Source organism: Henckelia pumila, unplaced genomic scaffold, assembly GCF_033568475.1.
Source record: "Henckelia pumila isolate YLH828 unplaced genomic scaffold, ASM3356847v2 CTG_461:::fragment_3, whole genome shotgun sequence".
Taxonomy (NCBI): domain Eukaryota; kingdom Viridiplantae; phylum Streptophyta; class Magnoliopsida; order Lamiales; family Gesneriaceae; genus Henckelia; species Henckelia pumila.
Genome location: NW_027331831.1, coordinates 2741524 through 2883214, shown reverse-complemented (window position 1 = coordinate 2883214; position 141691 = coordinate 2741524). Strand labels below are relative to the sequence as shown.

The window sequence follows — 141691 nt, the reverse complement described above, 5'->3', positions numbered from 1 at the left end:
ATTGTGTGATTTAAGGGATCGAGAGATCAAACACATCTCGATGCTCATTTCCTGATTTGGTCATCGTCGAATCATACCTTCCAATCTTGATAGCTAAGTAGCTCCAATCCTCAAGCTACAATACACACCAAGCTTGTATCAACTCACTAGATAGAATGGTAGAAATCTCAAAGCTAGAAACTCAAACTGTAACGCCCCACTGTATCAAGACGGGTCTTTTCAGCGTGCTTATGTCCTCACTCACACGCACCCTGGAAAACTTCCCAGGGGGTCACCCATCCTATAATTGCCCCAAATCAAGCACGCTTAACTTCGGAGTTCTTATGTGATGAGCATCCGAAAAGAAGATGCACCTTCTTGATATGAGTTGTACATATCAAATCTTTTGTACCTCTCATTCCGGTGTGGGATCGGTTCATTCATATCACCCGTCGCCCATTCTTTGGTGGGGTTTCCATCTTTCAGGTATTAACCACCCATATTGCGGACCATGTACCGCCCTAGGACTTTTTGGCTCCGGGTGTCACATGCCCACCAGCTTCCGCTTGGTTCGTCTCCGAACCACACCGTACTGGGAGAGGCCAGTCTCTGATACCATTTGTAACGCCCCACTGTATCAAGACGGGTCTTTTCAGCGTGCTTATGTCCTCACTCACACGCACCCTGAAAAACTTTCCAGGGGTCACCCATCCTATAATTGCCCCAAGTCAAGCACGCTTAACTTCGGAGTTCTTATGTGATGAGCTTCCGAAAAGAAGATGCACCTTCTTGATATGAGTTGTACATATCAAATCTTTTGTACCTCTCATTCCGGTGTGGGATCGGTTCATTCATATCATCCGTCGCCCATTCTTTGGTGGGGTTTTCATCTTTCAGGTATTAACCACCCATATTGCGGACCATGTACCGCCCTAGGACTTTTTGGCTCCGGGTGTCACACAAACCTTGACCAATCTTCAATTGATTCGAATCGGTGCGAACTCGAACTCGATATACTTTTGAAAAATATGAAATTCATATCAAGTCATTCAATATTGCATTCAACTCATTCCAAAGCTCAACAACTCAAGGCTTGCTAATTTGACCGGAATTCAAACCGACGACGTAATGGTTCGAAACAGATAATTATAACAACTCAAACATCATATAAACATTGATATATAACTTATATCAATATCATTTTATCACTCAAATATCAAAACCAACAGCATATATTTCCAGAATTTATCAAACATACACTGACGGTTACGGTACAAATTCGGTACCCAAAACTTCATTTCTATCAAAACTCTCAATCATAAACAACACATACACACCTCTTATCAGCTTAAATATCATCAAATACCAGCATAATCAGAAGCATACTTTCGAAACCCAAGCTGGAAACCATAATAAGTTTGTACGGTACTCGTTATTCGTTTCGATTTCGATATCGTAAAGCTTATATCATCAAGAACACTAACACATACTCAAATTCTGATTTTTTTTCCCAACATCATAACATCATAATTTCGAGACCTACTGAATCAAAGAGATACTTACATCACAACGAAGCTCTTGTCGCGAGAATTACAAAACTATGCTCGATTTCGGAATCGGACGACCTGATCTTGAGATATTGAATTTTGAAAATGAAATCCCAAAGAAGAAGCTGAAGCTCTCGGTTGTCTTGCTGAAGAAATTTGAATTCTAAAGGTAATACATGCATTTACACGTATACAAGCTATAAATGCCAAGTGTCCCACTAAAAAGGGCATATTTGCACTTTGGCCCCTAAGCTTTGGAATATTTGTGATCCAGTCCCTCGGCAAGCTTCCGACTTCTAATTAAATCCTTTAGTTCCGAAAACATGGAATTTAAATCTTAAATCTCATAAATATCTAATTCAAATATTTTAATCTTTTAATTTAAGAATTTCGGAATTTAAATCTCACTATCCGTAAATTATCAAATTAAATATTTTCATCTCGAAAATTAAATCTCTAATTTTCATAATTTCAATTAATATTTTACAAAATTCGGAATTTAAATCTCTAATTCCGTAATTAATAACTTAATATTTTTGGGGCCTTACAAAACATGTCGCACAAAGTCAATGTCTTATCGAATTTTCACATCAAAATTTTGAGCCTGGAAGTAGTAGCAACCATCAACCACAAACAACTTATGTTCCTCGAGGTATTATACTACATCCTTATATGTAATTAAAGTGTTGCATGATTTTCGCTCACAAGTGTACAATGCCAAGTTATAATATAGGAATTAAGTCCAAGTCGATCCCACAAAGAATGAATAAAATGATATTATATTAAATATTTGCAACTAATCAAATCCTAATCCTATGTAGATCTACGAAGATGGTTTGAGTTTAATAAAATTGAAAGTAAAGTTGTACGTGATTTGTTATGTAAAACAAGCAGTGTTGTACTTAGTGTTGTAACACCAAAGACAACACAGTGCAACGAAAATTTAAAGCGTAAATTAAAACACAAATAAATAATTTTTGCACGAGTATAAGAACTCGTGTGGGTGCCTTAGGGCTAAATATCACTAAAAAAAAGTAAGATCAGTCTTACAAAGCAATAATAGTGATTTTACGAAAAATCATCAAATCCTAAATTTCTCAACACATTGAGAAATTAAACTTGCGTCCTAAATAAATCAGAGTAAAAAACAATTAGATGCAACTCACGTGGCCTAAATTGAAGAAACACAACAAATCTTCGAACAACACAGTTCCCATAGTGTTGTCTCTGACGTATTTAACACAAACTTGCGTTGTGTTTCTCTTGTTCATTGATATAGCACCAAATTTGGTTTTTTCTCACAATGTGATGTTGTGATACTTATGTGGGATAAGGGCTGGGTTACCGAACCAAAATACCGACTTTTCGGGATATCGTACCGAAATTTTTACGATTTTTAGACATTTTTTTGGTATATCGAATTTTTTTCCAGTATCTATACGGTATCAATATGGATTTTTTCCATACCAAAATTTCGAAATTTCAATATCGATATCTATATGAATTTTTTTCATACCAATATTTTAGATACGGTATACCGAAAACCCACCCCTAGGTATGAGTAGGCATGTCACTCGACCCGGGCGAGGCGGGGTGGCCCAAATTAACGGTGGATTGGGAATATCTCAGCTCGACCCAAGCCGTCATGGGTTGCGGGTTGGGCGGGTCAACCCGCCAAAAAATAAAATATTTAAAAAATTAAAAATATGAAAAATAAAATTTAAAAAAACATACACCCGCCAAAAAATAAAATATTTAAAAAATTAAAAATATGAAAAATAAAATTTAAAAAAACATACATAAAAAATTATAAATGATATGCATGTTTAAAAACTCATAAAAATAAATAAATCATTATAAATAATATAATTTTTAAAATTAATCAATTAAACATAAATTATATAAATTATTTAGAGCTTATAATCATATATAAAACATTTTAAACAATATAAATTGTTCATAACTTATCAATCACACATAAAATATTTAAAATACTAATTGTAATATAAATTTTAAAAATAAAAAATATTGGTGGGCCGGCCCGTCCAGCCTTGGCCCGTGGCCCAAACGGGTCAGCCCGTTTAGGCCCACCTCTAAACGCGCCGTCAATTCTTCAACTCAACCCGTCATTTTTTAATGGCGGCCGGGCCAACCCGAATTAACATCTTTAGTTATAAGGGACTTCAAGCGATCATGTATGCATAGATTAACACTTCCTGTGAAATAAGGATAAAATTGCAAAAATTGAAAACACGAGACTAAGGCTGAAATTATATAACATAGATAAACCAAAATATATAAAAATAAATATATAGAACCAAAATTAAAGTTTCTCTTTATCTATGTTATTATTTTTTGAGAGGAAGAATCTTGTAATATTATTAATGAAGTTCAAGAGTTTATTACAAGACTATTCAACCAAAGAGAAAGATTTTCGGACTCCCAAACAAAAGGAGATGAAAAAGAAACAGCAAAATTTGCATGAAAATGAGCAACAACTTTTTGAAACGACGAACATGAAATATGTTATTATTATTATTATAAAAAAGATGAGATGTAAAAGGTTTTTCAAATAGTCCTAGTCCGTCTGATTACACCAATATAAATTTACAAATACAACACTGTCAATTATACATCATATGCATTATCGGGCAAAAATTGTAGAAAACCAATTACATTCCTCATCGCCACTTTAAAAAATCACTCATTATTTCATGTCAGGTTAAAGTTAACTTCCATTTCAATTAATTTTATTATATATTTTTTAATACTCAACATAATCTTTTCAAATCATTAAAATTTCATTTCACGCAAAATGTATACGATTGCTTGTATAATTGAAAATAGCGTGTTTGAATCAGCAAGTTGTTAAATACTTTGTCCATTCTCTCACAGTTTAAGGTGATTTCTTTTCCAAGAAATTAAGGCATGTTTAGTTTTGTTTCCGTATTTGTTGGGAGGTTGTTTTCTGAGAATTAGGATACTTTACATTTGGTGATGATGCAATTCCCGTGTTTATGGAGATTTGTTTAATTTAAGATTAGCGTATTTGGTGACGAAATGAATATTTCATTATTCCCGTGTTTATGGAGATTTGTTTAATTTAAGATTAGCGTATTTGGTGACGAAATGAATATTTCATGCGTTTTTTCAACAAAAAGACAGACGGACAAAATTTAATTTAGCAATCAAATTGTATAGTTTCTGTGTGATAATTGATTTTATTTTTTAAATTATGCACATAGTAAAAGTCTAGATTTTATGTAAAATAGTCTCACATATCTATATACATGAGACGTCGATATAATTCATATCTGAAATAAGAAGGCGATACATTTTACATAAAAAATCATATTTTTTCATATATCATATCGAATAAGAAATTCGTCAAGATGTCATAAGTGTTTTTGTTTAGTTAATTAATATAAAACATAATGTGCTATGATAATGATGTAATCTATAATACTGTATGATGCGATTCCAAAATTCTCTTCCCGTGTGTTTGTGAATTCTCCTTTTGTTTTTGCCTGAAAATCATGAAAGACTCGGTTAGAGGGCATCAGGATTTCTTCCTGTGTGACCTTTTCGATGCCTAAGTCAGACAAAGAAAACATGTAAGAAAAAAAAATAGAAAAAACTGATGGGAGCATCATGGGAAAGAATGTACAGAAGTCCCTCTTCTCACGTTGTCCTGTGTAATCGGGCATATGTAACTATTAACTACCAAAAATGTGTGCTCCTGATGTCAGTCCATGACTAAGCGGGAAAGGCCCATGATCTGATAAGATGCAGACCCATGAGCTAATAATTCTGACAAGTCCAGGCCAAGTTCAGATAATTAATGTCTGACAGGTCCATATCCAATAATAATTATAAGACACCAACTACCATCAATAACTTGTCTGTTATCGCAAATCCCAATCTAAGTTTATACGAAAAAATAAATACATCACAAGATATCATCGGATGATACATCGATATATATCCCATGACATCAATGTATTTTTTATAAAGACGCGAATTTGATTTACAAAAGATACTGAACGTGATAGGCCAAATGCCAAAAAAAAAATGAATGAATGAATCAAATTAAAACAAAATAATTAATATTATTTGGGAAGTATAAATTAATTTCTCTTGTTAATTACTCTATGAACGTGAAATTTGTAAAAGTGGAAAATTAAGAATAAAGAATATAATAAGATTTTTATTAAAAATATTTTGTTAAAGAAAGACAAGCAATTGTTTGTGAAAAGTAATAATTTTTTAAAGAATTTTGGGATCAAACTAATATTTAATGGTTGCGTGTAAGACTCCATATAAAACTCTATATACATCTAGCATAGTGTTTATGTTGATACATGTAATGATGTAAATGAGGTCTTGTTTGGGAGCCTCGTTCAAACTGCTTTTTTAAAATAAAATAAATCTACAGAATTAAACTGCGGACGGAAATTTATTTTTAAAATTTGATTCTTATTTGTTTCATGCATGCTCTTTTTTTTTTTTTATTATTTACACGATTTTCATATTATTCATCTACTTGTATAATTTATATATATTGGTGTAAGTTTACCAAATGATTAAAAAAGCTGTGTATTATATTACTTATTATTTTTTAATTTTTTTTTTAAAAAAAACATTAACAAAAAATTAAAATACTATTAATCGTGTCATTTTCAATCATTTCAATAATAAAAATCTATTTTTGGATATTCCTCCCAGACGAGCCTTAATTTATGTTAGTATTGGTAATCAAAACTCAAAATAGACAGAGTTCACATAGACATCATGGATCAACAGTTCCCATCTTGAAACAAACTTATATACAACATAATATTCAACTACTATTCACATAAGCTAATATAACAAAAAATTGTACAATATGCATTTGGCTATCTTGGTGACAATGTGGAATGACTACATGTTGCGCGAGATGATGGATGAGTAGTCGTGGTGGTCGTGGTAGTGGTGGCGGTGGTCGTGAAAGAACTCCCTTGATTGAGTTCTCTTCTCATGGCTTTGTGCACATGATCCAAACCTTCCTCGATAAGCTCCGAAACCGCGTGTGGAATCGGTGGCATGTTGATGTGGATGGATCCTTCTAACATCGTCACCACTTCCCCCATGGTTGGCCTCATGTGGATCTCATCTTGGATGCACCAGAAAGCAATTTTCAAAGCCCTGAAAAGCTCTTCTTCTTCCACTGATCCTTCGAGCCTTCTGTCCGCAACTTTCAGAGGTGTTCCACTCGTAATCGCCTGCAGATATAAACATTCATATGATCAGTTATATAAATAACGTGACACTTGAGCTGTTGCGCGTGTTTAAAAGCAAGCAGAAATACCTTGAAAGCCCATCCAGGATAAAAGAAGTCCTCTACATCAAAAGACATGTCTAGATTCCTTCTGCCGCCAATGATCTCTAATAGAAGCATCCCATAGCTGTAAACGTCGGCCTTTACGGTGATGGGACGATTACTGACCCATTCCGGGGCTAAGTAGCCTCTGGTCCCTCTCACCATTGTGACCACATGAGAATGTTCTCTGCCCATCAATTTCGCCAGTCCGAAATCTGATACTTTTGGACAAAAATCCTCATCTAACAGGATGTTTTCTGGCTTGATGTCGCAGTGTATTATCCTGTCACGACATTGCTCGTGGAAGTATGCGATCCCTTTCGCAGTGCCAAGAGCTACTTGATAACGAGTTGGCCAATCCAGCAATCTGTCCTGTGTCTCTCGAAAATTATGTGAATGGAATATCCACTTGTCCAATGACCCATTTTTCATGAACTCGTACACTAGAAGCCTGTGGATTCATATTTTCACAACAAAACTATTGAGAAATGTGTCACACTACATAGCAAATATACAGAGTCACAGTCACTATACACACCTCTGTTTCCCCTCCGAGCAATATCCGCGTAACCGAACCAAGTTCATGTGATGCATTGAGCCGATTGTATTTACCTCAGTGATAAACTCTTTCTCTCCATGGGGTAAGATCCTGTCGAGCTTTTTTACAGCAACCAGCGTTCCGTCGCTGAGGCTTCCCTTGTACACACTGCCAAATCCACCTGCCAAATAACAATTGATTGCATGAAAACTTAGAACCACCCCTGAACTGTAAAATTTTTCATTTTAAGTACTCTTTCCGGTATTAAAAAAAAAAATACCTGTTCCCAGCAATTCGGAAAAGTTGGCTGTCTTGCTTTGTAAATCTCTATAACTAAAACCAACTGGAGCTCCTGATAAGATTAAAGAATTCTCAAGGGCTTTCTTTAAACTCCTTTTTCGACGAACGATTGCGTACAGTAAGCAATAGAGCAGAAGTATCAAAACTGTCATGCTCAGAACAATAGGAAGCACCAGGATTTTTTTCTTCTTATCGCTCAATCCATGTGGCGAGTCGTCGGTCGAATTGCCATTGGATTCAACTTTCACAAACAGTGTTGAGCCAGGATCCTGGTATCCTCCAAACTCCAAGCTTCTTAAAAGCCAACAATATGGTTTCTCTTCATTTAGCCCGTAAACTGAGGCAACGCATTCGCAGTCTGATAAGCAGACATCGCCACACTTGGCTTCCGACACAATATCGCTGTAATTCGCTATGACTGATGAATCTGAGTAGAAATAATTGGTTTGCTGAACCGTTTCAATCTTGAACTGGGACGTTATATTCCCGCGATGAGCGCTACATTTCCCTGTCAACGATGAGTTTCCGGAGCAGTTATCATTGTTGTTCGCTTCGAAAGTCCCTGGCAAGCATCTGCAAGAAGCATTAGACTTGCTCATTCCTAGATTGCATATCCCATTGCCACAAATACCAGCAATCTCACATGGCTTTGAGACAGCTGCCCATTCTGAAACCCATTGTCTCGACCCGTTAACATCGTTGTCCCATCGATATATCCGCAGATTACCATTAGCTTCAAGAATCAATCTCCTCAGAACTGAAGGAGCAGTTGATTGGTTTCTAGCCAAGGATAATGTACCATTGTCATTCTCATTCTTGTACACATACACTGCTCCTTCGGACGACGACCCATAGATTATCCCGAAACTCCCTCCTTCATCTAAAACCGCCGTGACCTCCCCTGTTACATTTGATACATTAGGTCCTGGCCAATAGGAATAATTTGCATATGACTCCACAGAGGTCTCATGCACCTCAGGTACATTATATGTCAGAGCCAAATTCAGAGAATTAGGCTGCTGTAACATTTTCATTGTATAAAATCCGCCGTGTGCCGGTGATCTAGAAGACTTGAGCTCTAGAAAAACCGTCAAAGGTTGTCCAGGTAACAGTGTATCAGAGGGATGTGAAAAGCTTTGCCAGACAATGCTTCGATTTGTCCCGTATAGAATGAAGTTGCCATTTTCAGACATGACCGCCGTTTCAACGCCATGATCGGATGTATTCGACGCCCAGACCGTAGTTCCTCTGTCGTTAAGCACCAGATTGCCGCTGCGGTCGAAATCCAAGATTGCATCTTTGCTGACTGGAGAGTTTCTATTACAATGATGGAGAAAAAAACAGAAGAAAAAATTATATGTAATCCAATTCTCCAATCACCAAGTTTCTTTTTTTTGTGTTTCCAAAAATTCATATACTGGGTAAATTCATCAATTTCCATAGAAAATCAAATATTATACTTTGGTTAAATCTAGCTTACACGAGCAACATATCCCAAGTAATATATTTGTAGTTGTTGCTTATATATATATTCTTCTGACATTTCAAACAATCACATATTTCATTCAAACATCTCGTACAAATACATCTAGATTGTATCGGACTACAGGACTTACGCATTAGCTGACCAAACAATAGTGCGATCTCCAGGAAGCTGCTGAAACCATACTCCCAGTTCAAATTCATCGTTTACTGAATCCACTGGTGTGAGCCCGAAAGCAAAACTCCCATTATCAGATATCCATGCTTGGTTCTGGCTCGTAAATAATCTCGAACCCGGGGCAACCGGGCCAGCTGATATGGGTCTGAAAAGCACTCCAATATAGACAACACAGTACACGGAGGAAATACAAAAGGAATATTGTGCCATTGATTTCGAGGCGCAATAATTAATCTTGCATAATATTGTTTACGAGTGATTGGAGGGAAAGAAGCTAAGCAGACTTGTTTTATTAACATTTTTGTGTGGGAAATCAAAGTGTAGCAAAATGACAGGTGTGCTGCGGTGGGTGGCCTACGATGTTGAAAATCTCAACGAAATTAATATCGCGATATTACTATCAATCGAACATTTATATTCAATTCTTTTAAACTACGTGAATTATAATGTGTAATATAATTAAACAAAAATTCATATGAAAATTTTTCACATGACCTTATAATTTTGTGAGAGAGATCTCGCGTGACCCAATTTTGGTCGGCTGCAATCGAGAGATATGGGTTGTGACCACGTGTTTAAGGGTAGGGGATCCATTCCCGTGTTTAAGTTGTTGAAGGATATGTTTTCGTTTTCAAAAACTAAATAAATAGCACGCTTTTTAGTGATGATTTTCACACTTGCCGTTTTTGCATTGGGTTTGTAATTGTGAACGAAATCCATTTGGTCTCAAAGTTGTGATGTAATGATGACTTAATAATATATAATATAATCTGAACCTTGTAGTAGCATTTTTCAAGGATTGATTTTTTTTTTCTCTTCAAATATTAACGAAATTATGTGTCCCAAAAAAAAATATATGTCCATGATTTTGTGAAGAAAATGACAAAAAATGCTGTTATAAAATCAAATATTTAAGTTTTGATGTTGAACAAAATAACTGTGAACATCAACAACAGAAATAGAAACTGCGAAACAGAAGCAGAAGTAAAAGTAGAGAATAGTAGAAGCAGAAAAGCTTAAAAGTGAAAAGCAGAAGCAGAAGAAGAATTACAGCAGAAGCCCGCTCTGAACCAATTAAAGCTATTAACTAAAAGTCTCTAAGTACACTGAGTAGACTCAGATTTACACTGTCATAGTGTATCTTCTTACAGTGAACTAAAAGACAAAAAAACGGCTAGTTATCAACGGATGCATTTGAATCAAAGATGATCGTTATCTTGCACTTATAAATAGAGACCACAACCAACAGAAGAACATACCGGCTCACAAGAACTCACACCACTTACAAGTTACAACTTAGCAAAGAGCAACTGAACACTTTCAGTTGTTATATTCATACAAGAAGAGTTTGACACTTACATTGAAGATCATATACAAAAGTCGAAGAACACGAGCACACACATCTAGACATATCAGATCTCTTAGAATCACTTTGTGTTACGTGTTGAGTTGTGCAATCTCTGTAAACTAATAAGTTGAGTGAACTGATCAAAACACTCGTGTAAGATCAATCGATAACTAATTTGTTGAAGTTTAGGAGTCTTAGTTATAGTCAGTAGGGTAAGTTCTAGCTGAGGTGGGATGTTGCAAGGGTTGTAATACTCAAAGTTTTCTAGTAGTACCTTTTGGCAGAACCAAAAAAATGGGTGACGTAGAAGCAGTTGAGTCTCCGAACATCCAGAAACAAAACACTGTATTATTTACTGCTTTGTATTCTTGCTTACTAGTAGAACCAACTAATGCAGTCAAATTTCATAGTTGACCTCTTGTGCACAAATATATTTGTTGGTTAACTCTTGAAGATATAAGAAAAATGAGAGTTCAGTGACTCACACTACTGAATTCACTAACAACAAGTAGTTACTGTCCCTATCAAATTAGTTTCAAGACAGTATTAGCTCACTACTGGTCTACCAGCAGCAGTAGCATCTCGATCCTGACAAATAATAAAGCAAATATGGAACACATACCTATTTAATCTCGAGTATAACCACAAAACTTTAGAAAAAATATATGGAATGACATATTATGTCGAGCCTATGACGAACTAAATATTAAATAATCGAGGAGTTAGTTTCATGTGGTTAGAATGAATTGGACTTGGGATTGAATACATTACGTTGTCATAACCTTAAAGTCTGACAATTGAAAAATTAATGAAATTTGATTTTAAGATGGGATGTTAATTTGTCAACGAGAAATAAACCACTCTTGTGTACGTGTAATTGTTAGAGAGGATTCAAATTTTCAAAAAAAGGAAATCAATTAATGATTAAGCTTCGAAAGTCCTAAATTTAGGTCACAGAAATTACATTATTATCTCGTCCCAAATTAATAAATGATTGGGCATAGACAACTGACAATGTACAAAATACTAGTACTCGTATCTTCTCATAATTTAAATTTTAGCTGACTATTTTGATATTAATCATAATTTAATGAGCTTTAAATACTATTCAACTATGTTTTGTTTGTGCGTGCATAGATATAAGAAAAATATTGGATAATGAATTTGAAATGGAGGCGAAGTTGATGTGATTCATGTGAACCTAATTGCAAATGAGATTTACATACTACTATTTTTGCACGTAAAATAATGGGCATAATATACAATTTTTTTTTACGATCAGAAATAAATCCAAAAAAAAAAATACGTATATCTTTATATGTTAGAAATAAGTAAAATAAAATAATAAACTTTATGGATTTTTTTAGATGATTTTAAAACTATTCTTTTTATTCCTTTAAAATAGGAGATTAATTTTAAAAATAAAGAAATTTTTTTTATGTAAAACAAAAAAGGTTTTATCGTCCATACCAAGATAATTACTCTCTCAAGGTATTTTCAGATCCACACGTGCAAGCCTTGTTTGAATCTTAAGAAAAATAGTGGATCGTCATCCACATCACAAACGGAGATTAAGAAGCGCAGACGTTCTGCTCAAGTTGGTATTACCTAGAAACCAGAGCAAATGAAGGAAGCTTAAAATGTAAAAATGAGTACTTCCCTTTCAAATGAAGACGAAGTGTCTTATTCATAGGTGTACGGAAGGTCTCGTGGGCTTTCCATTGTTGGACGGAACTTATTAATGAACTTCATCAATTAAATACCGGTCTTGGTTGTAGTGATCCATACTAATTTGGGTCATTCATATATGGTAATAGTATTTTTTTTTTTTTTTTGTGGAATTTGATAATATGTATTATATGTATTAGTTAGAAGCGAAAAATCATCGGTTTTTAATGTTCCTAACTGGACGAATCGTCGTATGATAAAACCGGACCCAAAGGTGAGTGGGCTTAAGGTTTTGATGATATTTGTAAGCCCACTATCTCTTCCCCATCAACTCCTCCATCAGACAAGCCCATAATAATTGGGTGTGAATTGCAATTTTCAGTTGAAATGTTTCCTTGGTATATGAGGATATGTGTAATCTATCTATCTTAAAACAAGTTTTGTCGTGTACATTTGTTTGCATATGAATTATGATTTATAAATAAGAATGGGGAATGAAAAGGACAACTCTTGAGCATCAATCCATGGGAGGGGAGGAACTCTAATGCTCACCACATATGTGTTTTTTTGTGGATGTTGATGCATCAGCTTTTATTGCCATTTTTTTGTTGTGAAAATATAATAATCTTGAATTTTTTTTAGAATGCAGAGATCATTAGCCATATTCGGGGACAATGCGTGCATATATAGAGATATTGATGATGTATTGGTCGTTCTAGACAATAGATTAATAGTCATAACAAAAAAAAAAATAGAGTTTCTCCCTTTTACTAGCATCTTGACGATGTGTCGATGCAGTTTATTATCCTTCATCTTCTCACTGGCCGACTTTGATCCTTGTTATTTTGATGTCATTCTCTTGCGAGTTGCGGCCCCTATTTATTATCCATAAGAATAACTGTTAATTCTTGACATTGAGCCTAATATACATATGGGTCTTGCTATAAAATGGGCTACATATATAGTCTTTGGATATATTACACACTGACTTGGAGTTGGACATCTCAGGTTACGTTGTGTATATTTTCTTCAAACTTAGAAATTATTAGAGGGAAAATGCTTAATTGTCACAGTATGTAATCATTTCGTATCATGCTTTGATGTTCGCTCATCATATTTAGCCGAAATTCAGTAAAAGCTTCTCTCAAAACACTTGATTTTTATTTTTTTTTTGATACAAAATTACTTTGATAAAACTTTTAGCCGCAAATTTCACTCCAATTCTTGAAATTCCGGGGTTTTTCCCACATACATATGTGACTTCCTTTTTTTTTTTTTTTTTTTTTTTAACAAATACCGCCGAAATGTTGTAATAATCTCTAAGATATTGCTAAATTTGTTGAAATTTTATTAAGTTAATTTGATGAAAGGAAATTTGACATATTTATCATTTACAATTGTCATAATGTTAGCAGGCACACCAAACGCATATGGTCCATACAAAAAATTTGAGAAATTAATTAGAATTTCTAAGAAATTTTAAAATGAAATTTATTAATTTTTAAATTTATGAATTTTTAAAATTAAAATGATACGAAACAAGCTCTAGGATGAGGATATAGTAATAGTTGTTAAAAGGTATGTTAGGAACTATATATATGTGTATTAGCACCTTGATGTATCAAATTTAGTTCCTAGGATATGCATGTAAAATTTAATTAATATAATTGACGTAATATAAGTAATAAATTATATGCTCGAAAGGAAGATAGTGATAGGAAACTAAACCATTTTTATTTATCTATTTAAATATTCGATTTCGCTAGCAATTGCATGTGTCGAATTAAGTATTATATTCTCATATAATCTAATACAAAAAAGACTACTTTACATATTTTAACGATTATTCTATTTCTACATCATTAAAATTTTCAGTACCTTTTAATCGAGTGAATAAATAATGAATCTTTTAACACTAAGCATTCAATAAAAAGCCACTATACATGAACCATACACACCCACACATGCACGGACTATAGATTACTTTAAAATGTCCTAACTTTTATCTGAAACTCCAATCATATTTATGATTTTGATATTTTACATTGATATCATAATGTTGTCGATACTTCAAATCTTGTATAAACTCCTGAGACTCACGGTCCGAGAAGGGTATTTTTGTCATCAAAGAAGATAGATCGAGCACACTAATTACTATTATGACGATGATATTTGACATTGTTGAAATATTGTCACACAACGGTATGATAGAGTTTTTGGGAGCTCTTAATATAGACAAGGGCAACCCTCACCTCTTGAGCTAACTTTTGAGATGAGTTAGGTCCAAGTCAATTTCTAACATGATATCAAAACTCAAGTTCTCCGTGTGAGTTGGATTGCCCATAATTGGGTTGTCTATAGCTAAGCCACCCGTTAATATCTCAACGCTTCAGATGTTCATTCCTGGTGTTGAAATATTGTTCCACATCGGTAGGATAGAATTTCTGAGAGCTAGGTGAGTTAAATCCAAGTAAATTTCTAACATACATCTCGCACATCATTCGAATTCAAAAACAAAAAAAAAAAAAAAAAATTACTGACGATCTTGAGGTTCGGGAAGGGTATTTTTGTCATTAAAGAGATGCATTGAGCATATGCTATGGTGGTTGCAGTCAAGTGAATTAGAGGCACAGGATTCATTGAATGTTGAGACAACAGGAATATCCATGTGAAACTACAATATCAAACAGATACAGCCCAACTGCATCATTCATAATCCACTTGCAACATGAAAGTCCATTTCATTACCACTTTTCTTTTTTCTTTCTTTTTTTTTAGTGAATTTTCTATGGTGATAGGGACCATCCATACATACAATGATGGACCCATAGAAACCGACAAAAAATTAAATAAAAATCGATTACTTTTATAATAATATCTCTGAAATTATAAGTTCGTTCATGACAATTTTCGTATATTAATAACGTCGATCCAAACGCATCTTTTTACTCAACTTTCTTGGGTTAATGAATGTTACTAAAAAATCCCAATCTTTACTAAATATTTTTTTTTTCAAAATTGACACCAATAATCTGGTCCCTATATGCGCTCTATCAATGGTTTTTTTTTTTCAATGACAATATTAACGGAAGGTGAGAAATGCTTCTTAGAAGTTATCTCAAACCATATGTAGTGTTTTGGGAGAGCTTATAAGAAGTATTTCTCAGTTTTTTATTTACAAAATTTAAGGAAAAGCTAAGAAATGCTTCCTAAAAACTCTTCTAAACACTATCCATGGTTAAGGAAAAGTTGAGAAGTGCTATTTAAAAACTCTTCCAAACACCACGTAAATTGAAGGTTGGATTCACCAAAAAATTCTAATTAATTAATGGAATATTTTAGTATCTGAGAAGCTGGGGCAGAGGCCTACAGACCACTTAAGTTGCCCCAAAAAGTAAAAGTGTTTGTTTAGCATATGAATCTAAAAGCAAAGGACCACGTTAAAACAATGTTGCAACTAAGTAGGTATGATCATTAAGATTGTGAAAATTCACAAATTTAAAGAGACAAAGGAAGGAAAGGGAAAAAGAAGAAGTCATTATCATGGAAAATTGTGGCTTTCATGTGTGCTTTATATATAGCTTTTCGGGAGTTTGATTTGATATTTGCTTTGGACCATATTGTTTCCCCCAAAGCTAAGAATTGAGATGTAAATATGTTTTTGCCTCACTTTTGACCCACTTCCCTATTTCATTCTCGTTTTACTTAAGATCAAAGCAACATAATTAATTATCATGGATTTAAACATACAAATAACATCAAATTACTTTTGCGTATAAATACTCATATTCAACCATCTAAAAAAACAAAAAACAAAAACAAAAACAAAAAGACAGGTTGATTCATCTTACGAATAAACAGAGTTTTTTTTTTTATATAAAATTAGGATTTTGAGACATTAACTTTCAAACTCGAATCATGGTGACAAGATTTTACTCCATTCTTATGAGAAAGGAATTGAGATTAGTCGGCAAAACTTTGCAATTTTCTAATGGAAAAATATCTCACAACTTGCACATGGGGTTAGCAATTTTCCCAAGAGACTTTTGCAAAGTTCCTCTTAATTTGTGTCATCCAACTTAATTAAATTAACTCAAATTAATGCACTCTGACTGGCTGCTAAATCATACATTATTCTGGATAACGTTTGCATCTCAATTTTAATTAAATCTATATATAGAGTACTATATATAGATTAATATGTTCATCATTCTATCTAAGGTATTAATTAAAATTGAGATGCTCCCATATTAACTCATTGTTAATTGATTTTGTGAAGCTTTATTTGAAATTATAATTATTAGTCGTCTGCACACGCGTTGCATGTGCGATTGAAATATTAATATTATTTATTGTATACATATTATATGTTTATTACAAATCAATTTAAATTTGAAAATAAAATGAGTTGCGTGTGTGATTAAAATATGAATATTATTTATTGTATATATGTATTATATCTTTGTTTCAAATCAATTTAAATTTAAAAATAAATAAAATCACAAACTCAAGATTATAATGAACAGATAAAGTTTAAAATAGAGATAGAGATTTTATTTTTTTAAAAGAGATTTTTCGTCTTTGGCTTCACCAAATTAATTTTAATTTGATTACTATGTGATGCTCTTCTTTAATCTTTAATAAGATAGTAAGATATTATTTTATTTTTTAAGAAAATATTTCAGTCTTATCTTTATTTACATTTTAAAATGCAAAATATTTCCCCTTTTGTTGTTGATGAATCTAATTCATCCAATCACTATCTAATGGTCCTGATTGTATATATCCTTGAAAGACCACGCCTTTAAGATGGACGCATTCCCATCTCATCCTTCCGGTCGATTACGCGGCTGTGATTTCATTCAACTCGGCGGCACGTCTAGTCAACGGTCAGTTTCACGGCACCATTTCAACCATGGGCACAAGCTCGGGCTTGAGGCGAGTCTCGGGACGTCACATTTTTTGGGAACCAAGTATACGGTGATTTAATTTAAATAGTGTTTGGAAAAGTTTCGAGCAAACAGTAATGCCTTAAAAAAGTATACGGTGACCCATTCCAACGTAGGATTACTTTGTGAATTGAATTTTGATCCGGAGATTGCTTTTTTTTTAAATATATATATATATATATATATACAATTTTGCTATCCTGCCCACCCACCGTGCCCACCTAATGTGCCCACCATGATGTGGCACTCAACTATTGGATGTGATGAATTGTGCGTCCAATAGTTGAGTGCCACCTCATGGTGGGCACATTAGGTGGGCACGGTGGGTGGGCAGGATAGCAAAACTCTATATATATATGTTTTGAAAGGGCTAATTGTAAAAGTTTAAAAGGCATAAACATCCTGTGTAAAATTAATAGCATATTAGACCCTATGTTTTAAAAAAATTAGCATAAAAATCCCTATGATAGGGTATAAATGTGCCCGGGTTTGTATAACATAGGGGTGAAATGTGCTACATTTTAAAAAACTGATTGATGCATTTGCCTATTAATATTTTTTAGGAATTTTATGATTTTTAGACTTTTCACATAAGAGATTAATGCAATTAGTCCCTTCTGAAATTATGAAAAGTAAATTGAATACTATTTATGTCTTTTTGTCCAACACTCAGGAGTCGAGCATCATGGGGTGTAGATACTTTTGTTGAGTGAATCTGACTGGTTGCGGGAGTGTCAATTCCCAAGTAGAAACTACGCACACCACAACTAATGCCCCAACAATTTCATGTCATTATGAGATACAGGCATAGTGGACCTCATTTGTTTGGACAAAATCTACCAGTAAGATAAATCGACAAAGCATGCAGCAATATTCACTCTCTTTTTTTCATAAAAAAAATATTATAATTTATATTTTGATAACAACATTTTTGTTGAATAATATAGATATTTTAAAATATATAAATTCATATGGATAGACACTAAAAATAAGACAACTAAGGACTCCTCATTTTGTTTTGATCTAGTTCGAAATAATCATTTAATAAAGCATATTGGATGAGAAGGAATATTTTCGATCTCGTGTTTACGGATGTTTGTGCGTCTGAATATATAAGAAATCAAATCTTTCGATACAAACGTAGCCTAAGAAATATAATGCTTAGCTTTATTGGTTAAACGTTCCGCGTGTTTAATCATCGCGATGTAATATGGAATGTATTTTCAATTAAAAGAAATAAAATGTGGGAACTCAATTTGTGACATTTGTGTAAGTTCCTTGAAAGTTTTCTTGAACGAAAAGGGGCTACACCGGTCACAATAATTTATTAGTTTTTTTTTTTTTTTTGTAAAGTTTAAAAAGTAAATTTGGTATCTAGTCTTCGAAGAAATAATCATATTTGTTTAGGCATTTTCCTTACTCCGCACCTTTACAAAATTTGTACAAGTAGTAATGGGATCCCACATGTTCACAAACTTGGTGGATTTTTCATGGATATGCCATAAAAAGAAGTTAAATAAATTTGAGTTTCAATTGGTTTTTTGTGTGGTGGATCTGGTTCATGTCACATCCCTCAAGATTCACTCGATATTATTTAATGTCGCCTTGGATTTAATTGGTGTTCAGAGGGTGGCAATTTTTTGAGTGATTTATTTCCTACAAAAACTAATTAATATGATCTCTGATTAGCTATATTTTATAATCAAATTATCATATGAATAACTATTAGGTTGGGCTTGTATTAGTAGATTTCAAATCTATAAATTTCTACTATACTTATATTTTTAACAACTTATTAGTTATAATTTATATATAAAGTCATGAATGCATTTTAAATGACATTGTTATTGAAAGAAATTTAAATTCATCCTAATTAATATGAAATACTATATAAATATCGGTGCTTTGAATTTTAATTTCTTCAATTTAATTTATTACTTGCATCCTATTTATTTATACTATAACTATAATATTAGGGATATTTGAAATCTATTGTAATTAGCATAATTATAGAGTAAATGAGTAGAATTTGAATTTCTTCGATTTAACTTATTTTATAATGAAAATAAATTCGAAAAAAAATTCCAAAGGAGTAAATACAATCTTAATGTACTTGGAAAAAGGGGATTTCACGAGTGAAATAAGGGAAAGTTAGTGAAGCCAAACCGAGCCTAAGAAGAAAAAAGTAAATATTGAAACCCAACAAAAACTAAAAAGAGTTGATGTCAAAGAAAATCAGCAGATATGAACTTGGCACCTTTTAAAAAGGTTTTACTTTTCATTTTTCACTCTTTAATCTATTAGTTTGCAGACAAACTATTGGAAAATTATATGTTTAATACTTAGATTTTTAAAAATAAATAATTTTCTTCCCTCGTATTTAATTTTTGCAATTTAATTATTCTTCCGGGTTTTTTGTAAAATGATAGACCCAAAGTAAAGCTCTTCGTCTCCCTCCATTTTCAAAGTATGAATTGGTTTCAAGATTTATATAATTACAATAAATTTAATTTTCCAACTCCAAAATATATACATCCCCAAACTTGAATTCTTATATCGGATAAACTATATAAGTGATTAACCTAATACAATTTTATATAAATTTTAGCACGTACACAATATTATATTGCATACCTCGAACTAATTAATTTATTGATGAAAATTTGTGTGTAATTCCGTGGAAGCTAGGTAAGAATGTGTCTTTTGGGGAACAATTTTGATGTGACATTTTCTTTTCTTTTATTTTTTGCTATTGAAATTATGTGACATCTTTGTTTGAATAATATTACACTTGCAAGAGGCTAAAAATTAAATGGCATTACGTGTATTCCACCAATCGTAGTGTTGCTTATATATAGCACTTGAAAAAGGAACCATGTGATGCTGATGTGGAAAAGAAACTGGTGGACAAGGAAAATCAATTAATTTTGGAAGCATCTCAATACCCCTCTTTTTCTATTTATTTTAGATTTTCGGTGATACATTCGTTGTTCGTGGGTGGTTTCGACCTTTTTTATACATATTTTGCCGAAGTTTGATCTGTGTATGAGATTATACTTCGTGTACTACACAAAAAATTTTTTGAAACGATCTCATGTGTTGTTTTTATGAGACGAATATTTTAGATTCTTATCATTCATAAAATATTTATTTATTCTACCAACTTGAACACTAGTCTTTTTTTTACATAATAATATGTGTATATAGATTGTATTCGAAACCTAAAAAAATTTGCACAAATCCATGCATAAATAAAATGAGGCTCATTTATATATATGTGTGTGTATGTGCATAGAACAAACATTTATCTTTAATTCCTTTGTTCTTGTAGAACGTATTGTACATATATATACAAACATATGACATATCCATATCTAATGTCTCTTTGATTTGTTTCACACAGCATTTGAGTAGCTGCGGCTAAAAAAAAAAAATCTAAAAAACCATTGGAGAGAGAAGAGAAAATGTTGCAATTTTAAATTAGTAAGTTGGTTTGCTATGAATAAATTTTCAAATTTGGTTTTATCCTATAACCTGGACATTTTTTGTTTTTAATTTTTTGTCCAATGTCGTCACTATATGCACTGAATATTATTTATTTGACATTTTTGTTATCTTAATAACTCGTGTGACAAAAATAAAACATATACTACACGCATTATTAAAAGTTTAAAACCTACAAAAGCACAAATAAAAGGAAATGACTATTAGTTTTTCTCAATTTTGAAATATTGAAATGTTGTTTTGCTTTATTCTCTCATTTATCTTTGTTTAGATGAGTTTTAATATGTATAACATAAGTTCTATTATCTTCATATGACTTATATAAGAAAGCTAAGCATTGATGCAAAAAAATAAATAACATTCGATAAATTTAGTGGTTTTCAAAAAAAAAAACTACAAAAAATCACGGTTTGTCAAATTTCATAAATAAAATGCAAACCAGACCAACGTATAGAAACAAAAATTATAATTTATCGACGTTGTGTAATGAAAACATGCAACTTAATTGGGTGTGTGTGGCTTGATACGCCACAAGTGCTCGAGATCTATGAATGGCCACACACAACACAACATTTCGGAACTTGGAAGCTTCCCTTTCTTTTAGGTCCGACAAATTAGTGACAAATAAAGTTACACACCTCTCAAATAAAAAAATCAGATATTTCTAATTATGTATAAACTTCATATTTCGAGCGCTGATTATTTGTTTTTTTTTTAAAAAAAAAACAAAGCCTATAATCCTAGTTTGATGCTCTAATTCCAGTTTATAGCAACTTTTTTTGTAAAAAAAAAAATTATTAATAATTTTTTATGTTGTTGGGAATTGCCTTTTAGAGAATAAGAAAGCTTCTCGTATGCTAAGAAAGCTTATTGGTACGTGCAAAAAAACTCAAGTCAGTCATGGAAAAAGCAAAATGTTGGGTAATTGTGGGTAAACTTACAAAAGTTTTATTCTCCTACTAATGCAAGACTCGGAGCACAGCAAGACCTGTTATAAATCGAGTGAGTTCATGATCATCGCTTCATATTCAAGTCTAATAGAGGGTCTAAAAAAAATTTTAGCCACCGAGTAGTTCATGTTTGTCCATGCTTTGAAAATCATTTCAAAAACTTTCTTAGGATAACTTTCATGAAATAATATATATATATATATATATATATATATATGCAGACATACAGATAACGTTTTTTCAAGTGTATATTCAATAAAAAAACACCACTAAATCATCAATTTTTTAAATTAAGTCTACGTGTTATAAAATTACTTTATAAAAATTTTCTTTAATAAAAAAAACATGTTATTATCTAGAAGCCCAATTTCTTAAAATTCGACTTAGATCTTAAAAATCTCAATTACGAACGGGAGTCCCTTTTGTTGAACATGAAAAGATCAATGAATGTAAAAGCATTCATGTTGCTAGGCATGTTACAATAATTGAAAGTTGCAGTTGGAATGTAAAATGAATTTACATTATTAACCTTATAGTTTATAGATTCCACCTAACCTAACAACTTTTTCCCTTTTTACCATCGCTTTCCAAGAGTAATTTCCTACACTTTTTTTTTTTTTTGCCCCTCATTTACTTCTGACTTTTGCAAGCGTGTCATGAGCAATAAGATTGAAATTGATTTGAAAAGATTGAAAACCAACGCATTCATTCGATTTTCTGTTTTTTTACATCTCTCGACCCTTATATATTTCGAACACAAATAGCTACCGTATTAATAAATATGTCAAAATACGGTGGATGTGATTTGAGTTCTAAATAAGCAATTCAATTAAAATTTACAATTGAAATCGTCCACGTGAGTTTTTGAAAACAATAATTGAGTCCTACTCGGTCAGTTTGTTTGTATTGGATTGCAACTTTAAAGTAAAAAGAGTGACATTATTTGCCTCAACAACCGAAAGGTCAAAAAGGTCTTTTTCTCCCCAGTGGCTCCTCTTCTTTTCGAGTGTGTCAATGTCAGGAACAGACTTTGCATGTGTAGATTGGCAATTTGTAGGTTGTTTTTAATGGGGACGCAAGCTTCCCATAAACATATAAACATGTCATTTTCTTATATTAGGTTTTATTCCAAACTCAAAACGAAAGAGAAATTAATTTATATTATACTCCATAAAAAGTATGGCTTCGTATAATCTAAAATAATTATAATATTGACCACATTTTTATTCTCCTTCAATCCACAATTGTTTTCATTATCCAAAAACCTTTTTCTTCCTAATCAAAATGTACAAATACGATTTTTTGATGTTATTTTTTCCGCTGAAATGTAATATTCTCCTCCGAAAACGTATTATTTTCAGTTGATATGGTTGTATACTTGTATAAATGAAAATGATAATTTACTCTCAAATTTATCCCATTTGTGAAGTAACACGGTCATCACCTAACTTTTACGAGACCAATTTTTTTCAAAAAAACTGATAATAATAATTGAAAATTTGAAAAAATATAATCGGCAATCGTAAATACGGAAGATTCTTTTCGAGGAATAAATATTTTAAATTAAGTTTAAATGAATTAACTAGTTTTGTCGTTTTGGAAAAAAGGCCATCATAAATAAATATTGGAACTGTATCTGCCAGTGATGAAATAAGTGTAGGAGGTGCATGTTAACAAAATATAATTAATATAATAGAATAAAAAGGATAAATTTATATTATTTATTTATTTTGAAAACATAATTGTTTATTATTAATTATTATTTAATCGAAATAGAATGCAGCCGCCTCTCGATTTTCGTGTATAACTAAAGGAACAGCGTGCAGAGTGGGATCCATTTGGACATGCAACTGTGTGCACTCTGCTACAGAAGTTCACTCGTGCCAACTGCAGAATATATTCTTTTATTATCTAATTTAATTATATATATAATTTTCTTTTCCTTTTCAATTTTATTTATCTGCACGTAAATTAATAATAATAATAAAAGTAAAAATTAATTTGATATCTGAATATTGGTTAAATATTAAATTGATACACGAACTTTTATTAATGGTTTAATTGATACATGTCCATCGGATTTTGATCAAATAATTTTGAAGAAAAAGATATAATTGTCTTTTGATAATACAAATTAATTAATGCAATAATATTATTTTGTTTCAAAACCAGCCTCATCGTGTTTGTCCGCCAGAAAAACCGATAGCGACTTTTATTTTATTCTTAGTCATGTTCTTTTATAAAATTATTGTGTTTAAATAAACTTTTAATTTCTTATTTGTTGATTAAAAAACATATGACACGTTATGACGGAGTTTAATTGATGTTTTGATAAATTTTTATTATAAATATAATTTAAAATTTAAAATTAGTTTTTAGAATAACTTACATAATATTTTTATTAAAATCATATATCAAATAAATTTTTACGTAGTTAAAATATGAAAAAATATTTTATCACAATCACTATTTATTTATTTATTTCAAAATATTAATGAAAAAATTATGTATACAAAAATCAGTATTTTAGCTAAAAAATATTTATTTATTTTATTTGGTATCAATTTATTTATTTACAATTATTTAGATATTATATGTCTTAATATAATTTATCTAATCCTTTTCGTTGAAATATATAATCTATTAAATATATCTAATATAATAAATATTATGTACAAATAAAATTTTTAATCAAATCAATTTTTACGTCTAAAATATAATATACAAATATATCTCATTGTAATTAAAAATAAAATGTGTATATTTTTGTAAAAAAGGGAAAATTTTACAAAAATGCCACTTGAAATTGACCGGAATCCCGTAGACATGTACAAATGAAGTCATTAACAAAATTTTGTGTACCAATTTAACATTTAACCAATAGTTCGTATACCAAATTAATTTTACTCGTAATAATAATTATAACAACAACAAATAATAAATGGCAACATTTACACCAATGGAATATCGCAAACTTAGATATTACATGTGGTTAATTTTTGTCAAGTTCGTTTTTTAATAATTTATTAGAACCCATGCTGCTTCATCTTCTTTTTTCTAAATTGGTCCTTTCTTTATGATGATATTATGAAATTAATAGTTTAATCATGATTAAGCAATATGATATAAAAAAACTAAATAAATAAATTAAACTCTATTTTAGAGGGATAATATATAATTGATATTCTAAATTATCTGATGTCTTTACTATCCACACAAGTAAGATTTGAACTCACGAGTTTTGAAATCTCACTTTTATCGGTTGTCACTGAATCGAGAGATCTTTGAATATGTCATGATATTTCTGAGTAAATCTGTACCAAGATAATTTTTTAAAAAAAATTTAACTTTCACATTACATGCATGTTAAAGACGTAGCAAATAATAGTAAATGTAACATGATTTCTTTGAATCATTCTCGTTCAATAAACAATTTTATTTATAACATAAGATGGGCTGAAAAATGATAGCGAAACAATCTGCCTATAAGATCACTGTATTTTATAAAAAAATAATTTAATAAATGAAAATTTTTAATTTTAAAATTTATAAAATTATCGGGTAAATTTTTTCTTCTTTATTTCTTTCTCCTTTTTAATAAGAAGAACAGAGGTTTTAAACAAATTTTTGGGCATCCAAATTCCAAACACACAATTAATCATTGTTGTCAACACTGCTGCAATTATTGGTAGTTGCTTAAAATCATTTCTGACATACTGCTAAAAACCATTTACTCAAGAAAAGGACGTCTGAGAAAATAAGTGATTGTAATTTGTATAAATCGAACATAAAAGATTTTGTTCATAACGTAAAATAAATAAAAATATTAATTAATCTCACGCAATGAAGTCTTGTCAAATAATGTTTTAAACTTTTAATAAATGTGCGGAGCGTGACCATGAATATTGCTCTAATTTGACAAATTCATCAAATATATTATTATTATAATAATTAAACAAAGTCATCAAATATATTAGTATAATAATAATTATTATTATTATTATCGATTATTAAAAAAATAATACACTCTTGATCCTCGATATTTTTCCAAATTTTTATGCGTCAATATATGACACTGATTTTGACATCAAATCGGCCAGTTGACAGTCCTTCATTTCATGTTACAAGTTGAGGACAAGGAGAGTTGGCCTCTATTTATTGAAAAATATTAAAATTTTTATTAGTCATTAAACAATCAATTTTCCTCTTTCATTTTGATTTATATTAATTATTGAAAATTAATTTCATTTGTGACATTATTGAATTATGTTTTTTACTTAGTTGATATTGATTTATTGAGATTTAATTTTTTTATCATTTTTTTCGAAAGTATTTAATTTTTTTTTCTTTATTAATGTTATATGTTGTTTTTTTTGAGAGAGATTGTAGAAATTAAATCAATCCCGATGAAAATTTAAATATTTTGAAAATTATTGATAAAAGAAAAGTAAAGTTATGAAGACAAAGATGAAAATTTAAATGATATTCCTTATGCACGCGTGATACATGGTTATACAATTGAAAATTTATTGAAATATTAGAATTTTTATTATTTTCAAACTAATGATTTTTTTTCTTCATATTTTTATGCAAGTAATACAGTTGAAATATTTATTTAACAATGATAATTATTCGTTATTTTCAAGTTATTTATTTTTTTTCATATTTTTATTAGGAGTGACAGACTAAATGATATATTATCCATATATAAGCCAATTTTTTTGGGTAAAAAGGAGAAAATGAACTTTTTAAAAATCGTTTTGGGCTGGCCAGATTATTTAAGAATTACTCCTTTTTTATGATTGTTGACCTTGAATAATACTTTAGATTTATGCATAACTTTATTCAGTTTTGAATTCAAAGTTTTAATTAACTATGGTAATGATATTGAAATGATTGTTGAATCATACGATTAAATTTAATAGATGATATATGATTTATTAAATATGTATATGATTGTTATACCTAAAAAAAATATGTATATGATAGTTTGTTTGTTTGTTTTTTTTTTTTTGGAGCAATACGCATATGATAGTTGTTATCGTATGTTTGCATATTTTGTAGTTTTTTTTTTGAAAAAAATTAAAATAACAATTGGAGAGTTTTTCCGCGTAACTCTTAACCCTAGACGGGTTTGGTTAAGAATTTTTCAATTCGTCATATTTTGTGATGTCTAAAGTGGTATGAGACAATCCATAAAAAAAAAAAACAATATATCTATCTGAATTTTCGGCCATATATTTCTCACATTTGCACAATCTCCTAATCATATAGAGGGAAAGCCGAAAAGGATTTAGAATTTATTAATCGAAGAAACGTTGAAAAGAAAAACATATCCAAAATATTTGCTGATCTTCAAGAAGAGAAGGAAATTCCTGCGAGTTCACTAGTTTTAAATTTGTTGACTTTGGTAAATAAATAGTCAAAAAGTCAAAGCAGTAAATAGATAATTACATTTGAGCCCCTCCCACCATTTTCTCCTGCCATCTTAGCCGCCCCCCCACTCGGCTATATATACCGCAGCACCAACTCTTCTCTGTCAACAAAAAGAATCGACCAACGTCTCATTCGCAGATTTCTTCTCCAGAAAACCTCAAATCAACATTTCTTCTCCCAATTTTTCTCATATATTTCTCGATTCGTTCAATTTTAATTTGATTTTTCTGGTGAGAAGCCGTTGAAAAATTGGTTTTACATGCACGTATACGTATAATCTATTGTATGTATATGTGCGTGTAAGATTTGTGATGAGTATGTGGTGAGAATGATGGAGCAGAAGCACGTGTTATTGTCGGCATTGAGCGTAGGTGTGGGTGTCGGGGTGGGGCTCGGTTTGGTTTCCGGTCAGGCGGTCGGAAGATGGACCGGTGGATCGAGTTTTTCGGTGGTTGAGGGGATCACGGCCGAGCAGATAGAGGTGGAGCTTCTCAGGTTGATTGATGATGGAAAGGAAAGCAAGGTCACGTTCGATGACTTCCCCTATTATCTCAGGTGAGTACAGAGAACATGCAAGTCCTTTTTTGAGAAAATAACTTCTTTGGTCGTTTCATTTGGTTCTTTCGTGTGTACATGGGATTTTTGCGTTTTGACTTGGGGAAAGACAAACGATGTGCAATCAGTGAATGATTTGGTTGTATGGTTGCTTTGAATTGCCAGTGTCAGAGGATTCAGAATATTCCCGATGCTTATTACTATTACGATTTTGATTGCTCGCCTTTTTCTTCTATTTTTCACATGGCGACTTCGGTCACAAAGAATTCTTTGAGGGCTTTTGGACCTTATGTTTTCGTGTATTTGAAACAGCATTTAAGAGTAACAGATTCCGTGGTCGAAGAAGAGAAAACTGGTTAAATTTTACAAGTTTTAGTTGAAAAAGTTTTTTGTTGTTGTTGTTGTGTATGTCATATATTTATTTATAGTTTAGTCGAGGCTGTTGATTTGAATCTCGTATAAGAAAAGAAATCAATAATCACAGCAAATAAGCTTGTATTTGTAAACTTTGTAGATTGACTCTGCATATAAAGTTATATCATTTTTTTTTCCAGTTAAAGTTGTTACCTGCTATGATTCCCGTTTCTTGAAAATGAATTATCTTTTCCAGCGCCTTGAGTTCTTAATTGCTGTCATGAATGGTACTTGTCCTCGAATAGACAGGCAAATAATAAAGCTTTGTCCAACTGGGGGTGTAGTTTCAATCCTTGACGCATTGTAATTTGTAAAACAGAAAGCTAGTGTATTTATCTTTTCTCCCTTGTTTTTGACAGTGAGCGAACACGTGTATTATTAACAAGTGCGGCGTATGTACATTTAAACCACTTAGATGTCTCTAAGCACACTCGAAATCTCTCACCTGCTGCCAGTCGGGCGATCTTGCTCTCTGGGCCTGCTGGTATGTTAAATCACACCTATCTCCAATTTTATCTTATCTTAGCAAATAAAATTTCCTCAACTTCCTTCAGTCTTTTATATTTTTACCTCTCTGTAGAACTTTATCAGCAAACGCTAGCTAAAGCTCTAGCGCATCATTTTAAAGCAAAGTTGCTATTGCTGGATATAACTCACTTCTCAATTAAGGTTATTGAGCAGAATTATATTTTCCTGGTGCTTATTCTTTCCACATCTCTGTACTTACCTTCATCATTATTTTTTTATTGCTCAACCATCTATAGATTCAGAGCAAGTATGGCAGCACCAAGAAAGAGTCCGTGAGTATATTTCTCAGATATACGTTGGTTCCTTCAATTTTTTTTTTAAAGAGGGTTATTTAGGTCCATTATACATAGTACGAAAATTGAGCAAGAATGCAAATGCAGTGTCCTACTAGATCTACATCATTAAATGTAGTGAAAGTGAACCTGCTAGATGAAAGTGAAAAGAATACTGATTCCAATTGTTTGTGTCGTAGTCACTCGAAGGCACTATCTCAGAAGTAGCATTACAACGAGTGTCCACTTTCCTCGGCTCGTTTCTTCCAGCTAAAGGAGATAACAAAGGTAGATTGTAAGGCATGATTTTGTTTTGCATGTTTATTCATGAAATACCGTGTTTGTTTAAGGCATTTTGATTTTTGAACTGCCTTACATATTGCTATATTAATCTCATATGGAGCTATAATGGACGAAAACCTATTTATATGCGTGAGAAAGTACACGGTAGTGCCCGTTTCTCACTTTATGGGGATTCCTTTACATTTCATCTTCACCCAAGAAGCTCAAGAAAAGCACTATAGGAAGTCTCACCTTAATTGATGACTAGATTTTAACCTTATAAGCAATTTAGGATGCAGGAACATTCCATTGGAAGTTTTGAATGCAACCTTAATACGAACTTGAGTGCAGCATGCTCTGGCAAAAGCTATTACAAGCAATTACTTGCTTGTTCCTGCATGCACACACACATTATTGATATGCATAATTTGACCTGAACATTTTTTAAAAATTCATCTTACGAAGGCACGTTGACGAGGCAAAGCAGTGGATTGGATTCTAAGGGAAGGTATGCTTAGCAAATTTCATTTAGAACTTAACATTCTAATCCAGACTGAATTACTGAATTACCCTTAATTCCTATTCTTAAAGGAACAACGAAGGAATCAGCAATCCTCTAAAACCTCGCAGGACTTCCTCTGTCTCTTCGGACATGAGTAACATTAGTGTGCAATCATCCGCTTCAAATCCAGGTCTGAACATAACTTTTTAAACTGGCATTGATATCTATTCTGTTGTATGTGTCGGTCAAATGTTGTTTTGATGAAAAACGTTGTTTTCCAATTTGTTAATTCAGTTTTTTTCCCCTTAGAACTGCATTGTTTTGATGAAAAATTTGTCTACACAAACATTTCTATGTTCATTCCTAATTGTGCATACAAATTTAACTTCTGTTTGTTTTTATCTTGATTTTATCAGCTCATATGAAGCGCATTGGCAGTTTGTCTTTTGATGAGAAGGTTTTCTTACAGTCACTTTATAAGGTAACATTCTCAAGAATTGTTTGATCTTGTCAATGGAATGCCACTTATCCTTTTATCGACATCGTTTGATTATTCCTTATCCTGATTCTATTAGCATATGATGTGTGTCTTATGTAATCTTGATGTTTCTTTCACCTATTTTGGCATAATAAAAAATGTTGTCCTTTTGTTTTTGATTTTTTAAATATAATAACTTAGTTGTCTCTGGCAGGTGTTAGTTTCAGTCTCCCAAACCAGCTGCATCATTCTCTACATCAGGGACGTTGAGAAACTTTTTCTCCAATCTTCAAGATTCTACAAATTGTTTGACAGATTGCTAAAGAAATTATCAGGATCAGTTTTGGTTCTCGGTTCTCGGATGTTGGACTTTGAAGAGGATTGCGGGGAGGTAGATGACAGACTGAGTCTTTCGTTTCCTTATGATATTGTAATCAGGCCACCGGAAGATGAAACTCATCTTGTGAGCTGGAAAGCTCAGCTGGAAGAAGATATGAAGAAGATTCAGTTTCAGGATAACAAGAATCATATTGCTGAGGTACTTGCTGCAAATGACCTTGAATGTGATGATCTAGGATCAATCTGCCATGCTGATACTGTGATTATCAGTAATTACATAGAGGAAATTGTGGTTTCTGCTATATCTTATCACTTGATGAATATCAAAGATCCAGAGTATCGTAATGGGAAGCTTATCATATCATCCAACAGGTTGGTTGAGATAAATATTTATTTTTCGATTCTGTTTTGCTGCTGTCTTTGCTCGCTAAATGGCTTTTTTTTGCTTCAATCGATTCGCAGTTTGTCCCATGGTTTAAGCATTTTTCAGGAGGGAAAAAGTGGTGGCAAAGATACCCTTAAAATGGAGACTAGTATTGAATCGCTGAAGGTTTGTGCTTGGACTGTCCTTTTTTCAAAATTTTGTCAAGTGTTATCAGATTGTAATTGTTCGTGCTTTTCTCGTTGTGATAAATAATAGGAGACCGAAGCAAAAGACGGTTCTGGAGGAAAGCCTGAATTTAAGTCCGAGAGCAAGAACGAGACAGAGAAATCTTCTTTGATAAAGGTAGGTAGATAGAATACCTCAGGCTCGAAGCTCCTAATTACTATTTTTGTTGATGTAGAACTGTGGTCAATATTCAGGCTGTGTGATTTTGCACAGACGGGATCCAAACTTTGTTGAAGCCATTTTCCCCCCTCTTATCTTGTTCATTTGAGTTCAAATTGAGTTTGCAGCTTCCTCCTAAATTACCCTTCCTCGCTTTTCTAACCTTTTGACTAAAGGGTTACTATAAGTTGGAAAGACGTGTTTTGCTACGCTCAATCATATATGATAACTTCATCTTGATCCATTTTGTCTTATTGACACTGTCATGATGCTTGGTGATTCCAGGAAATCCCCCCTGACAATGAATTTGAAAAGCGCATAAGGCCTGAAGTTATTCCTGCAAATGAGATTGGAGTCACATTTGCCGATATTGGTTCCCTGGATGAGACTAAAGAACTACTTCAGGAGCTGGTCATGCTCCCTCTTAGAAGACCAGACCTTTTCAATGGCGGGCTTCTTAAGCCTTGTAGAGGCATACTTCTTTTTGGCCCTCCAGGTACTGGAAAAACAATGCTTGCTAAGGCCATTGCCAACGAGGCTGGAGCAAGCTTCATAAATGTCAACATGTCAACAATCACTTCAAAATGGTTTGGTGAAGATGAAAAGAATGTTCGAGCTCTTTTCACCCTAGCAGCGAAGGTTTCTCCAACCATCATTTTCGTAGATGAGGTTGATAGCATGCTTGGACAACGGACAAGAGTAGGAGAGCATGAGGCGATGCGTAAAATTAAGAATGAGTTCATGACACATTGGGATGGACTTCTGACAAAACCCGGAGAGCGAATTCTTGTTCTTGCTGCAACAAACAGACCTTTTGATCTTGATGAAGCAATAATTAGGAGGTTTGAGCGCAGGTATCATAACTAGTTGTCAGTTGCACTTATTTTTGGATTCCATTTAGTAAATTTGGTTGATGGCTTGCAAATGCCAGCTTGAGTTTCACGTAAATGGACATTATTTTTATAGTGTATTCAATCTTGAGTTACTATTAAACAGAATTATGGTCGAACTTCCGTCGGTGGAGAATAGAGAAATGATCTTAAAAACCCTGTTGTCCAAAGAAAAAGTTGAAGACCTAGATTTTAAAGAGCTTGCAGCCATTACTGAAGGATATAGTGGGAGTGATCTTAAGGTATGTGTTTTCTCCTGAAGATTTTGTCACGCTTTTCTTTGATGGGTTGTCAATGACTCTTGGTGGTAATAATTGGAAACAGAACCTATGCATAACTGCGGCTTATAGACCAGTAAGAGAACTGCTACAACAAGAGAGACAGAAGAATAGGGTATGCTAACATTTCAGCACAGAAGATGGACGTTTGGTCACTCTCCTTTTTTATTCACACAAGCCTTAGTCCCAAACTTGTTGGAATTTGTTTGCCTTTCATTTTTTAATGCAATTTTTATTCTAACCTTTTCTTTTTATTATGCTCCGATAGGAAAAAAGGGAGAAGCATGATGAAGGCCAGAGCTCGGAAGATGCTTCTACTCCAAAAGAAGAAACCAAGGAGGAAAAAGTGATTTCTTTAAGGCCATTAAACATGGAAGACATGAGGCAGGCAAAGAACCAGGTAATATGAATTTTATTGCTATTAATTGGTGACACTGGAAGTTCGAATATCAGCCTTATCTCTAATCTATCAAAACGTGGCCAGTTCTATCCTCACACCATAATTTTTCCCAATCATCTTGGGCCATTTTTCACTTCTTTAGATAGCCTAATATAGAAGTCATCTTGGGCCATTTTTCACTTCTTTAGGTAGCCTATATAGAAGAATTCAACTCTAGGGACAAATGAAATCTTATACATGAGATGCCTTCAAATGATGGTTGGGACCATATACATGAATCAAACTTGTGCATTTTGCTGTATTTGAAATTGAACACTTGCTGCTCCTCAATTCACCAGATTTTGTGGTCTTTTATAACTTTACGTGAAGTTATATTTGTCATTTCTCTATTTCAAGTAAACCATTGGTATTTCCTGTATTTTACATGTTCCTTGTGATTTAGTAATTGGGACCTCAAAAGTGCGTAAAGAAAAAAGATTCTAGTAACTTCTATTTAACACCTACCACACAATGATCACAAGAGTTCTTTACAAATTGAAAAGGGCATCGCTGCATATTTACAGGTTGCTGCTAGTTTTGCTTCTGAGGGATCCGTAATGGCCGAGCTAAAGCAATGGAATGATCTATATGGAGAAGGAGGTTCGAGAAAGAGAGAGCAATTATCCTACTTTCTTTAAAAGGTCGAACTTTTCCAATTTTGACATTGGAAGACAACATTTGTTTCCTGATGTGCAACAGTTGCAAGAGAAAAAAGAATTCCTGGAACAAAACCAATGCGAAAACCTTCGTCCAATTGTTGATCATTAAACTTGAATTCAAATGCAAAACGTTTGATTGCCTAGGCTTTTGTATATTTGATTGAATTCTTGATGGAAAATCATGAGTTAGGGGGTTTATAGGGAGCTGCTGCTAGAAATGATATACCATTGCCATTTAGAACTTAGAAGCTAAGTACAATCCAAGTGTGTTTTTTTATGATGTGTCTGCGTATGGTAGTGGCTCTCATTTATTGTAAATTTGTTATATTTGTAAAATTAATACAAATTGTAAACCATTCATTATTTCACTTGCCACATATAGATTTGGATAGAAATTTTAGATTGGGGTGACTGTTGAATCAAATTACACGTAGGTTGCTATATGAATCATTCATCAAATACATGCTAGGAGAAATTTTCTATATATTTTTGAATTTGAAGCCGAAACCTATTGCGAAAAATTAATGAACTAAGACTGGGATATGAGATACTATCCTAAAGTCATTGTTACAGAGGAATTTATTAATTGTTGCTAAAATTATTCGCCTACAAAATATCAAATATTGTTACAAGAATCAAATCAATATTTATTTTTGAGTTATTGATTTTGATGTGTAAAATAACTGAACGCATTGAATTTGATTGTGTTGGAATATACTTGTTTTGTATACTTCGTTTTATCAATTTATGAGATCTTTTATATTTTTAAAGATTTTAGAAGAGTTTAAGAATTTTTACAAGTAACTCATCTCAGTATTTTTGCCTAAACGAAAATAATAAAACGTATAAACTTGCTTTGTAACTAATTAATTATTAATTACTTAAAAACACATGAATCAAACGGTAAGGTCGAACTACCCTGCCCGTGGCGTGGCGGATCATGATTGGATAAAATCAATGGGTTCCACGTAGGGTCCACTGATTTTAACCAATCATGATCTGTCACATCACTCGCAGGGTAGTACCCTGCGGGTAGCATGTACTAAACCGAATCAAACTGTCATAAAAATTAAAAAAAAAACATATCGAACTTAATTTTTAAAATTTTAAGGTGGTCAATTAAAAATTAAAAGCCTAGCAAACAAACATACATCTGTCCCATGGTACCATACACATGGGGTAGGTTAAAATTTTCACAGTTTGGATCAGGGAACCCTAAATTAGTCTCAGTTATGACGTGGTCTAGGCCACCTCATACATGTCTAACTTTCATTTTCCCTGGTCCACCTACGGCCCAGACCAGTTTTGATGTAGGGCCCATTAAAGCCCGTCATGTTTGGCGTATACTGGTTTTAATTTGGGCCGATCGGACTGGTTCCAACGGAACAGACTAATATGACGTGAACCACCCAGCCCATATAGTCGGGCATGAAGCAAGAATTTTTTTCCTTGAAAATACAACCCAAGTATTAGCAAGTTTATTGTACCGCCAAATTGTTGGCGGCGGCGGCGCCGCTCGGCTTCATTTTGCCAAATTGTACACGGTGAGATCTTCTAAAATCAATTCTCGAACCACTTCTTCTACCAGAAACTTCGAACTCCAAACCTGAAAATTTGAGGAGAATCAGAAAATGGCCAGCAATTTAAGCCGTGTTTTCCGACCAGCAATCGTCAGATCCGAGTTCGCAGACTCTGCAATTCGCCGCTTCATGTGTTCAACGGCACATAATTTAGGGAAAAGGGAAGAATCAGATCCAGAAACCAAAGAGAAAACACAGATGCAGATGGAGGATGAAGAGAAACATAATTCGAAAACCGAGGAAAATGAGGTTGAGGAATGGATGAACAAAGAGACCGGCGAGATTGGAGGACCGAGGGGCCCCGAGCCAACTCGGTACGGTGATTGGGAAAAGAACGGTCGGTGCTCCGATTTCTGAATTTTTCATTTCCTTCATCTTCATTTTGGGTTTTTTTTTTCCTGCTAAATTCTGGGTTCAAACTAAATAATCAATAATAACAATTTTTTTTCGATTCCAGAAAGTTTGCCTTACTATGTTTTGTTATGACAATCAAAGATAATCTCTTTATCAATTAGATATATAATCATTTCAGAATACTTCATGCGTAGCTAAAATAAGTTTCGAACTCAATTATCAGACAATTTACTCAACTTAAATTGTTTTTTTTTTTTTTGGAAAATGTTGATTTAGCTTGTAAAAATGAAAGATTTTTTTTTAGTGTTGCGCAAACATAACAATTGCTTAAAGTTAAGCCAGATTTGGATCAGCATTGTTTGTTCAATGAGTCAATTTTTGAGAACCAAGAGACCCTATATAGAGGTCTCGAAGATATTAAAATCAATTAAGTTGTTTCGTCCAAGATATTAAATTAAATAATTACAAATATTTGTTTTTCATATAATATTTAACTAAAATTCTATCTCGACTTGTTATTTACAAAGTATTCATCATCCCAACATGTACCAAAAGGGTGCTTTAGAAGTACACAAAGTGCGATCAATCCCATTTAAATTTATGCAAGAATTAGAGTATTACATGTAGGCATGTAGTGCACTCGAATTTCACATATTAAGGTATTGTCATATTTTTGTTCTTCCATCTTTGTAAATGGGCATAGTCTATACATTTTTACAACGTGAGTTTTATACGTAACGGCGATTAACTCGGGCAATTCAATTAAATAAAGTTCTTATATATTATATTATATAAATATAAATATATAAAATGAATGGAAATTGTTGCCGTCGCAATTCAAATCAAGCAATTTAGTGGCAAAAAAACTCCATAACATTAACTTAAAATTTGAAATCAGAGGCTTAGCGATCAAAAAACACAGTGAATATGGATTCTATCAGACACGACAACAAAATCACTAAATTAGAACATATAGATACCTAACCTCCCACTGTGAAAAACTAATACCATCACTCTACAAGATTTAAGGAAGCTTGTCTTTCAGACCTTTTGGAAGTTTACTCAAAACCTTGACGTTGAACGCGGCATATTGTATCTTCAACTCTGCCTCAGCTTTCTCAGCAAAAGCATCGATCTTATCATCGTATTTCTCGTAAATCACAGGCACGGTGTGCAGCAAAATGATACCTATTTTCGAAAGTGAATACAGGAATGAAGAGAAAACTCGATGAGGAAATAGTAATAGCATAGCTTACAATTCGATAACAGCCATTATCTAAAGAGATGATAGGGAGAAAGCTGATTACCGATGTAAAATAAGGTCAAGAAGTTGCAGCAACTCCCCAGAGAGGATAATATCCACAGGCCAGCGATCACCTAACAGCCAGAATGGGATTTCAAACTATTAATAGATAAGCTATTGACTACTTGAGTAAAAAGTTGTCAAAAATATTATTTTTGAATACAGGTATACACCGAAAGAACTATATTCGGGAGACCATTGTACATGAGACCTATTCTTAATCTAATAATTTTGACAACAAAAGATTAAGCAACTACAAAAGTTTGACGCCTAGGGCTAAGATGTGTTCATTTAGCACTATTAATGTTTCGTTATGAAGTAAGAACAAATAGATTCACGTACAGCAAGGAATTTCTTCAGATCTTTCCCACGTGCAATATCTCGAAAGATGGAACAAGCTCGGTTGAATTCAATACGAAGGGCAGAAGCTACACCCAGGACTATATCCTCGGGAAGAATGACTTCTGGGATCTTAGGTGGAGACCTATCACGCATAATGAAACAACAAAGTAAGAAGATGTATAGAAAAGCCATCAATAGTAAGCTTTCTTGGCCAGTTTAGAAGCATACTTATTAATAAAGGTGGATGCATTTGACCAAAGGAAAAGGATTGCCAGGGCGAGAATGAGGATATGGCACACTAGTGAGAGCAAGTGGTATTCAAGCAATTCAAAGAGCACCCAAACCGTGGTGGCAACACCAATAAGACCACCGGAAATTCTCTTGTCTCTCCATAGGAAAATATCAGCAGCTGCCATAAAATATCAACGTCAGATTGCAAAAAATAAAATTTAATAATGAACTTAAAAATTATGAATGCATGCTCCCTATTATATATGCCTATATATGAAAAGCAGCCACAATGCCATATGACTCTTCTTACTCTAGACTCACAAATTATACTCTAAAGGGGTCCATAAACCATTTCAGAGGTAAAAGAAATCAGTTACAGGATTAACACTCTTTTAAGAGGCATTTCTTTGACAGTTTCAAAGCATATATATGCAACAAAAACCAATCCTCCAGTAAATTACAGGGATTATGTAATCAGCACCGGAGCATGTAAGGTTAATTCACAACAAATATTCGTGAAACTGAAAGCAGTTTACATCGTCGAACGCGGAAACAATGTAATCTTTCTGTTTTTGAATAGAATCATAGCCTCACTTTTCTCTACAGAACTGAAACCATTAGAAGAATGTGGGCGTTGATAAAGTTCGAAACTAGTATCAGTGCACCTACAAAGAATTAAAGTTCTGGAACAATGATTTCTAACGTATTATAAGTCCCAAAGTACAAACTCCCTCCTAAAAATCTCACTGAATTGGTCATGGGAAACAACACGTATATGTATCTATCTATGTTCTCCGTGTATGTTCAAGTGTAACATTCAAGAGTGGTAACTTCTTCATGTTGGAAAATTTGTTTGGACAAATGTTGGGAAATTGGTGGTGAATGTGATAAATGCTCATTGTCCCACATTGGTAAAATGTGGGAATATATGTCTAAATATATAGCCTAAATTGAGACAATGGGTTGGGGCCCAAGGGATAGCCATCTTTGTTAAGGGGAGCGGACCTAGTCTAGGCTAGGTTCGAACCATTAGCCACACGCGCGCGCCGCCGTCCGACCGGCTCGGCACGGGCGTGGGCTGGGCTATGACATAATATAGCTTTTTTGAACAAAAATCAAATAAATATTTATTTTTGCTTCCGAATCAGTGCAACCATCCAGCCCGAACGGGCGTGACTTTTGGTCCGAACTAGTGCGTCATTTCGGCTTAACCGGTGCGTCTCTTCAGGCCGACATCCAACTGATGCATCCGTCCGCATGCAACTGTCCAACGTCTATAAATTTATAGATCGCACCACTTGCATTTATACTCACCAATTCACTCATTCTCTTCTGTGATCGCCCCACTTGCATTCATACTCACCAATTCACTCATTCTCTTCTCTTCTGAATACTTCTGCATCTGAAGTTTCTTACAACACTTCTGTTCAAAGTTCTTGCTACTCGAAGTTGATCAGCGTTCTATCTTGGTATCTTGGGACACATTTTGCGCCGATCCCGTTAGCACCTAGACGGGGCAAATCTGTCTTAAAAGATAGAGGTTGTTTGTTCTTGATAATTTTGCTAACACTTCACAGGTAGTTTCTTTTAGAAACATCTCGCAACATACAACTAAAAGTAAATGAAATTTCTATAAAACACATCCTTAATATCAACACGAAGTACGAACACCACTAATAAATGCAATTTGATAAATATATATATGCACCAACGAAACCAATCCAATAACCTCAATTCCAGAAACCGTTGTATAAAAAAACGAACAATATCACATCTAACGCATATCGATGATAAAACCATTGGAGAGTATAGAGAATACGAAATGCGTACGTTTTCCACCTCCTAGAACCTTGTGGACAGGCTTCTCGCGGCCGAAGAGACGATAAATCTTGGCCTTCGTTGCTGCGGCAGAAGATTTGATGTCCTTATCATCGTCCGAATCTGACGACGAAGATGAACCGTGGCCGTGAAGTTTCTCCGTGATCTGATCGATCACTGATTCAGCGTTGGATTCGTTCTTCTCGTGATCAGACATGGCCGCTGGTTTCAGATTTCACGCGCCGCCGCACTGTATGTCGTTTGAAAGTTTACTTCGGCGCCTTTTGCGATGTTTCCAAGTGGAAGTGATGATTTTGAAACGAGGGCTGAGGTTTCGGGAAACGAACCGAGATGGAGCAACGTGTCGGCTTAGTGGGCTCGACCAAGAAAATTATATTTCCAGCCCAACGGAGAATTGAAGATGAGATAGGGTCAGATTCAAATGGGCCTTGGCCCATTTCAGGTTCATGAGGAAGCTAAAATATGACGGATAATCCATGGAGATGCAACCATATAAATAATTAGAGTTTATTTGCATCAAACACCCTTGTGAAATATTGAAATTGCACATTTTTCTTTGTAAAATTTTAATAAGCATCGTCAACCCTGATCTTTTAAAAAATTAATATACTCGCTCCTTCAGATGAGTGATTGTTGCGCACGCGCCCCTCATGTGATTGGGCAAAGATTTTGATATTTTTTTTTTCACCAAATACCCCTGTAAAATATTAAACATTTATTTTTAACCTCTGTAAAAATAATTTTTAAATCTATTCAATCCATAATATATAATTTTTAATAAAATCCAAATATAAATATTAAGCAAACATTTTTTGTTTTATTATTTTTTATTTTTTATTTTAATGTATTATCATTAATTAATTATTTTCTAAAAATATTATTAATTTATCTTGTTATCATTATTTTATTAAACTCACTTCGTATTTCCAAATTTTTCATTAAACATGCATTCATAAACAAGTATTTAAATAATTTCAAATACCAAAATATTGAACTAAGCCGATAAGTTCAAACATATTGTTTTTTCGATTTAGGATCATATATTATTGAACCAAAATTTAAATTTTTCGAGAATATGCATTGCACAATTTGTAATAAATAATAATAAAAAAATAACATGCTTATATAATTCTAAATCAAAAAAGTAACATTCATGAACTTGTCATTTGGTTCAATATTTTGGTATTTTTAGATATTTAAATCCTTATTTATGAATCATATTTAATGAAGAAACTGAAAACACAAAGTGATTTGATAAAATAATAATAACGAGATAAAATAATAATTTTTTTAGAAATAAATTAATTAAAAATTATAAATTTAAAATAAAAAATAAAAATAAATAAAATTAAAAATGTTTGAAAAATATTTTATAATTAGATCTTAATAAATATTGTATATTATTATTTAATGTAAATTCTGCAATGCATTTTAAAAAAATTAGATTTTGGTTCAAAAATCTATAATTCTAAATTGAAAAGTAATATGGATGAAATTATCATTTTGATTTAATATTTTGGTATTTTTAGATATTTAAATCTCGTTTATGAATGCATTTTTAATGGAGAAGTTGGAAACAAGAAGAAAGTTTAATAAAATAATGATAACAAGAAAAAATAATAATATTTTTTAGAAAATAATTATATAATCATAATATTTTAAAAATTAAAAATAAAATTAATAAAACGAAAAATGTTAGCTAAATATTTTATAATTATATTTTAATAAAAATTGTGTATTATGGGTTTAAAATTATTTTCACACGGGTCAAATATGCATTTTTAATATTTCACAGGGATATTTTGTGCAAAAAAATATCAAAATCTTTGCCCAGTCGCATGAGGGGTGCGTGCGCAACAATCCCCTATCTGAAGGGGCGAGTGTGCTAATTTTTTAAAAGGTCATAATTGAAGATGTCTATTAAAAATTAAAATTTCACAGGGGAAAAGTGTACATTTTCAATATTTCACATGAGTGTTTTATGCGAATAACTCTGAATAATTATGCTAGATTTGAAATTGTGCTGACATTATTATTTCAAATTTATTCATCAGATTTTTTATTCCAAATCAAATCCTCTCATTCAGCGCAAATGCACTTGGATGAAAGGATTTGAAGCATGCTGGCTTGCATGCATTTTTTTAGTATATACCAAACTCACATTTCTTTCATTATATATATAAACGCAATTGTTATATATTAAGATGGATGTAAAATTCATCCAAGAAAGGTGTTATTTCAAGTTCATTTTCCAAATCCTCGTTCCATCTCATTCTCTTCAAATCAAATCCTTTAATCCAATACCAACATTAACCCTAGATTTTTCTTGATTTTCAAATAATGTTATGTTATGCAAATATTACATAGAAGGTGAAGAAAAGGAGAATCAATCAACATAGGGACGAGCTAGCTAAAAAACAAAAAATAACAGTGTGAAGATGCGTGATGTTATATATGTAGTGTCCCCGTGACTCTACAGCTAAACCTACAGCATGGACTCATCTGAGCACAAGGAAACAACCTACAGTACTTTAGTGCACATCCATCCTTCAACTTCACTATATATAAATAAAGTTATCAGTCTATATGTGTGTGTGACATAACTGGATGAACCCATATCATATAATCCAACCAAATGGAGATGAATCCAGAAATTTTAGTGCGATGCAGCTCAATTAACATTATAAGAATCAAAACTTATTAACTTTAATTTTCAGCGAATTAAACAAAAATAAATAAATATTTTGAATAATCATTTTCTTTGAAAAAAGATCACTCAACAAAATCAGAAGCATTATGTTAAACTACATAAAATACGGCCAATGTTAAATCAGAAGCATTATGTTAAACTACATAAAATACGGCCAATGTTCATATGATTATTCTCAGCCTCAAATCAACGTATATTTGTTGTGGTAATATATATGAGTTTTGTTATGTTGTTCACCTCTCGGTCCATGTCCACTTATTGGTTCATCCAAAACTATATAATATAATATAATATAATATAATATAAGTGTTGAATCCTCCTAGCCTAGAGGTGAATTTCCAAATGTAATGCAAATAATAATTAAAAAAAAGAATCACCACTTGGCATGTACACTACTTTTCTTCACACAATCGTGCATGGAAAATACTAACGTATCCTTCCACATTAGCAATACCCAGCTCTCTATCATCAACTTTTAGCTCTCATTTCCACTCAATCACTCTTGCAGCTCCGCCATGGCTAAAGAATCGCCGCCGCAGCCTTACAAAACCTACACCGTCACAGCCTCCTCCATCTCCTATACGAAACCCACTACTACCACCATCGCCACCCTCAGCTTCATCTTCAAACCTTGCATTCCTACTCCACCAACTTACATCTTACGAGAAATCTCCCTTACCGCATATCCATCTCAGATCCTCGCAATCGTCGGCCCCAGTGGCGCTGGGAAATCGACTCTTCTCGACATTTTAGCTGCTCGAACTGCGCCAACGAGTGGTTCCCTACTCCTCAACTCCTCCCCCATCAACCCCTCGTCCTTCCGCAAGCTATCAGCTTATGTCCCCCAGCATGATGCATGCCTTCCTTTACTCACCGTGGCTGAAACATTTGCCTTTTCCGCGAGTTTGCTGAACCCTAAAACCTCTGATATATATGGGATTGTGTCCACTCTTCTTGATGAGCTCCGCCTCAAACATTTAGCAGAGACTAGGATGGCGTGTGGGCTCTCCGGCGGGGAACGGCGTCGTGTTTCTATAGGTCTGAGCCTCCTCCATGACCCGGCGGTGCTTCTTCTTGATGAACCCACTTCAGGGCTCGACAGTGGCTCAGCTTTGAATGTAATACAGACGCTCAGATCAATCGCAGACTCACGCCATCGCACGGTTGTTCTGTCTATTCATCAGCCGAGTTTCAAGATTCTTTCCACCATAGATAAGATTCTACTTCTAGCTAAAGGAACGGTTGTGCACGACGGTACGCTTTCTTCCCTTCAAGATTTCTTGCTTTGCAATGGATTCTCAGTTCCTCCGCAGCTTAATCCGCTCGAATATGCCATGGAAATACTGAATCAGCTCCATAAGCCTGAACCCATTTCCCCGGAAGCAGAATCACCTGTAAATTCTACCCCTTCTCAATCCAAAATTAATGCTAAAACAAAAGAAAAGATAAGATGCAGAAGCTCGAGTTTCCACGAAATAGTCACATTATACATCAGGTTCTGGAAAATCATTTACAGAACAAAGCAGTTACTTTTAACAAACACTTTGCAGGCTTTGGGGGTTGGCTTGGTATTGGGCACAATTTACATAAACATTGGACTTGGTAAATCAGGGATTGAGAAGAGATTTGGCCTTTTCGCCTTCACTCTAACATTCCTCCTCTCCTCCACAACCGAAACCCTGCCAATCTTCCTCGACGAAAGACCGATCCTTCTGAGAGAAACCTCGAGTGGAGTTTACAGGTTGTCGTCCTATCTCATGGCGAATACACTAGTTTTCTTCCCCTACCTACTCGGGATCGCATTTCTGTACTCTGTTTCAGTCTATTTCTTAGTGGGTCTCTGCGCATCATGGCAAGCGTTCGCATACTTCGTTCTGGTAATCTGGGTCATACTTCTAATGGCGAACTCATTCGTCCTGTTCTTAAGCTCCGTAGCTCCAAATTTCATCGCCGGAACTTCATTGGTGACAGTCCTTCTGGCCGGATTCTTCCTGTTCTCCGGCTACTTCATCGCGAAAGACAACCTACCCAAGTTCTGGCTCTTCATGCACTACTTGTCCATGTACAAATACGCGCTGGATGCATTCTCGATTAACGAGTATTCCTGCATGGTTTCGAGGTGTTTCGTATGGTTGGACGAGACGAAGAAGACCTGCTTGGTGAATGGGGCCGATGTGTTGGAGAAGAAAGGGCTCCATGAATTGCAGAGGTGGACTAATGTCTACATTTTGCTCGCGTTCTTCGTGCTTTATCGTTTGCTTTGGTTGATTGTTTTGAGAAGAAGGGTTTCAAGATCCAAGAAATGAAATCCAGGTAATATCCGTTTAGTAACGATTTCTTGTTCATCATTATTGCGTTTCTTTTGTTAATAAATAAATATTACACCGAGGGTTACACGATGCATCCCATATTACATTTAAAATTACATAATTATTTTTGATATTTATATTTGAAAGAGTTTTTTTACAAAAAAATAAAATGGAGGGATGATTTTGTAATTTCAAATGTAATGTACGTGTAACACAATATGTAACTCTCTATCTACCTGTAACATCTTCTCTAATATTTATGTATATATATATTATGTGATTTTATTTTCAATGTTGTAAATGTCAATGAGTGCATGGGCCTCACAAATACTTTTTATATTTATGTGAATAGTGGTATGAGTTCATGAAAACATGCATCATGAATTCATAATTATGGCAAACACATATATCTCTCCATCCTAAAAGTTAGTTCAAGAGAAATGTTTGTCTAAGCCCCGTATATATAATTTTAAGAATTTAATCCAAATGATACGAGTCATCTAACACACTTCTCACATCAATTATGAATGTCTGGAATGTAAAATTCGGAAAACATTGGCACATGGCTCATTAGACATTAATCAATATATTCGATGAACATGACTTTGATATAATGGTAAAATCATAGATTGAAGCTCCACTCTACCGAAACTTTTTTGAAGAGAGAGTATTATCAAGTCCATATATAAAGCATGTAAAATATAAAATGAAAATATGTGCTAGTCACGGGTCCTTATCCCGACAAATACGAAGTACTGATATAAATATGCGAAAACAAATTCAAGGTAATGGAAAATAGTCGTTTTCTGCGAAATTATGTAAACCTTATACATAATGGGCCGGTCTCCATCAACTAGAGTACTATACCTTATTGTGGGGGCAAATGCAATTCTTTAGTCACCAAGTGGAGATACGGAATAGTGTATAAGAGTGGAAACAAGAGATACAATAACTTTACATATATTCAGAACAAAAAATAATATATTTATATGAAATTATATTTCAGACACATATTGACAAATATACCATAGAATATAAATTATTTTAAAATATATATCCATATTAAATTGTCCTAGTCGATTGTGGCCCAGGCTTGACTCGCATGAACGAAAATGCAGAGATTTGGTTGTCGTTTATATATTTCTGAATCAGTGATCACGGGTTCTTCTTTCTTTTTCCTATCACGTGAATCCATGCACATGCATGCACCATTTCATCTTCTCTCTTATATATATATATATATAAAGATATATAATATGAGTTTTGTTATGATGTCAATCAACCATGCCCACCTCCATACCCACCATGGATCATGAGTTGGCCTGTACAATATGTGAGTTGACTTGTACATGGTGGACACATAGTTGAGCATAATTGGTGGACAGCATATATAACAAAACTATATATATTATAAAGATTTCATTTCTTAGATGTACTAATTATTGTTTGAACGCGGTTGATGTGTACACCAAGGTCCCAAATATAAAACGAAGTCTCGAGTTCGAGACCCAAGAATGACAACACCCTCCCCTTAATTACTCAAAAAAAATTATTATTTGAACTATGAAATTAGTTGGTACTCGCTACTGTATAAGTACTACTGATAATTTATTAATTAGCAGATAAAGTTATATATATATATATATATATAGAGTTTTGCTATCCTGCCCACCCACCGTGCCCACCTAATGTGCCCACCATGAGGTGTCACTCAACTATTAGACGCAAAATTCATCACATGATCTTTTTTCTCCCAAATTAGGTGAGCACGGTATATATATATATATATATAATTTGTCTAGCTATTAGACTAAAGTGAACATGATCTTTTTTCTCCCAAATTTGCCTTTATATTTTTTGACATTTCAAATTATATATTTTAATCCATCGATAATTTTTATAACTATCATATTACTCATATTTGAATGTCAATCAAATTCATTAAAAATATATATACGCTCATTATATGTAATAGTCGAACACCTTAGAAATGACACCAATTTTTTTCCAAAATTGACTTATACTAAATAAATATGTAATTTTGATTATATTTGTACATATTTTATATAATTTTATCAACTAACAATTATAGATAAGATACATAAATTCTGAATTTATTACATTAATTTATAAAAAAAATTGTAATTAAACTAATTAATTACAAATAAAAATATATTTTTTATATATGACATATATTGATAAATATATAATATTATTTTATAAACACACATCGTGTGTGCACGCTAGTATAAATAATAACCCCTTCTCAAAATGCCCTAGTTAATGACTGGAGGCCCATAGCAGGTCATTTACTGTTCGAACTGTATAATTAAAATAATTATGAAACAATTTCAATCTGTTCTATATTCGATCAATTTTTTTTAAAAAAAAAAACAAATTCCAAATTTTAGTCTGACGCTGTCGTGTATTAAGTTTATCTAACGGACATGATTAATTTTAAAATTAAATGCAGAACACTACGATACATTATATATATAATCATGGTTTAGACTATTCTAATACCTTATCCATACATTCCCGTTTTAACACAATAATTAAAGCATATTTTCTTTAATAACTTATGTATTAAATTCAACTCTCTACCTTCTTCAAATAAAAAAATCAAAAATAAAATCAACTCGACTCGACTCCGAAAGGTGTTCAAGTTGGTGGAGTAGGTGAGCGCTTGAGCACATGTCAAAAGTGCGATTCCCCTGCAAAGACTTCTTGGACTAGCATGTCGCACAGAGTTTGTCCAGTGTGATTTAACTGACTAGCGTAGTTTGCAGATTATTATGTTAGTTCGAAGATTTACTCTGTATGCATCGAAAATTAACGATCGTGAGTTCTCACGTAATAAAAAAAATAAAAAAAAGAAAATCAACTATGTACCAGTGTCAATTGGATAAAAAAAAAACGAAATTTGGAGAAGTTAAGTGTGACCCAATTCAATTGATCCTGATCCATAACCAGCCCGGATAAATTTGGTGGTCAAGTCCAACAGGTTGCGAGCCCAAGGATCACTAACAAGACGGGCTCTCCCTCCACGGCCCACTCTTCAAATTATTTTTAATGTTCATTTATTTTTGCGTGTATTTATATATGCACACGAAGAATATGATTTCACCTCTTCTAATAAAAAAAATCCATGATATAAACTAAGACGGAACATTCTTGAATAAACAATTGATAAGCCATAAATAAATGTTTTCATTAAGAAATTCAAGGTTTTAGGAAGTTCGAGTATAGCACTACGTGCTAGTATGTAACGCGTGTCACTCCATTTGCTAATATTTTCATATAACGCGGTGAAATGAAGCTTGCAAACTCCAGGAGGGGTTGAATTTCCAACACAATAGACACCACTAGGTTCAAGTTCGCTTTAGCACGTGGACAAGCATCTTTGTATCGAAGTTTCAAGTTTTTATTTGATGATCTATACGAAAATCCGCATATAATAAAATTATGTCACAAAGACAGGTTGATAATAATAGTTTTTTGAGCCTCAAAGATAGGTTGATTTATATATAGTTTTTTTTAAAAAAAATATTGAGTGTATAAGTTAAATTCATATTAAAGGAGTTAGTATTCGGCATTGCTATATATAATTTCAATATATATAATCTTAACGTGAGACATAATCAATGCTAGATGGGTGATGTGTTTCACAAATAATTACGATCATATATCATTTTGTTATACACATCATATTTCACCCTTTTTATTAAACAAACGGTACCTTAAAAATTGGAACTATTGTTTTATCATTAATGAGTCTACATCTACATATAATTAAACTGGTTTTAATTAATTAATTTATAAAACATCAAACAAATATACATTAATATTTAAGATTTAAAAAATGGATTTATCCTTATATATGTAACGCCCAAAAATTCGTCACGTAAATTCACACACATAATTAGGAGATTTAATAATTTTAAAATAAAGTGAAAATGTGTTAAATTAATTTTATGACTTATTATGTGAATTATGTGATTTATGTGCATGTTTTAAATGTTATTACAGCATTTAACCCGCTATTATGGAATTTACGAATTTATTTGATAAAGGTTATTTTGTGATAGCATAGACGTGACCGTGGACGAACGAAATAAAAGTTTTCATCCAAAAATTTATGACTAGAATTTTTAGGAATTATAAATTAGTATTTTAAGATTTTATTTTAGAAAATAATAGTTTTAATATATATATATATATATATATATATATATATAAAATCCAATTTTTCACTAAAATGAGCCATTTTATGGGCTTTTAAAATGCTTCTAAATCCCCTTAATTTATTATTACGAAAATTAAAAGATTTATATCATATATTTTTGTGGGCTTAGAAGTATCTAATTATTTTAATTATTTAATTAACCCAACCCATTATACACACAAATATATACCTAGAAATCTCCCTCATTCCTTCCCCTACATCACATCTAAACAATCAGCCGCCTCCATTCAGAAAACCAGCAGACCCTCTCCCTTCACAGCACACACATCACGATTACTTTGAAGAAAAATCACGAGTTCGACTTGCCGTTCGTCCCGGAGATCAATCTACGCGTCGGTAACGTATATTCGAGTGAATAAATCACAAAGGCACGTTTCGATTCCCTTCTTGAACACCATTTGAGTCATATTACATTGATTCATACATAAAAAGATTGATTTTGCATGTGTATGTGGTTTTGATTGAAGATCATGCATGAATTTTTGAGCAGTCCACGTTTATGGCTTGAATATCAGATTTTCTCACGTTTTTCTGCTATGACACGTTCCAGCATGCTGATCCATGGTTAGGGGTCTGAGTTAGGGTCCCTAAGATTGACTTGTATTGGTTCATGAACCAGGAATAGGCTGAAAAAACGAAATAAGAACAGAAACACGCACCAGGCGCATAGGTTGAGCAGTTCTGGGAGAATTGATCGTGTAGGCTGTATGGTGCGAGTTCGAGGCTGGTTCCAGTTGTGTTAGAACCCCAAGACCTTGAGAAAGGTCCTCCAAGTGGGTTTCTGGCTGGTAATGGCCGGAGATGGGCGGCCGAACAGCCTGAAGTTTGAGTTGGTGTTCTGCGCGCGAGCAGATTTTAGGTAGAGGAAGAAGGGACTGGTTTCGGGTCTATAGGATGAGTTATGGGCTAGGGTTTGTCTTGTTGGAACCCTCTGGATGTGGTCTAGGTAGGTTGGATGGTGCTTTGGCCGGTGGTGGCCGGATTCAGGCGGTCGAAGCCCATATAGGGCTGATGGTCGTTGGTTATAGACTCATGGGACAGCCTAGCTTAAGTTCTGAATTTTGGTGTTTTGGGGGCCGGGCTCGGGTTCTTGAGTCCGGGTTGGGTCTAAAATATTGTGAGTTAAGTTAGATGAGTCCGGGTTTGGGTTCGGGTTATATTGGTTGAACTTGGGTATTTTAATTTATTTTTATTAATAGTTTAAGTTAAGATTTAATGAGCATATTAAGTGGTTAATGGGCTTAAGAAATTTATTGGGTAAGGTTAAGGATTAATTGGGATTGAATAATACATTTGAGCTAAAATATAAGTTAATAGGCCTAAGGTCAGTTATTGAGTCAGTCTAGAATTTTTATGAGCTTAAGTTTAAGAGAGAGGTCAGTAGCTCGAACAAGTCCTTGAAAAAATAAATGAACCGTAAATATATATTTAATATATGCATGTATTTTATTTTTTTATATAAATATGATTTTTAAGAAAATAAATTAAATATATATTTACGGGCAAATTTTCATGAAAATAAAGAAATAAGTGAGAATTTTCAAGTTCATGCATCATGTAAGAATTTTTATGATAAGTTTAAATGCATGTTAAGAAAAAATATATTTTTTTATGGAAGTTGAAGTGAAGATGGAAAGTGATGTGGTTGGAGGCCGGGATACATGGGCCCGGTAACCTTCCTAATGATGTATAAGTATGATGAGCTTATGGATCCAGCTGAGAGGGCTGGTGAAGTGGCAGCACAGAGGTGAAAACCCCACCGCCGCGTACGTTGGTTTTTAAATTGATCAATCGCTTAGTATGATGCCACCGACATAGATACGACCTGTTGAGAACTAAGAAATCATGATAAGTTATTTTATGAGATTTATTAAGTATGATGATATATGTTTAACATTATGATAAATCAGTATAATTATTTTATTTCATGTTTATATGCATATAATTTTAAGATCATGCACGTATAATTATTATTCACATATTTTATATGATGTGTGCTTGTGTGTGGTTTCATTTTGTTATGTAAGGATAGAACGTGCTGAGCCTCTAGGCTCACTAGATTTAAATGGTGCAGGTGAGCAAAATGTCAATAAGGATAATGTGTTCCCGACTGCGGCGAGGGCGTATGAGTTTCCAGGCGGCTAGAACCCGTGACCATTGCTCTAAGATGAATTTTATGTTGAGACTAGAACATTTATTTCCGCATATGTTTTATTATTATAGATTTTTAGTATATGCATGGATTTTACGTTTAAGTATTTATTTTCTAAGTTTTTATGAATTTTTGTGAAAGAAATATTATTTAGGAATTTTATTATGGCATTCTTATAAATTATTATTTAGTAATTAATTTGAAGTATTTAATTGCATGCGTGTACTTTTATTGTATCTTTTGTGTATTTTTTATTTTAAATTAAGTAAAGTTATTTTTAACTATGACATATATATGTATGAGCATATATATATTTATATTCATTATTTTATTATCAGAGAGTTTTTTTTTTAAAAAAAATCAGTAGAAGTCATAGGTCGTTTCATTCATGTGACGCCCGGGGGTGAGGAGGCAGGGAGTGATCGCCGGTGCCAAGAGGTTGCACGGACAATGAGCGGCTCCTGGTAGGTTTCTAGGCAGAGGGAGACATGAATAAACCGATCCCGTGCCGAAATTAGTGGGGATTCTGAGACTGTATAGGTATGAGACTACATAGTTGATGAGGGCTTAAAAGATTGCATATGTACTGCTCATATCAAGAAGGTGCATCTTCTTTTCGTGACCTCATCATATAAGAACTCCAAAGTTAAACGTGCTTGACTTGGGGCAATTTTAGGATGGGTGACCTCCTGGAAAGTTTCTCAGGGTGTGAGTGAGGACATAAACACGCTGAAAAGACCCGTCTTGATATAATGGGTCGTTACAATATATGATTAACATAAGTTAATATATTTATATAGAGTAGAGATTTAAAAGTTGGTATATCATTAGTCTCGGTAAAGTTCATATTATTGCAATAAAAATGAACAAAAACAAATAAGTTTTAGCTAATAAATATATCGATTATTATTCCAAAGATTTTACTTTAAAAAAAAATTAAAAAATTTAGGAACGAATATGTATGGAATATAAAAATTACAACCCCAAAGCAAAGAACCATTACAAATAATGACGAAACAAGTAGATTTAGATACGAAGCAACATAAAATAAACCAAATTTGATGGTCTCATAAATCTTTATCTGTGATTTGTGAGATGACTGATGAGTTAATCATACCCATATTCACAATAAAAAATAATATTTTTGACATACAAACTAATATGTTTTCATGGATATCTCTGATAATATATTCATCTCTGACATATTCTACGATGCAAAAGCAATACAAGTAAAGTGTTAAATTGTTAATCCGAGTGTTACAAGCTATTTTTCCCCCATATAATACAATGTGTTGGCTCATGTAAAAAAAATACATGTGACCTTTTTCAACTATGGGCGAAACTTTCATATTTTGGTGCAACATTTTTTAGACGAGTCTTATCGTATAGAATTTGTGCAGCTTAGTTTACAAAAGGTTAACTTGATTCGCTGCGGAAAAAAAATAAAATTAATAAAAGGGTAATGTTATATGTACATTGAGGGTTACACGTCATGTAATTTCAAATGCAATGTATAACTCAACGTGTAACCTAAGTGCATTATCCTTTATAAAATTGATTATATCCGAAGAAATGCAAATGCAAGAACCAAGGGGAAAATAAGAAAAGGGGGGAGGGCAAAAACAAATAAGTAATTCGGATCACAAAACAGCACCACACATTTCAATCACAGAGCACAAGCATGGAATATTCCACTAAGCAAAATTAGCTTTTCCACTTCATTGGCAAAATTAGCTTTTCCACTTCATTCGATTCAATTCCCTCTCCACCGTCATCGAATATGCTGGTGATCGATCCTCACACCACAGCCGCCGTTCGACTCCCCGCCGCTAACGTTTTTATCCCTCGGTATCTCTTTTGCTTTATTTTTCTACTTGTTTTGTGATGTATTTTGGCCGTTTGCTTATGCTTCATAAAATGTGGAGTTTGCGGCAATGAACTGAGCTTTTTTTATTGAATTTGGTTGGTGAGTAGGAGTAAGTGCTGGAAGTTGAGGGACAACTGTGTTGGAAGAAGGTGTGGGGGCTGGGTGAAGGATGGTAATCGGAATAGAATAAGAGCGACTGCAAAAGAGCAGCCGGGCTCGGGTTCGGGACCGGTGAAACAGAATGTGAAGCCTCAGAGGTATCATCCGTTCGAAGACATTTCGGACTCTGAATTATTGGAGGACGGGGAAGCTTGTCCCACTCCCGCTGAAGCAAGTCGGACCATAATTGAGGTATAAACAGAAACAGTAGTATGGATTTCAAGTTTTGTCTCAAGGAATTTAATTGGTGTTGTATTGCTAATTTTATGAAAATATTTGGTTTTGAGCGAAAATCTATGTTGTTGATTTTGTGTAAAGATTTTGTTTTAGGTGAATAGCAAGGCAACCCTGATGTTTTCTGGTTTGGTGAATGAAGAAGTTCACGAGAACATTTTTTGGCCAGATCTGCCTTATGTAACTGATGAACATGGAAGTAAGATGCAACTATTTCTTGTTTGTATGTGGCACACTTTGGTTGTTGATGAGAAGTGGCTGATTTTTTATTTTTTTATTTTAAAAACAAAAAAGTGTTGTCATTGCTAAAGTTGCGATTTTGCTTATGATCAGATATATACTTTCAAGTGAAAAACGATGAAGACATCTTGCAAACTCTTACTTCTGAAGAAATCATCGTGGTAAGTTCAGATCTTTTAAACTCAATACACATGATTTTGACTGAAAAAGAGGACTGATATCGTCCTATAAAATTCACCTATGGTCCTTTACGACTGCATAGTACCTGGAGTAGTGCTATAAAGACTTTACACATCTGTTATTTCTATTTGCCGATCTTGATTGTGCCCCCTTTTGGAAACCATTGATGATTTGATCTGCATCTAAAAAATTGCTTAAAGCCTTGAGAGATTGAGTCAACAGCATGAACTCTGTACTTGAGAAGCGACTAGTGAAAGAGTGTACCGTAAGTAGAGCCGGGACACTAGTGGTTGCCAATTTGCTTCAATTTATACCCCTGTCCCAATGTTTAAATGCATTGTCAGGCATTCAGGATCTTCTAATTCAATCAATTTTTTTAGATGCTTACTTGAATTTCACACAATGCAGCAAGTCATTGTTGGACTAGATACCGCAGAAATGATTAGTGAGTTGGAAGCACTAGGTCATTCTGATATTGAATTCGGTGTTGATGAGTTGGATGGTGAAGGTAGCGATTATGATGACGGTGATGAAGATGATGAAGATGATGATGATAATGACGATGCTGAAGATGAAGATAGTGAGGTGTGCACTCTACTATCAATTATTTTGTCTTTTAGCGTCTAGGTTGTAGCTCCGCATTATGTAAACCTTATTGCATTCATCTGCAGGATTGGGTTGCCATTCTTGATGATGAGGAGGATGAAGATGAGGAATCCGATGGATCACTGGGAGACTGGGCAAAATTGGAGACGATGCGATCTTCTCATCCCATGTTTTTTGCCAAAAAGTTAACAGAGGTAACTCTTTCTATAAATTTTGTGGGCATTGATGATAAAAATAAGTAAGAAAAACTTGAATCCTTACTAGAAATTGTCTACTTTTATCGAAAGAAACTAGGATACAACCTCTATATTTTGTTGAGTCCTTTGAAATTCTAGTAATTGAAAGAAGTATTAACTAATTGATAAATTAATAATGTATGATAAAATTCAATAAAGTGTGAATATTTAATTAACTAAGAACTCAAATTTAATTTAATAACATAGTTGACTAAATACGAACTACACTACTAAAATGTTGGATTTTAAAAATAATAATAATGAACAAACCTATATATAAATAGGCATATATTATATTATCGGATATGTTTTGATACATAGAAGAATATGCCATAGTCACCAACATCCATGAGATCAATTTCAGCATATTTTAATCAAACCAAAATGAATCATAGAAAAATATTTTTTCCAAATGACATTCATAATAAAGATTGTATAACATAATAAACATTAAATGTCTATTTATTTGTGTTCTTGATTTAGTTCATTGTAGTTAGACGATATTCATTAGTTTGATTTCATCTATATCAAAAATAATTTCTATATAACAATGCAAGAATTTCTAGTATTTATCTGTATACTGGCTTCCCAACTAAAAGTCTTTCAAACATTAGCTATGACCAATGAGATATGTGAAGCATTACCATGAGTATAATAAAGAGCATCCTTGTAGCACTCAAACAGGATTATAGCAATTGGATTAAAAGAAATTTAATCTGAAATTTGGTCAAGGCATAATTTCAATACACTCAAGCGATCATCAGAGGCTCTTCGGCGGTATTAGAGAAAAGTGGTCATGCCAATCGACTTGTACCACCAAAATATTTAGAGATAGAGAACATTGTTTATCAATGGTTTCTTTGATGTAAAGATCTTATGAATGTAAAAGGAAAGCTAATGTTGTATGTTGTAATGAGGATGGCCCAGAAAAGCTTACCCTGGATTATCTGAAAGTGTACAAATCCATGTTGCTTTCAGAATGTTAATGCAAACTGCTTGAATTGCCAATATGATGTCAACAAAAGATCGTGCCAATATCATGGATAAACCTACTGATGATGAAGATGGGGATAACCGGATAACATTGTAATACTGATGTTTGTGACATGCAAGGAAACAATTGAAGCTTCCAACAGCACAATAATTTTTCGTAACAAATTGAGGGATCGACTATAAAGTTTCTGGATACAACAAGAAAAAAAAGAGAAGAGATTCGTTTAAATTTAACTTAAACATAGAACAAGTAGCAATAGACTCATATTTTAAGAAAATATGATATGATATTTAATTCTTTTTTTTTTAATTTTATTAATCTATTTATTTGTGATATAAACAGTAGCATAGAGTGCCTTAAGAAAATCTACCATCTTATTAATTTATCAAAATTATCATTCTGTCCATTTAGCTCAAGTTGGGAGCAAGAAAGACTTATTTGACAGAGATCATTAAGCAGTCGAATATTAAATTACGGAGTTTATATTGTCTTTCATGCTCGTATGATTTTATTGTATAAACCATGCACCGTTTTTATGGGTATTTTTATTGCACAGGTTGTTTCAGATGATCCTTTAGATTTTATGGAACAGCCTTCTTCTGGCCTTGCTATACAAGGCCTCCTGAGACCTGCATTCATCGAAGAACATTCCGTCATCCAAAAGAATGTAACAGATCCTGAATGCAGTGATAATGATTCAAGCAACGTTGACGAAGAACAACAGGAAGAAGGCACTGTGAAGATCAATGGCCACAGATGTGGAAAAGAACAATCACAAGATGATCCAAGTTGGGCAGAGGAATTGGAGAAGGAAGAAAACCTTGGAAGTGGATTTTCATTTTACAAAGTAGAGATGATTAAAATTCAGTTAGTGTCAGCGCATGGGCGTGAGGTAAATCTATAGCTTTCCTTGTGAATCTCAGCAGTATATTTTGTTTCTTGTTGTGTTAGAATTGTTTTTTGTATTTGTTAAAGTTTATTAGTTTTCAGGATGTAACACTAGAGAACTGTCAAATTTTACTCTTTTTTTCTCCGCCTTTTATATTTGTATTTATGTTGATGGCCATTTCAAAATATCTTCATCCACATAACGAAGAGGCAGTTTCTGGATGCTAACATAGTACCAGGTCCTACATGAACAAGAGGCATAGGCTCTGTCTTATGCTGTAAATTACTAGACAAAAAAATCCGATAGTTTGTCATGATAGTGCTTTTTCATATTGATGAAATGAACGAAAACTTATGCTGGACATCCCTATTCTCTCAAATGATTGATGTTACTGCAGTGTTAAACAGTGCAATTTTGTACCAATCGCATATGGAAAATGGGGAGTAAGGCGGAGTTATCATAAGTGGAGTAGAAAAGAGAGACAAAGTTGTCAATGCATTATCTGTCTCACACTCTTGTTCAATCTGGTTAATTGTCTGCTAATGACATATTTGATCCTGTTTCTTCAGACTCTATTCTGATATTTTTTCGGTGTCAAACTATTCTGATATTTTTTTGGTGTCAAACTAACAACTTGGAATAAGATGACTGGATAGGTATATTATCCACGGCATGTTATTTGGTATTGGGAAGGAAAAGTGTGATTTAATTATTCATGCAGAATTTTGTTGAAATAGAAGATTATAAGAGGGCTCGACCTGATGCTATTGCACATTCAGCTGCAAAAATAATATCACGCCTCAAAGCTGGTGGAGAAAAGACCACGCAAGCTCTAAAATCTCTTTGTTGGAGATGTAAAGGGATTCAAGTTGAGGTAACACTCTGAACAACGGACCACAATTTCAAATCGTTAGTTATTGTGCGCCTGGATCTTGTATTGGGAAAAAAAATTGAACTTAAGTTTCTATCACACCCACATGTAGTAGAAATTTATGGCATGAAGAAAGTGGAAGGACCAAAAACATCACCATTCCCCAACACATTTTCCATGCCCATGAACAAGTCGTCCTAGATATAATTTCTTTCCCACCCAGAAGCATTAAAGTTATAATTTATTTATGAAATTTTTTCCACTTGGCTGAATCCATCTACTTGTATGATGAATTATCCACTCTAGCCATGCATTGTCACTGAACTAGGGAGTAAAAATACCATCTAGTGAGCCAACAGAAAACTTTAAAATGCAGTTGCTTGGTTTTTGCACTAATTTTTTACAACTTGAAACAATGACAGGAGTGTGCTCTTATTGGAGTAGACAGCCTTGGTTTTGACTTGCGGGTTTGCTCGGGAACACAACTTCAAACACTGCGTTTTCCTTTCAAAAAACGGGTGTGTATGCTTTTCTTTCCCTTACTTTTGTGGTGTTCATAATTGCCTCGCTGGACTTTTCTACAATAGAAAATCATCTCAACATCAGTTGCTTTTCTTTCCCTTACTTTCAAACTGTCCGGCTTAAAAAGCTTGTTTCAGTTGCTCATGTCTCGTTGTGAAAATCCATCCCACATCAATTAACTTATGAGATTTGGCTTAATGCTCAATTGAATGCTTTATCTTCAGCATTGGTAAAATATTGAATTTCTTGTTGTACTCGGTGGATCCTGATTCAACTCTTTACTTCTCTTAATGCTCAATTGAATGCTGTTTGGTTTGCTCATAAATTTGCCATCCTTCAAAAGGATTGCTGTACCTCTCAAATCTTTCCCTTGTATGTACTTCTACACAGGCCTCATCGGAGTACAGTGCCGAAAGGCATCTGAATGACATGCTGTTTCCGAGAGCTCACAAAATTCACCCACGAAAAGAAGCTCAGCAGACTGAATCTTAGGTTCAAGTTAGATGCTGCTGATATCTGTATTTTTTGTTATGTTGTCCCATGTACGTACGTAGTCGATAAAAACAGTAGAAAGCTATGTAGAAAATCTTTCATTTCCCGCTATTCTAGTCCTCGTTGCAAGAAATTTTGACATTCCAGATCTCTTGTCGGACTATTGTACTGCATCTTCTTTCCATATTGTAACAATGTGTACTGAATAATTTTAAAATGTATATTTGGGAGAAATGTGTACTTTATTTGCATAAAATATGATATTTGAATTTGAATTTGAATTTGAATTTCGACTCCATTCATCATGGTTTTCCCTTGCACATAATTTTGAACGTTTTATGATCAGATGTGATCGGGTGTATTCATAAATCCAAACTGAGCAAGCGAGCTCAATAATTTTTATCTTCACATGGTAAATAAGTTATATTACTTCCATATTTTTGATACAGTTTTCGATTATTTTATTTCAAAATATACTATTTATGTGTTATTTGCAATTATATATATATATATATATATATATATATATATATATATATATATATATATATATATTAACGTACGTGGGAAATTAAGAGTCCGTTTGGTTAGAGAAACTGGATGTCAAAAGCAATTTTTTTAAAAAATAAAAGCACTTTTCTTAAAAGTGCTGCGTTTGATTAGAAAAATCATTTAAAAAAAAATTAAAAAATGTTTTTTAAAAGTTAGAATTTTTAGTTTTTTGGGCTTTTGCTTCTAACTATATTTAAATTTTTAAATAAAAGTACATTTTTCAACATTTATCCAAACACCAAAATAACTTCTGTTTTTTTAAATAAAAAACACTTAAAAAAATTGAACTTATTTTAAGCACTTTTTTAAGCATCCGGCTTCTGTATCAAAACCTTAAATTCCCCACTTTAGTAAGTTTTCATATGTAGAAAATGCGGCACTTCTATATAAAGCATAGAGCAAGGACCACAAAATCTCATGCTTTCGTGTTTGTACGTATACCTAATTTTATGATGTAATACAATTCTGTTTTAAAAATTAATTATTTTTAATAATCGACTTGTGTTTGGATTAATGCTAATGGAGGCTATCCTTTAGTAATAATAATATTTATTTTTTTGGTAACCAATTAGCACTAGAAATGTGGCATGATGACTTTTTCTAGTCATCATCAAATAGCACATCGCCGTTTAATTTGTTCAATATTTCCAACATGACCTGAAATGTTTTTGTCTTTTCTTAAAAAAAAAAAAAAAAAAAAGTTGACCCCGAAGGGGACCCCATTCCACATGAGTCAGAGGCTCATTGGCTCATGCGGAGGGTAAATCGAGGGATGTGCACGAGCGGCAGGGACCTGAGGGAAGGGGCACATGACCTAATCCCCAGAGCATACCCCCCATAATATTTCAGCAGGGAATATGCTCCACACGAGGATCGAACCCGCAACACTGGAAAATTTCTTCCCACATCACCTCAGGCCTTACCAACTCGCCTATGCCCCTGTGAGCGTCTTTTCTTATTTAAAGGATACCAGACACGCCTTTTGACACGTATTTTTCTTGCGTTTGGATGTATAGATTTGTGTTCGAGAAGAAAATTTGAAATAACTTTATATTACAAGCACGTCTTTCAAGATTCGTCGATTGTGCGGGCAATTTTCTTTTTTAATGTCACCATTTGATGTAATTTGATATTCAACGTACTTGTATTAAAAAAAAAATGTAAAATCATTTGTCAACTAAATCTTATCAAACAAACAAATGAATTTGTTATTATGAATTTGAAATCTTCATCATGCAACCTAATGTTTGGATCGTTAGATTTGATTTGAGGGATACATTTCAAATGATGATGCATTTCAAATTACATCTATCTTAGGTGTATTTGAATATATATATATATATATATATATATATATATATATATGGAGCCGATTTGAATCTAATTCATTTTTGTCTATCCAAACAGATCAAATAATTTGATTACGTAATAGATTTGAAATATATGTTTTTGAGGGTATTTAAAACATATATTACTCTTTAAAGTTCATAATCTCATATGGAGCCGATTTGAATCTAATTGATTTTTGTCTATCCAAACAGATCAAATAATTTGATTACGTAATAGATTTGAAATATATGATTTCAAGAACATGCACTCCTTTCTACAAATTTCTTGTTCCTTTTTCAAAACTAAAAAAACAAAATTTATTTCTATTTTTTTTAAAAAAAACGTCTAAATATTTGGTAGAATTTGTGACATGTTCGATTTTTAATCTTTTTAACTGATTCCAAAGTTTCTATTATGAATGGTTTAAGAATATTTTATACTGGTAATCCACGCACGTAAAAATTCGCGTGCATAAATAGGTTATATTACATCTAAAAATAATGAATATTTTTTTTTATTTTTATATTAAAAAATAAAATTGAAAGATAGTAGTTATAAGTAGTAAGAGACATTTTTGTCCATCTATTAATTTGACCAAGATAGTTATTTTAAGAGATTAATGCATTATTATATTGTACATATGTATAGATTGTATAGATGTTTATTGAACATTCGTAAAAGAATCATTTACATTGAGGGAATCATTCATATTTAGAATTTTTGGTTTAGATACAAGTTTCAGTTCTTTGAATATGATTTTCACGTCGTTCAAAATTAATTAAATGTGGAAACTACGGAAAATTTAAGATGTTTTTTTGGACGGAAAGTGGTGATTGATACTCAACTGCTCCATTGGACGCCCAATTTCTTTCGTAATTTTCTCATACTATTTGAATCGACAAATTGGTTGGCAGAAAATTACGTGGAACTATTAATTTCGTGTAGTTATTTCAATTTCAAAAAGGGAATTAATTCCCTTGATCGAGCTATTGAATAGCATAAAAATCTTACGTGAGAAGTGAGATAGGTTCATGGAATAATATAATTTTCGTTCCGATTCAATTCAAGACAAATATTATTTTTTATATAAAATATTAATTCTCGTTACATGTATATATCGAGTTGATCCGTTTAACAGATATATAATACGTGAGACCGTGTCATATAAAATCTACTATATATATATATATATATATATATATATATATATATATATATATATATATATATATATATATAGACAAAAACTCCTATGAGACGGTTTCAAGGGTCATTTTTTTTAAGACGGATCTCTTATATGAGTTATTCATTAAAAAGTATTACATTTTATGCCAAAAATATTACTTATTATTATAAATATGATTAAGATTGACCCGTCTCTCGGATGAGATCGTCTCACAGGAGTGTTACTTATATATATATATATATTGTATGTCATGGGAATGTACGACGAGTGATGTATAATATGTATAATGGTTAATTGATTAATGGGTATAATATTTGTGGATATCCAATTGAAACCCATCAACTTGAATTAAATTAGAGATTTTTACATGTCATCTTTAATTCTTTATCAGCTTTAATTTACTAAAGATTTTAACTACTCTTGGCTTTTCTCGTTACTATCAAGCATCAATTTCTTTACTTTTTAAGTATATGATAGATAAATGATGTTTTAAATTCTATTATTTCACGCACCTTAATAATAATGCATATCTTAAATCCCACTATATATCAAATTGACATTTTTTTATAGTATCACTAATCCATGTATAATCGCACGATCTTTTTACCCCTTTCCCCCTCTAATAGTAGTTTTTAAGGAAAATTATTTTTGTGGTCTTGTATGTTTTTTTATTTTACATCTTGTACTTGCAACCATCTTACTCAAAGTTGTGATCTTGTATGTTTGTCACTTTGCGATTTCGATCTTTTATGTTTTCAACTTTTCAGATTTTAGTTTTAGTCCGCTATCTTTTTTTTTTTTGGAAAATTTTAGTTTTTTTCGATGTGGTGCTGATGTGACACCAATGCAGTGCTGATGTGGAGTTGGCGTGTATAGTGTCACGTAAGAATTTTCGAGCAAAAAAGACTAAAATTGCCAAAATCGAAACATAAAGAACTAAAACTGAAATTTAAATACATAGAAGATCGAAACTGCAAAGCGACAAACATACATAACCAAAATTATAATTTTCCCTAGTTTTTATTATATCTTTTGAAGTTAAATCAATTAAATATAAATTATCGCGCGAGATTGTTTTTAATAGTAGTTTTTATTATATTTTTTTTGAAGTGAAATCGATTATATATAAATTATTGAGAAGTGATATTAAACTAAAACTTTTGGGGGGTGATTTTTCAGAGGATTGTTTATTATTAGTTAAATAACATTATTTGGTTATTTAGTGTGTAATTATTTTGTAAAATATCAGATATTAGAACTTAGGCTAAAACTAATTATACGCTAGATTAGTATAGTTATATGAGCGATATTACATGTACACGAAGGGTTACACGTTGTGTTACACATTGTACTTGAAATTATATAACTATCCTTAAATTTTTTTTGAAAGAGTTTTTTCAAAAAAAGTCGAGAGATGATTTTGTGATTTCAAGTGCAATGTTTGACCAAACGTGTAACTCAATGTGTGCATGTATCATCTTCCCAGCTTGCTGATTATATAAGCATAATAATAGATTGAATCATCATTTGAAAAATGAAATATAAGATCTGGACCCACTTTTCTTCTACATATAAAAGTCATTCCATTAGAACACAAACCTTGCATTTGTCAATTGTCCCTAACCAAAAAAAAAGGCGCATCCGACCAATCTTAAAATTTCTCATAAACTCAAACACTTCGAATATCTACTACTAACTTCTTGCATTGGCCAATAGTAATTGGAAAAATGGCAGCAAATGATGTCCCATGTTGTGAAACCATGTTTTGGGTATATTTGGTGATATCTGTGTCCCTAGTTTGCTTTGCCGGCCTCATGTCTGGGCTAACTCTGGGACTCATGTCTCTCAGCCTTGTTGATCTCGAAGTCCTCATCAAGGCCGGTCGGCCGGAGGACAGAAAGAATGCCGGTGAGTTCTTTTTTATACGTCAAGAAATATTTTATATTTACGTTCTATATCAGTGAACACGATCGACCAGGCTCACGACTATTTATACAAAGATTGAATTCCATGCATATAATATGTGAGTTGTTAAAAAAAGTGCGCGTAGGTTAATTTTCTAACTATTATTACATATGGCTCTATTGAAATCTTTGTCTCGTTTGTGTATATGCAGAAAAGATTTATCCTATGGTGAAGAATCAGCACTTGCTACTTTGCACACTACTTATATCAAATTCCCTGGCAATGGAGGTAACTGCATTACACATTAAAACTTTGAACCGTTTTTTTTTAAAACATATGTACTTATTTTTTTTTTTCGTGCGATATGTATAATTGAAGGCCCTTCCAATTTTTCTTGATGCTCTTCTTCCTGCCTGGGGAGCCATACTGATTTCAGTCACCCTCATACTTGCATTCGGAGAGGTACATTTATTCATACATCATTGCATATTTGTATGTTACAGATTTATTCACGGATCGTACGTGTTGTTCTTCCTCTTTCGCGCAGATTATACCTCAATCCGTTTGCTCTCGATATGGTCTGAGTATTGGGGCAAGATTATCGGTACTAGTGAGATTGCTGGTGATAATATTTTTCCCTTTATCGTACCCCATCAGCAAGCTTCTGGATTTGCTGCTTGGGACGAGACATTCTGCTTTACTGAGGCGTGCTGAGTTGAAAACCTTGGTGGACATGCATGGAAATGAGGTTTGTATATATTCACTGATTCTAATATTATAGATGATTATGTTTACAGACGTACGTCTTCAGACCACTTTCTCCCAAGGACATATGTGATAAACAATTGAAAATGAAATAATAGAACCAACACATGATTCCCATATATAGATCACATACTATTGTACCAAGGAATTGCGTGCGCAAAAGATTATGTTTTGAAGAAACGATTGAATTTATGTTTACCAAGTTTATAGACGACGATGATTACAACTCAAAGTTTTTACACTACACATCCCGTACAAACACTATATACACAATCAATCACACAAGCTTGAACTTAATATTTTGTTTGATAGTTCGCGAGAAGACTTGTGAGCTTTAATATTTTTAATACAATATAATTATATATTAAATAAATATATTTCGAGTATGTCATATCTTTATTTTTGAGAAAGAGTCCAAATAGCTGACAAACATGTTGGAATATTTCAAATTCGAGCCTTCATTTGAAAAATGAACCAAATTCGAGCAAAGAATATTAATATTTTCAGCAATTCAAGCCTTATATTTGACAAAAACGGGTATGTTGGGCCATCTTTCCCCAAGATGGTAAAATTATGTATAAACCCACAGAAAATTTTCACCAAATAATATTAGTTCCTATAGCCATTTTTAGAATGTAATGAATTTGTGATGTCAGGCTGGAAAAGGTGGAGAATTGACCCATGATGAAACAACCATCATTTCTGGAGCTTTGGATTTAACTGAGAAAACTGCTAGAGATGCAATGACACCTTTGTCTAAAGTTTTTTCAATCGATCTTAATGCTAAACTCAACAAGTATGCAGCAAGCTCTCTGCCCTTTTTTCCATTCAAAGTTACAACATTCTTGTATTTTCGCTAATATATCTGTCCTCAGCGATACTATAGATCTGGTCATACGCAGAGGCCACAGTCGTATACCGATATACTTGGGTTCTCCAACAAACATCGTTGGCCTCGTGCTGGTAAGCAAAACCAATCAGTCTTAAGTTGAACCCAGAAATACATGATCATTATTCATTACCTTGGAAAAGACACTTTTCCAAACAATAATTTTATAATTTATCGTAATCAACATCAAATAGGCTCACTAGAAGTTGATCAACAAACTCTTCTTAGCATTCATTTGAAAATGGTGGGAAAGTTCATTATATTCTTTTTCCTGACTATAGTGAAAGAAAATCTTGATTTGTTAGGACCTAAAGATGGTTTTTCCATTGTTCTTGAAATAACAATAGGTCAAGAATTTGATCAAATGTCGCCCAGAAGACGATTTTCCAGTCAGAAATCTTACCATAAGGAGAATACCTAGGTACATCATTCCAGTATTTTATGTTTATTCCCTCCATTAATCTTTTACATACTAAACCGACTTAAAGATTTTCACCATATTATATCAAAATGCAACTGACTCCTCTGGTTTTTGGAGTATGACAGATTCAATGAAAGTCTACCATTGTATGACATATTGAACCAATTTCAGAAAGGGCAGAGCCATATGGGTGTTGTTGTAAAGAATGCCAGTCATCTCAAGGATGTTGCAGAAAGTATGCCCCCAAAATCTGTAGAGTTGAAACCGAACATCAACTCCAACGTAGAAGACATAATCATTAATGTTGAAAGCTTACGTTCTTCCCCTAGTACATATGAAGAAGTTCTTGGTATCATTACGATGGAAGATGTTCTGGAAGAACTACTACAGGTAAACTAAGATCACATTAAAATTTTCCAAGTAGATGCTTTAATTTTCGGCCTCAATCAGATCTAAAGCTCCTATTAATTTCTATGTGCTTGTGTGCTTCTCAAGGGGCCAATATTGGACGAAACCGATGAATATGTTGACGTTCATAACAAGTAAGTTCTACTCAACCTTTAACCTCTTTGATCAAATGTACCACGATCAATCTATACTATGTACATATGAAAAATCCTTTAGAATAACCACTTTTAGTATATTTCCGTTGGCTCTTTTTGTTTCCGAAAATATTCTACTGTTTCGATTTTATTTATTTTTTAAATCTACTTTGTTTTTTTCTCCATTTTTTTAAAGAATAATCTATTTACTAATGAACCAATAAATTCTTTATCAATCAAGTATTTAATCTCTTCATGTGTTTGTTTCACTACCTAAAATACACACCACTTTAATAATGATACAGTTTGATGTTTAAACATCAATATTTTATACACAACATCATTAAACTTGGTTAATCAAAGAGTTACCTCTTTGTGTGTTCCACAGGATAAAGATTAATATATTAACTCCAGTTAAATTTGGATCCAAGTCTCCGGGAGTGGCATCACCTTCTCACCTGAATTGGCGAAGCCCAACTGGATCTCCCTATTCTTCTAGCCATCAGACGCCACTTTCATATAATCAAACGACTACCACACGTTCGCCACTCTCGTATCATCAAACGGCTACCACACGTTCGCCGATCTCTCCATATATTCAATCACCTGTTACTCGACCAAGTCTTTCTCCATCATCAGGAAACTCTGTGGAAAGTTCTACAAATGGGAGTGCTCGCCCTCGATGCGGATCGCCATCCACCTATCAGGTCAGATAAACAATATTTACACGAAATCAAGAAATGGACAATAGAAAGTCTATTATCCTAATACTAAATCACAAGAAAATTACATCAAATTAAGTATAATGTAAATTCAATTACATCAGTATATTCAGTGATTTCCAACATAATTCCTAAGTATTTAAAGTGCAAAATACATATGTATTCTTACCAGACTAACCACAAATCTAGGTATGTTAACTATACATTATTTCTTGATACGCAAAGGATGGTAAAACTTCATTAGAGTAATTGCTTCCCATTCTGATGTTTAAAACAGGTTTCGAGGAAATCATATGAGAAGCTGAGAAAGCCCGGCGGTTGATAATTCCCCAGATTATGCTATTTACAGCAACCTTTGCCAATTGTCGGATTATTTCCTGTGATATTTTGAAGCAAAAAATTTAAAAGCGAAAATCTTGGTTGTAATTTTGTGGTGTTTATTTAACTTAGCAAACATTCTGTAGCCACAAATCTGTGTCAACACTACCTGCTGAGTTTTGACTTTGTAGACAAAACGAATCACCGTTATGCTAGACTAACAGGTAAGATATACAGCACTTTGACACAGATAGATGCATAAAAAACTTTCACTAAACTAGAAATTCAAAAAACTGGTAAAATACACACGAAATTCGAAATATTTTCATTTGAAGGTGAGAGATTGCATAGTTTGTGCGGCTAGATGATCCCTCAGATCGCAATGTCTTCAAGATTCAATCTTTGCAAAAGTAGATAGACGTAAACAGCACCCAGTGGCATAGAATTTGGTTTCCCAAAAGTTGAAGATGTCTGGTTTGACACGGTAGGCAAATGTATGTTATCTTCTTTTATTATATAAAGACAAGAATTGTGGGGGCAAAAAATACCTTTAGCAAAATTCCAATCAACTCATAAATGAGAAGTTTTTTCAGCATAAAACAGAACCATTCATCTACCTGGATAAGATATGAAGGTATCAATAATGACAACTTGTACACAGATACATTTCTCTCAAAAACATTTAACATATAACAAGCTGGAGAAAAAGCTATGAAAACTCTCACCATTCTCCAACAAATCACACTCTCCCACACAACAAAACCATTTCCATGGACGCAAAGCAACCCAAATCTCCATCACAACCGCCGTGGGTTGCCATTCCCACAACCAAGAACATGGAGGGTGCACGGCGGAGCAAAGGGATTCACCGGGCAGTCAGCCCCAGACACAAGACAGCCCAAGAAAAAAGAGAGCCCCTCAAGAAAAGGTAACACAAATAGAAACGATGAAAGCAGCAGATATTATGAAGAAGTTGATGAAAAAATACCTGAAATAGTGTGGAAGAGAATGATTTCAAGAATCTTGACGTACGTCGGCGTGCCACTGTTAACGGGTTTCTCTTTGCTGCAAGCTTTCAGCATAATAAAACAACAAAAATTGTGGGATGTACCGATTTGGCTGCCGTATTTGACGACTCTGATTACCTTTGGAGCTTCGGCAGTTGGGATAGCTTTTGGCAGTCTTTCAACGAGTCTGGATCCAGATGAAGAAGGCTCGATCTTGGGGCTTGAACAGTTTGAGAAAAATTGGACTGAAATGTGGAAGGAAGAAGATGAAAGTGGCCAAAGATGAGTTTCAATTTTCGAGGGCTTTCATTTACAGTATAATAATTTGTAATTTGCAAAGGCTAGCAGAATCCAGGATTATTTTAATGGATTTTAAATAATTTAAATGTATTTTTGTTGTATACAAAAGCAGTAACATAAATTTTAAATCTATTTTTTTCATGTTTATATGATATTTCATGTTAGTTAGAATAGATTTCAAGTCCATCCAATAGAGTAATTTGAAATGCATTATACTTTTATATAATTAATGTGTAAATAAGTAGTTTATAAATTTATAATTTGATCTTTTTATTATTAACAATTAAATAAAATCAAAATCCATGGATTTGAAATTCTTTTGTCCAAGCGTAAAAGAGATTATTAACTGGGTGCAAATGTAATTAAATTTATAAATTAGAAACAAAGTACGTAATTAGTGTTTGCAAACAAAACAATTAGTTGAAATTAAAACTGAGCTATGTTTGATAAATAAAAATGTTTACATTAAATTTTTTTATTAAAATAAATTTTAGAGCCAATTGGCATATATAATTTATTATTGGAAAATGGAAAGTAATTAGGATTTGAAGGTTTTGTCATTTTTATGGGCGGTATAACCAACATATAAAAAATATTAAGGAATCCCCAAGAGGATGCTCAAGTTGGTGAAGTAAGTGGACTCTTGAACAGAGATAGATAAGGAGTTCGATTATTCCTACCAACACTTTTTTGGATTAGCCTGTCACACAGGATTTGCCCAGTATGATTTATCTAACTAAATCACACTAGCGTAATTTGCAGGCTATTGCGTTAACTAAAGCACATCAAAAAATAGCGGCGGCGGGTTTCCACGTCACAAAAAAAATATTAAGAAATATGGAGTGTCAAAAATACATTATTATTATTATCATAATTGCATGCCACGTGGCCAAATAATATGCGTATGCTCACCCGAAAAGTGAGAATAAACGTCTCACAACACATTACAGGGTGATACTATGGTATATCGGATGAAACATATTTTTTTTTTAATTTTTGTTAAGATGTTTGTGTGAACATATTACTAGAAAAAAAAATCATGTAAACCAAGCTTGTAATTTTTTTTGTAATTTAGCGAGATGTTCACACAAACATATTAATAAAAGAATAAAAGAAAAGAGGGATAGTTTGTACGGTGTAGCGTAGAATCACCTCACGTTACAATACAATACAGCCTGCTCAGCTTAGCAAGTAAGCTGAAAACCTAAATCGCTGAACCCCCCAGACTCGACTGCAAGCTCCTCCTGCTACAGCCATGGCTTTGCCGAACCTCGGCTCATTTCCATCTCCGGCGGCCTCCACTACCGCCACATCTCAGGAAGACCCCAGCAGGAAGGTTCGAAAACAGTACACCATTTCCAAGTCGCGTGAGAGCTGGACCGAACCCGAGCACGACAAGTTTATGGAAGCCATTCAGCTGTGAGCACGAAATTTTGAATTTCGCATTTTATTGCTTCGTGTTTGAGCGGTTTACGTGGATTAGGGTTTGTGTGGTGTTGAATATGTTGGATTTCAGTTCCTTGTGTTGGTTCGGATGAATTTGACCGATGTCAGTTTTTCAGAGTGTGCCAAGGAATTTTAAGGTGGTTGTAATTTTGGTAGGTTTGATGAATTGAGTTTTGTGTGTGAAGTACTTTCATCAGGCAAGTACTGTATGGCGAAATTCCCTTTGCTTTCTGCTTTTTGTCTCAGGCAGTAAACAGAGCGGTTATCTGTAGCTGTTTGTTTCTCTTATTTGCACCATTAAATGCAAAAAAGCAGTGTGAGACGCATGCTTTTAGATTTGGAAGTAATTTATTTCTTGTTCCGGGAAGGTTCGTGTGTCATAATATGTTTTGATCGGTTTACTATAATATATGTATAAGTTAACCAACAAGGATGCGAGTGAGTGCAGAGGTAATACATTGTTTTTCAAATTTCATGTGTGTTCAAAATTGTTATGTGGCTACTGATCTGCTAATCTTGCACCAAGATGTGTCGGCTTACTCTTTGATGAACCAAACCATAATTTTACATTGCTCACTCTGTATTGCTACTTTATATTTGCTATTGGTTTGATTTACTAAAGATTTGAGCCGTTTTTCATAAATACAGCTTTGATCGTGATTGGAAGAAGATTGAAGCATTCATTGGATCAAAGAATGTCATTCAGGTACCTTCCAAATTCTTACAATTGTTTAATTGGTAATTAGCCTGTCATGCCTGTTTGAATAACTGCTACTTTTATTCTTTGATGAATTAACTCCTAAGCATGACATGTACATATTCTAAGGGTGCATTTTCTTTCAACGGATAGGTACTGAGGATGAGAACTTCTGAAATACCAGCTAGACTCAATCTACTTAATGACCTGGTTTCTGAACCATGGATTCTTTTGTATTATCATGATGTGCAGCTGGATTATGTGTTTTTGACATGTATAAAATTATGCATATAAGGAGTTGGTACAGAATTTTAGACTCCGCATCAGAGGAGCATTTACTTAGCGAGGGACATGTTGGAAGCGTTAGAGAAATATGCCTTAGATTAGGACCTACATCATAGAGAAATATGCCTTAGATTAGGACCTACATCATAGAGAAATATGCCTTAGATTAGGACCTACATCAAAATTACTGGGATACAAGAAAGTAACGTTTCTGTTGATATTGGTTTTTTGACATCTTTCCACTTCTCAATCTGTGAGTGAAGAATTTTTTTTTTTTTTTGGTGACATGATATAAGATAAGTCATATTTTTGTAGATTCGTAGTCATGCACAGAAGTATTTTCTGAAAGTTCAAAAGAGTGGCATCAAGGAACATTTACCTCCACCTCGGCCAAAAAGGAAAGCTGCTCATCCCTATCCACAGAAAGCTTCAAAAATTGGTAATAGTGGATTGCTTTTCTCTATTCCTGTTGGAAGTAACCAGGTTTGAAACTAGTATAAACTCCGCCACGTATTGTAAGCTCAGCTGTGGGTGTTTTGCGACCTATGTCATCTCTCCAAGCATCCCCTCTTGTACCTGATACTGGATCTGTAAGTAGGCCAGATACTTCAGCTTCACTCAGGCATTATGATACTGCTGCTTCCTTACCTTGCTTGATCGACAATTCTGTAGAAAAAGGTATGCTTAATCGTATGTATAAATGAAGATACCCTATTCAATAATTTGAAGACTTTTGCATTACATCTCTGAATATAAATCTATGTTGTTGCAGGTGATGTCAGATCTGGTGGACAGTCACTGCCTGGTATTTACTGTTGCTGTAGAAATGACAGCAGTCCGAGGGCTAGGCCAACAGGTAAGATAACAAACAACAATTCTCGAACTGTGAAGAGGGGTGTTGCTTATGTTTTAGTATCCTTAACTATCAGTTCAGGGATAATTTAAGCTTTTAAAGTTGTCCTGGCATTGTGTTCCTTGAGCTGTAAAGGCTGAACGATTATGCTTAATCTTGTGTTTCTTGTGCCAATTCGTGGACAGTTGAGCAATATTTGATTATCATTACATAAAGTATTATGCTATAGTTGAATTTTTTTTTTTTAACCTGGCTCCAAAACGTCTCATCCGATTTGTTACGACCACAAATTAAGAACTCAATTTATATTGCAAAAGGAATATAAATATTTTCCCGGAGCAAGCTCTGTAAACCCTAGCAGAAATGTTGGTATTCCCTAGCAAAGGCTAGTTACAAATTAAGAGCAATAACTGAATGAACAAAATAACTTCCTCACGAGCCTTTATCTATTGCCTTCTTTCTCGATTCTTCCAAGACATCTAGGCCCACCATCTAGACACTTCTAAGACATCTTGGGCTATTTGGATCTAGGCCCACTAATAACAGCCCACTAATAACAACCCACTAATAACAGGTCCATAACAATACCGCCGTCTTCGAAATCAGCCTTGTCCTCAAGGCTGAGTCTTGAAACCTGATCTTCTCCAAATCTTGCTTCCCTCCAGCCAACATCAAAGACAATAACCTCAAAACCAAGATTGAAGAACTCATTGTTAAATTCCTGCAACTTTGAGTAAAAATTGCGAAGCTTGTTCTTCCAAAGACGTGCTTTAGCTGCTAGAGAAATCCCTCAACTGCACATTCTCTGAGTTTTGTATGGTCATTGCACAAGAACCTTTACTCCACCTCTTTCTTGTATTTGACTTCATGACTAAAGAATTAAATTCTCAGCCCTGAGTGATAGCTTCCTTTTATCAGCAGCTTCATTCCCTATGCGTTTGGCCCTTCTTGCTAAAATCTGCCCTGGCTCATAATCACTAGCCATATCAATCTCCAAATCTAAGGGTGATTCTTGCCCAAGCAGCCATCTAACTCTTATCCCGTGCACAATTGAAGTAGCCATCCCATCCAAACATAACTTCCAAGCAATTATTAGCATGAAATCCACCCCTTTCACTCTAAACACTCTTCTGTCCATTGTGACTGTACATGCGCCTATTTCGGTTTTGAATCCACCACCCAAAAGTTGCTTCAGGAATATCAATTTGCAAACTCCTGCTCTTTGAACTCTCAATTTTTGTGCTGCCAACTCTGTGTCGCGATCTTAATAGCACTTCCACAGATAAATGGGGCAGCCACAGAAATCGTGGATCTTCTGCCAAAATTTATAGATTGTGAGAGAACTTCTTCAATCGCTTGACGACAAGTCAAAGTGCGTCCCTAGTCACGCTTTAAATGCAGAGTGTCATTTACTTGGGCCCACCCGACATCCAATCTTCCAACCCGACCAATGGACTTATACGAGCCCAGCTCCTTCTCTCGGATGTAGCAATTGCAAACCCTAGTCTTCTTTACCTTAGGAATTGATTCCTTAGCGCTATTAATTAAGGTTGGGCCATGGGCCCACTCCTCTCCTTTAGTCCCAGTCTCACCGATTAATCTCCAATTTCCAGAGATTAAAATTTGACCATGGGCCCAGTTCTTGCCCCAATTGTCAACTATGGACTGTAGGAAATAATAGCCCATGTAATATTCTTCCTCCACAGCCCACTGAGGGAGACCCACCTCTTGCAATTCATCGAGTAACCCTACCGTCATCGCAGAAAGAGAATCCCATGGATGCGTCACTTTATCTGGGGCTTTCTTTTTAACCTGCCGGAACCCTGAACGTGTCGCCTTATCTGGAGCGTCCCTTTTAACCAATGGAAGCAATTGATCGTGGGTTCCTTCTCACCGATGCATGTCTTTCATATGCATCTGACAGAATTCCTTGGATTGTGTTCAAGGAAGTGATCGGTCAAGCATTTCCATTCGATTGGATCTAATGCAACAGACTTGCGTATACTCACTGTCCATAGAACCTGTTTCTTCTCATCTCTGCATCTAAGTTCCTCGGTTTTGTTTTCTTCTGCAACCGGCTCGAGGTCAGTGCATTCGACTACTCCTGCCCCCTGCTCCGATCCCTTGTAGCCTTGCAACTGCTGTTTGATGAGCGAACTTTTCTCCTTGACCACTGGCTTGTTGGTTTTCTCTTCCACATTGTCGAGCATCTGGTTATCAAGCTTCTCTCCAACCTCTGCCCTTTTTTTCCCCAGAATTAGCTGCTCCAGCCACCTTTTGAAGTCTACCAATTCATTGACCGAGTCCCCCATCGCTTACACTGACTTGTCGATCGATTTCACTGACTGGCTGATTGAATTCACATTCTCTTGTAAGTTCAGCTCCATCGAGTTCATATCCTCTGCTAATTTCAGCACCCTTTTCTCTAATGCATCAACCCTCACCTCAAAATCTGCGGTCGCCATCTTCTTCCCCACTAAGAAATCCGGCAGGTCGGACCAATTGTTACGACCACAAATTAAGAACTCAATTTATATTGCAAAAGGAATAGAAATATTTTCCCAGAGCAAGCTCTGTAAACCCTAGCAAAGGCTAGTTACAAATTAAGAGCAATAACTGAATGAACAAAATAACTTCCTGCACGTGCCTTTATCTATTGCCTTCTTTCTCGATTCTTCCAAGACATCTAGGCCCACCATCTAGACACTTCTAAGACATCTTGGGCTATTTGGATCTAGGTCCACTAATAACAGCCCACTAATAACAACCCACTAATAACAGGTCCATAACACGATTCCTTACTACACGCATCTGCTTGATAGCTATTGTTTTGTATACAAACATGAAAATTTCTTTATGTTTATCGCTTTTCTGATTCCATCTCCAATGTATGTAATCTTCAGTAATTACTTATCTTGTCGGCTGCTTTCTGGTTATCACTATTATTAATGCATCGATTGTTCTCTGTTTTTAATGCAGTTCTTCCTGATTTTGCTCAAGTGTATAGCTTCATAGGCAGTGTGTTTGACCCAAATGTGACGGGCCATTTACAGAACTTGAAGAAGATGGATCCAATTGACATCGAAACTGTATGATTTTCAAGCATGACATTTGTGCATCTCGTTGCATCATCATTGTTAGAAACTAGAAATTAATAAACTATCATGCTTTTTTGTGTATCAAGCAAAATTTAATGAATGCATCATCTAAATACTTATGACTAAACTGTTGGAAAGGAGTGAGAATGTGATATCTGACCTTGTACTGATGCACAAGAATGGTTTTTGTTCCGTTTGTTACAATTGGAACGCACATTCTCATCCAGACTTCAAAGCTACTCGTTTTTACTTGGTTTGGTTTGTTTCTCTTGTAACATGTTTAATTATGCGAAACAGAACATTTTTTTAATGAAGGCTTAAACATAAATTTTAATGTTGTGTATGTCAAAGCAAACCTTATTCTTTTATAGCTTAGCATGTGAAACAAGCTGCAAAAGGAAGTATATTGTGGTCGTTGCTGCAGTCCGAGATGCCAGAAATAGTGTTATTTTCCTTGCCAATATAATTTGATGCTCTTGATTTAACCATATAGTCTTGACGTATGCTTTAATATTTAATGATTTGTTTCCTTTTTTTTCGGGACTCCTTAACAGGTTTTATTGTTGATGAGAAATCTCTCCATCAATTTATCCAGTCCTGATTTTGAGGATCATGTAAGAACTTTGTATTCTGAGAATCATAGTACAAGTCTCCGTTATTATCTAATCTAGTAATCTTTATAATGTAGTTTGCCACTACTTTTTATGGCTATCTTATTCACGTATTATGTAACAATGGACTCGTGAATATGGAAGGGCAGTGGGGGAAAGAGCTATGTAAGATGAAATTTCATGTGAGACACAAGAAAATAGAAAAACATTGATGGATCAAATCCGTGCATTCAGAGACTTTACTGTAAAATTTGAGTAAATTTTCACCAGAAGTGGGGAATGGGGTTGCACTTGCCCGTCTTCCGCTCCATTGACCCTGGTGCTACGGCGGGCTCAATCCGTTTCTGTTTCTACTTACATGCAATGTAACCATTGTGATATTTTTTCAGAGACGATTACTCGCAACCTGCAAGATTGACCAGTCGGACCATGTCTACAAAGCAGTGAAAAATATCTGATCAATTTGAGGCTTTGGCATAATCTGGTACTCCCTTGTGGTTTGTTTTCTAAAATTATTATTTTGCGAGAATGATGTTTATGATTTTTAATTAAAAACCGAAACCTGCTCATTTTAGCAGGTCAGGACCTTGGCTTGGCGCTACAGGTTTGGTTTGTGTAAAAGTGAGGCAAAATCCTTTACTTTTGAGCGCATCTGCTCATGTTATTTTGGTCTGGCAGTTCTCATGTCCTTGCGTGTTGTACATATTCACTGTACAATAAAAGGTGAAGGTGGACAATTAATAGCTTTTTTCTTAGGTGGGACTAGGGGTGCGAACAAATGAACTCGATTTGAACACTAATAGTTATAAATTACCACTTGAGCTCGATCTTGACTCAACTGTGAGCTCGATTTATTTGATTCAGGCATGATTATCGAGCTTTATTATAGCTAGGCTCGACCCTAGCGACCCAAGAAAGTGGTTCATGAGCTCTCAATCATAATAATTTAAGCTCAAAACGGTTTGCACCCCAAGTCTTATGTAAACCAGGCAAAAGTGTGTACCAGTTTGACATTGTCTTTTATGGGTGGAAGAAGATATAGCACTCACTGTATATAATTCAGTATGATACTATGAGTAGAGTTGTATTGCGGGAAAGTAAATCATAAAATGTGGAATGTGATGCAAATTTTGGACCCTTTTCTATGCAATAAGTTCGATGTTATCTTATTTACTGTTTATTATGCATGAAAATGTGCAACACCTTGTATTTGCCTTTGCAGCTTTGCTTCTCGTCGATACTTAGATAATATTTGAGTTTGTTTTTTTCATGGATCTATATGTACAAGAGATGGTTGTACATGGATTCAAAATATATATATATATATATATATATAACTTTATTGATTTTTGTCTCTTTTTTTAAAAAAAATAGTCTTTATCAATTTTTTTAAAATTTTTAGGTTTAGAACTTTAGATAGTCAATTACTCCTAAGAAAAATATGGAAAAAAAATCATTATTTAAATTGTACAAACATGTAACGCCAACAAATGACCACTAGTAAAATATTATTTTTCATGCTTGCCATTCTTGGCTGTCTCTAGGATATAATCTATTTTGCCTTTTGGATTAAACTTTGGAGATGGTGATTATACTTTTTGTGTTGGTTAGAAACAAAGCAATTGGGTAACTTTTTTCCATTTGAAGTTGAATCGGAGAACTTATGCTTTAACTTTAATTCCTGTTATTAAATTAATCAGAGTTGAACTTCGACTAGAGCTGTATTCAGACAAGATTGCCACTGTTTCGATTATTCTGGTTTGAGACGTGATGGTTATTGAATCAAATGTACATTTATGATTTCATTATTTCTTGCATCTATACTATCTATATTTTTATATTAATATCTAGCTACCATCTAAATCTATTTATTAAATAAGAAAGCCTTAGAAAAATTAACATGCTCTCTTGGTATGACATCTCATTTTGAAATTTCAAATTATTTGAAAAAATAAGTGAGAAATAATTTTTTTTATAACGATAAATAACTAATATAATTCATTATCTTTTAACTACTTCATATGGTTAATATATTTTATTTCAAAAAAATTAATTTTTTTTTGTTTTCATAAATTTATTAGATTTTTTTGAAATTAATTTTAATAAAAAAATCAATTTTTTCGTCACACATAACGAGTATGTGTAGATACGCTAGTTTAAAATATATATGAACTCATTATATTAACCGCGATATCATCGTAATCTCTCTTTTTAGTTATTATCAAATATATAATTTTTAAAAATTTAATGATAGATATTAAAAAAAACAAATCTATCTTTGTAAATATATACAAAGTACATACGATTATGTCCATCTTAGCCAAATCTTATCAAGCGTTAAGTAATCATATCATTTCCAATTCAAATATTATTATTAAAAACTATAAATATTCTTATAAAAATCAATATATATATAATTTTAAATTTAATATCTCCAAATATTTAATACTAAGATTACTAATGATCTCTTGGCATAGTGACAAGAGAGAAATCTCAAAAATCAAATGATCTTGGGTTCTAATCTCACATGTGTGGATATTAGATATAAAATTTCCCCACCCCTTTGTATCGAAATAATTATTCAAAGAACAAATGTTTTATAATTATCTCCAACTAAAGATAAAGATTGTTACTAAATCATCATAATTTAAATTTAAAAAAGAAAAAGAATACCACACACAGTCACATGCCAGTACTTATCATAAAAAAATTCGAAATCCAGAGAATAAATTAGTCCTGATGAAACTAAATTCACAATCAAAAATCTTAATCAAGAACACCTACATGTAAATCCCAACTATCAACTCCAAAAACCTTTTTTTTTTTTTTTTTAAAGAATCACAATGGCATTCAACATATCCTCCATTGGCCACCAGCTCTCGGAACCAATACCAATCTTTGGAATGAAACTATGGGTTGCTATCATAATCGGCGTTTTAGTAATCCTAGTTCTGATCCTCATCATTGTTCTTCTATGCCGGAAACGCAGAAAGAACAGCACGAAATCATCAAGCCCGGGATTGTTGAGCAATCCGAGTTTCATGGATAAGAGGCTGTTATCCGTTAAGAGATGGGATATCGAGGCCAACATGGAGGAACCAGAAAAACAAGTGATGTATTGTGACGATACAAGGCCTGGGATGAATGGGAAAAGCATTGCTGGTAGTAGTGATCATGCGGAGGATTTGAAACCCGTCGTGTCGGATAACGGATCCGTGAACCGGTGGACTTTGAGGGAGATTGAAGAAGCCACCGGTGGATTGGTTAAAGAGAATGTTATCGGGACTGGGGATCATGGGATCGTTTTTCGCGGTTTGTCCATCGATAATACTCAAGTAGTTGTTAAAAAACTATACAGTAGCAGGTATAAGATCAACAAAATATCTGACCAGTTAACAAATATTATAATTTCACGTGTGATTTTTTTTTTAAAAAAAAGATTCAAGTTTTAGGAACTTTTTGAAGACTTTGGTGACTTGTTACACTACCTATATCAGTTCAAGCGGAAGATAAATTCCTATGTCCGTTCGGTTTAATTAATCTTGCAGTGATTTTGTGGGCTAATAAAATTGAATCACAGGAGTAGAGTGAACGGATTTGTAAGAGAGGCTGAGGCGATGTTGTTGATTAGGCACAAGAATTTGGCCAGGTTGATGGGATATTGTGCTGAAGGAAGATATAGGTACGTAAGATCATTTCTTTTTTTCTTTGTAATTTTGACATAAAAATATATATATATTCAGATTAATGCAAGTAATATTATAATCATATTGTTGGTTCAGGATGCTTGTGTACGAGTATGTAGACAATGGGAACCTTAGCCAGTGGCTTCACCAGTCGATAGGAGTAGTGAGCCCTCTAAGTTGGAAAACCCGAGTGAAGATTATCATAGGAATCGCAAAAGGGTTTGTGATTCTTTGCCGAATATAAACTTCTTTCATTTGTTTATGCAATTTTAATTTATCTCCTTGAGCTACTAGCTAGCTAGCTAGCGGCGGAGCTGGTTAAGGCCACACTGGGCCAAAAAAAAGGGATATATAGGCCTAATTATTAGTTAAATACAAGCCCATTAATTTTTTTTATAAACATTGTTGAGCCCACTACACATTAGGCCTAATTATTAGTTAAATACAAGCCCATTAATTATTTAGTTTCATCAAATTGAACTTATTTATTGTTTAATTGACATTTTAATTATATGTAAATTATATATTAAACTTACAAAAATATGTGAAAAAAAAATGAAAATGAATGAAGATTACGTGAGGGTCATTGACAATCTAGCTTTCTTGTTTTTATTTTTGGATACAATTGGTTTTTTTTATTTTGAATTTTGATGCGTAATTATTGGTTTGTTTGTTGAAAAATTATTGGTTTTTAGTAGATGATGTAGATCAAATGTAAATTGTTTTGTGATGGTTTTATTCTTAATTATTTTTTTGCATTGACCTAGTATTTGTATAATTTCATTGTATGAGTTCTTAGTATATCGAACTACTATATTATGTCATCGCCTACACTGAAAACAATTCCTAGCTCCGCCCATGTAGCTAGCCGAGTCAAGATTGGTCATAGAGCATATCTAATGCATGTGTTTAATATATAAAATTTGTAAGATATGTTTGATTTATACTCAGCTTGGCTTACCTCCATGAAGACATAGAGCCAGTGGTGATTCATCAAAGCTTGAAATCAACCAATATATTGGTTGATAAACTATGGAATCCCAAGATTTCTGATTATGGTGTCACCAAGCTTTTAGGCCCCGAGTGGAATCAAATCACGGCTCCTCCCATGAGAATGATCGGGTAATTAATATACTCTTTCTGGCTTCTGCATGCCCTTTAAGTTTCAAGAATCTAATTTTATGCCCAAGACTTGTAAGTTTGTGATTTAAATCTAATTTCGTTTAATCGTAGGTGTAACGTTTAATTTGAATTTGCCACAATCACAACATTTGGATGTTATATATGTTGGCTATGTAGGTATGCTGCACCGGAGTTAACGAAGACGAGTTTAGCGAGCACGAAGAGCGACGTCTACAGCTTTGGAGTTCTTGTACTGGAGATTGTATCCGGGAAGACTTCGACATATTCGTGTTTCGAGGATATAGAGGTTATAAAAACCCATCCTGAATTTATAGACATAGAGATCACCAGTGAAATTTATCGATCGAGTTAATTTCTTGCTTTGGTATTCCAAGATTAAGTATTCTTGCATGAACAACAACTTGGGCTTTTGCAGGAATTTTTGGTGGATTGGGTAAAAGCCAATGTGTCGGACCAAAACTACGAGCTCGTACTGGATCCTAGGTTGCCTGAAAACCCCCCAATCAAGGAACTCAAACGAATTCTTCTCATTGCTCTTCGGTGCGTGGATTTTGAAGTCGAAAATAGGCCTAAAATGGGAGAGATTATCCACATGCTAGAGCCTCGCGACTTGTTACTCATTGATGTAAGTAAACTTCAATATTCATCCAGCTTATGTAATTGCCATATTTAAAATTTCAAATATCATAATATGTCTGGCATACGTATATATAAGTTTGGTAATAACACACGATATTTATGACTCAATCATTTGTCACATCAGCTCTATAATATTAACTATACTGATGTGTTGAAATCTTAACCATTGTTTTATGTTTTAGATATTACCCTAACGCAATGTTTGGTACAAGAGATTATGTAGGTTTGTGTGTGATTTTTGATTTAATTCATTGTTTGGTAGGATTTTTATTAAAACAAGCTAATCTAACCTAGAAAAGATAAATTTGTTTTATAATAGGTTATCTAAACTCTCCACTCACCATAGTATTACTTATCCTTGTTTTTATCTTACACATAAATTCCATAATTACTCATTCCCTCCAACCTAAAAATCACCCATCCAATAAAATATGAATGGTATTTTTGGCAAAAAAATTTAAACCATTATTTAATCTTATTCCTAATAATCAAACCAAACACAATACTATTTTCAACACAAATTACCAATCCTTATTTATCATGTTTTTTATCATTTATTTAATAAACATTCAATAATTTTATCAATTGAACCAAACACCGCGTAAATATATGATCTCATTAACTAAAAATATTTAGTTAAATATGTTTCTTGCAGGAACATGTGGTAAGGAGACAGACTTCTAGGCGTATCTCCTCCAAAGAAGATCAGTTTTGAAATTATGGCATATTGTTTTGAATCATGTTTCTACAACATTCGTATTTCAACTTTTGACTTAAGTGTTTTTTTTAAAAAAAATAAAAAATATTAGAGTTATATGTCATTATATTATTCACGCTTTATGATTCTGATCCGGCCAAATGGGTGCTAGCTAGATCCATGTAAATTTTTAGATTTTGTTTTATAGAACTGGCCAATATATAAAATCAAATCAAATATATATATATATGTAAATTTTTAGATTTTGTTTTATAGAACTGGTCAATATATAAAATATCAAATCAAATATATATATATATATATGAAATTTTCGTACATTCTCACCCTCTTCTTTGATAATGTCCTTTCAGGTTTTTTTTTTAAGGCAATAATGTACTTTCAGTTATAACTTTTACGATCAATTAATTCTTCGTCGATATGATGGATGGACGGCATGCAATGGACGTAGATGATTTGGAAGAACGACAGCTCGATCGATGACATTAATTGAGATGCAGTAATTAGCCACTAATGGCCATTGGTTGACAAATTTTTGGTTTATATATGTTGCACAAATAGAAATATTAAAAATTTCACCAAATCTCTACATTAGACATTATTCTGAAGGGAGTTGATATTTACACTCTATTTTGTGTTATATATATATATATATATATTTTATACATGAAGTGGAGTATTGATAAGACAAAATAAAGTGTAAATATCAACTCCATATCCTAAATTCTAAGGTACCGTTTGGTACATGAGATGATAGTGAGATGAGACACAAATTTTTATTCATCTCATATTTTTCTTATTTTTTGTTAACCCAATGATATCTCATGACCCGGTATAACATTAGATGTAGGCTTGATGACAAATACCTCTTAACTCATGATATTAGTTGAGGATGAGTGAAATTGTGTGAAATTGACAATGATGATTAAGAGAATAAACACAATAATCCTACAAAATAAAAAACATACAAAACCACATATTATTCATATCTATGTCTTGCTTATCCACATCTCATCATATTTTTATTCATCTATCGTACATCACATCAATGATACCAAACGATATCTAATAGTACATTAATAATCCATAGATAAATAATATAATGTAAATTAAAAATAAATAAGAAAAAATATTTAATAGATTATTTGATTTGATGGATAGATTATAATTTATTTGATTTAATTGATGTAAAATTATTAATTAATAAATAGATAAATAATATGACGAAAATAAGGCGAAATTGATTGGGATAAGTTATATATAGATTAATAATACATCAAACCAAACAATGACTAAGGATGAAAATTTATCAATATATGTGATTTCTAATGAAAAAATAACAAATAACGACCGTGCATGTGAATTAATGTCGATATATCAATATCAAAATTGATTTAGTGGTGAATTTAATTTAAACAAAAACTAAAATTTTCCCTTCATTTGATGATAGAAATATAAAAATTTACATTGAATTTCTCATAAGAATAACCATTAAATTTATCTTATAAAAATTGAAGAGATGTAAATTGTAAAGTATAGAAAATGAAAATTTTATTGGAAACCAGGTATACACAATGAGATCAATTGAATGTATTAAAAAAAATCGTTTAAATTGAATGTATTAAAGGCTCTCATTTGATTCCATTATTTTGATAAATATATAATATTTTTTTAAAAATCATTTAAATTGAATATTTTAAAGGCTCTCATTTGATTCCATTATTTTGATAAATACATAATTTTTTTAAAAAAATCATTTAAATTGTATATTTTAAAGGATCTCATTTGATTCCATTATTTTGATAAATATATAATATTTTTTTAAAAAATACTCATTACAATTCACAACTGTTATTCGTCAATGTGTACTAATAAATGATACTTCATTCGTCCTGCTTATTTAGATTATACTTTTTTCATCTGTCTCGATTATATAGTCCAATTTTCCATATAACGTGTTAGCTTCCATACTCTTTTACTAATTTACTCATATTAAATCAATATCATTAACTACGTGTATAAATTTTTTTTATCTTATTAAAATATTCTAAATATTTTTTATCTTATTAAAATTTTTACTAAATAAGAGCAAAATAGAAAATTACTTTATAAATTTTATCTTTCCAAAACACTTTTTTTTTATATATATAAAAATATATACAAATTAAAACAAGTGAGGCGAAAGGAATAACGAAATGAGTAATGTTACATGTGCAACGAAATTTATAGAACACTTTTTACACCAAACAAAATTCAATAGATTAATATAAAAACTCACGATATAATATTAAAATCCCATAAAATAATAACAAAATATCACAACATAATTATTAAAAATACCGATAATCTTTAGCATTATTCCTAACGAAATACAACAACTTAGCTTAATACAATTATACATAAAGTTATTTTTATTGTTATTACATGCAACCTTGAGAAATCCCGCAAGTATGACAGACTACTAATAATGTGACACGTGTCCATGAGGCTCTAATTTCCAATTTTAACCTTGTTCTATTCAGTTCCGACTCTCCCACCGGCAAGCAATCTCATGCGATCGGTTATTTTATCCCTCTTTCACTTCTCACAGATCCATACATTTTTCTTCACCCCATTCACTGTTTTCTCCCTTTTTCCTCCTTAAAGTTGATCTTTTTTTTGTTCTTAGTTACATTTTGTCGAGGGGCCTTCTTTTCTCTCCTTGATCGTTACAGGTTTTGCTTGGTTTTCATTATTAATTACTGATTTATTCTATCATTTTGCAGTTCTCTGCGTGGGTTTTTTTTATCTGATGTAAAACACTGCATATGAATGATTGATTTTCTTTCGAATTTAGATTTTGGCTTCTGGGTCTGGCGAATCGTGCGAGTGATTGTGGGTTTTTGTCGTGCAAGTGTTATTTTGATTTGGGTTTTCATTTAATCTAGGTTCTTAAGTAGAGAAGGTTTTGTTGAATTGTTTAGTTGTTTGGATACCCTAATTATAACATTTATGGGGTGATCCGAAATCGAGGATAGATTAACTACTCTAGGATGCTTGTTATGATGAAACCAACAGCTGTCATAAGGCACGAATGTTACTGAATCAGTTACCTGGTTTTGTTCAAGTTTATGCTGTGTACTTGATAACTTTAAAATTTGGTTGTTTAGTATCAAGGGAAAAAAATTAAAGAGTTTGTAATTGTTCTAGTCTAGTGATACTTGAATTCTATTTAATTTACACTTAAGATGGAAAGAACCGGTTAGGAGGACTGCTTGTTAATTAGGGTGTCTCCGTTGGGTACTTTATCAAGGATTTGATATTTGAGGTGGCTAGTGTTGATCAGATCTTGAATGGGTTATAGAAGCATTTTTGTTGTGGGCGGTTTTCAATTGGTGCTCTGGTAAAGGCCAAGTGATGTGTGCATTACATATTAATTGTTTTACTTGTCGCTTACCTACTTATTATGTATGATCGTGTTGATTTTTTGGATTGTCGTTACTATTCGTAGTATTATTGTTATTTTATCTTTGTCGTTTTTTCATGTCAGCACGCTGTTGTGATTTCTCAATTGAATTTTGCTTTGTATTTATTCAGATCTAAAGTGCTATCTAATGATTCATGGATCTTTATGCAGGAGGAAGGCCATGTGAGTTATTCGAAATAGAGAGAAACGGTTAACTTAAAATCAATCAAATCATCCTTTTTTATATTGTGACTGTGATATGGGTGGCACAGGTTGTGGGAAATTGGGAAAAATGAAAAGGGACGGCATATTAAGTTCACATATGTTTTCTATTCTCCTATGTCCAGTTATTTCGTTTTGGGAGTGTAGCGTGCGTAAAATGAGGTACTCCTTTAGACCAGAGTGGGTGTAGGAGGTGTAACTTTGATCTATCTAAATAATTTCTGTAGTTTCCAATTTTAATATTTATTTTCCATCATTAAGTATTTAATAGCAAGGTTCAAAAGGAAACGGAAACATATAGGTAGATAATGCTTACTGCTGAGGGAAGGTTTCTCGAAAAATTACAAGGGTAATTTAAGAGAGAGAGGTACGAGGTATAGTTTTATAGTTGAGGCGTGACTGGGCATGATGGATTGTGCTAAAGTGACAGCTAGTGTTAGGAAAGCCAAGAAGAAGCAGGTGAAGGGAGAATTAGATCGCCTTAAACAGGCCGAGAAGAAGAGGAGGCGCTTAGAGAAGGCTCTGGCTACTTCTGCAGCCATCCGTTCCGAACTGGAGAAGAAGAAGCAGAAAAAGAAAGAAGAACAGGAGCGGCTCGATGAAGAAGGTGCCGCCATAGCTGAGGCAGTTGCACTTCATGTCCTACTTGGAGAAGACCCTGAAGATTCAGGCAATGTTGTGCAGAACAACGACGAGGGTCTGTCCTCGTGGGATCATGCTCAACAAATTGATGTCATTTTTGGGAGAAGACAGGGGCTGTTTCCTTACCAAAACCAATCGAATTATTCATTTGAAAGCATGGGGCGTGCTTCTGATGCTCTTATATATGGGCAAATGCAAAGTCAATGGGGAAATTCTACGTGGGCGACCGATCCTCGGGAAAAGTATTTCTACTCTCTATGCTATGAAGAAGATGATTTGTGCTCTGCTGATTTATCTGCTGATCATGTTGCTGCTCAAGCTGTTTCATCGCTTAAAATAGCTGATGATCATGCCTATGTCTTCAACCATATTTTAAGAGGGTAAAAGGGTATAGATCTTTTTGCTGTGTGGTCAATTTGTGGGCCTTGCTACTATTTTTATTATTTTGAACGATATGCTGTACATAAATTACATCTCTGAGTTGAATTAGCGTGTGTTTTTGTTTGTATTGTGACATTTGAAACTTTGACTTTCGAGTTCTTTCTGTTTGATTTTTGTTATTTGAAAATTTTGCTCAGTTTTATTTATTTATAAAAAAAATTCAGGACAATTTTCCATCATTTAGAAGATTTTATTTATTTAAGTTGCAGCATGTCATAGAGAAGAAATATGATCCTAAAAACCAAAAAGAAAACAAAAAAAAAAAAAAAAAAGAAATATGGATGTCAAATTGTCAATAAACTAACGATAGACTTATGAGAGGAACTGCGGTTTTGTTTATCTTCGAAACAAAACTTGAACCTTGATCTTACCAATACAGTAAACTTTTATAAACCTTTGTTTTACAAACACAGTAAACTTTTATAAATTAATAATGTTGGAACGCTGAAATTTTATTAATTTCAAAGAGATATTAATTCATCAATAAAATAAAAATTTATTATTTTAAAAAGTACTTTTTTATTCACATTAAAAATTTATGGTGTTTAACCCTTGCATAATATTAAGTACTTTTTGTGCGTTGTCTTGAGCGGTGTGAAGTATGCAAAATGAACCATGATGCTTCTTTGCGTGTTTATCAGAAAAAAAGGTTGACCCCGAAAAGAACTTTATTTCACATAAGTTAGAGACCGATTGGCTCATGCGGAGGTTAAATCGAGAAATGTGCACGAACGGCAGGACCTGAAGAAATAAGCATCATTATCAACCTCCAGAGCATACCCCACAAAATTTCAGCAAAAAATATGCTCCACACGATGATCCATCTCTTCCCACTTCTTGTGCGTGTTTATTGGATCCTGTGAATGTGGCCTGGGTGCATGCCATGATCAGAGAATTTATATGCGTGAATAGTAGAGCGGAATATTTTGTTGAGAATTCTATTATAGAATCGGGTGTTTGTTGGGTGGCTCCTTCACCCGGACAGTTCCGAGTGGATGTAGATGCGAGCTTGGATTATAGTAAAGGATACCACTCGATTGGGGCTGTGATTCGTGATTGCGAGGTAAATCTGGCGGAATCCTAGCTCGATGGCTAGGGGAGAATTTGAGGACTTGATTTATGGTTTGAAACTGTGCATAAGTTGTGATTTTTTTAATCGTTGGGCTTTTTTTTTTTTTTTTAAAGGGTTGACCCCGATCCCATTCCACATGAGTCAGAGACCCATTGACTTATTCTGACTCTTTGGAGGTGGTTCGTGTTGTAAATGACTCGATCGATTTCTTGGGTTCAGACGGTGTGCAGAACTGGGCTCGATGCGGAACCAGATCGTAGTCAAACCCTGTCGGTTGTTATATGGGTTAGGCCCATTTCACTACGGGCTGAGAGGTGGACCATTTGGATGTAACATTGGGCTTTATTAAGACTTTTCGGCTTTTAATGGCCCAATCAGTTTCATTTAGCTTGCAAACGCGAACATAATCAATTCGACGAGCACGATGAATCAAATTCTCCCTTTGGATTCTCAATCTTGAGGTTATTAATCTGATCCTACTCGGTTTTTTAATTATTTTTTGTGGAATCAATTATTTTGAAGGTTTTTAAGACTAGGGTTTGGTTAATCGTAATTTGTATGTTATTAGTTGCTTTTTTCTTTCTGGAGATTATATTCTTCATGTTGTGTTATGATACAAAGCTCTTTTCTTTTTCTTTTTTTTTTTCCTTTTTCCCCCTTTTTAAATTTAACGAAGCCAAAGCATTTCAAATCCACCAAATACTCAATTATTGGGGTTAATCAAATTTGAAATTCATAGCAGAGCTGATATAGAGCTTGAAGTCTCTGGAAATTGAAATTCCTAGCAGAGCTGATATAGAAAGAATACGTGCTTTTGGTTTGGTGAACATTTGATTTTCTTGACCATTTTTTTTATCATTAAATTCCCGAGTACGTCGACTATTGATCTGTTGTCTTTTGTTTTGGTGGAATTACCTTCTCCAGTATTGCCATTTTCTTTGATTTGGATGATATGTCGTGGAAGAATGCTTCTTTGGTCTTTGAAATGATGCATTTGGATCTCCTGAGTTTAAATGCGCATTCAAGTGTCCTTGACTTCATTTTGTAATATCGGAATTAGTTTCTGCTTGCAGATTGACTTGCAAAAGGATTGACGACGACTAAGGCTATATTATGGTATCTCTTCTACAAGCCTCTATTTAATCCAGTGAAATTTATATGTTAAACAACGTTTAGTGAGTGGATTTGATGTTTGTTAGCATCACTTGCTTTTATGTATATTTCCCATCAATCAAAGGATGGGAAACTCGGTTCTGCGTAAAATTTCAAGTTTGCAGCGTAAGAATTAAAGTTTTGCAAATCTGAATGAAATATCAATCAGGAAGTAAGTTTTAAGCTGGTGGGTGGTTGCATGTTCTATCAGCGAGTCACTAACTTGACTTTTCACAATAATTGGCAGGAGTCCAACAATTTCAACGACGAAAAGTTGGAATGTAGATTATATGTCGGGAACCTTGATTTGAGGATCACAGAGTAAGTGCAACATTCTTTGGTATCCAACATTTTCTATGAAGAATTGTAGGCCCCTGAGTAAAACTACTATATGTCAATTCCTTGTAGGGCTGCTCTGATTAAAATGTTTTCCCCCTTTGGAAAGATAATCTCCGAGGACTTCCTGTGGCATACCCGTGGTCCGAAACGTGGAGAACCACGTGGATATGCTTTCATTCAGTTCAGTTCTATAGAGGTAAGTTGCTCATTTATAGAGTCCTCACTTGATGCAATTCCTGAATCCTGCTTTTAAAGTGAGAATGCAGGAAGCTAAACTGGCCAAGGAGAAGATGCACGGCAGGATGGCATGTGGCCGCCCCTTGGTCGTTCGTCTTGCTAGTGAGAAATACCCATTGGAAGGACAAGCGAGTTCGCTAAAAAATAGTGGTGAAGGAAGTGCATCTAGCACTCCTGTTGGTTATTCAGGACAAATAAATCGATGTGCTAGAATTGTTGCAATAAAGAATAAGCTAAAGGCCATGGAGCAAGAAGGTGATAAATGCTCGAAAAAACAGAAGCAAACTGACATATCAGGGCACTGATGGTTGTGAGAACACCTTTCCCTCGTAGAGGTTTTATGTCAGTAAAATTTGAAAGACAATGGGGTATGCTGTTTCTACCTGTGTGCACAAATTTGCGTTAGTAGAATATGTTGACATCGTAACATATGATTGAAGGAGCATAAATGCTCAGTTCTCCCCTACACTTCTGGATATATTACCTCGTTGTAAACTTCTCTTTTGAATTGTTGCACTTCAGTTTTCTTGAACCTCGTTGTTGCAATTGGGAGCGTCACCGAGGATATCAGTACAACATATTATATTTCCTTATTCTGGTGTTGAACGCAAATTCCACTAAACAAGCATATTTCTCACAAAGAAGTATTGTATACTTAATACTTCAAAACCACCACACTACCCAGTAATCAAGATTGAACTGGCTTGCGTGCTATTTATCGTGTGCCTATGGCTCTGATTGCATTGAACCCTGAAACTATGGCTCCATTCATGAAGCTTTACTACAATGTGCATTTATTTGCAGCTTGGTGTTCCTAGACTATGGTAAAATCTAACACATAACTCTCGCAAAAGAGGCCGTCAGAGCTAAGTCACAGGCTCTCAAAATAACAGAATAAAGAATGAAGCCTAGGGAGTAAATATTATGTTCACTTGCTTTTGATGTGTATGAAGGGTGATGGAGAGTAATATTTGGTTTGTAAAACAATTCATCTTAATGGTAGAATCAGTTTAGAGTAATGCTATACGTACAACGAAAACTGTACATAATTATTTCACAATAAAAATTCGATACAAAATTTTATTTATCAAATTTTATGATAAATTGAATATAAAATCTTCATATATAATTGTTGTAAATATCGTTGTACGATATATTGGTTGTACATTTAGCATTATTCATCATTTTAACCATAATTTGGATGGTTATAATTTTAAAATATAATATATTAAATTATATAATATAATATGATAATAAAAATAACAAACTATTATTTTTTCTTTAAAAAATGGAAAAGTACCTTCAAAATAAATAATAGGGGGGAAAAAAGCCTGCATCTCCTCATCTTGGCCTAAAACAGAATTAAATTAATATCTTTAATTAATATAGCATCTCATCAACCGGAAAATATTTATCTGCATTTATTTACTTTGCTAGCCAGGGTTGGCTGCCCTATTATATTTATAACTCAATCTAATACAATAAAATTACCATATTTCAGTTTAATAAATACAAAGGGACTATTGATGAGTAGTGTGGCCATCCTACAAGAGCAAGATGATCACGCATTCAAATAGTGCGGCCTATTTCTTCCAACAAAAAAATAAAATTTAATATTTACTTAAATAAGAAGAAGGGTAGAAATCTTTAGTTATATATGTCGTATTATCCATAACTGGTGACGCAGCACACGCGTTGCATGTGCAACATAATATATATACATAATTTTTTTTTAAAGGTGGTTGAGTTTTTTTTTAGTGTGAAAGTTTTGTATAAATTTACATCAGAGAAGGACAAAATAGGAAAGAAATTTTGGTTTGTTCATGCCACACTAAAAAATAGTTTTTCTAATACTCTCAAATTTTATATAATAGTATAAATGATGAAAACTGTTTTCGTGTTGATTTTGGAGAGATTGTTTAGAAATCTTTACATATTGAATTTTTAACATTTTAACTTAGCTTGTTTAGTTTAAATGATTGGATTGTATAGATAAACTATATCGTGATATAAGATCATACATTTTTAGTTAGAAATAATTATTGTTTTATTTTCTTCTAATTTTTATAAAAAATTTCATGTGAATATTTTTTTTCATACTTCAAGAATTATAAATATAAATATTTTAATGTGGCTAAATGTTAATGTAAATTATAAATATGCTTTTATAAATGATAGGTGAAAAGGGTAATTATGATAGCTTGAGTTAAATTAGATAGATGGATAAATAATCACACCAATTAAAAGAGATTAAAAATCATTACTTAATAATATTTATAATGAGCTCATGTATTTATTTATTATGATTGGTAAAATTTCTAATAAACACTTGATAGAGTAAGATAATTAATCAATTCAACTCTAATCAAACTAAGTAAACGCAAATGTATATATATGTGTGTGTTGTAAATCTTTTTAAAAAATAATTTAACATAAAATTATTTGATGATTTGCAAGATGGGGATTTTTAAGTATTGAATGAAATGGGCATTTACGTCATTACACTAAATGACACAAAGGAGCACATTTTTATTTTTATTTTTATTTTTATTTTTGGTTATTTAACTTCCTCAATCTTAAACAAAATTAAAGCACAAGTATGTTAGCTAAAAGTTGGAAACTTGGTCCTTTTTCATTCAACCCATATGTTAAAACATTGTGGCTTTTCTTTTGTACTCATCTACACTAATATTTTTTCATGTATCTAAAAACTCCTCTTGGTACATAGTTTCTGCAAGAAAAAGAAGGGGCCCTTTTACGAAAAGAAGAAAAATACGGAGACATACATGGATTTGGTTAAAACAGAAGGGAAGATTAATGAACTAATCAAGAATGTCCAACTTGCAATAAAGCTTCTTGTTTTGGTCATTTTTCTTGGGTACATGATGATATGGATTATGATGCCTACAAATATATTTTGGCTACATTGGTTGCCTCGTATTCATTCTGCTACTGCTTCGACTTATTTTGGGCAACAAGGTTTGATTTCATGTAGTGTGTTATGACAGTAGAATGTTTCGTAATAAATTTTTGGAGTTTGTTGGAGTTAGTACAGGTGATCGATATATAGTTGCATGTTGTAGCTGGTTAGAAACTTGGTTCTGAAACTTGTCTTGTACTAACTTCACTCATCCTTTGATCACATTAGGTGCAAATTTTCTTATATATTCATTTCCGATCCTTCTTATCGCTACGTTGGGATGTTTACATCTCTATTTGGGGAAGTATGTTGATGATACAGACACTAGGTATGTGAATACTCTCTTATGACATAATTTCGTTTAAAGGTTTTATTCAGGAATTCAATGGAAGGGATATTGTACCAATTGCAATTTTTTTGTTCCTTGATAGAGTTAAAAAAACTGCACATTTCGTCTCTTGGAATCGACCAGTACTCATGAGAGGCCCTCTTGGAATCGTATCTTTGGCAGAATTATCATTTCTATTAATGTTCCTTGCTCTCTTGATATGGTCATTTTCAGCCTATGTACATGACATGTTTAAGAATATAACTAGACAAGCTGCTTCAACCATGAACGAATCTGTGTAAGATTACTGTTTTCCAAGCATTTGACTACTAAATGGGCTTGGTGTAATCGATTACTTGGGATAAATATATCAAAATACATACCCATTTTTTGAGTTTGTATCAGGTGGGAACTCAAGCTACGCAGTGCTGCTCTGCTGTTAGGCCTTGTAGGGAATGTATGCTTGGCTTTCCTCTTTTTTCCAGTGACTCGAGGATCATCGATCTTACGCTTGCTTGGCCTTACTTCAGAATCCGCAATCAAGTATCATATTTGGCTTGGCCATACTGCACTAACCCTTTTCACTGCACATGGTCTTTGCTTTGTTATCTTTTGGGCTAAAACGCATCAGATCTCGGAGGTATATATTAATGATCGAGTCTCTCTCGGTCTAATTTTTTGTTGGATTTGCTAAAATAACAGATTCTTGATCTTTTTTCAGATAATCAAATGGAATAAAATAGGGATTTCTAACCTGGCTGGTGCAGTAGCTCTGGTCTCTGGATTAATAATGTGGATTACAAGCCTAACTCTTGTTAGGAGGAAAATATTTGAACTCTTCTTCTATACACATCATCTGTACATTGCTTTTGTTGTTTTCTTCGTTTTACATGTGGGATTTCCTTATTCTTGCATAATGTTACCCGGTTTCTACCTCTTCTTGATTGATCGGTATCTGAGATTCTTACAATCTCAGCAAAGAGTTCGTCTGGTTTCTGCTCGTGTATTAACTTGCCAAGCCATGGAACTGAACTTTTCCAAGGATCCAAGTGAGTTATAATTCAGTATTCACCTCTCTGTACAGAGATATAATGCTTTTGGATTACCTGACAGCGAAACTTTATTGTCCATTTTCTTATTTTCCATTCAATACCAGGATTGAGTTATAAGGCATCAAGCATTATGTTCATCAATGTTAAGAGTGTATCTAAGCTCCAGTGGCATCCATTCACTGTAATCTCGAATAGTAACACGGATCCTGATCGACTCAGCGTTGTCATCAAATGTGAAGGGGGATGGTCTCAGAAGCTTTATCAGAAACTTTCGTCTGAAATACATCGTCTTGAAGTATCTGTTGAAGGACCTTATGGTCCTGCATCAACCTCATTTTTAAGGTTAAATTTTACCAAAAAAAACAGCATTCCTTTGATTTCAAGTCGGCCTCATCTTTTCCTTCTTTTTTGTCATCAAGCGATGTATCATGTGGACTAATGCATTACATATGCAGGCACGACATGCTAGTGATGGTGAGTGGAGGCAGTGGAATCACCCCTTTCATTTCCATCATTAGAGAACTCATTTTCCTTTCGAGCACATCGGAAAGAAACATTCCAAGAATCCTCCTTGTATCAGCTTTCCAGAAAGCCGAAGATCTTGCAATGCTAGAGCTTCTCCTTCCGGATTCGGGAACTTTTTCCAATATCTCCACCTTAAAGTTACAAATTCAGGCATACGTGACGAGAGAGAAAAGGCCCACGATGGACAACCAGAAGCAACCTCGAACCATCTACTTCGAGCCAAATGCTCTTGACAGACCAGTTTCTTCCATTTTAGGCTCCAATAGTTGGATTTGGCTTGGAGCTATAATATCATGCTCTTTTATCATTTTTCTCATTCTGACTGGTCTTCTGACTCGATACTACATCTACCCGATTGACCACAACACCGATCAGATGTATTCGTACACTGCAAGATCAATGTTCAATATGTTGTTCTTGTGTGTGTCTATTGTGATTGCTGCAACTCTAGTGTTTCTTTGGAACAAGAAACAGAATGATATATATGTGAGGCAGATTCGAAGTGCTGACTCCCCTACATCAATAGCATCCCCAGCACCAGAAGCTTGGCCTTACAACGTCGACAGAGAATTAGAAAGCCTTCCATGCCAACAATCTTTGGAGCAATTCACAACAATACATTTCGGCCAAAGACCTGATTTGAAAAGTAAGCTCCTCTTTTCTCTCCAGAAAATAATTACGGAAACTAGTTAACAGGGTGAAAATAAGGCATCAAGAGTGCACCTCCGCACCCAAGAAGCGAAAAAAATCTCCAAATATAAGTTTTTTTCCATGCTTCATAAATTAAGTCACCCTTCCATGCATGTAATTTCATTCGACTGCCTCTGATTCTCTGAATATGCATTGTTAATTTGACCAAATGTATGTGATTTTCTGAGGCAGAAATACTGTTGGAGTTCAAAGAATTCGACGTTGGAGTTCTAGTTAGTGGTCCCAAGAAGATGAGGCAGGATGCGGCTGCAATCTGTTCATCTAGTTTAGCCAAGAACCTGAGTTATGAATCTTTTAGCTTCAACTGGTAAAATTGAAGCCGCGTGAAAATCTTACCTTAGCCTAGTATCATGAAATCTTATCAGGTTATTATGTGCATCTTTGAATATGTTCTTGTAAAATTTGATCAGGTTTTAAACTTCTTTTCATATCAAGATTCAAGATTATTTCAACAACCGGTTATCACAAGAAAAAACAAAACCAAAAGGGATATTTACTGTAAACCTCACACGAGTCGAGCTGAGTAGATATATATATATTTTCACCAGATAACATATTTAAAGGCCAACTTTCTAGCATATTTTTCTTTTGAACTAACTTCAGAATTAAGTTTCGGATTTATTGGGAAGTAAAAGATTTTAAACTTTTAATAAATAATAATATGATTCTAAATTTTTTCTGAAACATAATAATGACATTAAAAGCAAATTACTAGGCAATTTGAGATCTTTTTTTTTCCTAAAGAAACAAAAGTGAACTATTATATTTATGATTTATCTATCTACTTTGATTTGAGGCGACTTACACTAAACCAAATTATTTGAAAATGTCATGGGAGAAAACGTCCACAAATGCACCAAAAACAGCCGTTTTTAAAATTGGTCATCTAGCGGAAATTGGAATCAAAGTATGAACAAATGAGTTAGCAGAAAACAATGAGCTTCTTCTGTCTCAATACACATAGAAGACATAGGTCATAAAAATCGTAAATTCAGTCTGCAATGCGGTCACAATTAATTGACCAAACACCTAATTAGTCTCCTCATCAGATAATCTTGGCACACAAGCAAGGCATCTCCTCACAAGCTACTGCCACAGTTCATGCTACCATCAAGGATGCATCAGCTAAGGCATCTTGATTAACTTGAGATCGGAAAATTTTTCATCCCCCCAGTTCATGTATGGCAGCTTTGGTGACTCTGGTGATCGACAAGCAGGAGAAAAGTTGCCAGAAAACTCTGTTTTCCAGATTTTTAGAACTTGGTCATCAGAAGGCTCGGTCATTTCTTCCATGATCAAATCCTTTACCAGTTCCTCAGGCTGAATTATAATTGAATAATAATACTATCTAAAATTTCAATGTTCAAGATTTTGCAAAAATAACAGAATGTGAAGGAACCAACCTTCTTTGGTGAGGACTTTACCACAGCAGGTGGCTTCGAGGGAAAATCTGTGAATAGCAAGAAATGAGTATTCAGTTACTGTATAGTACAAAGAGAATGAATATTTTGATTCTTAAAGTTGATTGGCAATACCATTATCAAGTCCAACTGACTTCATAAAGAAGTCCAAGTCCATGATTTTCGTTTGTGCTTTGATGCATTCTTGATGATTGTGAAGAAATCTCTCTTCAACCATAGAGATGGGTACTTTTTCTTCCGCAACAGCACTTAACTTCCCACTTGTCTTTGGCGCATATTGTAAAGGTCTCTTAACCGAGTTTGTAATGTCGCCAAGCGCTTTCCTGCCACCATCTTTTCCTTTCTCGGTTGTTTTTCCCCTTTTTTTGGTGATAGCAGTAGTAGAGGCAGCAATTAGATCTTTCCCAGGGGAAACAGCACTTGTAAAATTATCTGTCTTGTTTGACTGAAATACAGTTGGTTTTCTTGAATTCGATATGTCATTCAGAGCTTTCCGACCACTGATCCTTCCTTTCTTATCTGCCTTCGTTACATCAGTCTTTCCACCTGGAGTCCCAAAAAAAATCAAAGCATTTTTTCTCCACACACAACAACAGAATATTATGATAATTTATGTTAGGATATATCATATGACTAACTTACCATTGTGGAGAATATTTAAATTTTGATCTTGCATCAGGAAATGAGCTGGGGTTGCCATAGACTTTTGTTCCTGTAAACGAATTGCTACCACGATCAGAAAATTTCAGAGCAGGATGGCTAATACCGTCATGCAAAAAATTAATGCTGATAGTGGTTCAACACAGAATATACCAGCAAAATTGTCCAAGTAATTTATTACACAGGACTCTATTTCTACTTCCATGGGGGAGGTAAAAGAATGTAAAAGTTTTTAAATGTGTGAAAGTACGATTGAGAACTACAATAAAATTTCTACATCTACCCTTTTGATTGAAAAACATTGATTCATGGTTTAGTAACTTCTAAAGGCAACCAACACCAAGATCAGAATAGAAAAATTTAAGAAACTTTTTAAATTGGAAAAATTAAAGAAATTTGCATCATAAGCTATTTGAATTTTAATGATTCAATACCGCCTTGAGTAAGACCGTATTGAATTAACTTCATAAAACTTCATCAAAATTATATGAGTCAACTAGAACAAGAAGTAGTGAAAACGGGAACAAACCACAATAGACATTGTGTATCTTTCAAAAAGTAGCCATAGACATTCCCCTCCAAAAGTAGCCATAGACATTGTGTATCTTTCAATATATCTATATAGTTCTTTAGTGTACAATACTGTGATTGCTTAAATTAAATACAATATACACTTGCGTTATTCTTAAGTTATCTGAGATTAATTAACTGCTTTATTCATGAAATATGGAGAACGAATGAAATATATGATCCATTTCATTACTCCAATATCGATACATCATAAAAAGCCACATCCTCCGAAATCCTTCTTGACCCTTGAAGAAGTGTCATTACCTCCCATGTATGATCAAATTCACTTCGAAAACACTCCAATGAAAAAGGGAAAAATATATATATCAACAATAATGAGACCCCACCCAGCCACACGGGACTCCTAAATAGCTTATGGTCAGAACGATGGAAACCAGAAACACACAACCCAACTATGACCCTAAAATTTGGGGGCGTATTCCAATGAACCAACAAACTAAAAAACTTGGGGAAATTTAGATTATTGGTTATCAAATTCTCCAAATCTATTCCAATGTACTCAATTAAACTTCCATTATAGGCAAGAAATTCTTCCAAATCAAAAGTTGAACAAAATACGAACACTCAAATGACAAGGCTGTACACAATTCGCATGCTAAGAATGAAAAAAACCATATATCTAAGAAATTTACCATCAATTTAAAGATATAAATAAATAAATATTAACTCACGTCATCATCCAACCTTTTTCCACGAAAACTTCCAATAAAATTAGAAGTCAGAGAAGAAAACTCACGGTAGATTCTCGGATTTTCAGAAATTTCTTTCGCGTTCCAGAGAATTTCCTATTGATTCTCACTTGTTTCAGAGGATTAGACTAAAATTAACTTCGTTTCTTTTCAAATTTCAACGGCGTGAATGAATTTTGGCACTTCGGCGCTCTACGAATATAAAGGGCCCAAAGCAACAACGGTCATATTTGAAACCTGAAATTACAGAAATAGACACTTCTCACCCAATAATTACAAATTGGTTCTATCTTTTTTCTTTATCAATTTAATTAATTTTTCAACATGACAACAGTCGAGTGAATAAATGTCATATAAATTTTGGCAAATTTTTTTTGGAACTGTTTCACCGTTTAATTTTGTTTACAAAAGAAAATATTAATTTTTATATTAAAAATATTATCTTTCATCCTAAATGTCTATTATATAAATATATCTCAATTATAAATATACGTCATAACATTTCACAAATATATCAACCCATAAAATATTTTAATATTAGGTCCCGTTTGGTTTCAAAAGTCAGGCCAAAAAAATACTTTTTAAGTGTTTTTCAGTTAACAAGGTATTTGGTTGACCAAAAAAGTGCTTAAATAAGCATTTTTTTAAGTCAAAATTAGAGCTTTTTTAAAAGCCAAAAATTGTAGCTTTTAAAAGCACTTATTTTAAAAAATCTCTACAAAATCCAAATGGGCTCTTAGTCATAGACAATATGATTTTAATTATTTATAATAGATATTATTTAAATTCGGCGAAGTATTTTAGTTAATGTTTTAAATGGTTTAATCAAGAATATAACAAGTTAAATATTGAACTATATATTTCCTCTTGCTTTGTATCTTACAGATTTTTTAATTTAAATTAAAGTTTTTTTGCAAGGAAATGAATGTATTAAAATTGGATAGTCACTTCTTAGCCTTATGTTTGGACAAATGTTTATAGAATGTTTATATAAAAGTGTTTTTAAAAAAATATATATAATATTTTTAAAGATGTTTTAAAAATAAATATATATTTGAACAACTATTTTATAAAACATTTTTACGATTTAAAATTAGTATGTTTTTTTTCATAAATGTTTTCAATTTAAAAATATCATAAAAAACATCTCAATTGTTATTTAAAAAATATAGTTGAAATTTTTTTTTAAAAAAAATATATTTGTCAACAGTACTGTTTTAAAAAAAATTTGTCCAAACATACTTTAAGTTTTTTAACTTATAAAACACTAACAATATTTTTTAAGTAATTGTCCAAACAATCCCTTAATATTTTTTAGCATTTGTTCTTTTACATTTCCTAAAGTCCTAATATATCATGTCACTCGTATGCCTCATAGGGAGATCTATAAATTTTAACCTAATTCATAAATAAAATTTTAAATATGAATCATAATTAAATTTAAAAATAATTTATCCTATGTTCTAATGAAATGGTATATAATTTTGTCTCGATTAGTGTATAGACTTTTAAATTTGATTCAATTAGCATCATGCGCATTTGGAATTGATTAAGATACTTGGTTTTTTTAATCACCCTCGATAGGAAGAAATAATCAATTTAGTCATCTAAAATTTTCATGAGAAGTCAGCGAAAAAAAATGACAGTTTAGAAGACTAAACCATTTCCAAATTCCAATCAGTAAATAATTTGATTACATATATTAAATTACAAGAATAATTATACATAAAATTTCATGGATTCGTGGTATGAATTTCAAAAGTGTGATATTTGAAATGGATGCACAGATAATTGTGAGGGTTCTCAACTCTTTTAAGAACAATAAATCTGAATTTGGCTCCATAATCGAAGACTGTCAAATAATATTACAACCAGAACCGTCATTTTCTATTGTTTATGTAAGTCGATTAGCCAATGGAATTGCTCCTGCTTTAGCAAATGAATCCCATTTTTTTGCTAATCCTAGTACTTGGTCAAATCCACCAAATCACATTTGTGATATTGTAGATCGAGATGATTTGCGCATTAAATATTTTAGTTGGTTTCAAAAAAACTATACATAAAATTTGAACAAATTAATTTGGATTCGTTGCTATTAGTAATTAATCATGTAGAGATAATTTTAGATATTAAAAAAAAAAAAAAGACTAGTTGACTGGAAGCATATATAGAAATGATTGATTTTATGGTAATTCTAACCCCAAAAGTATCCGATACATATATATCATTGATCTAAAATCCAGGTTTACAAAGTAAATTCGTGAGATATATATCAGATTACTTTAATTTTTAATCAGTTTGATTAAAGAAAATAAATCATTCCGATAATCTTTGACAACAAGTCAAGACTCACCAAAGTCCAAACTCATAAATAATTCATACCTTTATTTTTTAGCTAAGTGATTAAGGATGTGGTTGAGTCGTGACAATCTAGTCGATCATAGTCGATACATATTTAAGTTGAATTAAATGAATTTAATAATTTACTTGGTTTTAAGAAACCTTTGAAATCCATTAAGCATGTAACTTTTGGACGATAAAATTTATTTTTCGCTTTACCATTTTGGTTTTTTTCTTTTATTTAAAAAAATTAGTTTTGGTTTGTTGCCTTTCTTATATTTGTCATTTTTCCCTACATAAAATAAAATGTAGTCTCACTATAGAAAAAGAAATTTAGAAAAACAAATATATAAAAATAAAGTTACAGTGTCATAGAAGGAAAAAATATAGTAAAAATTTTATTCCATGTCAGCTTTTTGGTTGGCAGCCTTGTTGGATATTTATTGAGAAATGTAAAGGTGTCATGTCATGGATTAACATCACAAGTTACGCTTTGCATTCCTCACCATCATTCAATTTTCATTTAATACTTTCACTCTCTCACTTACACCAATATTTATTTAATACGCTGTTTATGTTTATATGGACACACAAAGGGACTGTACCTTTGTTGCATACTAATTATGTGGACATAATTCAGATTTTTGTTACGAACTATAATTCACAAACAAAGCAAGATACACATGAAATTGCAATTTCTGAGATCATCTTAGATTTCAAATTGTCGAAATTGCTCAATGGATTAATTTTTATTATCATTATTGTAAAACAAAAAAAAAGTAGGTGAACCAATAATGAATTAATGACAACTAGACAACATTTTTTTTGTTTAGTTGAGCTTCTGGTTAATAATAAAAAGGAAACAATTAACTAACTAACTAAACCCAAGAAAATAAATTCTTTTTTTTTTTTAATACCAAGCAGATGCCACGGTAATGCTTCGTCCCATCCACCCCAAGGAGACGCCTCCAGATTCCTCGTTCACGGTGAATCCTGGGTTGCCACGTGTCCAATTACATCGGAGCGAATCAACGCTCATGGGTCGGATCTTGAACCCGGACATCCCGAACCGGGCCCGCCATTTCCCGAAAACTTCGCACCTCTCCACGCGATCCCTGCCCTCGTACGCCACCGAGTTTTTCATTCTGCGACAAAGCCCTTCTTCGATTCTTGCCCGGTTGGGATTCTCTGCGGAAACAGTCGCGTCTAGAGATTCGAGCAACGCACCGTAATGATCCCAGACTTCCCTCACACGCGCCGCCAGTGGGGCGGTGTTTGTGTTCAGTTCTTGCTCCACCACGGTCATTACGGCCGGGGACAACATCTTCACGCGGCGGAGAAGGTCGTCCCGTTGGTTCTCTGTAGATACGCTTTCGTCCGGAATTTTGTATAGTTTGAATGCGAAATTCACGGCCAGAGCTTCGTCGGACTGTACTTGCAGGTTTTCACGGCTCAAATCTTTGGTGGTGCTTGAGTTTTTTATGTGTATGCTAAAGCACACGCCTTTTTGGTTTGCCACATATTTGAGCCTTTCCCCGACATGTTTGAGCTTTTCTGCGGCCGCGGAGTCTGTGAAAGTTGTGATCTTTAACATGGCGGAGGGTTTTCCTCGGTTTATATTTGCTGCCAGTGCATGTATTAAATGCACGTACTGCACGCCATGTCCGATTTCAAAATCCACGATATGAATCTTATTCATACCTCGTTCTGAGGCGGCTGAGAGGATGGCTAGATTTGCGGCCATGAATCCAAGCTTGAAACACGGCAGCACATCGTACAACAATTGTGTCGCTGCGTAGTGTTCGTCACCGTAAAGCTCTGTTACAGGCTGCGGAGGATGCTCTATGGGCGACGCGCGAGATTTCAAGGCTGAAATCATGTGAACTGCGAGCCGCTGCTCTGAAGTTTTCCTCTCGTTGGTCAAATGTTGGAGGCGGGAGAAGACTTCAGAGGCGATTTCTGGCTTTCCTTCGGAAATAGCCACGGCGGCGTCTATCAGATATTGTTTAGGGCAGGGCAGCAGAGGTGAAGCTGCAGTGGAAGAACACGAAGAAGACGATGAACTGGGCGACGGAGACATGGGTTTTCCGGCGGGGTTGATGAGATTCAACATCGTTTCGGACCACTCGGTTGCAGTAACAGTAGAAACTTCTTCTGCATCATCATCGTCATCATCTCCCAACAGCCGTTTTTCCAGCTCCCGCAACTTGTGATTCAGCATCTTTTCCTCCGATTCCTGACTCGGAACCGAAGCTACAGACACCTTGTTCGAAACCAAATTTGGCAAGAAAGTACCAGTGGAAACAACGTTGCCTGTGTTTGAAAGAATCAAACTTTGTGGACTCTGTTGCTTGAGAATCGGAAGGCCACACCGGGGATTAACGTTATTCATCAGAGAACTTGAGACAGATGAAATCTCCATCGAAGCCGGAGGTAAATTTACCGTCGATTGGGTGGATGTGGGTGATGCATGCTGGTAACCATGCCTTGGCTTCACGTTTCTGAGATAAAACTCTAATCCCTGTTGCTGCTTCAAAAAATCCTGTTGCTGCTGAAACTCAGCAAGCGATCTCTTCCCCATCGGCATCGAATCGGGTCCCCGCCTCGCCAAGATCCCGGCTCTCTGGTCGGCCGGAATTCCTGAGAGAGGTGAACGGAAAGAGCCTTGCTGCTGTAGGTTCATATTCGTCGGCACAACGGTAGATCTCCTCCCGGCCGTGAAGAAGTCCGGCACGCCGCCGGAGAACCCGGAAGACATCTTCTCAGCCCAGAACTTTGAATTTTGATTTCTCGATTCAGACTTTTTCAGAGTATAAGAAATTATCTAAATATTCTATGAAGTATGAACCACAGAGAAAAGTTTGGAATGAATTCGTAGAGAGAGAATCGTAAATGTTGTAGAGAGAGAGAGATAAACTTGAAATCAAAAGAAGAGTGGGTTTTGAGAGGAGTTAGTTGTGTGCCACTTGTGTTGCGTGTTTTCTTTATTTTTCCAGATTTTGAAAATTAAAAGCTAACGCGTTCTCTACCGTCGGATATACGACCTTTTTTTGGGTTTTTTCAGGAATTTGACGTTCAATGGACGGTTGGGATTTGTGGGTCTGTGTTTTTGGTAGCCAACACGACAGGTTCTCGAAATAATCACGCGAGGAAACTTCACGTGAAACTCACACGTAGTTTACGGCATTTTTACAAAGTATTAATTAATTCATTAATTTTGTTTCCCATATTAATTTATACGTACAATAATGATTGGTAATGAAATTATGTTGCAAATTATTATTCCAGTCTTGTATTAAATTTGGATTATGAAATAAACTATGAAATTTGTATTTTCATCATGCAATTGATATTAATGCGGTGCACATTGAAATTGAAGAGTTAATTTTGTTACATTTTGGTCCGTGACTGTGAGATTTATAAAATATGTCTCAGGAGTCAGGATGAATATTTAAAATACTCAAAGTTTGCTCATAGAAAAAAAAAATACTTGCCTATTAATAATAATACATATATATATGTGGCGTGCACACATTAGAAATTTAAAATGTTAACTACTATCATAAATAATATAGTTTAAAACTTATTTCTCTACATTGAATGTAAGGGTATTCTTCTATTTAATTATTGATTGATGAAATAAAAGGCTGAAAGCCATTACTTTGCAATGAATAATGTGTCTTGTCACGACATTTTTAAATTTGTGTAAGCATTGCATGTGTCGATACGAAGTTTGCAACCTTATATTAAAATTGATTATTTGATTTACACTTCGAGGAACATTTAAAAATCATCCTGTATTAGTTTAAGTCCATCAAAGTTTATTTCTATCATTCAAGATTTTATAATTGGAATTCTTCTAAGAATAATCAACAAGCTAAACTCCATCCAACTATTAAATTCTTATATAAATTATTTATCTTTTAAAAAGCCAGAAAGCTAGAAAACACGTGTTATCATATCATTAACTACAATAACATGTCCATAAATATACATCTATTTTGATTAATAATTGAACCCACAGCCGCTGCCATGTGTATATTTTAGGTCATGCCAAATGTGTTCAAAATCGAGATGGACATTCGACTATTCGAGTGCAATAAATATATGTTTTGCTTTCTTATGTTCAGTGTTTAATTAGAGTTTCAAAAATACTGATTTACAATAAGTTTTACTAAATTCAAGAAAGATATAATTATATAAATATTTTTTACTTCATTTAAAATATAGTTTCTTTTTTGAAACGAAAAAATGATTTCATGTAGATGTATAAATTTAAAGGCATTTGTGGGTTTTATTTAACTGATCGATAGCTTTTCATATAGTTTTTTTCACTACAAATTAAAACATATATATGGGATATAATTAGCCTCATTAATTTTTCATAGAAATTTAAACAAATTAAACATGACATATATAGTTTTTTTATGCGGTACCAATTTACATCATTGTTTTTAATTATCAGTGCTGTAGCCTGTAGTGCCAATAATGCGTAATTAGTTAACCCTAAATTTGTCACAGGTGTCGATATACAAGTGTATACGGTTAAACCTTAATTAGTGTGGTTAATTTCACAATTAAAAAAAACCCTGAAATTTTCACATTCGCATCATCGTATGAAATACCATAATATGTATCGAGATAATCGTGCCGATGCTTTAGTTGGTCCCATTTGCGAGCAATGCCTCGGGACATTCGCGCACTATAGAAAGTGATGAAAAGAAAACTACTTTGTTTAATCTTCCTACATTCAAATTATACTTACTTTAGCAACTCGTTGGCTCATATTATTCAATGCGCACCGAAAAAATAATTGTCGTCTTTCTAAACAAAACAATACCAATTCTTCACCATGCAAAATGGTGTGGGCACAATAATAGAGAGTAACATATTGAGATTACCCTATGCTGCAGTATTTTGTTTCTTGGGCACACGGTAGCCGCCGACAACACAAGCATGGTCGCGTTCAAAGGGTTTAAGGGTAACATAATTGCTCGGCGGGTTTGAATTGATGAGCCTGCAACTTCTTCACTTCCTGGGAAAATACAGCCTCTGCATTCAGAGCTAATATTCTGGCCTGAAAAGTAAGGCAAATAGAGTTCCACAAGGTTATCTATGAGAATACATCTCCTTGGTACATCTCCATACCAAGAGCTCAGGTCCAATCTTCTAGCATACTGTTACGAACCCAATTATTATTGGGTCTAGATATTTAAGGAAATTAAGGCCCAAGTCTGGATGGCCCATAGGCAGTTACAGTTTAGATTGGAAAGAAAATAATAAAATGAGCTTCATTTCGTTCTTTAAGTGTTAACTAGCTTTGCTGAGGAGAAAGGACTAGCTAGCTTTTGTTCAATGTAATTCTCTTTTTATCATTATACATAAATTGTGGTTGCTGACACATACATGTGATAGATCCTTGTAGCATACGTGCAATGGGACTAAGGACGCTCCAATACTATTTGTCTTGCATTCAACACTATAGAACTTGAGCTTTTGTTCATACAATATTTCAAAATTATTTCAAACGGCCTACAAGTGATCAATGATTCACAAGTAGCTCGTGTATTTTAGTACATACATACACTAAGATATATAATAATAAACAAATATATTGGAGAATTCTATAAGCTCAAAACATTATTTGAACCTTAGCCCAATAAAGCTCTAGTGTGACAAATCCACCTTGAGGCAAACTCTTGACTTTTACCAATCTTGAATACTAGTAATGGAATTCGAGAACCAATATTTTATGAGTTCAAAATCACACAGCTAGATTTGTTAGCACCTTAATGTTGCTAGATTGATGAGAAAATAGAAAACATCCTCTTGGAACATTCCACTTATCTCCATGTTTTAGTATTCGAAGACAAAAGTGTGGTGGATCTAGCATATGCTGAGAACAGAAGCAAATGGGAGGGGGGAACTGAGCTATCGATAAATAACATATACAGAATGAAGCTGCATCATAACTGGTGTAAATTAATTAAAATTGCATCAGAAACTCGGTTTGTGCATCACCCAAGATGTCTTGAAGGGGAATCCGAGTAACTCATCATCTGCTTGTTCATAAAGAAATAAATGTCTAAAATCAATAAAGAGATGGTGCTCATAAGACTGAAATCATGTCAAAACAAAACTAGAAACCAACTAAAACTTTTGTTCAAGTTACTTGCATAACATAAATTTTATCGAAACTCGAAAAATAACACAAAAAACTTGAGGGGAGGAAGGAAACTACTGGCCAGCAAGTAGCAACAGACGTAAGTGCGGCCTTCCAACACACACAACATTATGATCAATATGAAATTAAACCAAACATTATCAATTCCACCATCAATGGCTGTAGCCAGCTAGGATCGGAAACGATTCCAGTTCCACACTCTGTACTCAGTCTGAGTTCCATCTTCATTCTCAGCAAATAAACCAAAACAAAAAGAAAAAACATATGAAATACGAAAAAAAATTCAATCTTGACGAATAAAATGCAATATAAAATAACCAACATTCATTGAACACTCGTCACAAAATATACCATTAAAATCTCTTCGTATAAACTACCAAATTCAAGGAACATCATAATAAATCATTTCAATGCAATCCAAACCTGAACGGGATATTCGTTTCTCATTATAAAAAGCTTCACCAAGAACCATATTCTTGGTGCAAAGAGCATCCTCTTTTCCCTTGGCAATGAAAAAACCTTCATGTCCCCGCGGCTCCACCACTACCTTACTTCCTCTGCCCCTCTCTTCATTGCACTTCCTCCGCCGCCGCCGCAATAAATTACTTTAAATGCATTATCAAGGCTTGTGTCTGTGCTAGGAACAAGGTAGGAGTTCACAAGGTTGAGCCATATAATGAAGTGCATTTCCATTAGTTATATATAAAGCAAGGTAATTTGAGTCTAGGGTTTTATTTTCTGCAAATTCCCATTTTAGCCCCATGAGTATAACCGAGTGAGACACTTTTAACATGTGCGTGAATTCGGGGCATCCCAAAAATACATTTCATTAAATTAATCGATTGATGATATTAATTATTAATAATTAATGGACTAATATTATTATACTCATTTTTAAAACAATCCATTAAAAAATCTTGATAAAGTATCGATGTTGTTGTAGTGTGCGACACTAATACTTCTCAGTTTCTTCTTAATAAAATTTTTAAAATTTTATTAGAAAAAGTTGGGAAATGCTTTCTAAAAGCTATTTAAAACTCAAATTATGTGTTGGCTTATGTTTAACTAAATTGAAATTCAAAAGTTAGTCATATGGTGATTATGATTCTCCAAAATTGATTCTATTTATTAGATCAATGTTAAAATTCCTCTAATCACTTATTTATCAAACATTGCACAACTTTGATTTTTAGACTTTGATTTTTAGATTTTCATATTTGTTTTCAAACACTACCAACTTTTGATTTTTCTTAATTTTTTATAATTTATAAATTTAATCAATTCTAAAAAAATATAATCTTTTACTAGCACTCCCTAAATCGTCAAAATTCTTATTTTAATTTGTTTCAAGTTTCAACTTAGCATCTTTTGATATAATTTGCATGGGCTTTTATTAGTATCTTCTTATAAAAAGATTGGGCTATAAAAGAATGCAAGGGCCCACACAATTTGAATTATTTGATAAGTGTGTGGGCCAGCTCACCATTATCTTCAACGCATCACTCACATAGTCATGTTTGATATTTTATATATATTAGCAAAAAATACATACATTTTGCTTGTGTAAAAAAGAAATTTTTTATATTTATATTTTTTTAAAGTAAAACATGGAGAAGTGAAAAGAATTTAGTAGGTAGCTGATAGAAAAAGATAATTTTAAAATAAGTAAATTTGGTGTCTTCAAAGTAATTATTATAGTGTGATCATGTTTTATATAATAGTATGTATATATATATACATTGGATGCTAATAATTTCAAAAAAATTGAAGTATTTCTGCATGTGTACATAATATATCTTATATCTATAGAGGTATATAATATTATAATTAAATTTAGTTAAGTTATCTATCTTATCATTCAAACCATTAATTTTTTTATGTTTATCAATCTTGTTAGAGTATGTCTGTTGAATGTTGTTATTTGTTAGAAGATTTTATTTGTCGATCGAACATATATCTACAATGAAAAATTTATATTTGACATAAAAAATTACCTTTTTAAAAGTGTCAGTTTGAATAAAAAATATGTATCACAAAATTTATCCGTGAGATCATCATTCATCTCGTATAAATTTTAATGCAAATCAACAAATGTGAATTTTAAAAATTATTAAGGTAACAACGCATTAACCAGTTACACCTATCTTTAGGTTAACTCGAATAATTAATACGAAGTCGAAAACTTGATGACAAATGGCGAATCAATGCTCACATTATTATTATGTAATGCCATTCACGTTCCACGAGTAATGTTAATATGCGCTATGTGGGAGGGCCACTTTTTAGGACTCATCACATCGAATCAAATTGCGCTGTTTTTATCCGACATTTTTATATGGAAAAACCTTTTAAATAAAAATACATATAATATATTTTCGATATTCGGTGTTGTTTTGAGTCGAATTATGATTGAGACTTTTATATTATGTATTTATTTTTTAAAAAGAAAAAGGAAAATAATATTTAATATTTCACATTTCATTTTAAACTCAAAACGCGTATAATATCAAAAGAATTTTCCATTGATTCGTATATTTTTCATAGGCTTATAAAATATCATTTATTTAACACATTATTTTCAAATTCCACGCCATTTTTTTTTTTCACGTGGATGTGGCCTCAGAACTAAAAAACATCGACTACACTAATTTTTTTATTTATTAAAAAAAAAAGCCAAAAACAAAACAAAAACACAAGATTGACTACCTACAGAAGTTAAAAGCAGGCCAAAAGCATCCCGTGTGAAACCCGCGTACGTAACCAAACGTTAAGGTAAGAATATTCTTTTATACTGACAAAACTTTTTCCAATTCCTCAACATTTTTTGTCAATTTATTCACGAATCACCTTATGGCTTTTAAAAAAAAAATAAAAATAAATATATGTGTCTTTGTGTGTGCATAAAATTAATTTATATTATTGGATTCGAATATTTTTTTATGGACGTATAATATAAAGTATTATTTGACATAAAAATATTTGTGTTTAATTTAATTTTAATTTAATTTGATATGTATTTTAAAATCAAGGTCAACACTAGCGCATTATTTTATATGAAATTATTGAGAAGCACTAGATATTTCTACCTCCGAAAAGTCCTGTCTCATTAGGCATTTCATTAACCACCTCCCCAAAGGCATTGCTCAATTTTCATCCAAAGTCCCAACGCAGGACTTCCAGACCCCCACTTGAAATCACCAATTTACCCTTACTCTTTTTTATTTTAACAATGTTTAAAAATGGGGGGTAAAAGAGTCTTTCCGCAAAAGAAAAAGCCTGGGTGGCATATCAGTAATAAATTCAAAAATGAAGCCCAAACAAAAGCCACTCCGCCCTATAAATGACCCAATCTCGTTTCTTCTCCAATGCCCCCCCAAACTAAATATATATATATAAAATTAACAAACTGAAAAAATGGCATCACGGTACGAGGTTGAAGTCACCATCACCTCCGCCAAGGACCTCAAGAATGTCAACTGGCGACACGGCAAGCTGAAGCCGTACGCCGTCGTGTGGGTCGACTCCAAGAACAAGCGCTCCTCCCGCGTCGACGACGAAGGCGACACCTCCCCTTACTGGGATCAGAAGCTCACGATCCCCTTCGACTCCCCCATAGAGGAATCCACCCTTTACATAGACATCGTCCACGCCGACGCCTCCGAGGGCACCAAGCCTCTCATCGGCTCCGCCAAGCTGCCCCTCCGCAACGTCGTCGATGAAGTCGGATTGGGTTCCCTCGACGACCGGAAGCTCGACCTGAAACGCCCCTCCGGCAGGCCACACGGCAAGCTAGAGGTCAAACTCAGCGTACGCGAACCCCGCTACCTTCCGGCACAGGATCCTTACCTCGCCCACTCGTCCCCGTACGGCGTGCCTCCGCCTGCGTCGAGGGACTACGGTGCACCACCCCCACCACAGTATGGAAATCCTTACGGCGCGCCACCACCCGCTTACGGTCCACAGTCGGGATACCCGGGTTACGGTCAGCCGAGCTATGGACAACCACCCACGGGTTACGGGCAGCCGGCGGGTTATGGGCAACCTTCTTATTACGGGCAGCCGGGGGGATATGAGCAGGGTGGCTATTACGGGCAGGCGGCGCCTGTGGAGGTGAAGAAACAGAGCAAGTTTGGGGGGATGGGAACAGGGTTGGCCGTGGGCGCCGTGGCGGGGGTGCTGGGCGGAGTTGCGCTGGCGGAGGGGTTCGATGCGTTGGAGGACCATGTCGCCGATGAGGCGGCGGATCGTGTGGAGGATGATTTGGGTTACGATGGGGATGATTACTAGGATTAATTAAGATACATTATTATTTTGATTTCGATGCTATTTATGCATTTTGCTGGGAAAATTTTCATCACCATATCCCCCAACTTTTCATTTGAATTTGTGTTTTTAAATAATTTCAATATAATGACCCTTGTTGAAAATCCATTCCTTGCTTTTATGAAAGGATTTTTGTTTATTTCTACTTTTGTTTTCGACAATAATAATTAGATTATAGTAAGCAGAATTCTCAAGTAAGATTTTTAAAAAAAATGCACAATGTTATTCGAATTGGAAGGAAAAATGAGTTTGTATCAAGAAATGAGTAAATAGATTATAGTGGTATTTATCAATTATCAGTCGTCTGCCTTCTTGGAAATCTGATGCTCGAAAGCGTGAATTAAAGTCCAAGTTGGAGCATTTAATGTAAACTAATCGGAAGGTTACATTTATACCCTATTACTTTTGTGTGGGGGCTGTTTGTGTCTTTGTGTATTTCTACTGTATTTGTTTTGTAGGGGCTGTGTGTGTATAAGTTTCAATTAAACATTCTTAAATATAAAATTTATTTCATCATTAAATGCAAATACACAAATGACAAATTCAATACTCTTATGCACAAACACACCCAAAAAAAAAAAAAGGTTCATTCTTTAACCCTCGAGAATTCAAGTATCTAGTTAAGTTTTTAATCACAGTAGCTTACAGCTCACTCTTTGCAAAGATGTAAGTAAAGCTAACCTGACCAGCAAGTAAAACCTTTGGGCCCAAAAACTAACAAAGCATCAGTTTCTTAGAACTCACCTTCCTTCGTTAAAACCAAGAGTTGCACACCGATACCAAAAAAGTCCCCTTGTAAAACCTGGAAAATTCGATGTTAGTATACGATCTATCCTTCGGGGTAACATCGAATGAACCCGTAAAACCTCTCTTTGCATGGCTAATTTCTGCAATCCAAATTACAAGAAGATATAAACTATATGTTTTTTTTTCACAGAATATTGTGAGATTGAAATACCCATATGCTCAAGTCCATCCCTGTGAGAAAAAGGAGTAAGATCCAGTTGAGAAATGAGTTTAACATGGTGAAAGATTGCATTTTTTGGGGGAATATTCATGCAACAATGAGATGATGAGATGGGAAGCTGAATTCAACTATATTATGCAAGGCATTTGATTTGTCCTTTTGGTGGATGTTTCAAGTCATCACGCAAATTATATATATGGACGCAATTAATTGCTCATTTCAATGGATAACTAAAATAAAATCGAGGCGTCGTATTGTGTATGATATGTTGAGATTTTTTAATCTTTTTGAGTCGCTCTACGTGTAACACAATCTCAAGAATATACTGTCGTAAGGATGCCTATAGAACTAATAAGATATACTCTCAAATATTATCTTGTCACGGAGTTTAAGCATTTTTAAGGGGTACAGGTTGAGGTGGCCCAACTAGGAGAGGGTTTTAAAAAAATATTTGAGGCCCGTGTGCAATTATGTGGCCTTTCCCAAAAATAAAAAGTGGATATTATCAATATATATATATATATATATAGTTCTTTTATGGTGCCCAACACTATATGTCCACTTCATGACCACCATGTACAAGTCAACTCATCTATTGTACCGGTCAACTCATCTATTGTACATGGTGGACATGAAATGTGCATTTAGTGTTGGACACCATAAAAGAACTCATATATATATATATATATATATATATATATATATATATATATATATATATATATATATATATATATATATATATATAATAGTGTATTTGCACACACCCGTTGTGTGTGACAAAAAATTTAAATTTTTTTATTAAAATAAATTTCGAAAAAAAAACTCTAATAAATTTATGAAAACAAAAAATGAAAGTTTTTGGGTTAAGAATATTAACCATAAGGAGTAGTTAAAATATGATGGATTATATTAGTTATTTTCTACTTTTTTTTTTACAAATAATTTGAATTTTCAAAATTAGTATTGTCATACCAAGATATCATGCAGTTTCTCTAAGACATTCTTGCTTAATAAATAGGTATAGATATATTGGATATTCGTAAGGAAGAAAATATAATATAAAAAAAATTGAGTAGGTTTCTTTTGAGATAAATCGACTTGATCTATATCTACAATGAAAAACAATAATTTTTTAATTTAAAAATTAATACATTTTCATTAGTCAAGTAAAATTAAAATTCTTCACACAAAATTGACTCATGATACCATGTTTTTGTGTAAGAAATTTTATTACTTTTCAAGAATCAAGATATCATGTTCTAATATTTTGTTAACAACCCTTATTAAAATTGATTATTGTCGATAACTTGTAATATCTCTGACGATGATGTCCCAAAATTTACAACGAAATCTCGGATTTGTGAGCCGATTGTAAGACAACCTCCCCCAAACAATTTTTTTTTTACTTAAAACACAACTGATTAGTTAACTAATAATCTGAGTTGTGATTGAAATAATTTATGGGAAAAGTGCAAAATTGGCCCTTTATATTTGTCATTTTGCGATTTTGGTCCTCTATATTTTCATATTTCAGTTTTAGTCCTGCATGTTTCAATTTTTGGCAATTTCGGTCCTTTTTATTCGAAAATGCTTACGTGGCACTGTCCACGTCAGCTCCACGTTAGCGCCACATCAGAAAAAGGACTAAAATTGCCAAAAAAAATAAAGATAGCGAACTAAAACTGAAATCTGAAAATATAAAGGAGTGAAATCGCAAAGTGACAAACATATAGAACCAAAAAAGCAATTTTTCCATAATTTATTTATCAAGGTCCAAGTGCTTGTCAATACTTATTAAATATTATTACGTCACAATAAGCCCAAAAGCGCAAATAATATATAAGTCCAATAACCCAAAATATTATAAACTACAATTTATAAAAATAGCATCTTATCTAATATGGGAACCCAACACGTTACAAAATAATATCCAAGCAAATTTAGGGGATAATATATGTGGCCATGGACATGAAATAAAATTATTAGTTAATTTTTTAAAAAAATTAATATAAAATTTTAAATTTCACCAATTTTTTTAAAAATGGTGGCCTACAAATATAGGGACCAAACAAATATAGTCAAATGCTGATTTAATATTATAATTGAAGAATTATTCACGAGCTGGAAGTTGAGAGGCGAGCTTTCGTTTTAGTCCTCTCAATTATTGCGTGGCATATATTAAATGGGTGACTGATTAATCAGAATATTTATGAATATGAATAAATTATTTATTTATTTAACATCAAAGTAGTACATATGCTCTTGAATTTTATTGCCTTCACTATTCTTTTTTTAAAAACAAATTATATATCACTGAGTCATGGTATATATATGTTATTATTAATTATTATGATTAACAATTCATTTACTCATTTTTAGAATTTATCAAACTTTTTATTATTTATGTGATATTAAAAAGTGACTACACATAACGATGAGTTTGAGCTCTGAGCTCAAAGGAGAGGGTTGCCCAAATCTATATATTGAATTTTCAGAATATCCGTTCAACCGATTTGGAACACAAATTAACAACCGCACATGTTTGTGCAAATATGGTTATATAAATACACATTGCATGTGCCAAGTATGCTAAGTAATCAAGATTTTAAAGTTCGAGAATAATAACTCGATTAAATGGTTGAGTAGGGGTGGTTCGGTACGGTATACTACGATATTCAACGAATATCGCATATCGTACCGAAAATTTCGGTACTGATATTTCCGATATCGTATCGAAAATTTCGGTATACCGACATGAAAATTTCGGTATGACATAAATCCATATTAATATCGTGTATATCAATTTTTTAAACTATTTTTAAAAAAAATATATCGGTATACGCGGCATCATATCGATATCGTGTATACCGAATTTTTTTCGGTATAACGAAATACCAAAAATTTGAAAATCTTATACCGATACCGAAAATATATACGGTTTTTTTTAAGAACAATAAATGCGGTATAACGGCATTTCGGTATTTTTTCCCAGTTCTAGACTTCTAGTTGAGAGTCCACCGATATATTAATCTCATAAATCTTACACTTTAAAACACAAAATTGAACGACAATTTTAAAAGAAAATCACTTGATATGTGCTTTGTAAATACGTTTCGATTAAAATTGACACTATTGTGCTATAATTATTTTACTGGATATTATTTTATTGGATGAACAGGGTGGTTTTGGAAAAAGTTAAATTGATCACTAAAGTAATCAGTATTTTGGGGGGAAAAAATACTGAAGTAGTGTGGTACAAAAAAAAATATTCTGATTTCCATTTTCATCTTGTTTTACTTTACGAATTAAGTTTATGCTGCATTTAAGTCAGATACATTGTGCATGATACAAATAATTGAATTCATTATTATATCTGAATCTGATCAATTATTTATCCAGCTATATCTACGGAAGGTTCGATCCTATCCCATGGGTATTATCCCTATGGGATAGGTGGAAGGATGTGATTGGTGCAAATCATGTGGGTCTCACATGATATTACCCCATAGGTAGAACCGAATTCACCATAACTATACCATTGATTTTAGGGTTGGGAATTACAAATTATTATCGAAAACAAGTTTATTTTAAAATATAAAATAATTTTACACATACAATAAATGAATATATATCTGATAATATGCTACAAAAATACAAGATTTGATCTTCACATGCATACCCGGGCAATGTAAATCAATGGGGACGTGTCTTGAAAACGTTGTCCTCGTATGCTGACGAATCAATTTCTATCCATTTAAAAAAAGGAAAATGATTCAATTCATGAGTAATAAATGATGGCAAGTAACCAACTAATCTTTTGCTACATTTCATTTTCTGCTCCAACTTCCAAGCCCTTGGAATTGAAATGAATATCACTGATCGCGTGCAGGTAATTTTGGGTTTTTAACATTTTCTTGATTCTGAGAGTTTGAATCTGTGAGTGATCTTTTTTGGTTTATAGTAAGATTACTGAGGTAGGTGTTTGAAATTTTGTCAAGAACTCAATCTGGTACTTGAATGTTCTTGAACTTTGTATTCATAATTCATCTTACTCCTTTTGCAGTTAAGCCGCAGCTTCAAAATCTTATCTTGTTTTCATTTGATGTCGTTAGATGATTAATGGACATGTATTTGCTGATCCCCCACGCCATAGATTTTGATTATCGGGCATAGATTTAGTTTTCTTGAGAAACATAGCTTTGCTTTAGTAAGAAGTGTGTTCTATGTCAAGAACTCACACTGAACTGAATCCTCCCAACTTCTTGTATTCAAATAATTCTCTCTATTTTCAGATGGTTGATTTTCTTGTGAATTCCAGTGTGGAGCTGCAGAGATGAATCTTGGATGTAAGCATTCTGGAATCCGGGCTGTGTAAAAAAGTTTGGGATTTTGATTGTTAAGTGCTAAAAATGGCTATGGCTCCAACAGTAAAAGTAGTTCTTGGCTCGATCGCGTTCGCTATATTCTGGGTTTTGGCCGTATTTCCGGCGGTCCCATTCATGCCCATCGGAAGGACTGCGGGTTCTCTCCTCGGAGCTATGCTTATGGTAGTTTTCCAAGTGATAACTCCAGACCAAGCATTTGCTGCTATTGATCTCCCCATCCTCGGCCTTCTTTTCGGGACAATGGTCGTTAGTGCTTATCTGGAACGAGCCGATATGTTCAAATATTTGGGCAAGTTGCTATCTTGGAGAAGCAAGGGAGCAAAGGACTTGCTGTGCCGAATTTGCTTCATCTCCGCGGTTTCGAGTGCCCTGTTCACCAACGACACTTCTTGTGTCGTTCTGACCGAATTCGTGTTGAAAATCGCGAGGCAACACAATCTTCCTCCCCATCCTTTTCTGTTGGCCCTTGCCTCCAGTGCAAATATTGGGTCTTCAGCAACTCCCATAGGCAATCCTCAAAACTTAGTTATAGCTGTTCAAAGCAAGATCAGTTTCGGGAAGTTTTTGTTCGGAGTTCTCCCGGCGATGCTCGTGGGAATTGTGATCAATGCTTTGATCCTTTTGTGTATGTATTGGAAGTTGCTGTCGGATCAAAAAGATGAAGAAGATGCTTCTTCGGAAGTTGTTGGAGAAGATGACGTGAGTTTCCATCGTTTTTCGCCTGCTACAATGTCGCACCTTGCTTCATTGAGGTCCCAAGATTTGAGCTCTGTATTAGACTCAATGGGTATCCACAGCCCTTCGAACGTCAATGCCAATGGCCATGAGTCTACACTCAAAAATCGTGGGAATATGCCTGAGAACGATATAATTCACAGCTCTCCTAGTGTTAATGTTCATACAGATAACACCGAGAAGCTTAGAAATCGAGGGTCTTTACCTGAGAGTGAGATTCATAAGGTCCTAAATACTGGAGCTGAATCAGTTAGAAACTCAGATGCTTCGAAAGAAACAACCAACTCCGGGCCTATACTATCAAAAAGGGGTCCCTCGTCTTCTGGGGTTGAGTTCGAAAATTTCGGGTCGTTCACAGATGAAAAACTTGGATTTTCCAAGAAATGGAAAAGGATGTTATGGAAAGCATGTGTTTATCTTGTTACTTTAGGGATGCTGGTGGCTTTGCTGTTGGGGCTAAACATGTCATGGACTGCAATAACAGCCGCGCTCGCTCTCATCGTTCTTGATTTCAAAGACGCCAGGCCTAGTTTAGAAAAGGTGATATGTTTCATTTTTTGTTTAACTATTCTGCAAACTTTTTGATGCCATTAACGTTTCTGATCAGATCTTTGACATCCAGGTATCGTATTCGCTCCTGATATTTTTCTGTGGGATGTTTATTACCGTGGATGGGTTCAATAGGACCGGCATCCCGAGTAGTTTGTGGGAGTTAATGGAACCATATGCACAAATAGATAGCGTAAGGGGAACTGCTATCTTAGCAGTTGTGATTGTTGTGCTCTCAAATGTGGCTTCTAATGTTCCGACAGGTAAAATTTGTGGGTCTCCCCAGTAATATTGATGCATCTGACATTGCACACTCACACTCTGCTTGTTCTCAGTGCTGCTACTCGGAGGTCGTGTGGCAGCATCAGCAGCGGCGATATCACCTGCGAGCGAGAAGAAAGCGTGGCTGCTCTTAGCCTGGGTGAGTACTGTGGCGGGGAACATGTCGCTGCTTGGCTCGGCTGCAAACTTGATCGTCTGCGAGCAGGCACGTCGTGCTCAGCACTGTGGCTACAATTTATCATTCTGGAAACACCTCAAGTTCGGATTCCCTTCGACGATTGTAGTTACCGCCATAGGTTTGATCCTCATCAGAGGGTGACTGAAACTCTGTTTTAAAGTTTTAAGATTGAAGATATTTTATGCAATATGCCACCAAAAACTTGACATGGTCAGTGTGCACACAAGATTTGAGTCTTTGGGTGAGTTTCATAAATTATTTTGTCATATATTATCTGTAAACTGTAACATGAGATAAATTTCCCTTTAAACGTTGTAAATAAATTTACAAGTTTGTTTTAAAAAAAAATTAAATGAAGTCCTTCCTTGAAATTATTTTTTGAAATATGATTTTTAATTTTCTTCTCAGAATGTCTATTATTATTGTATAAGAACTCGTATCGCAAATTCGAAATAATTATATATATATATATATATATATATATATATATATATCACATGGTAGTGTGATAATTTCTAATTCATAATATAATTATAATATCAAATCATTCTCCATTATACCATAATACATTTTTTAAAATAATTTTTTCATCAAGATAGTAAAAATTTTTAAAAAAATTTGAGTATAAACATTTCATTTAAGGAGTTAACAAGTCTTGATGTACATCATTGGTAAGGCCTGAGGTGACGTGGGAAGAAATTTCCCAGCGTTGCGGGTTCGATCCTCGTATGGAGCATATTTCCTGCTGAAATATTGTGGGGTATGCTCTGGGGATTGGATCATGTGCTCCTTCCATCAGATCCCTGCCGCTCGTGCACATCCCTCGATTTACCCTTCGCATGAGTCAATGAACCTCTGACTCATGTGGAATGGGATCCTCCTCTCGGGGTCAACCATTTTTTAAAAAACAAACTTCAAGCAGCTAACAAATGAGCCACTTGGTTAGCGTATCTCTGACAATATGTGAAAACAACACCCGACCTAAAATCGAACATGCTCCACAATTGTACCATCAAGAGAAACGAGCAGTGGTTCGAATTGCTTGAATCGCATTGAGAGCATATGATTCAATACTTCAATGAGGTCATCCATGATGAAGTGCTTTTGAGGTTAAATTCCTTGTAAACACTTTTCTTCAGTAAACAAAACATGGCCGTTGCTATCTCGACACACAATCCTTACAACAAAATAAGATTTTGATGTCCCAAGCGTCGCATCTACATTCACTTCAACAGTATCATATGGAGGTGGTTGCCTTGTATTAATTTGTGTTAAAGACTTAGGCCATCTCCAACAAAGCAAGACAAAGCAAGACAAAAGATTCAAAATCTTCTCCTTTTACAGTTTCATGCACTCAATTTAAAATATCAACGAAAGAGTCATCTCTAAAAGTACTTAAAAGAGGCCATAGAGCAAGTGCGAGTTGAGCAACATGTTTTAGGGAGTGTTTGTAATAGATTGTGCTTTTGTAAAAGTAATTAATTTATATATTATAAAAAAGTTAAGAAAAATCAAAAGTTGGTAGTGTTTGGAAACAAATGTGAAAATTTAAAATTCAAAGTTGAGTAGTGTTTGACAAATAAGTGATTAGAGTGATTTTAACAATGACCTTCTTAGAATCACTTTTGGAGAATCATAATCACCACATGACTAGCTTTTGGATTTCAATTAAGTTAAGCATAAGCTAACACATAATCTAAGTTTAAGAAACATACAAAAATATACAAAAATAATTTTTTAAGCCAAAAGCTAACAATCACTTTTTTTTAGTGATTGCAAACACTCACTTAAGCAAGTGCAAGTTTATTCTGATTCTGATATGGCAGTTCATGCATAGAAGGAACCAGCGATTTTCGTAGGGTCTGAAGTTTCGCCGGCTGCCCAGACATACGCATGGTTAATGGAAGAAAACTTTGAAAGATTTTTTCACATTAAGCGACAAGTTAATTGTATTGCTCACTCTTTAGCTAAATATTAGGGGTGGAATAGGGTTGAAAGTCGTCCCGTAAATCCCCTATCCAACTCACATTCCGAAAAGAATTGAATTTTTTTTTTCTCCAGATCTCGTACCCGAAACATTTCGGAACCCGATTATTCGGGATCCCAAACATTCAGGATCACGTCGAGTAGGGAGAGAAAATCCCGATTTTTTTTCATATTCAAATTTCGTTCAAACAAATAAAAAAATGTGATTATGTTATTAAATATATACTATATAGAAACTTATATTTATAAATAAAAATAAATATTAAGCTTAAAACATATAATATTAAAATATTCTTGATAATGTTTCAAGGTTTTGTTTTTCGGATACAATTACTAAATAAATTTAGTTAAATAGATTGTCAAATTAATCTTTTGAGTCTTGTTTTACATATTTATTCTAATTAGATAATTATAAATATGAATTAATTAAATTATTAATTTATTTTAAAAAAATACACAAAAATAAAATGTCATTTCGAGATTTTACAATTTGATGGTTTCAACAATAAAAATTATGCAAATTAAGTCCACAATTAAGTGTTATATGAGATGAAACCTAAGAATATTTAGCTTATTATATTAACAAAGTTATTAATATATAAAATATATTATTATATTATTTCGGGACGGATCGGGAATTCCGTAGGGATAAGGTTTTATTCCCGATTCCTCTACCGATATTAATCGGGATGGAAAAAATCCCAAAAGTTCGGATCGGAAAAATTTCGGGTTGGGATTTTTTCGGGATGAGAATGAGATGGGATTCGGGAATGGTCGGAATTTCGAAAATTTTGAAACCCCTACTAAATATGGAGTTGATTATAATAATCATGTTATTTGGAAATTGGAATACTATTTCTGGATTTTCTTCTTGATTACAACAAGTTGTATTTGTGGATATTTAGATTAATGCGATTTTTTTTTTATTTTAAAAAAAAAGGTAAAGAAAAGTCAGTTCCATAAAAAATTGGATTTGTAATTGAAATTGGATTTGAATTTTAATTCATGGAATTCAAATGTCATTTTTGGTGTTTGGAAAATAGTTAAAATATATATTAGAATTTAATAGCATAAATTTTAGAAAAGCGATATTTTGTAAAAAAAAAAAAAAATTAGAAAAACTTAAATTTATAACTAAAGTTTATAAATTTATCATTAGAAATAATTTTATTGTTTTTATAAACCCAAATCCCATGAAATTCGACCAATTTTGTAAAGATTTCAAAATTAGAGCTTTTTCAAAAGTAAAAAATTATAGCTTAAAAAACACTTTTTTAAAAAAATAACTACGAAATCTAAACGGGTTCTTAGTTAAATGAAATCCCATCAAATACCTATTCGGTTTTAAAATTTCATTTTACCAAACATCAAAATATTATTTTCAAATCCAAATCTCCTCCAAATCAAGTCCATCAAACACAATGCAAATTTCATGGAATTTGGTGGGATATGAAATCCCAAATCCTATTTTGAGCGTTTTGTATGATAGAATTTAAAATGAGATTGATATTTGATTAGATTTGATATAACTGAATGAAATCTAACTAAAATGAAAAGATTTTGTATGATTTAATGGGATTTGGGTTATATTGACAAAATAACTTTTTTTTTTTTTTTGTCAAACTAACTAAATATATCATCTTCTAGAAAAATAATACATTTAATTCATAAATATTTTATCACACAGTTGAATTTTTTTTTTGAAATCATTTTAAAATATTTATATATTTTAAAAATTATTATGTAAATTCTTTCTTTTTATGATGAAATTCAATTATTTTTAATGCTAAAAACTTAATTTATCATAATTCGATCACTTTATCTCAATTTTCTTTTGATCACTTTACTTCATTATTAAAACAATCACTAAAAATACATATTTTCATTATATTTATAAATTATTTTTATTATATACCATGTATAAAAAATATGTGAATATTAAATATTATTAATAATAAAGATATTTTAAAAATAATAAGTAAAACAAAAAAAATGTAAACATAAAATAAGATTAATTTTAACTATCAAATCCAATTTTTAAATAACATTAATCAAACACTACAATGCAATTTTAAATCAAAGAATTTTAGGTAGTGTTTGCAATTTCTAAAAATATATGATCAAATTTGTTAAAAAAATAACATAATCACTTATATTTAGAAGTTGCAAACATTATCTAAATCAAATTCAAATTCCAATTCAAATTCAAAATTTAAAATTCAAAATTCAAATATCATTTCTAGTTTTTCGAAACACATGGTCAAGTTATGTTGGTCATCTCGGCCCTAAACCTGGAACCCTAGAGACTCTTATAAATTCACCTCTTCCCCAAACCCCGAGTCCCTCAAACTCGGCACACATTCATCGGTAATATGGATTCAGCTTAGAACACATTTTATTCAACCATGGTGAGATTTGATTTGAATTTGTAAGTGTCCCAATTTGATGTTTTCCCCATTTCTTGAACTCTAAAACTTCTCCAATTTTGTTATCTTGTGATGTTGCAGATTCAATCAATAATTCAAGATGGATTTTTTGAAGGTATGGGTTGTTTGGCTTCAGTAGAATGATCTACAAAGTGTTTACGGTGAAGTGAAGTATAGCAAATTGACATCTAGTGGAAAATGAATCCAAGGAGTCAATTCTTGATTAATCTACCATCAGAAATCATCATCATCATTCTCTCAAGACTTCCCATCCGAACCATCCTGAGCTGCAAATGCGTTTGCAAGCCATTACTGGACCTACTCTCTACTCCTGACTTTGTTGCATCCCATCTTTCTTTATCACCCCCTGGCCTACTTATACGTCATATGGGTGGGAATGGTTATGGTACATGCCAAATATTCGAATATGAAGACGATGAATTCGACCTCCAGCCCCAGAATCTTCATGACCATTCCGTGATGAAATTTAACCCCAGTGAGTTTATTGGTTTCTCTGATTTAGAATTATGGATCGATGGTTCGGTGAATGGTATTGTTTGCTTGCACGGACATAGAGCCAAATCCGATGATTCTCTGTACCTATGCAACCCAATCACTCGTGAGTATATTGCTCTTCCCAGTATTGAAGGCATTTTGAAACATTCTGAAACAAATGAGTATGGATTTGGGGTAAGCAAGATTAGTGGTCAATACAAGGTACTTAGGAATGTCCGCAAGCAGCGATCACTCAATCGCCAAGCAGCGCCACCCTCGACGTTTCGGAACTTTGAGTGTTTGATATACACAGTTGGAACAAGGTCATGGAGACTCATTCACCCTGGCAAGCCTGTTGGAAATTCACACTCTCCATTTGGCTTGTTCCTGAATGGAAATCTTCATGGGTTACAAGAGCATGCTGGCGATATGTTAATTTCTTGTTTCGATCTTGAAACTGAGTTGTATGTGCCATTTCCTCCACCTCCACAACCATTAAATTCACCACCTTTCGGAACATTAGGAATTTTGGATGGTTGCTTGTGTTTCGTGGATAATTTCACTCAAGAGCTTCCTAATGTTGTTATATGGGTGATGAAAGAATATGCCGTGAAGGAATCTTGGACTAAGCAATTTGTTCTTGCTGGATCAGAAAACTTTTATGGTAGATTTTACGACTTATTATATCCTATCCAAGCTTTTAAAAACGGTGACATCTTGCTTAATTTTAATAACGACAAGCTGCTCTATTTCTGCAACAAAAACAAAGCTTGTCGAGACCTTGATTTGGTTATTCAGGGCGGACGTGGCTGGACCGAGGTCATACCTCATCGCTCAAGCTTTCTCTCACTCAAGATTTTCGACGGTGAAAATGTGTTATTGTTCTAGCAAGCAGCACATGAGTTGAAGTTATGTACTTATTGACAAAGTAATACAAGTGTGATGCTTCATGATCTATGACATGAATTGTGAGTCATTCTTGTCATTTTTAGTGTAGTTCATTTCTGCAATTTGTAACGTAGCCTTGTTTAGATCCATTAAATTCAACCGAATTTCAGGTTCACCATATATATTAAGTTAAACAATTTTAATAGCAAGAATGATACAAATGACATCATGATCTTTCCCAAAATTAAATCTTTTACTTTAAATTAAATCTATCAATCCAAGTGATAACTCATCCATAATCTTCCTCCCCATCCTTTTCTGTTAGCCCTGGCCTCGAGTGCAAATATTGGGTCACCAGCAGCTCCATAGGCAATCCTCAAAACTTGGTTATAGCTGTTCAAAGTAAGATCAGTTTCGGGAAGTTTTTATTCATGAGTTCTCCCCGCGATGCTCGTGGGAATTGTGATCAATGTTTTGATCCTTTTGTGTATGTATTGGAAGTTGCTGTCGGATCAAAAAGATGAAGAAGATGCTTCGTCGGAAGTTGTTGGAGAAGATGCCGTGAGTTTCCATCGTTTTCCGCCTGCTACAATGTCGCACCTTTCTTCATTGAGGTCCCAAGATTTGAGCTCTGTATTAGACTCAATGTGTATCCACAGCCCTTCGAACGTCAATGGTCTTACAAACATTTACAGCCCTTTGAACGTCAATGGCCATGAATCGACGCTTAAAAATCGTGGGAATATGCCTGAGAACGATACAATTCACAGCTCTCCTAGTGTTGATGTTCATACAGATAACACCGAGAAGCGTAGAAATCGAGGGTCTTTAGCTGAGAGTGAGATTCACAAGGTCCTAAATACTGGAGCTGAATCAGTTAGAAAGTCAGATGCGTCGAAAGAAACAACCAACTCGGGGCCTATACTATCAAAAAGGGGTCCCTCGTCTTCTTGGGTTGAGTTCGAAAATTTCAGGTCATTCACAGATGAAAAACTTGGATTTTCCAAGAAATGGAAAAGGATGTTATGGACAGCATGTGTTTATCTTGTTACTTTAGGGATGCTGGTGGCTTTGCTGTTGGGGCTAAACATGTCATGGACTGCAATTACAGCCGCGCTCGCTCTCATCGTTCTTGATTTCAATGACGCCAGGCCTAGTTTAGAAAAGGTGATGTTTCATTTTTTTGGAACTATACTGCAAACTTTTTGATGCCATTGACGTTTCTGAGATCTTTGACATCCAGGTATCGTATTCGCTCTTGATATTTTTCTGTGGGATGTTTATTACCATGGATGGGTTCAATAGGACCGGCATCCCGAGTAGTTTGTGGGAGTTCTTGGAACCATATGCAACAATAAATAGCATAAAGGGAACTGCAAAAATAGTAGTTTGTGGGAGTACATTTAATTTTCGTCTTAAATCAAATAAATCAAACTAAACTACATGAAAGCAGCAGTTGTATCAACATCCAAACTGGCATAGCTGAGAATCTCAAATCAATCTCAAATGCCACCGATTTTTGTCCAAACCAAAGGTTCATCTTCATAGGGTAGACAATTATAGTGACGAAATTTAAATATTTTGTGTTCAATCACAGGGTCATTACAGATAGATTTTCCATATAATAAACTATACTCTAGCATGGGAATGAGATAAAAAGTCCCAGCTTTCAATTTTTCAAAGTTGATTGGAGAATCATAACTATCATTTGATCAAATCCATGCTGAAATCCCAGAGTTTCTTTGCCACATCTGTGTCTTCAGCTTTAGCATTTGCTTTGGCCATGTTGTTGTCTGCAAAATAGGCACCGGTCGTCCCCTTTAGCTGCGAATGCAGCGCCAGATAACAAGTGGTTGAAGCACCCTTTAAACAATGAACGGTTAGGATTGAACTCGCAATGCATCAGAACATAGCTAGTAGTTGGCCATGTTCTTGACTCCACAGGATAAAGCATACATTAAAGTACACAGGCATGCGGTGTGATAACTTGTTGAATTATAAGAGAGGTGTGAGTGGTTTTATAAGATTGTGTAAATTAACAATTTTAACAATTTTGACTTAATCATTCTAATAAAATGAGTATGAATACAAAATAGTTACTAGTGAAGTATATTGTCTATAGCCTTATTTGTGAACTGTGAATATGAGGTGGTTACCAGCTAAGTATGTTGTCTTGGAATTAATGTATTACAATTTACAACCAGAAAAGAATGTCACCTGCTGAACATTTTTAAACACCAATTTACCAAGTGTGCCGAGAAAACCTGTATCATGAAAAATCGTTGCACGGTAAGTTGAATAACAGATGAGTGTTAGCAGATTCTAAATAAATGTTGTTTTAATGAATATTCGAGCAATATCATGTAGCAGTTTTTCATCTAAAATGAAATGAAGGAAATGTGAAGGGATCCAAGGTCCAAAGGGAGAGCATATATCTGGTCAGTATGTCAAGTCGAGTAATATGTTATTACCTTCAACTAACCCGAGGTTTCCTCCCCAAACACCAAAGTGACGGAAAAGATTAGTCGTAACTACTCCGGGATGAAGTGAATTTACCGTTATTTCAACACCATCTTCCTGTTCAAGATCTATAGAAGATCAGAAATTCAAGAATCTTCAGATATTTTGATTCAAATCCAGATAAATTTGTAAATCGGATAAATAGGCTTAAATGTGTGCTAAATCAAGTCTAGAAACAGGGGAACTCTTAAAATAATATTTGAAATGCTTTAAAGCCAAAAAATCACAAGTCCCACCCCTCGATTTTCTTCCATCATGCTAAAGGAAAAAGCATCACCTTTAAGCGTCTGGCCAATTCATTAGCATGCAATAGATTAGCAAGTTTAGATTGGCCATAAGCAAGCCACCGGTTGTATCTGCAGACAGAGAAATGATATTAAAAGTTAAAACACATCGATTTCCATAAATCTGCCAGAAAGAGACAAAAGAAGGTGCACCCTTCTTGATCATTAAGTCTGTCAAAGCAAATTCCCTCTCTATACGAAAAGCGGTGAGCCTCTGATGAAACATACACTATCCTTCCCTCCCTTTTTGTCTCACCAGCTGTTCGTTTCATCGTGTCTAATAACAAATTCGTCAAAAGAAAGTGACCTGAAAGAGATCATTCTCAAGTGTTTCAATACGTGAAGCTTGAGATAGTTTGGATTAAATAAAATTTATAGCATTTGGGCACACAAAACACATATGAACAAGAGGCCTAGGTACCTAGGTGATTGGTGGCGAACTGCAACTCTATATTGTCTTTAGATAGCTTGAACGGTGTTGCCATAATTCCTGCATTATTACTGACAGAGGAAATACAAAATCCATACTTAGAAAAAATTTCATGATAGAAGCAAATTGTAGGCTCGACAAAAAAATGAACGTGGCAGATGTTGGGGAACTACCTCCCCTGTTATCATATGTAACTGAATATGAGAAGCAACATTCTATATGCGGCGCTTGTTCGTGAAATAGTTTTAAAACATTTTAATTACAATTATGTCACCAGATATAACTTTTAATATAGTCAGAAAAACTTGGTTATAAGTAGATGAGATATGTAGTGACAGTCGTGTCCCTTTCAAACCCAAAAAAAATTCAAATCTGAAATGATTTTTCTAAAAGCATATATTTCTACACTCAACATTCACCAATTCAAATGCAAGACAGGAGTTCAAGCCATAAGTTTGTCATGTGATCTACCTACATTAAAAGATTCAGCGGCCGTCCGGATGAAGTAAACTCAGACGCAAATTTTTTAACAGATGCCATTGAACTGAGATCTAACTCCATTGCCTCAACTTTTGCTGCAGGAATTTCGTTAACTATTGCTTCTTTCACTTGTTTTCCAGCAGAAACATTCCTAACACCCATTACGACATGCACGCCACGCAATGCAAGAACTCGAGCAGTTTCTGAACCTATACCACTCGACGCCCCTGCAAGTGAAATAACAGGATTTGAGCAAAACTTGAAGGCACTCTAGGTTCCCAAATCAAAAACTTAAACACAAGTTTTATCCAAGTTTTATTTCTAAGTTTTATCCACAAAACATACCAAACAATCACACCAGCCAATTGTAGGTCCATCCAGCTTCTAACTTTTTTGACTCGTTTCTAAGCTTATCACAAGTTTTCAAGTTCTAACCCGGCGCACTCATTGCACCAGTTTCATTTTGCATTTATCTCATCCTAAATCGCGTAAAAAATTTAGAAAATCGCACAACATAATGCCAAAGTTTTGATATAATACCGATGCTCAGGAATTAAAACTGATCATCCCAAGATTTCCACAAACCAAACACGCAAAAGACTATTACTTTTTTTTAAAAAAAAAAACAAGCAAAATATTATTGTAGTGCTTAACCTGTAACAATGGCAGTGAGACCGGACCCATCGATTCCATCGGTAACTTCTTCAGCAGTAGACGAAGAAGAAAACCCAGATGTCCCATTCCTTCTAAACAGCCACATTTGCTGAGAAAAATCACTCCCGTTCACAATCTTTCTCGAATATGGAAATGGAGTATTCAGACAAACAGTGGGCGAAATATTTGACCAAATGGCGTTCATAATGCAATCTTAAATTATGTGATGGATTAGTAGAAACAATTTGACAAAGTGGATTGAGTGCGTGGATCAGAGGGAAAGAGAGACGCGTGTACGCAATTTGTGGTGTTCCATTCACCCATGTTTTGTTTTGCTCATTCACCGTTCCCCTCTCCCACCGCAACAAAGTTTCTTGCACACACGAGCTTTTTGTGTCGGATATGTTTGTCAACAAGATATAGACTTGCATGAAAGCTTTTTTTATAGATAGATTTCGTGATACGGATTTTTCATTTAATTTGATTCATAAAACGTATTTGGGTTTTTTCGTAAAAAAATGTTGCTTTTTATTTTAAATTTGGACCAAATCGATCCATAATATTTGTCTCGAGTGCAATTTTGTATTCATAATGTTTGTCGTAATTGGTTTTGAGTACGAGATTTGAATCTTACTTAGGACCTTGACAAACCATTGACACAATCCATAAGATTTTGAATGTTACTTCACAACCTCAACCAAATCGCATGGACAAATTATTGATGGAGAAAATGTTTGGACAGATCTTTTGAGTGGAGATTGAGGTAAGCCAAATCACCGGACAAAATTTTTGTGGAATAACATCATGATTCATATTTATGTTCAATTGCACCGTACGCTTATTTTGGTTATCATTGACCTTTTTGCACTTAAATGCCACCGACAGAAATTCAAAATTAATTACTCAACAGACAATAACTACAGAGGTGTCGGGCCATCCACATTTGGTTGGATATACGAAATATTTTTCTTAGGAATCTGTTTTGTTTGATGCAAACAATCAGTTGCATGTGATACATGAATGATTTTGGGGATGGATTTTAAAACACCGAAAGCATACCTAAACAATGCTTATAAAGGCATTTCTCTGATTTTCCTAGTTCAATAGAAATAAAATTTTCGATGTTAATCACAATCAAATCACAGCAAACCGCAGATAACAACATTGTAAGGGGGAAAAAAAGTAATGCAAAGTAATAAAAATCTAGATTGAATGATGCTCGACCACTTGGGTCCATGTAAAAATAAAAGAGTGACAACGAGAAATGGAACAAGATTGTCGACTCTCGAAACAATAACAAGACTCAATTTATTTAAAGCATAAATCTTGCCTTCCATCCTTGCCCCCATGTGAAAAAATAAAAATAATGACGGACCTAATTTCTTCCCAAAACTTACTCCAATATTGTGACAGAAGACCTCTGGTAAAACGGAACCTCTGCTAGAAAAGGGCAATTAAGTAATAAAACACTAAACAAGCTGGTTATACTCTCCTCTATACTAGACAACACCTTTTTCTTTCGGTCTGTATTTAATCCGCAAACTCTTCTCCGGTTTTGTTCTGGGTATACCTTGAGAATGTCCGCTGAGCCGGTTCTCAACGTTACCGAGAACACTAATTTCTCCAAGAACTGATGCTTGAGTGGCCATTTTGTCGGAGTTTCCGGGAGTTTCCGGTCCCGGGGAAAGGACTAATCTCACATGGTCAGCAGACAAAGCTTTCTTCCATCCTTCACAATAAACAACAGATAAAACTTACAGAGTCAGAAGAAAAGGAAATTTAAGTACAAATTGTTAAGATGACGAGAGAAGGAACGGTGAAAACAATAAAACTACGCGTACTCAGTGCAAGAAATTCTTTAGCTGCAAGGCTGGAGAACGGTGCATGTTCTTGTTGAGGGGTTTCGCCTGAAAGTAGGCAGGTGTCCTTTCCACTGTCACGATCATCATCGTCCTCCTCTGTCGAGTGTGATGGTACACATCTTTCACTGGATGAAAATCGATCATTCATACTCAACATACCACAAAACACACCTGATTCCTCGTTACCGCTCTCAACTGGGGAGGTACTCATAGCTTCACCTTTGGTGCCAGACTGGACACTATCTGCATTAGCTAGTTCCTCTACCATAATATTCTTGTTGAGGATGGCATGCTCCATGCTAGGAGAATCTATCGATTCATCTGGACTGCACTCATGTTTCCTCAAATCACAAACTTTTAGTGCCACGGAAATAGAACCAATCATCACCTCGCTGTTAGTATCCTCTGTTCGGCAACTAACCTTTACTGGCAACGTCGCTTTCAAGCTCTCCCCGGCATTATTCGGTTTAAATTTTCTGGTCCAAACTTTGTTCCCGTTAACTTGAGCCTGGCCTTTGGTAGGTCGGAACTTTTGTGTAACTTCGGGTTTTAACGCTTGAAGATTTTTCCGAACAACAAAGCCATTCCGGCCAGCCTTGTGTGATTTTGGAACTTGCCAATTATTGATAGCAACATGCTGGTGATCATTTGCACCAGGTTCAATTGTCTGAAAATCGTCTAGAATTATATGTTCAATGTTAAAATCCAACTGTGCTTCAATATCTATTTCTTCTTCTTTGCTACAATTCTGTAAGGAGTCTAAGTAGGACTGGATAAACTTGTCGGCATTTGGTGAATTTGAGTCAGAATCAGATGGGGATGTAATCGCAGATGCTTCAGCCAAAACTGGTTCATCTACTGCATCAACAGCGACATTCAAGTATCCATTCTCCTCATACAAGTGTTCCTTGAATTTTTGTTCCTTTTGACGAAGCTTTTTTTGTTTTTTCCTCTCCAAAATTTCCGCTTGCCTGTCAAAACCACAACCAGAATGAGTCACTAGGGTTGTAATGCCATCAGCACTCAACATAAGTCATGTCTAATTATGTAAACGAAGTGATGTGAATTTTAAGATATGTTAAGGTCTTGCTGAATGACTCCAATACCAAAAGCACATCAATAGACTCAATTGCTTGTGCTTTTTAACAAATAATACAAGCATGAACGATAAGAGAAGAGCGATTCTAATTTTAGAACCAATTCCAACTTCGCTCCTATTTCCTAACCTATACCTCATGCATACTTAACCGCACCAAATGTCCTCTCATATCATTAACTAACCTCCAATGTAGCTCATTTTTAAAATTAATTATTATTATTAAACAACTAAGGATTTGAGTTTTTCTAATTTGTAAACTAATTTATATTAGATGTGTTTATAATTTTGAATCAAACACGTGACTATAGCTACATTACAATCTATAATTAAAAATATTTGATCAACTACAATAATTTCTCTAGCCACAACAATAATTAGAAACCTTGAAAGTTGAAATGAATTGAGGGGTACCAAAAGAAACAATAACGGCGCAAATTGAATTTATTAGTAATACAACACAGTTGTGAGTGCAAACAAAATGATGCGGTAAAAAGAACTATTTATTATAGGATAATGTGCATGGGTATGAGGCATAACTCAAGAGGGTTGGTTAATTGGAACAACACTTATAAGACTAACAAAAAAAAAGAGGTAATACAGTTACAACCCCACCATCCAAGAAATCCTCCAATGTAAGAAGCAAATTCCAAGAACCAAATAATGACAAAAATTTACCAAAGAAGCTCAAAAAACTTATCTTAATTTATATGTTTTTGGAAATATTTACATGACCAGCGAATACATACATATGTATACCTCAAAACACAGATGCCCAAGACCAACTACATAGAACAGAGACCAAACTGATTAGACATAATGACCTTTAAGTAACACCAATAAATAACAGCCAAATTACAAATAACTATTTTCTGTCGTGTAGAGGAAAGCCACAAGATAAGTAGCAGTAAAAGACATGCAATTAGAATGAGATTAACTCCAAAGACATAACAATGCCATAACACATAGATACATGTATGATATACTAACATACATATACAAATATTACATTACATGCATACACATACAAGAGAATTAGAGAAAGCAAGAGATGTAAAGTACACAATTTCATGCATAATTCATGTCAATTGCTCGATACCTTTTTTGAGCAGCTTCTTCCTCCTCGACAAGCAGCTTGTGGCATCTCAAAGCCTCTGCATCTTTGTCTGCAACCCATGCTTTCACCTGGTTACAAAAGCATGAGCCATATATATTGTATATCATATTAATTTACTCGAGACAAGACTGAGGTATGGCTCTGTCTAATGGAAGGACGATAATCTTCAATAGTAAACCACCAATCCACCTCAAAATTAAGAAGAAAAGGGTTTGCGATAGAATCCCTCATGGCTGGATCAGTATGTGGTTAGGCCCGTTAGGGAAAATAGACATCTAAGGATTTTGTTCCTGTTTTTCATGCAGTTACATTTGGGTAAGTTTTTCTTAAAAGATCCTCACGATTTCAAGTTCTTCAAGAGAAAAACCATTCAAACACAAAAATGCTAGCTTTCAGAGTGCACACAGTGAGATAAACTAGCAGTCATTCAATGGTATCTAAACACGGAAACAGATAAAGGGTTTGATGAAGAGTGAATACCAGCTGCAGTTCAAAAAGGAATCCAGCGCAAGCAACTAAATTCTTCAGCTCAAGGCTATTTTTAGCCGCTTCTACATCAAAAACATATCTTTGCACAGAATCAGCAGTGCCAGCACACAAAAATGTTCTCTCGCTGGTATTATCAAGGATGCTGAACAATTCCTCTGAGGATATTGGCAGCCTGGAAGGCTTAGCATGAATAATGTCCTGAGAACAAAGTTTCACTTAGGAAAAAAAAAGAGGGGGAAAAGAAGAGCAATGATAGCAGTGTAGACTGTAGAGAAGGTAGGGACGATTGAACTATTGAACAGGTGGCAGTGTGGCGTAAAAATATGCCTCACCAATAATGCAGAGCCAGCTTTCACATAAACCGGTGGAAGAGTCCACAACCCTGGTTTGCGAAGAGAGGATGCCAAAGCCCTTACTATCGACGATCCAGGAATATCCTGAACAATGACATACCAGTTTCTGTGAATGTTATAAGAAAAACCAATAATTCAACAAAAAAAAAGAGGATGTCACATTATTACTTCAATCTTCATTGATTGAGAGACCAGGTTATATTTTTAAATAATTCAAAGGATTGAGAAGGCAATGAAGTATGCAATAATTTAAAGAAAAATGATATTTGGTCATTATGAATACATTGAAACCATTCACACATAGATAAAAACAACCAAAGACAAGACCCCGTATTTCAAACTCAATTTATGAAACTGGCTATTGAAATCCTTCAATAGTTGCCTAGTACTATTGTGCTTCTCATAGTTATAGGCAAATCGATTGTCAGTGATTTTTGTCAACCTAAAAAACCACATAATATTTCAACTATTTTCAAATACACACACAATCAACAACAACAATGAAACAGAACACAAAACGACATAATGAAACAGAACACAAGACGCAGAGTCACATTTAGAAATCATTTTAACTTTGTGACACTTCCTTTTCAGTGTATCAACTATCTATAAACTAAAATGAGCACTCCAGTGTTGAATAAAATCCCAGAACTATCACAAATGAAGCAATGCAACCAGTCCATGCACAAGAATCAGAACACAATAATGGCAGAAATAAGAAAGAAGGATAAGCAGATAGACTTTCTATAAGAAGGTAGAAGATTCTGATGAATGCGTAGAAAATTCATGATCACACGAATTATTTTCATGCCCCCGCGTCATTATAGGTAAAGAAGCCAGATGCTGTTTTATCAGAATGACATGCACAAGACAAAATCCATTGACTTACAAATTCAATTAGTACTCAGCCAAGCAAAATTTCTACAAGATGAGAAAATACCAAAGTTCAACCTATTTCATAAAAAATTCTGATGCAATGTAAGAGCGATATAATAGCTACAAACTTACATGTTCCCATTTCTCAATTGGAAGAGTACTTTTTTACAAAATTGAATAATTCATCTTCCTGAGAATTCGTTTCTTTTTTGGGATAACCCAGCATAAACGTAGCCCAGCTAAAAAGTCTAGATTGTTCAAATACGAATTCCAGGTTAGATTTTCTTAACCATGGTTCATGGACAACATTGGCTTATCATCAAACAAAGCAACTTTCTTCCTGAGAATTCTTTACTTTTTTGGGATAACCCAGCATAAAAGTAGTCCAGCTAAAAAGTCCAGATTGTTCAAATACGAAGTCCAGGTTAGATTTTCTTACCACGGACAACACTGGCTTATCATCAAACAAAGTAACTTTCTCGACACAACGCAAGCAGGCAGAATATTAAACATATGGTCAAACATTGTGCAGAACAAACATAACACACAAAGAAAAAGAACTTAGGTGGCAATTACCTTTAGCATCACATTACTCAACGATGATATTTCCATGGAATCCTTCAGTGATAGCTGTGGAATAACAAGTAATTATGTAAATAATGGTAAGATAAATAAGAAACAAATGCAACAGGGGAAGCTTAATCTGTTACCTTATCCCAAAAAGCAGCCAATAAATCCCTATTTTTGTGAGATTCCTACATAATGTGAACTCAAGAATGAGAAATATTTGATAAACGAAAACTAAGAAATCAACTACAGCCTGTCTTCACCAATTTTGACATCTAAAAGATTCACCACAATATGCTACAAGAACAGCTAGGAAAAATTTTCATACAAGGAAAATATAGATAGACAATACTATCAGAAAAGATTAAAGCTCAAGAATTCAGCAAACAAGCTGCCCATATTCCACAATTTCTCATTAAATCATGTAAAAATATACAACCTTATCCACATTCAGAGACCGACGGTGCACGCGAATGTGTCTCCTGTAGTTAATTGGCGAACAGAACTCTCGGGAACACTTTTCACACTTCTGCATCTGAACTTTCACAGGAGTAAGCAAGGGCCAACCGGGAAGATCTGTAAAAAAAGTAGAAAGACAAGAATTAATAAGCAAACTATAGCGGCTGTTGACAACTCGATGATATCCAGTGGCTTTTCCATGGATCAAAAGCTTACAGGCTATAGCAGCATAAAAGAATAATATTAAAATAGATAGACTTAAATTATTTACCCACCTGGCTGATCTAAGGAATGAAGCAACTGAATCCACTGTACTGGGCTGTCCCCGGTTCTTGAAAAGGGAAGAATAGGTTCCTTTCCAACAGCTTGTCTGATGAAATTATCGAGGGAATCATTCCCTTCATCTGATCTCATGGCATTGAGATTTCCACTGGTGCAGAGATTTGCAACAGACATCTAAGATCCAACTACAATCAGATCGTACAGTGGCACTGCACGGATGTATAGATTGCATGATCATACATGGAAGAGAGCAAAAAATGCATAGACTCATTTTGAACCAAGAGAATACTGTAGTATCAATTAACTTAACCAAATAATGCCACTGTGCTAAAAAATTCAAATTACAGTGAGAAAAATATTTGATTCGTTCAGAGAAACCCATCATCTCATGAATAGGAGAAGGTTGATATTATTTTTTAAATGGGATGAAAAATAAGGATTCATAATGGCTCGATTAGTTGAATTGCTAATACATAAAACAAGACCTCAATGAATGGACATAGGCAAAGAACTAGTGCAGTCGCAACATAAAGAAAATAAAGCTTGGGCAAAACATTCAAGAAAACCAAGTATCAAAGGTTTATAAGGCAAAACCGATGCATTTCGACCCAAATGAAAATCTAGTCATATTTCCTATGTAGACAAGCACAATTTTTTATTGCCTCCGAAGCAGTATAGTGATTAGATGGTGTGTGAGGGTGTGTCAAAGTATGTTAATGTTTTGAATATAGCTTGATCTTCTGCAACGTGATAAACATTAACAGATAAACAGAAGTTTTCAACGCAGTTAGTTAAGTCTAACGACTGGCAATTGACTGATATAAAGCTTATGCTATTCCTATAGCATACAGAAGAACATCAATAAAGAAACCTTCTATGAGTGTGTTTTAGACAGAAAAGCCAAACTAAGTAACACTTTTTAGAAAATTTTTTCTTCGGGCAAGTTGTTTTTAAAAAGCCTTTGTGTCCAACAAGAACTGTTCCTGCTGAATAAGCACGCAAAAAACATGCTTAATAAAGTAATTTCCTAAGCTCGGTGTTTTAGCTAGCCCTATATCTAATAAATGAACTAACAAGTAGATGTGCATGTCTACGCACCCACCACCCAAACACGACTTAGCAATAAATATTTAGTGATCACGAATATTGCCAATCAGATTTTCCAATATGCACAAACACAACGTAATCATATCCCCAGCATGTATAAAAAGCAAATAAACAGTAGCCGAACCCCATGTTCTTTCCTCCCATCACCATCCCACAACCACAAAAGAAGTTCCTGCTGATCCTTGCCACGATTAAATCATTTAAACCAAGCTATTCTCAAGCAAAATTCCACAGGAAAAACCTAGGACCACAACATAAAACTTTTCCTTCAACCAAAAGGGTGGGAAAAAAACAAAAAAGAAAAAAAACCATTAAAAACAGATCCACTGCACACGCGCAAACAATCTCGATAAACTCGGATAAAAAACGAACAAAATACCGAACGATTCAGTTCAAAATTAATAACAAAATCAAATAGACGGATAAATTAAAAACAAATAAACAAACAATCAGGGATCCTACAGATGTCGGAATGACAAAAATTGGCCGCGACCAAAAACCAAGGATAAAAATTAACAACATATGCTAGGGTTCATGAGATCACGTGATCTGCGATCCGCATGTAACCTACAGTTCATAAGAGCGAAACGAATCACGTACCGGTCCAGTAAAGTGACAGGAGGATCGCCGGCGACGGGTGAAAGGTTGCTCGTCGACGGAGACAACGCCGTCGAATTCGCAGGAATGAATCTATATATTACCTAAACCAGATAGGAGAGGAGTCGGCGAAGGTTTTTAGAGTGAGAGAACTGAGATGAAATTAGAAGGTGGGAATGGGACATGAAATTGGAATATATACGTAAAACTGTGAAAAAGTAGAAACTAGACCAACCCTCTCTCTTTTTTTTTTTAATTCTAGCTTTAATTTTAATTTAATATTTAATATAATTTTTTTACTTTTGAGAATCTAAGACCATGTTTGGTTGAGTACATTAGTTAAGTGAAACAATGCCAATTGTTTTTTAATAAAATCATTTTGATGTCTCGGTGAATTATCAAATCCAAGTAGTGTTAAGACTCGAGGCTATGATCGACTTTTATGATAATTATTTCATATTTGTTCTTGTTTTTTTAGAATTGATAAATAGATCATCGAAATCGTTATAAAATTTTATTATATTTCACGGTTTGTTTGATTCAAACGATGAGATAAATTAATGTGAAACATTGTCAAAAATTATGACATTGAAGTAGTGAAAAGTATAACAAAAAATGCCAGAATATCTGCTTGTCCAAAGTAATTAATCTTGTCAAGTCAAAAAATATATGTATATCTATATCTATAAGTATATAAAAGTAAAGTTGCATGTTAAATTTAGTAAATCCCATTAAAATGCATTTTATAAAAATGTAATTATATTATATCATATAAGTATCTGTAATATATGATTTGGTTTTTTTAGGCATACAGCAAGCTTTAAAAACTGAGATATTTAATATATATATATAATATTATATATTTGTAAATATATGAGTTATATCTATTTGAATTACGTTTCAAAATTCAGATCTGAATATGTAATATCTTCTTGAAATTAGAAACCAAACCACATTCAAATTTTGCATTTTTATATTATTTTATCTAATTACAGTTGACAATTTTTTTTTAGTTAAAGGAAGGAATTTTTGTTGCAATTGAGTTTCGAACTCGAGATCTCATCCCACAATTTCAGTTAGAGTTTTGTGTCATATCTTTATATGTAATACTTCGTAAATTAATAATATGTTGCGTCATTCCTTCTCTAATACACCCGTTATATCATTTTCCAATCAGAATACAAAAATGAATTATTTATAGAAAGTTATTTGTGTGGTTAACACTTTTTAAAAAATGCACGTTGAAACTCCGATCAGTTCATTGTTATGGTCTACCAACATATAGAAACAATGAGGATTTTCAATTTGGAATACATCTTTCATATTCGAGAAGTATATACTTTTTTTTAATATTAGTATTATCCAAATATAAGAAAGTGAGATTTGCATTTTATTTATTTTACAAGGTTCACGCATGTACAGAACAATAAAAACATCACATCATGGACAAAGTAAAACTGATACTCAAATAAAGTCATATATTTGCTATTAAAAATGTCGTCATTGCAGTAAATCAAATTAAATACAAGACAACAACAAACAAATACCAAATCAATTTTATCGTTAAAACTCATGCCTGCAATATTTTCAATTATACTTTTCTATCGATGACGTATGAATTCAAGTTTTTAGATATTTAAACGTCACGGAAATGAGATATAACTTTTGGTAAGTTAATTTATGCCAATTTTTTTTGTGAACTTATGATGAAAGATTATGATGGTTATACTGGGAAAAAAAATTGAGAATATGTATCCGTCTTCAGCCAACACTATTGGTAATACTACGTATACATATTTTCAACAGATGATTACTTTGATACCGACTCTTGATGTCATTCAGTTTATAAATGAAAACATAAATATATCTAAACCACTATGAAGGAATGTTGGATTTAAGTTATAGTACGACGTGCTACTGTGCATGCATGATGAGCAAGCTTCTGAATTCGTAAATACAATAAGATTTCATGGAATACCGAATCACAAGTCAAACTTTAAAGTTGAAACTCCATTTATGTTGTTACAAAATATAGATCATTATCTTAGATTGTACAACAACATTAAATTGGTTGATCGTGAGGAGACTCGGGAACACCATATTTTGAAATGACAAATTTTTACTAGATGTAACGTTAGTCACCGAGTGTTTATTTCAAGAATATAGTTGACTGGTTTTGATATAAGTCTTCTTTTTAATCTCAACAATTACAGTATTATTTTATTTTATTTTATTATATGCAACGATAATCAACAAAAGTTAATTAGTGTCAATTATTGTATAATGTAAACTTTTTTTGTTTTTTTAAAAAAAAATCCGTTTTTTGGTCATGATCAATCGTATATCACTATATCAGAGTTTCAAATTCAAGGGTCAATAAATTTTGATTGTGATAGTGTTAGCAACAATACCGTAGTCAATGAAGTTTTTCAAAACTTGTAAATTATTGTTTTATTCAAGTTAATTTATTCGTGTTTTTAATTAATTAATTATCATTATTATTATTATTATTATTATTATTAAAAACTTATACTTACAAATTATAAAAAATAAAATCTAAAGCATCGCAGGACTGAGATATTAATATTGCCAAAAGGGTAATTATGTTGGGCACCTATATATAAAACAGAGGGGATAACATTTTTATAAGATGCCAATTTTTATTTATTAATCATCATAAATTTCGAATATTGTAAAAATAAAAATAAAAAAATAAAAGGATCAAGATATTTTGGACAGAATTAGATTTGGATAACCATTTCACCCGGTATCATCAGCCAAACATCGTTTACAATTATAAAATTATTATATTAGATAGTAAGTTGGCGAAGTGTATCGGATATTCCCAAAACAACTACATTCCCATTCGTACTTTCTCATTAGTTTACAATTTCAACTTATTATGATATTTCTTTCAATTTCAGTATGGATTGCCACAAAGGTGGAATTATGAATATTATTCTACATAAAATACAGATTCCAAAAATCTTTTGCCCAAGGGATAAATGACAAGTCTGTCCCAAAAGCCAAATTGTCGTATGAAAACTTTTAAAAAGATAAATATTTTTAGAGAGTCTTCCTGAATATTAAAACGGGCCAGGTTCATTCTATTATGGGTGGGCTTGTTGAAAAGGCATTAAATATGGGCCTAGCCCAGACACACCAGATGGTTGGCCCCGGTCCACGCTAAAAATTAGTTTGAAAATGAGCACTTTAATACATAGATTTGATTACTACACCACTACTATTCTTATTGATTGTCAATGATAAAACAATATACATACAATAACTAAAATCAATTGGCCAGTTTAACAGGAATGATAATCCGTCGAAATAAGTGCACATGAACCATAAATCAATCAACATAAAGTGAAAATTAGTCGAAAACCGTCCGAATGAAGTGAAAATCAGTCATACGGAGGACATTCACTTTACATCAGCTGAAAATCAACTTACATCAATCCACATTAACTAAATTCAGTCTAAAATAGTCTACAATCCACATGAACTGAAAAAGCATACGAAAATCAGTCTATATAAAATGAAAATTAGTCCACGTAGAACTGAAAATCAAGCAAAACCATGTATATACATGATTTCATATTAAAAATATTTTAAAAAATCGAAAAATGCGCAGGACATAAAACAAGTAACGATTTGGAAAAAAAAGGGTTGAAAATTGGATGCTTATTTGTTTGTTTGAAAAATTAAAGAAAAAATACAGATATGTGTGGGAAATAAAATAAAAAATAAAAAATAATATTTTAAATGATGAATCATATAAATTTTTTTTAGACATAAACCTACTTTTTAAAAATAAACCAAAATGGGGCTTATAAGTTATATCCCCTAATCCCCAATTATCCCATTGAAATTTGATGATAAATATCCAAGAATATGGGTGCCAATTCAGTAATGTACATAAAGGAAAGGGGGGAATAGCAAATATTCGCCTGCTCAAGTTCATTTCGGTTTCGCACTCCGCTGAACCTCTTTCTTTCTCTGCTTCAAAGATTTTCAAGTCAAAGGTGATCTCACTCTCCGAAAATCCCTAGGTGTAAGTAGTCGATGAATTTTCAATGATTTATCGTGGATTCTTGCCCGAATATGTTCATGTTTTCAGCGCTTTGTTTATCTTTAACGAATGCATGTTTTTTTTTTTTTCAAAAAAGATTTATATCACCGTCGATTATCTAGTCAATTGATTCAAATTCTGTTGAAATTTTTCCGTGTTTCAAAGATTTATTTGTCTCTAATGCCCCCCTCCGGATCTCGTACCTTTTATTGTGATTTTTTAGCTATTTTTGCTTGTGATTATTTGTGAGTGAGCGAGAGTTAACTAAAATTTACATTCCTTTCCCCTGCGCTTGAACACGAATTTTCTATAGGGATTTTTAATCTAGTGAGAAATTACTGAAACGGTCTTAATGAGCTTCTTTTCTTACAAAGAAAAGTGGAAAAGAAGGGAGGAATGTACTTATTTGTGTGGTGTTTTTTCGCAGGGCGTGTATTCAATGTAAAATTTCTTCTCCGAGACCCTATACTTACCATTTTGTGCGTGACTTTGATTTTTTGGTACTGTTGATGCACACAATTTTGTTTATTTTTTCTCACGTTGATATGATCTCTTATTCATGAAATTGTTTTTTTGCAGGAAATTATTGGGGCAGGCATTGTGGAGATAAAAACTCCTGTTTTGTTTGCAGTCAGTGTTTTCCAGAAATCATGCCTATGGTTTCCAAAGGGATAACGTTGAATTTTAACTGAGCCTGATTGTTGGCCACTTTTGAAGTTATCAGACTTGAGTTTAACAGAGTGAGAGTTTATTTCCTAGATGGAACCACTCTGGAAACTTGTTTATTTGCTGGAACCGCCTTCGATCATTCTACTAATCACAGCCGTATCAGTGACATATGCCTCTGCTTCTAGAGCTCTAAGTTATGGGAAGGAAATGGAACGAAACCGTGACCTATCAGAAGCTTCCATTACTTTGGACAGTTCTCAGGCTCTAATGATCCCAATAGTGAGCTCTTGCAGCTTGCTTGTTATGTTTTATCTGTTTTCTTCAGTCTCTCAATTTCTTACCGTCTTTACCACAGTTGCGTCGGCATCAGCCCTATACTTTTGCTTGTCACCATATGTTGCTCACATCAAGTCACAGTTCAGTTTGTCTGACCCATATGTATCTCAGTGCTGTTCCAAGCCATTTACCCGCATCCAAA

At 33.7% G+C, this 141691-nt stretch overlaps 19 protein-coding genes, 1 long non-coding RNA gene, 1 other non-coding gene and 2 pseudogenes across 36 annotated transcripts in view; 15 read left to right on the top strand and 8 right to left on the bottom strand.

Moving 5' to 3' along the window:
* Window positions 1-6421: 6421 nt before the first annotated feature.
* Window positions 6422-9591, bottom strand: LOC140871656 (G-type lectin S-receptor-like serine/threonine-protein kinase At5g24080). 2 transcript variants are annotated; one of them, XM_073274266.1, is made up of 5 exons: window positions 9340-9591; window positions 7704-9040; window positions 7424-7604; window positions 6874-7336; window positions 6422-6787 (listed from the first exon to the last, which is right to left on the bottom strand). In XM_073274266.1, exons 2-5 carry the CDS (start codon window positions 8914-8916, stop codon window positions 6422-6424), a joined length of 2223 nt encoding a protein of 740 aa, XP_073130367.1. In that variant the 5' UTR covers window positions 8917-9040; window positions 9340-9591. The 2 variants fall into 2 exon arrangements, with proteins under 2 accessions (XP_073130367.1, XP_073130366.1); XM_073274265.1 differs by having other exon boundaries at window positions 7704-9029; window positions 9340-9496.
* A 17742-nt stretch (window positions 9592-27333) lies between these two features.
* Window positions 27334-34011, top strand: LOC140871293 (uncharacterized). The gene is made up of 16 exons (XM_073273737.1): window positions 27334-27793; window positions 28567-28691; window positions 28788-28876; window positions 28972-29007; window positions 29208-29295; window positions 29755-29797; window positions 29881-29981; window positions 30208-30272; window positions 30484-30980; window positions 31071-31158; window positions 31249-31335; window positions 31663-32231; window positions 32374-32509; window positions 32592-32660; window positions 32814-32945; window positions 33509-34011. Exons 1-16 carry the CDS (start codon window positions 27567-27569, stop codon window positions 33620-33622), a joined length of 2466 nt encoding a protein of 821 aa, XP_073129838.1. The 5' UTR covers window positions 27334-27566; the 3' UTR covers window positions 33623-34011.
* A 2398-nt stretch (window positions 34012-36409) lies between these two features.
* LOC140871645 (reticulon-like protein B3) lies at window positions 36410-39614 on the bottom strand. Its single transcript, XM_073274253.1, has 5 exons — window positions 39284-39614; window positions 37451-37631; window positions 37223-37364; window positions 36885-36954; window positions 36410-36765 (listed from the first exon to the last, which is right to left on the bottom strand). The coding sequence occupies exons 1-5, from the start codon at window positions 39486-39488 to the stop codon at window positions 36602-36604; spliced, it is 762 nt and encodes a 253-aa protein (XP_073130354.1). The 5' UTR covers window positions 39489-39614; the 3' UTR covers window positions 36410-36601.
* A 2654-nt stretch (window positions 39615-42268) lies between these two features.
* LOC140872163 (ABC transporter G family member 8) lies at window positions 42269-44517 on the top strand. The gene has a single exon (XM_073274945.1). It carries the CDS (start codon window positions 42518-42520, stop codon window positions 44306-44308), a length of 1791 nt encoding a protein of 596 aa, XP_073131046.1. The 5' UTR covers window positions 42269-42517; the 3' UTR covers window positions 44309-44517.
* A 7846-nt stretch (window positions 44518-52363) lies between these two features.
* LOC140871581 (uncharacterized protein At3g49140-like) lies at window positions 52364-58250 on the top strand. Its single transcript, XM_073274153.1, has 10 exons — window positions 52364-52557; window positions 52684-52927; window positions 53066-53168; window positions 53303-53370; window positions 53798-53974; window positions 54061-54189; window positions 55782-56117; window positions 56836-56988; window positions 57408-57503; window positions 57898-58250. The coding sequence occupies exons 1-10, from the start codon at window positions 52490-52492 to the stop codon at window positions 57997-57999; spliced, it is 1476 nt and encodes a 491-aa protein (XP_073130254.1). The 5' UTR covers window positions 52364-52489; the 3' UTR covers window positions 58000-58250.
* Window positions 58251-62793: 4543 nt separating this feature from the next.
* LOC140871239 (DUF21 domain-containing protein At5g52790) lies at window positions 62794-65610 on the top strand. Its single transcript, XM_073273650.1, is given in 9 exon segments — window positions 62794-62974; window positions 63183-63259; window positions 63350-63433; window positions 63519-63719; window positions 64393-64532; window positions 64612-64699; window positions 64973-65046; window positions 65172-65436; window positions 65542-65610. Coding segments are annotated over 9 exon segments (1179 nt in total).
* Window positions 65611-67260: 1650 nt separating this feature from the next.
* On the top strand, window positions 67261-68076 carry LOC140871240 (uncharacterized protein PAM68-like). The gene has a single exon (XM_073273651.1). The coding sequence runs from the start codon at window positions 67340-67342 to the stop codon at window positions 67919-67921; it is 582 nt and encodes a 193-aa protein (XP_073129752.1). The 5' UTR covers window positions 67261-67339; the 3' UTR covers window positions 67922-68076.
* Window positions 68077-69082: 1006 nt separating this feature from the next.
* LOC140871734 (protein REVEILLE 6-like) lies at window positions 69083-76077 on the top strand. Of its 2 annotated transcripts, none has more exons than XM_073274412.1 (9): window positions 69083-69354; window positions 70030-70087; window positions 70679-70802; window positions 70889-71041; window positions 71136-71219; window positions 74196-74305; window positions 74869-74928; window positions 75315-75409; window positions 75504-76077. In XM_073274412.1, exons 1-8 carry the CDS (start codon window positions 69191-69193, stop codon window positions 75381-75383), a joined length of 822 nt encoding a protein of 273 aa, XP_073130513.1. In that variant the 5' UTR covers window positions 69083-69190; the 3' UTR covers window positions 75384-75409; window positions 75504-76077. The 2 variants fall into 2 exon arrangements, with proteins under 2 accessions (XP_073130513.1, XP_073130512.1); XM_073274411.1 differs by having other exon boundaries at window positions 75501-76077.
* A 1570-nt stretch (window positions 76078-77647) lies between these two features.
* LOC140872342 (probable serine/threonine-protein kinase At1g01540) lies at window positions 77648-81204 on the top strand. Its single transcript, XM_073275162.1, has 7 exons — window positions 77648-78289; window positions 78506-78607; window positions 78708-78830; window positions 79563-79733; window positions 79911-80040; window positions 80170-80379; window positions 81049-81204. Exons 1-7 carry the CDS (start codon window positions 77769-77771, stop codon window positions 81106-81108), a joined length of 1317 nt encoding a protein of 438 aa, XP_073131263.1. The 5' UTR covers window positions 77648-77768; the 3' UTR covers window positions 81109-81204.
* Window positions 81205-83649: 2445 nt separating this feature from the next.
* Window positions 83650-85965, top strand: LOC140871703 (uncharacterized). Of its 2 annotated transcripts, none has more exons than XM_073274354.1 (2): window positions 83650-83822; window positions 84725-85965. In XM_073274354.1, exon 2 carries the CDS (start codon window positions 85181-85183, stop codon window positions 85799-85801), a length of 621 nt encoding a protein of 206 aa, XP_073130455.1. In that variant the 5' UTR covers window positions 83650-83822; window positions 84725-85180; the 3' UTR covers window positions 85802-85965. The 2 variants fall into 2 exon arrangements, with proteins under 2 accessions (XP_073130455.1, XP_073130456.1); XM_073274355.1 differs by having other exon boundaries at window positions 84685-85965.
* Window positions 85966-87328: 1363 nt separating this feature from the next.
* LOC140872088 (uncharacterized) lies at window positions 87329-89409 on the top strand. Of its 5 annotated transcripts, none has more exons than XM_073274826.1 (5): window positions 87329-87391; window positions 88004-88046; window positions 88330-88403; window positions 88491-88617; window positions 88688-89407. In XM_073274826.1, exons 2-5 carry the CDS (start codon window positions 88044-88046, stop codon window positions 88961-88963), a joined length of 480 nt encoding a protein of 159 aa, XP_073130927.1. In that variant the 5' UTR covers window positions 87329-87391; window positions 88004-88043; the 3' UTR covers window positions 88964-89407. The 5 variants fall into 5 exon arrangements, with proteins under 5 accessions (XP_073130927.1, XP_073130928.1, XP_073130929.1 ...); XM_073274827.1 differs by lacking the exon at window positions 87329-87391 and adding an exon at window positions 87469-87486 and having other exon boundaries at window positions 88688-89408; XM_073274828.1 differs by lacking the exon at window positions 87329-87391 and adding an exon at window positions 87496-87752 and having other exon boundaries at window positions 88688-89408.
* Window positions 89410-91444: 2035 nt separating this feature from the next.
* Window positions 91445-94505, top strand: LOC140872343 (ferric reduction oxidase 2-like; annotated as a pseudogene).
* Window positions 94506-95090: 585 nt separating this feature from the next.
* LOC140872364 (uncharacterized) lies at window positions 95091-97622 on the bottom strand. Its single transcript, XM_073275182.1, has 5 exons — window positions 97538-97622; window positions 96258-96327; window positions 95730-96161; window positions 95598-95644; window positions 95091-95514 (listed from the first exon to the last, which is right to left on the bottom strand). The coding sequence occupies exons 2-5, from the start codon at window positions 96313-96315 to the stop codon at window positions 95320-95322; spliced, it is 732 nt and encodes a 243-aa protein (XP_073131283.1). The 5' UTR covers window positions 96316-96327; window positions 97538-97622; the 3' UTR covers window positions 95091-95319.
* A 2953-nt stretch (window positions 97623-100575) lies between these two features.
* Window positions 100576-102829, bottom strand: LOC140871674 (scarecrow-like protein 8). Its single transcript, XM_073274300.1, has one exon. It carries the CDS (start codon window positions 102651-102653, stop codon window positions 100806-100808), a length of 1848 nt encoding a protein of 615 aa, XP_073130401.1. The 5' UTR covers window positions 102654-102829; the 3' UTR covers window positions 100576-100805.
* A 3059-nt stretch (window positions 102830-105888) lies between these two features.
* On the bottom strand, window positions 105889-105960 carry LOC140872386 (small nucleolar RNA snoR60). Its single transcript, XR_012147806.1, has one exon. It is a non-coding gene; the product is annotated as a small nucleolar RNA snoR60 (small nucleolar RNA).
* A 75-nt stretch (window positions 105961-106035) lies between these two features.
* LOC140872200 (uncharacterized) lies at window positions 106036-106736 on the bottom strand. The gene is made up of 2 exons (XR_012147771.1): window positions 106503-106736; window positions 106036-106301 (listed from the first exon to the last, which is right to left on the bottom strand). It is a non-coding gene; the product is annotated as an uncharacterized lncRNA (long non-coding RNA).
* Window positions 106737-109425: 2689 nt separating this feature from the next.
* Window positions 109426-110547, top strand: LOC140871582 (uncharacterized). The gene has a single exon (XM_073274154.1). The coding sequence runs from the start codon at window positions 109494-109496 to the stop codon at window positions 110364-110366; it is 873 nt and encodes a 290-aa protein (XP_073130255.1). The 5' UTR covers window positions 109426-109493; the 3' UTR covers window positions 110367-110547.
* A 4542-nt stretch (window positions 110548-115089) lies between these two features.
* On the top strand, window positions 115090-117756 carry LOC140871694 (silicon efflux transporter LSI2). Of its 3 annotated transcripts, none has more exons than XM_073274344.1 (4): window positions 115090-115261; window positions 115691-117032; window positions 117115-117304; window positions 117377-117756. In XM_073274344.1, the coding sequence occupies exons 2-4, from the start codon at window positions 115782-115784 to the stop codon at window positions 117640-117642; spliced, it is 1707 nt and encodes a 568-aa protein (XP_073130445.1). In that variant the 5' UTR covers window positions 115090-115261; window positions 115691-115781; the 3' UTR covers window positions 117643-117756. The 3 variants fall into 3 exon arrangements, with proteins under 3 accessions (XP_073130445.1, XP_073130446.1, XP_073130444.1); XM_073274345.1 differs by having other exon boundaries at window positions 115090-115271; window positions 115698-117032; XM_073274343.1 differs by having other exon boundaries at window positions 115091-115261; window positions 115665-117032.
* A 4020-nt stretch (window positions 117757-121776) lies between these two features.
* LOC140871523 (F-box protein CPR1-like) lies at window positions 121777-123731 on the top strand. Of its 2 annotated transcripts, XR_012147713.1 has the most exons (3): window positions 121777-121895; window positions 121995-123376; window positions 123622-123731. XR_012147713.1 is itself a non-coding variant. In XM_073274058.1 (2 exons), the coding sequence occupies exon 2, from the start codon at window positions 122112-122114 to the stop codon at window positions 123294-123296; it is 1185 nt and encodes a 394-aa protein (XP_073130159.1). In that variant the 5' UTR covers window positions 121777-121895; window positions 121995-122111; the 3' UTR covers window positions 123297-123459. The 2 variants fall into 2 exon arrangements, 1 of the variants encoding a protein (XP_073130159.1); XM_073274058.1 differs by lacking the exon at window positions 123622-123731 and having other exon boundaries at window positions 121995-123459.
* On the top strand, window positions 123370-124755 carry LOC140871509 (silicon efflux transporter LSI2-like; annotated as a pseudogene).
* A 70-nt stretch (window positions 124756-124825) lies between these two features.
* On the bottom strand, window positions 124826-128041 carry LOC140871524 (short-chain dehydrogenase TIC 32, chloroplastic-like). Its single transcript, XM_073274059.1, has 8 exons — window positions 127665-128041; window positions 127006-127237; window positions 126522-126601; window positions 126254-126407; window positions 126094-126172; window positions 125768-125873; window positions 125514-125560; window positions 124826-125159 (listed from the first exon to the last, which is right to left on the bottom strand). Exons 1-8 carry the CDS (start codon window positions 127867-127869, stop codon window positions 125001-125003), a joined length of 1062 nt encoding a protein of 353 aa, XP_073130160.1. The 5' UTR covers window positions 127870-128041; the 3' UTR covers window positions 124826-125000.
* An 806-nt stretch (window positions 128042-128847) lies between these two features.
* On the bottom strand, window positions 128848-136627 carry LOC140871693 (uncharacterized). 2 transcript variants are annotated; one of them, XM_073274341.1, is made up of 10 exons: window positions 136473-136627; window positions 134759-134974; window positions 134464-134600; window positions 134168-134212; window positions 134034-134087; window positions 132561-132665; window positions 132220-132426; window positions 131722-131807; window positions 129506-130497; window positions 128848-129393 (listed from the first exon to the last, which is right to left on the bottom strand). In XM_073274341.1, exons 2-10 carry the CDS (start codon window positions 134937-134939, stop codon window positions 129164-129166), a joined length of 2037 nt encoding a protein of 678 aa, XP_073130442.1. In that variant the 5' UTR covers window positions 134940-134974; window positions 136473-136627; the 3' UTR covers window positions 128848-129163. The 2 variants fall into 2 exon arrangements, with proteins under 2 accessions (XP_073130442.1, XP_073130443.1); XM_073274342.1 differs by having other exon boundaries at window positions 134759-134939.
* Window positions 136628-140381: 3754 nt separating this feature from the next.
* Window positions 140382-141691, top strand: part of LOC140871688 (signal peptide peptidase-like 1) — a 3091-nt gene continuing 1781 nt past the window's right edge. The window contains exons 1-3 of one of the 5 annotated variants that reach the window (XM_073274324.1): window positions 140448-140526; window positions 140972-141044; window positions 141124-141691. The exon at window positions 141124-141691 is cut by the window's right edge and continues 410 nt beyond it. In XM_073274324.1, the coding sequence (XP_073130425.1) occupies window positions 141304-141691 (388 nt within the window). In that variant the 5' untranslated portion in view covers window positions 140448-140526; window positions 140972-141044; window positions 141124-141303. Of the gene's footprint in view, window positions 140527-140971; window positions 141045-141123 lie in introns of all 5 variants that reach the window. The other 4 variants (XM_073274327.1, XM_073274326.1, XM_073274328.1 and 1 more) reach the window with 4 other exon arrangements.

Bases quoted from the DNA above. Each gene is read 5' to 3' on its own strand.
- LOC140871523 (XM_073274058.1), top strand. From the start codon at position 122,112: ATGAATCCAAGGAGTCAATTCTTGATTAATCTACCATCAGAAATCATC.
- LOC140871693 (XM_073274341.1), bottom strand. From the start codon at position 134,939: ATGTCTGTTGCAAATCTCTGCACCAGTGGAAATCTCAATGCCATGAGA. The intron at 134,213-134,463 runs GTTGTATATTTT...CACATTATGTAG, and splicing joins GGTCTCTGAATGTGGATAAG to GAATCTCACAAAAATAGGGA. The intron at 129,394-129,505 runs GTACGCGTAGTT...TTTATTGTGAAG, and splicing joins TAAAGAATTTCTTGCACTGA to GATGGAAGAAAGCTTTGTCT.
- LOC140871293 (XM_073273737.1), top strand. From the start codon at position 27,567: ATGATGGAGCAGAAGCACGTGTTATTGTCGGCATTGAGCGTAGGTGTG. The intron at 27,794-28,566 runs GTGAGTACAGAG...TGTTTTTGACAG, and splicing joins GACTTCCCCTATTATCTCAG to TGAGCGAACACGTGTATTAT. The intron at 28,877-28,971 runs GTTATTGAGCAG...AACCATCTATAG, and splicing joins TAACTCACTTCTCAATTAAG to ATTCAGAGCAAGTATGGCAG.
- LOC140872364 (XM_073275182.1), bottom strand. From the start codon at position 96,315: ATGGCAACCCCAGCTCATTTCCTGATGCAAGATCAAAATTTAAATATT. The intron at 96,162-96,257 runs GTAAGTTAGTCA...TTGGGACTCCAG, and splicing joins TTTAAATATTCTCCACAATG to GTGGAAAGACTGATGTAACG. The intron at 95,645-95,729 runs GTATTGCCAATC...TGCTATTCACAG, and splicing joins GTCAGTTGGACTTGATAATG to ATTTTCCCTCGAAGCCACCT.
- LOC140871674 (XM_073274300.1), bottom strand. From the start codon at position 102,653: ATGTCTTCCGGGTTCTCCGGCGGCGTGCCGGACTTCTTCACGGCCGGG.
- LOC140871240 (XM_073273651.1), top strand. From the start codon at position 67,340: ATGAAAACTCTCACCATTCTCCAACAAATCACACTCTCCCACACAACA.
- LOC140871734 (XM_073274412.1), top strand. From the start codon at position 69,191: ATGGCTTTGCCGAACCTCGGCTCATTTCCATCTCCGGCGGCCTCCACT. The intron at 69,355-70,029 runs GTGAGCACGAAA...TCATAAATACAG, and splicing joins TTTATGGAAGCCATTCAGCT to CTTTGATCGTGATTGGAAGA. The intron at 74,929-75,314 runs GTAAGAACTTTG...ATATTTTTTCAG, and splicing joins GTCCTGATTTTGAGGATCAT to AGACGATTACTCGCAACCTG.
- LOC140871581 (XM_073274153.1), top strand. From the start codon at position 52,490: ATGCTGGTGATCGATCCTCACACCACAGCCGCCGTTCGACTCCCCGCC. The intron at 53,169-53,302 runs GTAAGATGCAAC...GCTTATGATCAG, and splicing joins TGTAACTGATGAACATGGAA to ATATATACTTTCAAGTGAAA. The intron at 56,118-56,835 runs GTAAATCTATAG...TTATTCATGCAG, and splicing joins TGTCAGCGCATGGGCGTGAG to AATTTTGTTGAAATAGAAGA.
- LOC140872088 (XM_073274823.1), top strand. From the start codon at position 88,282: ATGTTCTATCAGCGAGTCACTAACTTGACTTTTCACAATAATTGGCAG. The intron at 88,404-88,490 runs GTAAGTGCAACA...AATTCCTTGTAG, and splicing joins CTTGATTTGAGGATCACAGA to GGCTGCTCTGATTAAAATGT. The intron at 88,618-88,687 runs GTAAGTTGCTCA...GTGAGAATGCAG, and splicing joins TTCAGTTCAGTTCTATAGAG to GAAGCTAAACTGGCCAAGGA.
- LOC140871694 (XM_073274344.1), top strand. From the start codon at position 115,782: ATGGCTATGGCTCCAACAGTAAAAGTAGTTCTTGGCTCGATCGCGTTC. The intron at 117,033-117,114 runs GTGATATGTTTC...TTTGACATCCAG, and splicing joins CCAGGCCTAGTTTAGAAAAG to GTATCGTATTCGCTCCTGAT. The intron at 117,305-117,376 runs GTAAAATTTGTG...GCTTGTTCTCAG, and splicing joins GGCTTCTAATGTTCCGACAG to TGCTGCTACTCGGAGGTCGT.
- LOC140871656 (XM_073274265.1), bottom strand. From the start codon at position 9,409: ATGAATTTGAACTGGGAGTATGGTTTCAGCAGCTTCCTGGAGATCGCA. The intron at 7,605-7,703 runs GTATTTTTTTTT...GTTATTTGGCAG, and splicing joins TTCCGAATTGCTGGGAACAG to GTGGATTTGGCAGTGTGTAC. The intron at 6,788-6,873 runs GTATTTCTGCTT...TTATATCTGCAG, and splicing joins ATCCTGGATGGGCTTTCAAG to GCGATTACGAGTGGAACACC.
- LOC140871524 (XM_073274059.1), bottom strand. From the start codon at position 127,869: ATGAACGCCATTTGGTCAAATATTTCGCCCACTGTTTGTCTGAATACT. The intron at 127,238-127,664 runs GTTAAGCACTAC...TTTCACTTGCAG, and splicing joins TCTCACTGCCATTGTTACAG to GGGCGTCGAGTGGTATAGGT. The intron at 125,160-125,513 runs GTGACATTCTTT...CATTGTTTAAAG, and splicing joins TGTTTAAAAATGTTCAGCAG to GGTGCTTCAACCACTTGTTA.
- LOC140871703 (XM_073274354.1), top strand. From the start codon at position 85,181: ATGATGGATTGTGCTAAAGTGACAGCTAGTGTTAGGAAAGCCAAGAAG.
- LOC140871582 (XM_073274154.1), top strand. From the start codon at position 109,494: ATGGCATCACGGTACGAGGTTGAAGTCACCATCACCTCCGCCAAGGAC.
- LOC140872342 (XM_073275162.1), top strand. From the start codon at position 77,769: ATGGCATTCAACATATCCTCCATTGGCCACCAGCTCTCGGAACCAATA. The intron at 80,041-80,169 runs GTTATAAAAACC...GGGCTTTTGCAG, and splicing joins CGTGTTTCGAGGATATAGAG to GAATTTTTGGTGGATTGGGT. The intron at 80,380-81,048 runs GTAAGTAAACTT...TGTTTCTTGCAG, and splicing joins GCGACTTGTTACTCATTGAT to GAACATGTGGTAAGGAGACA.
- LOC140871645 (XM_073274253.1), bottom strand. From the start codon at position 39,488: ATGTCTGATCACGAGAAGAACGAATCCAACGCTGAATCAGTGATCGAT. The intron at 37,365-37,450 runs GTATGCTTCTAA...TATGCGTGATAG, and splicing joins GCATCCACCTTTATTAATAA to GTCTCCACCTAAGATCCCAG. The intron at 36,955-37,222 runs GTACGTGAATCT...TCTGGCTGTTAG, and splicing joins ATCTGAAGAAATTCCTTGCT to GTGATCGCTGGCCTGTGGAT.
- LOC140872163 (XM_073274945.1), top strand. From the start codon at position 42,518: ATGGCTAAAGAATCGCCGCCGCAGCCTTACAAAACCTACACCGTCACA.